Source organism: Ambystoma mexicanum, chromosome 11 (assembly GCF_040938575.1).
Source record: "Ambystoma mexicanum isolate Mex_15411 chromosome 11, UKY_AmexF1_1, whole genome shotgun sequence".
Lineage (NCBI taxonomy): Eukaryota > Metazoa > Chordata > Amphibia > Caudata > Ambystomatidae > Ambystoma > Ambystoma mexicanum.
In genome coordinates, this window is record NC_090934.1 from 1,298,386,064 (window position 1) to 1,298,530,242 (window position 144,179).

Consider the following 144,179-nt stretch of genomic DNA (forward strand, 5'->3'; position numbering starts at 1 on the left):
CCAGGAAACAAAAGGGGCAGCTTGTTGGGGCAAGGGGCAGGAGAAAAGCACAAAAGACCTGATTGTGGGCCGGGAGGCTGCTGAGAACAGAGGAGTTGGTGATGGACTAGGACAGCGCACCCTTGCCCGCGTAGGCTCAGGTAGCGCACCATGGCCTGTTAATGGAGTGGGGCTGCACCCAAGCTGGGGCACAAAGCGGCCCAAACTGAGGGCAGGAATGTGCCACGGAGTGCGAACGAGGTCTGAGTCTGATAGGGACCTCACGGCGGGCCACCGGAGTGAGACAGTAAAAGCAGTTATCCTTGGAGTACTTGCTGGTTCCCAGACATAGTATCAGGTGGCCCCCTTAGCCAAGGGGCGTGAGGAAAACACCTGAAGCAAGATAGCGGGCTAGTTGGCCCTGAGGCGAACAGAGCACCGGAGTGAGAGTGCGTCGGGTCAGTGGGTGTACAAGACCTCTGGCTACTGGAGGGAACACAGCGGGGGCCAGTGGAGCGACACTGCGTGAGCAAATGCACATGGGAGGATACAGCCCATTCTAGGTGTGGAGTGAGCGATAAGGACACACCTGAACACAGCTGAAACGGCCCCTGATACTTCAAGAGTGGCCTGGTGCCACGCAGACTTTCGCATGAGGGGAGACACTGCTGGCCAACACCCAAACAGCATAGCATGATGTCTAACAAAATTGTCAGACCCAGGAATAAACAGCCCACGCTGGAGGCCTACACCAAGACGCCTCCAGGTGCAGAAGAAGATAAAAGCAAAGACACTACAGCTGCAGAAGCAGAGACACCGGGTACGATCCAGGAAGTGCTGGCAGCAATAGCAGACTTGAAAGTTGCTTGGGACACCAAACTGGGCCTGGCAATGAACAAATTGAAAGTGGGCCTGGACCTCAAGATCGGAGTGGTCCAGGAGGAAGTCAATCTGTTGAGACAGGATGTGCGGACGCTTGCGGAGCGCACTGGAAACCTGGAAAAGGAGATGGCCCCGAATACGGCGGCATGCGCTGCCCACGGATCGGAGATCCATGCCCTTGTGCAGCGTGTGGGCAACCTGGAGAACAGGGCGGAGGAGGCGGAAGGACGCGCCAGACGCAATAACATTCGTATTGTTGGCCTGCCGGAAGGAATGGAGGGGCCTACCCCAACAGAATATGTTGAATCCATGCTTTTGCAGGAAATAACTGGTGGAGCACTGACGCAGGGGTTTGCAGTTAAGAGGGCGCACAGGGCCTTGACGAGGAGACCGCCCCCAGGGGCCCCCCCGCGGCCACTGATCGCAAAGATTTTGAACTACCGGGATCGGGAGAAGATACTTGAATTCTTCTGAAAGGGTGGAACGATAGAAAGGGGGCCGGCAAAGATCACGGCGTACCCGGACTACACTTTGCACGTACAGCGCAGCAGGAGGAACTTCGGGGCAGTGAAAAGGAGGTTGAGAGAGGCCGGCCACCGATATATGCTGCTCTACCTGGCCAAACTGAAAGTGTTCTACAAGAACAAAACTCTGTTCTTCGAGACGCTGGGGGACGCTATGGACTGGCTGGACATGCAGGGCCGCCCTCAGGAACCGGATATCCAGACGGGAGCCACAGAAGATAAGTAGCACGCAGCTGGGTTATCCCTGGTGACACAGCACAAGACACTGGGACTAGAATTTAGTATTAAATAAAGCTTGTCGGAAATGTGTTGCAGCAAATACATGCTGGCAGGATCCGTAAGACGCAACAATCCTGATTATTTAAGCGGGAGCTCCTGGGAGACAATCCTTGAACCCCATAGTATCATACCTAGTTAGGTCACCGTTAGTTCGGTGACGCCCCGCGGGGTCCTAGCTCTCGGCTCACGAGATAGGACCAGACGCGGGTGGGCCTGATATCCAGGGATGGAGCTGGGCATTTGTTGGGGTTGGGCTGGGTGGAGGGAGGGGAGAGGTTGTGTGCAGTGGGGTAGAGTTTCGGGAAGGGGGAGGAGGGAGTTGTGGAGGGTGGGAGGGTTAAGAGTCGGACAACGGGTCATCAGGGAAGACATTGGAGGAGAAAGTGGAGGGGGAGTTTATCGAGTAGATGGCGTCGGGTAATCTCAGAGTAGCGACCTGGAATGTGCGGGGCCTCAATAGTTATTTAAAACGCAACAAAGTGATGATGTATTTAAAGAGGATGCGCATTGACATAGCCTTGCTACAGGAGACCCATCTCACCAAGGAGAAGTTGGAGGTGGTCAGAAGAAAATGGAAGGGTAATGTCATAGGTGCCACATACTCGGCATACGCAAGGGGAGTGATCACTTGGGTGGCGCTGCATGTACCGTTCCAGTTGCTCAGCTCCACAATAGACCCTGAGGGTAGTATGGTGGCAGTGGCAGGACTCCTGGGGAATAGGGAGGTGAACATCATAAATCTGTATGCCCCTAACCACGATACAGCAGCATATTTTAGATCCCTATACAGTAGAATTAGCCCCCTGATGGGTGGCGCAGTGGTGTGGGGAGGGGATTTCAATTGTACCCTGAACCCCAGGATAGATAGGTCAGATGATAAATCAGGAAAGCCGGCTCCAGTGGCTAAAGCACTGAGGACACTATTGACAGACATCTGTCTGGAGGATGTGTGGAGAAGGCTACACCCAACGGATAGGCAGTATTCACACTATGCAGCGCCACAGGACCTGCACACAAGGTTGGATTACGTGTTTGTAGGGGCGGAGATAGCGAAAGAGATGTTGGGGGCCGAATACAAGGCCAGGGTATTATCAGACCATTCGCCATTGGTAGTAGAGTGGCAACATCAACCCCCAAGAGCGCGTATCCCGACATGTAGGCTCAGAACTGAGGCTCTACAGGACGCAGAATTTCATGAGGATCTGAGGGAGGCAATACTTTGAAATTAATACGGGCAGGGTACGCTCTGTGGGAACACTATGGGAGGCATTCAAGGTGGTGGTACGGGGGGGTAGCCATATCAAAATCTAAGGGGTTGCAAGGGGGTATTGAACGGGAACTGCTAGAATCAGAAAAAGAGCTGGAGGGCCTTATTCAAAGTGAGGGGACCGCCCGAGAAAGTAGCGTCAAGATAAAAGACCTACAGTTAGCTTGTAGCAAACTCTGGGACAGATTATGCTAATTAAATTATAGGAAATATACAGAGAGGTTACATGCAGGGGGGGATAAGCCGGGTAGACTACTGGTCTGGCTATACAAAAATGAGACCCCCCGCTCAGTGATCAGAGAGGTCAGGGATGCAGAAGGTCGAATTTATAACACCCAGGAGGGGGTAAACGGGGAGTTCCTCAAGTACTATAGACGTTTATATGAGGATACAGGAGAAGATATGAACCAGGAAATACTGGAAACAATAGAGGACATGGGGCTGCCCACTTTGGATGACCTAGAAGGTGCGGACTTAGACGCCCCCATTACCACTGATGAACTGGAGGCGGTGATTCAGCACCTCCCCACATGTAAAGCACCCAGGTCGGATGGGTTACCCAGCGAATTTTATAAAACATACAAGCAGGAGCTACTCCAGCCACTGCTGGCCATGTTTAATGAAGCCTATGAGCGGGGGGAACTACCGGCGTCCCTCCGCGAGGCAGTGATCGTCCCGCTCCTGAAACCAGGTAAGCCGGACATGGAATGTGGGACCTATAGGCCCTTGTCCATGCTTAACCAGGATAGCAAAATACTTACGGCAGTGCTAGCCAACAGGCTAAAGCGAGTAATTGGCAAGTTGCTACACCCAGACCAAACGGGTTATGTCCCCGGCAGAAATATCACAGATAACCACAGGAGGCTGCACCATATCATTGATCAAACTAGGGAAGACTCGGGCGAGATGGCTATTGTGTCGCTGGACGCGGTGAAAGCCTTCGATTCAGTGCGGTGGCCGTGGTTGAAAGCGACCCTGAAACGGTACGGGATGGGACCAGGTTACACTAGAAGGGTCCAGTTGTTATACAGCTCCCCGATCGCTAGAGTTAAAACTGGACCCACAATTTCAGACAAATGGCAACTCAATAGGGGGACCAGACAGGGTTGCCCCATGTCACCCATGTTATATATCCTGGCATTAGAGCCGCTAGCAATATGCCTGCAGCAACAATACGAGGAGGTGGGGATTCGCACGACAGGGGGCACACACCTGATATCACTGTATGCGGATGATGTGCTCCTCTACTTGCGCTACCCGGAAGAAAACCTGCAACATGTGCTGGAGGTGATGGATCGTTATGCCACCCTCTCTGGCATATCGGTGAACCCCGGGAAGTCTAGCTTGTTCCCATTGGGGAGGTACAGGGGCACTCCATCGGCGAGGCTGCCCGTCCTGCAGATACCCTGGCAGACCGTGACATTCAGGTATCTGGGTGTGAACATTTATCACAAGATAGAGATAGAGCATAAACATAACACAGAGAAAGCGATTGAGGGCATTAGGAATAGCATGACGTTTTGGTCTAGATACCCCTGGCCATGATGGGGAGAGCGGCTCTGCTCAAAAAGGATTTTTTGCCCAGACTCTTGCACTTTTCTGTGAATGTCCCTTACTTGATCCCCAGATGTTTTTTTTGTGAAACTCCATTGCATGTGCAGAGGCTTCATATGGGGCAGCTCCAGGAATAGGGTGGCCCTGTGGAAGCTACAGAACACTTGTGATAAGGGGGGCATAAACCTGCCGAACTTTGAACTGTATTAGTTGGCGGGACAGCTGTTGTATGTGGCCAGATGGTTGTCTGTGGAGGACTCGGCAGAAGCCAGGCTCCTGCAGGGGGAATCAGCCCCATACTTTCTGAGAGAGGCAGTGTGGATGCATAAAACCAAGATGATGGGGAGGGAGAGACTATTGGAGCTGGGCTGGGAAGTTTGGCGCAGAGCATGGAAAACGGTGGGCAAACCGGGCCCGCTCTCTCAGCAAGTCCCGCTAGTAGCTCTATGCGGTGATGACCCCCAACTGTTTGAGATGGTCCATAGGTACTGGGAACCGGTGGGCCTAGCCACCCTAGGAGACATGTGGCAGGAAAGGGAGGTATTGGAATTTCAGAGGTTGCAGGAGGAGACAGGGGTGCATAGAGGCCAATATATCACATACATCAGGCTCTTGAAACGGTTAAGAGGAAGGTGGCCTGAGACAGCACTATCAGAAGAACCTGATGCCACCCTGGAAATGATGTATGATATCTCAGAGGGTGGACATGAAATATCTAGGATATATGAGCTTTTAAGGGTGAAGGCAGAGAGGGAGCTGCCCCAGCTGAGGCAGGATTGGGAGGAGAAGATAGGAGAACCCATGGCAGATGGACAGTGAGACAGAGCTCAAAGGTACCACAAAAAGGTGACCCGGAACGCGAGGCTCCAGCAGATCCAGCTGTATGTCACCCATAGAGCCTATTTGACCCCTGGAAGAATAGCCAGGTTTGGAGGCTCAGCCATACAGAAATGCCCCAGGTGCGGAGAGGAAGAGGCAGGGTTGCTGCACATGTTCTGGGCTTGCCCAGTGGTGCATAGATTCTGGGAAGTAATAAAGACGAAAATGGCCGGGGGGGGGGGTGTGGTGCTAGATGTGGGGTCCGCTGGGGCATGCATGCTGGGAAATTTCCCCGTGCCAAGTAATTCAAAGCACATCAACAAAATGAAGGATCTGGCCTATGTCCTGGCCAAGCGCAGGATTGCAATGTGTTGGAAGGCGGCCCACATGCCTAGAGTGGAGACATGGTGGGCAGACCTCCTGGTTGTAGAGGAGGTGGGTCCCCTGATAGCCTGGAGGCAGTTGTGCCCTCATTGGCAACCCCTCACCAGGCCAATCATGAAACGGAAGACTCAGATGAGTCGATGAGTACTGAGATTCCCGAAAATGCTCATATAGATGACACTGCTGAAACGACTCGAGTTTGTGGGGAGGGGGGGAAGGACTGGGAATGTATAATGTGTTGTCTTGACATTGATCCTAAAAGTTGTAATGTTTGTAGTGTTGTTTAAATTAATACAAATTTCTACAATGTCAGCAATTTAAACCATATTTAGTGTTTTACCCGATTCATTCTCAAGATAACTTTAAAACCATTCTGACCGCTTGCCAACCAATTCTGTTTTTCTCTTGTGTTGCTGGGGGGGAAATTGGGATTGATATTTTGTTTGAATTTTGCCATTCCTGAAACCTGTTCTCTCCTCCTATCTCTTTAGATTGGGCCTCATTCCGAGTAGGGCGGTAAGGGATACAGGGCATCGGTAAGGAGACCGGTGCTGGTAATCCCTTACTGCCCTACTACAGGTTCCCTTAGCGGGTCCCTCCTTTAACACCTGTTCTGACCAGGCATTATGGACGGGACACGTTAAAGGACTTCAGAGCTAATAACGTTACCACAATTTGCGGTACCGCTATTAGCGCCTTCCCCATTCCCATTGAGCCCTATGGGGGCTCAATGGGAATGGGGAATGGCTTTTTCAATGGGGACTTACCGGTCCCGCAAAGGTCGGACTACACCGGTAAGTCCCCATTGAACCATACCGGTGCCAGACCCGTTATTGGAGGCAGTCATGGCGCAAATAGCGCCATGACTACCTCCAATCTCAGAATGAGGCCCATTTTCTATTGGGGGGTTGAGGGGTGCACAGGGGGAAATAGTAACCACACTGCTATCTGTTCTGAACACACACACAAAAGTATTATTTCTGTGCTGAATTGTTTTGCTCACTATTGCTCCTTGTGCATTAAAGAGATTGCTTAGCGTTACCTCACCCCATTGGTGATTATTGTATACCAATTAAACATAGTGTGATTAAATTGTAACTACATAAATAAATATTGTAACTTTGCAAACCAGCCTGATTCCTGGTTCAGTGTGACCGGGGGGGGGGGGGTTCCAGGAGAGGGGGGTGATATGAGTGTTACATCGTTCCGAATAAAATAATTTTTGGACACAAATAAATAAGGATTTCAGTTGTGCATTACACGCTAGGCTTTGACTTGGGTGTGTGCCGGATTGAAATCAATTACAGATTGGGGGCTTGTCACGAGATCCTGAATTAGACATACCACTTGTGACAGTCTAACACAGCGTGCTAACTGACAGGGTACATACACCTTGTTGGGTTACCACACTGTGCTACACTGTAAAAACACCCTTCAATAGAAACACTCAAAGGAGTTGGCCTGTTTTGCAAAGGTAAAAATAACTCTGAGATAAGTCAGAAAGAAAATAATATTTCCGGAATGGCAACCCCAGTGGAAATTAATATGGCAAAAGAACACCTACTGCACAAACTGTTTGTCAGGGGTGAATGGACTGAGCAGGATCAGAATGTTTGGCTGCAGGAAATCAAACAACAAACCACTGCCACAGCATTAGACATATGGCAGGACCAGGGTCCGTTACACCAGGCACTTAGTGGGCTGTATATGGCCCCAAGTGTTAAAGAAGAGCAATGTAAAATTGCCAAAATAGCAGCGTACCTGTACCTCCACATGGGAGAAATACATGAAAAATATGCCAAAAACGTAGATCTGGCAAAAAGGTAAGGACAATCCCTAGAAAAGACACAAACTGATCTGGCCTCTGCAGAGTAAAGGCTACAAAAGAGCCAAGAATCGGAGAGTGAAACCAGACAGTACTTGACAAAAGTAAAAGAAGATCTGGATCTCCTGCAGCAAGAGAGGGTAAAGCAAGACACCAAATTACTGACATTGCAAAAAGAGTGCCAAGAAAGGTTGGATTCTCTACTACGGAGCCAACAAATGCTGAGGCTGCAATTAAGTTTTAATAGGGCCTACACAGGGCAGATAACCGGCCTGGAAAATCAGATTGATTAGATAAAAGAAGAAAATATTAAATTCATTCTTAAAGACCTTGAATCTGAAACAGAATTCGATGAAGAGCGCCAGAAAGCTGGTGCATTCAAAAAACAAAGGGACGACCTGGCTGCACAGAGGGGTACTCTAATTCAGGAAAGGGACACCTTACGCCAGTAAATCAATTATTTCAAAACCAAGATGGAAGAAAATCACCTGGCCCTTCAGGGACTGGGTGAGCTTAAAATGGACTACGAAAAACTGTTAGAGCACGCAAGGAGGGTGGAAGATGCTCTGGCAAAGAATGACCAGGCCAGTAAGGACAGGACTCGGGAGGTGACCCTCGAGCAGTAGAAATTGGCCCAATACTCCAAAATTAGGCAGGAAGCACATATAGACAATGAGGCTCTCTATGAGAAAAATGACAGGCTCCATAGACAGGTAGCCATGCAGGAACAATTAATAGAGACCAGTAAGACCTTAATAGAAGAACAAAAGGGTCAGGTTCTTGCATATAAACAGGGAGTAGGGGCTGAAAGAGATGAGCTCAGATGGGAGAGGGAAACCCCTGAGCATAACCTCAGGAACCCTGGCACCAGAGACCTCAATCTTTTCGATTCCATGGACTCTGCCATCCCCATGTCCACTGGCTCACATGAACCAAGGGCCATGGGGAGGATAGACCTCAACCCAATTTTTAATATGGGGCTAATAGGTCAGCACCTCCAAGAAATTGATAGGCGGGCATCTGTGTATGGGTTCTCAAGTGCTAGGGCCATCTTCTCTGATTAGGGAGACTCCAGTGAGGGGAGAATCAGAGAAATGGACCCTCAGAAATATAACTTACCCAAAGATCAGACGGTAAAATTTAGTGGGGAATTCCATGAGAGTAGGCCCACTAAGAGCATACTAAAAACCTCTTCCTAGCTATGACAATGGGGGGGGTACTCAGCCAATCCTGGGAGCAAGGAAGAGTCAGAAGACTATTCCGAGTGCCACAGGTCCCAAGAAACTAGGCCCCCACATTCTGCCAGCCATTCCCAAGCTTGCAGAATCCGGGAGAGCCTAGAAGACCAGACAGCCACGTCTGGTAGCAGTGGCTCTGAGTCAGAGGATGAGTGGACCAGGGTGACCCGAACTAAAAAAGCCAACAAAGTCAAGACGGCTTTGCTCAAGGATCCCCTAAAACAAATAAAAGCCATTAGGAGCGTCATTACCCCCTACTACAAGAATGCTAAATATTCGGTTTGGGAGAACCTTGAGTTATTTGAACAGATGATGGACACTTTCCATCTGAAGGACAGCCAAAGCTGTATTCAGTATGTGAAGTGGACATTTTCTCCTGAATACTCCAGCTTCTTTGCAGGGCTGGAGGATCAGAACCATTCCAGATGGTCCACCTATAGGGCAGCCGTCCTGAAACATGTTTCCATTCATAGGAACCCTCAAGAGGCTCGCAAGGCAGCCTACAACTTACAATGTGGGGAAGATCTGGCCCCAAAAGAATTTGTTCAGGAGTTGAAACGCGCCTTTGCGCAGACCACTAGAAGGGTGCCCACGGACAGTAAAGAATTTGTGAACACCTTCTTTCATGCTCTCCCTTAGTATATCATGACCCAGCTAGTGAGGGACTTTCACGAGAAAAGCTCACTAGACTGGGTCATTGAACAAGCCACGCCCATCTATGAGGTGCAGAAGCCGTTGGAAAATAAAAATAGTAGCAAAAGCCCCAAAACAACCAACACCCCTGCTGCTGCTAAGGTGGCGGAGGTGAAGGTCGCCCCCATTTTAGATCTGGAGATGGGGGGCCTAAAAACCTTCCTGCACAGAATCCAAACAACCCCAAACCCAGAAGGCCACCCAGAAGGCCCGCGGGCCAATCACAAACAGGGGGCCAGGGAGGTAATCCCACAAATGGGACCCCTAACTCCCCTGACTACATCAGTCCATGCTACAAGGTAAATAGACCCATCCTGGGTTATGTGTGGATTCCTCCAGCCCCAGGGGAGGGGGAGGTCCAACCAGACAGCAGGAAACCCAGGGAACTTCCCTCCTCACTTTTCCCAGGAGTGAAGTAATCCCCCAAATGCCGGACCTAATTTCTTTCCCAGGTACCCGCCAAATTTCTACCCCCAAAACAACCCATCCTTCTTTCCTCACTTTCCTGAGCCCAGACAGCCCAATCCGGGTGAGGGGAGGCCAAGGGTGGAGGGGTACCCAAACTTTCCTAAACCGGGGTATTTTGGGAGAAGGGATAGTTACCCTTCCCGGGATCAACTCAGGGCCCTGTACCAGCCAGAGTGGGTGTGCCAACTAGAGCACCAGGTCCAGAACATGGCACAGGATCTGGGTCGCATGCTGAGGGCTCAACAGAACCCTGAGATGGACATGGCAGCGCAGAATGCCTCAAATCCAGGGTCTGGTGCTCCAGAACAATGACAGGGGAAGAACCCCGACAATCCACCGGTTCCCAGGGAGGAGGCACAAGGTGAAGGGGGGGTAAAGCCTTGGAGGAAGCTTCCTTCTCCACTTGTGGAAAGCCCCCGGAAACCCAGGAACCGGAACCAAAATCTCCTGCCCCCGAAAGTCTGCAACCGAAGGAGCAGAGGGCCGGTAGTAGAAATAAAGAGCCCAATAACACCCATTTTGAGGAGGAGGTACAAATCTTCCAGTTTGAAGGAGAAGGATCCTCAGAGGATCCTAGGAAAAGGATCTTCTCCTTCGGGGATGGGGGAACTCCTCCCAAAGACAAATGGGTCCCAAAGGATCCAAATCCAGACTGGATAGATGTGGGGACCGAGTTAGAACCGCCCATCATCAGTACCCAGAATGACCAGCACGAAAATCCCCTGGTTCAAACCCATCCTAGTGACTGCCTCCAAAAAGGGGGGGCAGTCCAGAATCAGAACCAGGGGAGCCCAAAACTTCCCCCATACCTAGCTGTCACCTTTTTCTTACATATTCCCAAGAGCCCAAACAAAATCCAGCCCAAACCACCTCTCTGTCAGTATCCAAAGCAAGGAAATTAACCCACAAGTTGACCAAAAATGTGCATTATCTTTGCCCCTTTGAGGAAAAGGAGGAAAGATGTTATGCCCCGGTCCAAATACAGGGGCAATGTACAATTTTAGCACTGGTTGACACTGGATCCCAAGCTACCCTTCTGTCAAAAAGGGCCTTTGATCAACTGAATTCGGGAAGAGGGGGAAATACCAAATTCCTCTCACCCCTCTTCCTGGACAAATTCAGAACTTCGACGGGAAGGAGATTTCTGTCGAGGGGACTGCGGATTTGAACATTAAAATTGGGCGACACAAGGGGAAGCACCCGATCATAGTTGTGACTCCAGAGGGCACGCCTTGTTTACTAGGGAATGACATCCTGTGTAGGTTGTTGCCCCTCATAGATTGTGTAAACAAGGTCCTCTGGACGCAGACTAGACGACCAATAAAATTGAAACATAGTGGCAACCATGTTAGTTTAAACGGCAAATGGTTGAACAAAAACATGATCAAATTGAATTTCATTTCCAGAATAATCAAATCCCAGACGTGACAGTAATTGCAGTAGGACAACAAACTGGTGATGGGGAGGCCTCTCTATTTCTGAAAATCAACCTTCCTTCCAGTCTAAGGTGGCATTCCACACTGGAAGGAAACACTCTGAAATGTTATACAAATTCACAATCAGAACACCCCATTCCTATAGTCCAAAAAGATGAGAAATCACCTCAAAGCTTGGCTGGTATTCAGAAAATTGGAGAGCAGTTGTTCATCCCTATTCAGTTAAATGAAGGCAAGGACTCGGTTCTCGCCCGAGTGTGTGTGAGCAAAGGTAAGAGCTTCATCAGCAAGGCCATGTTCCACAAACTCCCAAAAGATCCAGCCATTCCCACATTTAAACTGTTAGACAAATGGGAAATGGACCTGGAAACACCCAATTCCAAACATCTCCTGCCTAGCAGGTGCATGCTCAAAATTTCCATAGGCGACAAGAGCATAGTCCATAATTGTTGGGTTAAACGAGATGTCCCTGCTACATTTTATTTAGGCAGTGACATTCTCAATCGCTTTGCCATTAGTTTGGACCTAATAAACTTCAAAGCTTGGTCCCGATTAGCAGGTAATCCCATGGACTTTGATGACCCAGAGAAAGCATTTCGGTCAGCACAACTGCTGCCATATGCAGTTGAAATTCAGATTGGAGAGGAAGTCACCATCCCAGAACGGACCCGACAATTCTCACTAGAAGTAAAAATTAAAAGAGGACAGAAACTGAAAAATCCTGACACCTATGTCCATCTGAATGCTCATTTCCAACAGCAAGGATTGGGGTAAACCCAACACCACTAGTCAACATAAAACATGACACCATTCCAATAGAGGTGCATAACAGCGACCTAAAGAGTATCATTCTGGCCGCAGGTACCATTATTGAAATGGCGGTTGATGACCGACATTTTTCCATGGATTTAGGTACTTAACTGTTAGGACCAATTCCCAAGGACTATTTTCACAGTGATAGCGGCGATAACACAACACCAGACAGGATCTTCACCTAGCATGGGGGGAAATTCCTGCTGTACTCTTCCTGCCCTTATGGTAAGGAAGATGTGACCTGTGACTTCAGGAGGGATGAGGTGATTTTTCAAGTCCAGGAGGACTGCCTTCCCCACCTGAAGCCATCAGTCCAAATCAGCACTTTGACCAGGGACTTCTCCACCCAGCTGGAGGAGGCCGCTGAGATAGCCAAACCGGAAGTCTTTCCAGGCTTCAGGCAGATGGTTGAAGAGAGAGTCAACTTAGCTGATGCCTGTGAAACTCTGGAGCAAAAGCAAAAATTTAAACAAGTTTTCTTAGATTTTCAAGATCTCTTTGCGGTGAACTCATATGACTGTGGTCGCACCGCCATCCACATAACAACAATTGCCACGGACCCTGGCATGACTCCAGTGTTTGTGAGGCAATATCGCTTGCCTCTTGCATCAATGGAGTCCCTTACTGAAATAATTAAGAACTTTGAGTCCCGTGGGATAATTCCTCCAGTTCACAGCACCTTCAATAATCCAGTGCTGGGGATTTTGAAACCAAACGGCCAGTGGAGACTCTGTGCCGACCTAAGGGAGCTCAACAAACGGGTTCACACTTCCCGATGGCCTCTTCCCTACATTGACCAAGGGCTGGCTCAGATCCAGGGGTCAAAGGTATTCACTGCCATTGACCTGACCAATGGGTACTGCACTGTTACTGTCAGTAGGGAGGACCAATACAAGCTGGTCTTTACCTTTAGGGGCAGCAGTACACTTGGACCCGGACTCCCTTCGGATATATCAACTCCAGCAATGAATTTAACATCTTTCTACACAAGGCCATGCCAGACCTGGGTGAAAGGGGTAACCTGGCCTATGTGGATATTGTTCTAGTCAAAAGCTCAACTGTGGAGCAACACATAGCCGAAATCCGTTATGTTCTGACACAGTTGAGGGCCGCTGGAGCAAAACTCTCCTTTCAAAAGGCACAGTGGTATAGAATCCGTGTCAATTTCTTGGGACATGAGATTACTCCTCAGGGTCTCTGTCCCCAGGAAAAGAAAGTGGAAGCACTCAAGAAATTAAAAGACCCCACAACTCTGCGGGAAGTACGGAGCCTCCTTGGACTAACTAATTACAGCAGAAAGTTCATTGAGGACTCCGCTGAGATCACAAGACCCCTGATCGATCTTTTGAAGCGGGGGTCAAGTGAGAGTGGGGTCCTGAAGAAGCCGAGGCAGTAAGACAACTCAAAAGAAGCCTCTCACAAGCGCCTTGCCTAGCTTACCCTGTCAAAAACAAGGAGTTCCTCTTGGAGACAGGGTTTTCAAATACATGCTCGACTAGAGTATTATATCAAAAGCATGACAAGGTCGATAAAGTAATTTCCTATGCGAGTAAGACTTTATCCTCTGTGGAGGAAAAATTCAACGATTGTGAGAAGGGACTCCTGGCAACGGTGTGGGCATTGAAGAATTACCGCCCGTTTATCCAGGGGAACACATCATAGTGGAGACTCTACACCAACCTTTGCAATGTCTTCAAAGTGACAGAATCAAGGGCCGGAATTGTGAGTAATTCCGGAATTACGTCCTGGATTCTGTCAATGCAAGGCTTTCCCGTGGAGGTCAGATATGGTCAAAACAAGAAGAGTCCCCTCACGCAAGTTCTGGCTGACTTGCATGATTGTGCCAGAGAAAACTGTCTCAAGGACAAAAGTCTTAAAATCAAGGACAACATGGAGGTATACCTTAATTCCCCACACAAACTCTATGAAGACGACCAGTGTGAGGAATGCCCACTGTCTATGTGGATGGGTGCTCCTACCATGTTGACAACAATGGGGAAAAGGAACTTGTGGCCGGCGTAGGGAATGCATGGGTGAATGATGCCCCAGAACCCTCCGCTGGGTACAAAATCGGTTGCCGAAGTAGTCAAGTGGCAGAGCTGATGGCTGTGCAGCAAGCCATCCTCCCTGCTGTCCAACACCAACTCCACGAACTGGTCATAATCGCTGATTCAGATTATTTACGGAACGGGTTCGTGGAGCACCTGGTTAACTGGAAAACCAGAGGCATGTTATGTGCTAATAATAAACCATTGAAACATGGAAAATTAATACAAAATATTGATGATCTGGTCACCTTGAATGGGATGACCATTTACTGGAAAAAGATCAAGGGTCATTCTAAAATAGAGGGACCAGACAAAACTGTAAATGACCTAGCTGATCAACTGGCCAAAACCGGAGCCATCCAAGGGGATCTACTTGAGATCGAGTCCCTGTTGGGGGAAATCCAGGTCAATGCTATCACTAGGTCCCAGACAAATGCTCACAATGAACTCTCAACTGCACAATGGAGTAAGGAGACCCCAGATGCTGATTTGATTACGGCTCAAAAAGGGGATCCGATAATTGATACGTTTTATCAACACATTGAGGACCCTGAGAACCTTCCCCTGACGGATACCGATTACATAGGGAAAGAGGACCTCAGAGTGTTGATGAAATGTTCAAAAATGTTTTGAATCCAAGAATGTTTGTTGGTAAGGAGATCCATAGCTGGCCATGACCAGTGGGTGGTCCCCACCTTATTCCAAAGCCTGTTGCTAAGTCACGCCCATGATGCGGCCAAAGCTGGTCATCGGGGGTTTCATACGACACTGGAAATCTTGCAAGAGGTTGCTTACTGGCCATACATGGAGCAGGACCTTGACCAATACTTGAAGGGGTGTCTTGTGTGTGCACAATTTCAGCCAACCTCCCTCACACACTGTACTCCCCTCCAAAGGAGGAGGATGACTCTGCCTTGGTCAGATTTACAAGTCGATTTTATCAGGCCCATGATTTGTTCCTCTAGGGGGAACAAGTACATGTTGACCGTAACATGCTTGCTCACTAAATGGGTGGAATGTCTCCCGGCCCCAAATTGCAAGGCAGAAACAGCAGCTGCCCTGATGATCAATCACATCTTCTCGCGTTTTGGACTACCCCAAAGGATTGAGTCAGACCGAGGTAGCCCCTTCACTAGCGAAGTGATGACAAAGATGTGGGAGATACTTGGGGTCAAAAGGAAACTACACATTGCCTACAGGCTAGCCTCTAGTGGTGGAGTTGAGAGATACAACAAGAGTATTGTGAGCATATTAAAAAAGTTTGCGGCAGATTCTGGGCCAAGTTGGGACATTCTATTACCTCTTGTTCTGATGGCCATCAGATCTATCCCTTCTTCTGCAACAAAAATGTCTCAGTTTGAGCTGATGACTGTACGAAGGATGGTGCTCCCCAGCATCTGCTCTACAGAACTCAAGAGCAGACCTTGATAAATGCCTCCACAACTCATGAGTATGTTGAAAATCTGAGAAAACACCTTCAACATGCTTTTGCCTATGCTCAGCAGAATCTAGAAAGATCTGCAGACAGTACGAAGACCCACTATGACCTTATGTTGTGTCTTGACTGTCGTGTAGGCAGAAGAGTCCTCTGTCCACAAGTGCCGCACAGAGAGAATCTAAATCACTCTCTGTACAACCTTTGAGGCCACAGGTGGTAGATGATCTTCCAGAACTGTGGACCTCTGGGAACCCCGAACCACTGTAAAGAATGCACCGGTTAAGTAGTAAGCCTAAGACAGCAATAACAAACCAGACAACAAGGAAGTGGAATGGTCTTACCAATAAGTGGCCGTGGTGTATCTGCTGCACCTATAGAGGAGGTTCCGGGACCCAGCAAGGCTGTTTCCTTTTGCAGGGCAGTAATCCCAGTAGGTCAGGCTGTGCTGCGTGTGCCAGGCCCACCTGATGCCAACATCCGGACAAGGAAACAAAGCAGAACGTAGTACCAAGGGTTAAGTAAGTAGAAGTCCAGAAGGCAGTCCGTGAATTGTAACAAGGAATCCAATGAAGCAGAAGCCAAAAGCCAGGGGGAATCCGATAGCAGTCCGTAGTGTAATCCGAGGTCAGTGTCCAAGTAATCCAAATGTATAAGTGTAGTGCCGAACAGGTGTCCAAATAAACAGCTGTGAAGCACCGAAGTGTTGCGATGCGGCTGTTTAAATACCGGTGCTGCCTATTACCTTCCGGTCACATGAGCCGCGACCCCATCACGTGAGCGTAACTTGGAAACACGCGAGCAGGAGGCGTTGGTCATGTGACGCGGAAGAAGCCGGTCTTGCAATCGCCAAGGACACGCCAATGGAACGGGCGTCTCCGCGAGTAGGCAGCATGTCGAACCATGCGCACTGGCACATGGGGACTCGGGGAAAAGCACAAGTGAGTCCCCGAACCAGGCAAGAGGACGGGGTGGGATGGAGGTACGAGGACGGGCAAGGGGAACACTAGGGACACTGAGGAGTGAGTGTGTGGCGTGCGTGACAGTTCCCCCACCCAAAGGCCCACAACCCCGTGGGCACGAAGGATTGTCCCTATGGAATCGAGCCACCAGGCGGGGGCCATGGACATCAAGAGCAGGGACCCAGGACCTTTCCTCCGGGCCATACCCCGACCAGTCCACAAGATACTGGAGACGACCCCTACAGACACGGGAGCCCAGCATAGTAGAGATTTCGAACACATCCTGGGCGGACAGAGACACTGGAGCCACAAGGGGACGAAGCCGCATAGGAGCGGGACAGGGCTTGAGCAGGGAGACATGGAAAACTGGGTGAAGCCGCCAGGACCCCGGGAGCGCAAGACGACAGGTCACAGGGTTGATAACTCGGGTGACTACATAGGGTCCCACAAAACGAGGCAAAAGTTTGCGGCAACCCACCAGCCGTAAGTGACGAGTAGACAACCAGACACGGGACCCCAAGGAATACAACGGGGCCATCACCCGTTTCCTATCCGCCTGTGCCTTCATGGACACCTGAGCCTCGATGAGGTGGGTCGAGACCTGCGCGTGGATGGAGGACAGGTCCCTAACACAAGCAGCGGCAGCCGGGTTGACAGAGGAGGGCAGGTCCGCGATGGGTAAAACACGGGGGTGCTGACCATATAGCACATAGAAGGGGGAGAAATCAGTGGAGGAATGCACAGCGTTGTTGTACGCAAATTCCGCGAGATGCAACACTCTCAACCAGGATGTTTGCATCTGCAAGGTCAGACAGTGTAGATACTGCTCCAAAGTCTGGTTGAGCCTTTCGGTCTGGCCGTCCATCTCGGGGTGATATGCTGAGGAGAAGCAGACATCCATACCAAGTAGTTTGGTCAGGGTATGCCAAAAGCGTGACGTAAATCAGGAAACATATCCGAGATGAGAACCGAAGGAAGCCCGAAGAGACAGAAAACGTTATCAAAGAACAGCCTGGCCAGTGCAGGAGCGGAGGGGATAACCTTGCAGGGAATGAAGCGAGCCATCTTAGAAAAGGAATCAATGACCACCCACAGGGTATCGAAGCCCTGGACCCGGGGCAAATCGGTGACGAAATCCATGGTCAAGGTGTGCCAGGGCCTGGGAGGGATGGGTAAAGGAAGCAGGAGACCCACAGGACGACCCCTACGATGTCATTGTGCACAAACTGCACAGGTGTTGACATAACATTCCATGTCCCTCTTCATGGACGGCCACCAGCACCATCGTTTCAGCAACGCCAACGTGCGTTTCTGGCCGGGATGTCCGTGAACAGGGGCGTCGTGGGACCACTCCAGGGCCATGTTGCAGGTATCTGCAGTGGGCAAGAATAGGTGATCGGAGACAAAGGGCAGTCCATCATGAATCACAAGGTCCCATTCGGACAACTGGTCTGGGTGTAAGGTGACCCAGCTCCGAACAGCTTCGAGTAAAGGCAAGGTCGGTGTACACAAACAAACTACCTTGCCGACATCCAGAAGAGTATCTGGAAACACCAGCAAGGCCACCCCCCCAGGGGAACGCGACAATGCATCGGCCTTGCCGTGGGTAGAACCTGAGCGATGCTTGATCACAAAATCAAAAGCCGCAAAGAACAAATGCCATCTGACCTGCCTGCTGTTGACACATTTCAAGGATGCTAGATCCTGCAAGTTCTGACGATCTGAATAAACCGTGACCCGGTGCTTAGCACCCAAGAGATGGTGCCGCCAAACACGGAAGGCATCCATGACAGCCAGCAATTCTTTTTCGGTCACAGTGTAGTGGGACTCAGTATCAGTGAATTTGCGGGAGTAAAAGGACACGGGGTGAAGATGACCGCTGGCAGAGCAAGTCTGTGACAAAACCGCACCCAAGGCAAAGGAGGAGGCGTCAGCCTCCACGATTAATGGCAGTTCTGGGTCCGGGTGTTGTAGGATAGGGGCGGTAGTGAACGCCGTTTTTAGGGCCTCAAAGGCTCGTTGGTGTGACTCCATCCACAGGAAGGGAATGCGAGGACTTGTCAGAGAAGTAAGGGGCGCCACTAGAGACGAGAACCCAGAAATAAAACGCCTATAGAAGTTAGCGAAGCCAAGAAAAGACTGAAGTGCCTTCAGGGTTTTGGGGACCGGCCAGTCCAACACTGCCCGCACCTTGGATGAATTCATGGCCAACCCCCAGGACGTGATATGAAAAACGAGGAACTCCACATAGTCTGCATGGAACTGGCACTTCTCGGGTTTGTGAAGTAAGGAGTCTCTTTGTACACCAGAAAGCACATCCCGAACATGTTGTACGTGTTCCTTTATATTCTAGGAGAAAATCAATATGTTGTCTAGGTAGACCACGACAAACACGTCCAGGATATCAGAAAAGATGTCATTCATGAATCTCTGGAACGTGGCCGGTGCATTGCACAGGCCGAACGGCATGACCGTGTATTCGTACAACCCGTAGCGGGTGCAAAAGGCGGTCTTCCATTCGTCTCCAGGGTGCACAAGGACTAGATTATAAGCACCACGGAGATCCAGTTTAGTGAAGACAGTTGCGTGTGTGAGCAGGGGCGTGATTAGAGGAATGGGGTAGCGGTCTTTTTTTGTGATGGCATTAAGCCGGGGATAGTCCACGCACGGCCGCAAATCGCCCTCCTTTTTGGGGACGAAGAAGATGGGGCTAGCCGCTGGGGAAGTGGAAGGGCATATATATGGCCTAGGTGGAGGGACTTCTGGATGTAATCCTTCAGGGCTAGGTCTTCTGTAGGAGAGAGAGAATAAGTCCCGCCTGTGGGAATAGTTCTATTGGGCAGTCGTAAGGACGGTGTGGGGGAAGTACTTCAGATGAACCACGATCAAACACCCCTATGTAATCCGGGTATTGGGCGGGAAAAAGTGTGGAGATCAGTCCTACTATATGATGTTCTGTTGGGGGGATCGTAGAATCCTCTATGGTCAAGTGAGTAATGGCCCCCAAAGCCTGAGCAGGTGTGTTGTTGCTAGTGGTTGCTAGTAGGCAATAGTGTTGGCAGAGATCAGATTCGAAGTGCACGGAACATGCTTTCCAATCTATTAACGGATTGTGCTCCTGGAGCCAAGGTATCCCCAATATTAAGACAAACTGGGGCATCGAGATGAGATCAAAGCTCAGGGTTTCCTTGTGTATAGCCTGTATGGTCAGGCGCATTGGGGCTGTCTGCTGTTTGATGGGCCCAGAAATCAGAGACGTACCATCGACTGCCTGCACTGGTTCTGGCCTGGTTTTGGTTAGAAGGGGTAGTCCAGGGTTTGAGCAAGCGCGATGTCAATATAATTACCCGTGGCCCCGGAGTCAATGATAATAGTAACCGGGTGTGAGACATCAGGCATGGGTTGAAGAATAGCCTGTACATGTATGGGCCTGATGCGACCGAATGCAGGAATAGGGTTCGGGGTGTAACAAGAAGCGCTCAACCCAGCCCCCGGTTCTAGGGTCGAGCATTCCGAAAACCCGAAGACTTGAGCTTTGGCCGATGGGGATACTCCTTCATGTAATAACCAGTTAGGCCGCAATAATAGCATGCATTGTCCACCCTCCTGCGTTCCCTTTCTATGGGTGTGATCGGGCTCCTTATGCCCCCGATCTGCATGGGATCTTGACTGGTGCTGGAGGCAGCAATGGTGACAGATGGGGTTGACGTGTGAGCAAAACCGGCCTCAGATCTGCGTTCAGAACGCCTGGCGTCCAACTGTAGGGTTAGGTCAACTAAGTCCTGGTAAGAGGTTGGCAAGGAGGGAACAACAGCAAGAGCGTCCTTCATAGCGTTGTTTAGGCCGCTATAAAACACAACAGCCTTTTTACTTTCAGGCCAAGACGTCTCGGCTGCAAGCTGATTGAACTTTGTTATATACTCGATTAAGGGCCCTCTCCCTTGTCCCAGATCCAGGAGTTCCAGATCTCGGGACTGAACCTTGTAACCAGTGTCGAACACCCGGGACATTTCTGTGACCAGTAAATCAAAATCATAAAGTGCTGGGTTATCATTTTCCAGGAGCGGGTTAGCCCAGGCAGCGGCTGTACCGGCTAGGTGCGAGAGGGTAAATGCTGCTTTAGTGGTTGAGTCTGGAAAGGCTTGGGGCCTACACAAGAAATGCAGTTTGCATTGATTCAAGAAGGTTCTAAACCTACTAGGATCCCCATGATACCTCTCGGGGGCAGCCAATGGAAAAGGAGAAGGGAGCACCAGGGCTATGGAATTCACAGGGGTGGAACAGGATGCGGGACAGGCTGTGGGGCTGGTGACACTGGTGACACATCCCAGAACTCAGCATCAGGGGGCAGGGGGTGTCTAGTGCTTTGGATGTTGTCTAAACGTTGGTGAATGGCAGTGTTTGCTGCGGCCATATCTGCACGTAACACGGTTATGGCTTGGACCATAGTGACCAAGGGGTCATTCGCGGCTCCCTCCATTGACTACACGACAGGATGGCTTCACAGTCTGTTGTGTCTTGACTGTCGTGTAGGCAGAAGAGTCCTCTGTCCACAAGTGCCGCACAGAGAGAATCTAAATCACTCTCTGTACAACCTTTGAGGCCACAGGTGGGAGATGATCTTCCGGAACCGTGGACCTCTGGGAACCCCGAACCACTGTAAAGAAAGCACCGGTTAAGTAGCAAGCCTAAGACAGCAATAACAAACCAGACAAGGAAGTGGAACGGTCTTACCGATAAGTGGCCGTGGTGTATCTGCTGCACCTATAGAGGAGGTTCTGGGACCAAGCAAGGCTGTTTCCTTTTTCAGGGCAGTAATCCCAGTAGGTCAGGCTGTGCTGCGTGTGCCGGGCCCACCTGACGCCAAAATCCGGACAAGGAAACTAAGCAGAACATAGTACCAAGGGTTAAGTAAGTAGAAGTCCAGAAGGCAGTCCTTGAATCATAACAAGGAATCCAATGAAGCAGAAGCCAGAAGCCAGGGGGAATCCAATGCAGTCCATAGTGTAATCGGAGGTCAGTGTCCAAGTAAGCCAAATGTATAAGTGTAGTGCCGAACAGGTGTCCAAATAAACAGCTGTAAAGCACCGAAGTGTTGCGATGCGGCTGTTTAAATACCGGCGCTGCCTATTACCTTCCAGTCACATGACCCGCGACCCCATCACGTGAGCGTAACTTGGAAACACGCGAGCGGGAGGCATTGGTCATGTGACGGATATATCGACGGATATATCAACTCCGGCAATGAATTTAACATCTTTCTACACAAGGCCATGCCAGACCTGGGTGAAAGGGGTAACCTGGCCTATGTAGATCTTGTTCTAGTCAAAAGCTCAACTGTGGAGCAACACATAGCCGAAATCCGTTATGTTCTGACACAGTTGAGGGCCGCTGGAGCAAAACTCTCCTTTCAAAAGGCACAGTGGTACAGAATCCGTGTCAATTTCTTGGGGCATGAGATTACTCCTCAGGGTCTCTGTCCCCAGGAAAGGAAAGTGGAAGCACTCCAGAAATTAAAAGACCCCACAACTCTGCGGGAAGTACGGAGCCTCCTTGGACTAACTAATTACAGCAGAAAGTTCTTTGAGGACTACGCTGAGATCACAAGACCTCTGATCCATCTTTTGAAGCGGGGGTCAAGTGGGAGTGGGGTCTAGAAGAAGCCGAGGCAGTAAGACAACTCAAAAGAAGCCTCTCACAAGCGCCTTGCCTAGCTTACCCTGACAAAAACAAGGAGTTCTTCTTGGAGACAGGGTATTCAAATACATGCTTGACTGCAGTATTATATCAAAAGCATGACAAGGTCGATAAATTAATTTCCTATGCGAGTAAGACTTTATCCTCTGTGGAGGAAAAATTCAACGATTGTGAGAAGGCACCCCTGGCAATGGTGTGGGCATTGAAGAATTACCGCCCGTTTATCCAGGGGGAACACATCATAGTGGAGACTCTACACCAACCTTTGCAATATCTTCAAAGTGACAGAATCAAGGGCCGGAAATGTGAGTAATTCCCAAATTACGTCCTGGATTCTGTCAATGCAAGGCTTTCCCGTGGAGTTCAGATATGGTCAAAACAAGAAGAGTCCCCTCACGCAAGGTCTGGCTGACTTGCATGATTGTGCCAGAGAATACTGTCTCAAGGACGAAAGTCTTAAAATCAAGGACAACATGGAGGCATACCTTAATTCCCCACACAAACTCTATGAAGACGACCAGTGTGAGGGAATGCCCACTGTCTATGTGGATGGGTGCTCCTACCATGTTGACAACAATGGGGAAAAGGAACTTGTGGCCGGCGTAGGGAATGCATGGGTGAATGATGCCCCAGAACCCTCCACTGGGTACAAAATCGGTTGCCGAAGTAGTCAAGTGGCAGAGCTGATGGCTGTGCATCAAGCCATCCTCCCTGCTGCCCAACACCAACTCCAAGAACTGGTCATAATCACTGATTGAGATTATGTACGGAACGGGTTCGTGGAGCACCTGGTTAACTGGAAAACCAGAGGCATGTTATGTGCTAATAATAAACCATTGAAACATGGAAAATTAATACAAAATATTGATGATCTGGTCACCTTGAATGGGATGACCATTTACTGGAAAAAGATCAAGGGTCATTCTAAAATAGAGGGACCAGACAAAACTGGAAATGACCTAGCTGATCAACTGGCCAAAACCGGAGCCATCCAAGGGGATCTACTTGAGATCGAGTCCCTGTTGGGGGAAATCCAGGTCAATGCTATCACTAGGTCCCAGACAAATGCTCACAATGAACTCTCAACTGCACAATGGAGTAAGGAGACCCCAGATGCTGATTTGATTACGGCTCAAAAAGGGGATCCGATAATTGATAAGTTTTATCAACACATTGAGGACCCTGAGAACCTTCCCCTGACGGATACCGATTCCATAGGGAAAGAGGACCTCAGAGTGTTGATGAAATGTTCAAAAATGTTTCGAATCCAAGAATGTTTGTTGGTAAGGAGATCCATAGCTGGCCATGACCAGTGGGTGGTCCCCACCTTATTCCGAAGCCTGATGCTAAGTCACGCCCATGATGCGGCCACAGCTGGTCTTCGGGGGTTTCATACGACACTGGAAATCTTGCGAAAGGTTGCATACTGGCCATACATGAAGCAGGACCTCGACCAATACTTGAAGGGGTGTCTTGTGTGTGTATAATTTCAGCCAACATCCCTCACACACCGTGATTCCCTCCAAAAGAGGAGGATGACACTGCCTTGGTCAGATTTACAAGTCGATTTTATCAGGCCCGTGATTCGTTCCTCTAGGGGGAACAAGTACATGTTGACCGTAACATGCTTGCTCACTAAATGGGTGGAATGTCTCCTTGCCTCAAATTGCAAGGCAGAAACAGCAGCTGCCCTGATGATCAATCACATCTTCTCGCGTTTTGGACTACCCCAAAGGATTGAGTCAGACCGAGGTAGCCCCTTCACTAGCAAAGGTATGACAAAGATGTGGGAGATACTTGGGGTCAAAAGGAAACTACACATTGCCTACAGGCCAGCCTCTAGTGGTGGTGTTGAGAGATGCAACAAGACTATTGTGAGCATATTAAAAAAGTTTGAGGCAGATTCTGGGCAAAGTTGGGACATTCTATTACCTCTTGTTCTGATGGCCATCAGATCTATCCCTTCTTCTGCAACAAAAATGTCTCAGTTTGAGCTGATGACTGTACGAAGGATGGTGCTCCCCAGCATCTGCTCTACAGAACTCAAGAGCAGACCTTGATAAATGCCTCCACAACTCATGAGTATGTTGAAAATCTGAGAAAACACCTTCAACATGCTTTTGCCTATGCTCAGCAGAATCTAGAAAGATCTGCAGACAGTATGAAGACCCACTATGACCTTATGTTGCGTCTTGACTGTCGTGTAAGCAGAAGAGTCCTCTATCCACAAGTGCCGCACAGAGAGAATCTAAATCACTCTCTGTACAACCTTTGAGGCCACAAGTGGGAGATGATCTTCCGGAACCGTGGACCTCTGGGAACCCCGAAACAATGTAAAGAATGCACCGGTTAAGTAGTAAGCCTAAGACAGCAATAACAAACCAGACAACAAGGAAGTGGAACGGTCTTACCAATAAGTGGCTGTGGTGTATCTGCTGCACCTATAGAGGAGGTTCCGGGACCCAGCAAGGCTGTTTCCTTTTGCATGGCAGTAATCCCAGTAGGTCAGGCTGTGCTGCGTGTGCCGGGCCCACCTGATGCCAAAATCCAGACAAGGAAACTAAGCAGAACGTAGTACCAAGGGTTAAGTAAGTAGAAGTCCAGAAGGCAGTCCGTGAATCGTAACAAGGAATCCAATGAAGCAGAAGCCAGGGGGAATCCGATAGCAGTCCGTAGTGTAATCCGAGGTCAGTGTCCAAGTAATCCAAATGTATAAGTGTAGTGCCGAACAGGTGTCCAAATAAACAGCTGTGAAGCACCGAAGTGTTGCGATGCGGCTGTTTAAATACCGGTGCTGCCTATTACCTTCCGGTCACATGAGCCGCGACCGCATCACGTGAGCGTAACTTGGAAACACGCAAGCGGGAGGCTTTGGTCATGTGACGCGGAAGAAGCCGGTCTTGCAATCGCCAAGGAACACGCCAATGGAACGGGCGTCTCCGCGAGTAGGCAGCATGTCGAACCATGCGCACTGGCACATGGGGATCGTGGTACGAGGACAGGCAAGGGGAACACTAGGGACACTGAGGGGTGAGTGTGTGGCGTGCATGACAGATCCCCCACCCAAAGGCCCACGACCCCGTGGGCACTAAGGATTGTCCCTATGGAATCGAGCCACCAGGCGGGGGGCATGGACATCAACAGCAGGGACCCAGGACCTTTCCTCCGGGCCATACCCCGACCATTCCACAAGGTACTGGAGACAACCCCTACAGACATGGGAGCCCAGGATAGAAGAGATTTTGAACACATCCGGGGCGGACAGAGACACTGGAGCCACAAGGGGACGAAGCCGCATAGGAGCGGGACAGGGCTTGAACAGAGAGACATGGAAAACTGGGTGAAGCCGCCAGGACCCCGGGAGCGCAAGACGATAGGTCACAGGGTTGAGAACTCGGGTGACTACATAGGGTTCCACAAAACGAGGCAAAAGCTTGCGGCAACCCACCAGCCGTAAGTGACGAGTAGACAACCAGACACGGGACCCCAAGGAATACAACGGGGCCATCACCCATTTCCTATCTGCCTGTGCCTTCATGGACACCTGTGCCTCGATGAGGTGGGTCGAGACCTGCGCGTGGATGGAGGACAGGTCCCTAACACAAGCAGCGGCAGCCGGGTTGACAGAGGAGGGCAGGTCTGCGATGGGTAAAACACGGGGGTGCTGACCAAACAGCACATAGAAGGGGGAGAAACCAGTGGAGGAATGCACAGCGTTGTTGTACGCAAATTCCGCGAGATGCAACACTCTCAACCAGGATGTTTGCATCTGCAAGGTCAGACAGTGTAGATACTGCTCCAAAGTCTGGTTGAGCCTTTCGGTCTGGCCGTCCGTCTCGGGGTGATATGCTGAGGAGAAGCGGACATCCATACCAAGTAGTTTGGTCAGGGCATGCCAAAAGCGTGACGTAAATTGCGAACCCCTATCCGAGATGAGAACCGAAGGAAGCCCGAAGAGACAGAAAACGTTCTCAAAGAACAGCCTGGCCAGTGCAGGAGCGGAGGGGATACCCTTGCAGGGAATGAAGCGAGCCATCTTAGAAAAGAAATCAATGACCACCCACAGGGTATCGAAGCCCTGGACCCGAGGCAAATCGGTGACGAAATCCATGGTCAAGGTGTGCCAGGGCCTGGGAGGGATGGGTAAAGGAAGCAGGAGACCCACAGGACGACCCCTACGATGTTTACATTGTGCGCAAACTGCAAAGGTGTTGACATAACATTCCACCTCCCTCTTCATGGACGGCCACCAGCACCATCGTTTCAGCAACGCCAATGTGCGTTTCTGGCCGGGATGTCCGTGAACAGGGGCGTCGTGGGACCACTCCAGGGCCATGTTGCGGGTATCTGCAGTGGGCAAGAATAGGCGATCGGAGACAAAGGGCAGTCTATCATGAATCACAAGGTCCCATTCGGACAACTGGTCTGGGTGTAAGGTGACCCAGCTCCGAACAGCTTCGAGTAAAGGCAAGGTAGGTGTACACAAACAAACTACCTTGCCGACATCCAGAAGAGTATCCGGAAACACCGGCAAGGCCACCCCCCCAGGGGAACGCGACAATGCATCGGCCTTGCCGTGGGTAGAACCCGAACGATGCTTGATCACAAAATCAAAAGCCGCAAGGAACAAATGCCATCTGACCTGCCTGCTGTTGACACATTTCAAGGATGCTAGATCCTGCAAGTTCTGATGATCTGAATAAACCGTGACCCGGTGCTTAGCACCCAAGAGATGGTGCCGCCAAACACGGAAGGCATCCATGACAGCCAGCAATTCTTTTTCGGTCACAGTGTAGTGGGACTCGGTATCAGTGAATTTACGGGAGTAAAAGGACACGGGGTGAAGATGACTGGTGGCAGAGCAAGTCTGTGACAAAACCGCACCCAAGGCAAAGGAGGAGGAGTCAGCCTCCACGATGAACGGCAGTTCTGGGTCCGGGTGTTGTAGGATAGGGGCGGTAGTGAATGCCGTTTTTAGGGCCTGGAAGGCTCGTTGGTGTGACTCCGTCCACAGGAAGGGAGTGCGAGGACTTGTCAGAGAAGTAAGGGCCGCCACTAGAGACGAGAACCCAGAGATAAAACGCCTATAGAAGTTAGCGAAGCCAAGAAAAGACTGAAGTGCCTTCAGGGTTTTGGGGACCGGCAAGTCCAACACCGCCCGCAGAGAGGCTGAGACCGCCTCTTACATCGATCGAGCATCCGCCGGCAGGCGGATACGCCGGCCCTCACGAAGGCCACACTAAGGCCTGTTGGGTGCCTGTGTCTCCCCCACATCTCATCATCTGCCCAGGGAAGAGGGCTGGAGCCCTCTCCCCCTCCCTGAAGCCGCCAGCATCATCGAGGAGGTCCCTAGAGACCTGCCTGATCAGGTCCTTGAGGCCTGCCTGACCTCTCCATGCCGGGCACAGCGTGGCGCCAAAACGAGGCTGAGACCGCCTCTTACATCGATCGAGCATCCGCCGGCAGGCGGATACGCCGGCCCTCACGAAGGCCACACTAAGGCCTGTTGGGTGCCTGTTTGGAGCCATAGGAGCCAGGGCCTGGAACTCTGCCCTTACCGCTCTAGGTAAGCTAACGCTGCCACCTGACACCTGTTTCTGTGCCTGTTTACGCCTAAATCTGCCGTCTGCAATACCCTATGCCCACCTTATTCTAGGTAACTTTTGGCCTTCACTACTGCATTACTGCCAGCTACCATTGTCTCCAGCATCATGTGTGTCTGTGACACCCCAGGAAACCCCTGGAAATAGTAACCAAATGCATAACCCGTGTGCAGGACTGTTAGGTAATACCCCACTGCTTCACTGCCAATTGTGTCATTTGAATCTAGGTGATACCCCACTGCATTATTGCCAATTGTGTCATTTGAATCTAGCCAATTGTGTCATTTGAATCTAGGTGATACTCCACTGCATCATTGCCTATTGTGTTATTTGAACCTAGGTAACACCCCATTGCATTACTGCCAATTGTGTCATTTGAATCTAGCCAATTGTGTTACTTGAACCTAGGTAATACCCCACTGCATTATTGCCAATTGTGTCATTTGAATCTAGGTGATACTCCACTGCATCATTGCCTATTGTGTTATTTGAACCTAGGTAATACCCCATTGCATTACTGCCAATTGTGTCATTTGAATCTAGCCAATTGTGTTACTTGAACCTAGGTAATACCCCACTGCATTATTGCCAATTGTGTCATTTGAATCTAGGTGATACCCCACTGCATTATTGCCAATTGTGTCATTTGAATCTAGGTGATACCCTATTGCATTATTGCCAAATTGTGTTATTTGAATCTAGGTGATACCCCACCGTATATTCGCTGGCTACCACTATTCCTGCACATACTCTGATTACATAGCCACCCATGTCCTCCCAGAGACTACTGAGCTCCTACCGCAACCCAAAGTTCACCCCCTGACCACAAACTGAATCTAGGCATTACTACCCTATCTGTATATTGCACCTTTACTGCCTTGCCTGAATTGAATGACACGTATTTGTACTGCTTCTCGCCCCTGCCCACCCCATCTCCCAAATAGCACCTATATTGCTACGACCACCCCCACATAACGCCAGCGCAGTACTGTAGAAAATGCTAACCATTTTACTCATCTTCTGTGCAATGGCCACGCCCGCATCCCCAGACACTCCTATGCAGGAGACTGATTCAGGAGCCCTCCCTCCCCAGCCAGGCTCCATTCTCACCTACAACTCCTACACAACTAGATACTATCCTGACCCTTCCTACCCAAGATATTATTGCAAGTCAGGACCCAAAACCCTTGCCTCCCACCCCTGCCCTACCACCGAAAGAAACAACAAACTTCGCGCCAGACTCTCTAAACTTTATGAGCCGCACCGAAGATCCCTGTCTGACTCCAAATGCGAAGCCAAAAGGTCCACCAAAGGCACCACTATACCCACAACCAAGTCCAAACCTATCACTCATACAAACATCTCGGTAAAAACGAATGTACACTCCTACAAAGGAGCTCTCCTCAATACCAGATCATTGGTCGCACATGCCCTCGATATAGCAGACCTAATTATCACAGAGAAATTAGACTTTATTGCCCTAACCGAAACGTGGCTCCACAATGCAGCAGGCCCATCTCTAATGCTGGCCATCCCAGATGGCTACACTATATCTAGGCAGGACCGGGTAGGTAACCGGGGCGGTGGCATCGCCATCATATCCAAAGCAAGTTTAGCTCTCAGACTAGCCCCGACTCAAACTCTGCAGTTGTGTGAATCCCTCACTGCCAAACTCCCCATAAATCACACCCAATCCCTCACTATCCACCTGATTTACAGACCACCAGGTCCACTTGGAACATTCGAGGAAGATTTACACAACCTAATCTCTAACAATGCGAAAACCACTTCACAACTACTGCTACTAGGGGACCTCAACCTAGGGTTCAACGACCCAGCAGATTCACATGCATCTACCATAGCCAATACGATATCTTCAATCGGACTCTCTCAAAAAGTCAACCTACCCACCCACCTGAAGGGTAGAACCCTAGACTGGGTTGCTGATGCCAATTGCTCAGCGGTCATCACCGCCAGCACACCACTACCCTGGACCGACCACTCGTTGGTCTCCTTCAACCTACTGACCTCTAGATCAACTACCACAACCGTGTCACTGGCACCACCCTGCCTCACAAGAAACAAGAAAAATATCTCAATAGAAAAAATCATCCCAGCCATCCTTCCAACCTTAAACGCATTACCAGACAATCTAGATCCCAATACACTAGTTCACGAATACAATAAAATCATGCTATCTACCATGGACAAAATTGCCCACTCAAACTTCGCACCAGCAAGCCAAAAACCCATTTAAACAAATGGTATACACCCGAACTCAAAGCCCTCCGCCTAAAAAAGCGAAAATGTGAAGCTGATTGGAAACTATGCCCCTCCAGTGAAAGGAAAGCCATCCTTGACACGATTTCTCGTCATTACAAAGCTGAAATCTGTTTAGCCAAACGGAATTCCTATAACATCCGCATTGCCAACTCCAATTCAAGTATGAAGGAGCTCTTTTCTATACTGAAGGAACTTGAGTCACCCATTGCTACACCCGACACCTGCACTAAGAACCAGACCTGGTGCACAGACATCCAACAAGCACTAGCAAATAAAATAAACACCCTACAAAACAAAATTCAACTAAAAAAAGACTCACTAAACCTCACTAACCCTCCCATATCTCCGCCCATTGCCTCACCAAGTACACACATCAACTCATTCACCTTTTCTAAAACCACCACCCTGGAGGTTGAGAAAATCATCCTTTCCCTTAAACCATCAAACTGTAAAGGCAATATCTGCCCCGCGCACATAATAAAGGACGCAGCCAAAGACCTGTCGCCCTTTATCTCTAAACTCATAAACGCCTCTTTCTCCTCAGGCAGCATCCCCGCCAACTTAAAACAATCTTGGGTGCTCCCCCTCCTCAAAAAACAGACGCTTGATCCCCTCATCCCCACTAACTACCGACCCATCACCACGGTACCCTTCCTACTGAAAATCTTGGACAAAGTTGCCTACGTCCAGATTCAAAAATACTTAGAACTACACAAGTTACTAGGCTCCAGACAATCAGGTTTCCGCCCACTTCACGGCACGGAAACAGCCCTTATCGATCTGAAAACCCAAATTGATGATCTTAGGGACAAGGGTAAGACAGCACTCCTCCTCTTACTCGACCTCTCCGCGGCCTTCGACCTCGTCGACCACAAGGTCCTCTGCAAACACCTTGACTCAGCTGCTCACTTCTCCCCAGAAGCTATCAAATGGATTGAGTCCTTTCTGAGCGAGAGAACCATGAGAGTCTTCTCCCCTTCAGCAGCAGCAGACCCCTCTCCTATTACTTGTGGAGTCCCGCAGGGCTCATGCGTCTCCCCCACACTATATAACATCTTCACCAAACCCCTGTTCGACGATCTGGACCATCTGGGTGTCACCTACGCTAACTATGCTGATGACACTCAGATTCTCCTCCCACTTTCAGGGGATCACAGCAAGGACAGAGAGTTGGTGAATAGGGTATATCTCATCATTCAGGCATGGATGGCATTGCATGGTCTATGCCTGAATGATGACAAGACAGAGCTCATCATCCTAGGTTCCCCCGCTAATATCAACAAACTAGGCCTTGAATATGCCGAATTCAACATAGATGGCAATCTCATTAGAGTATCCAGGGAAGTAAAAACCCTCGGCTTTTATCTAGATGCCACTAATTCATTCACTAAATAGGTCAACTCACTAGCATCTACCACTGCGTACACCTGCAAATTAATAAGGGCAGGCAGACCATTCCTATCCAATGACAGTTGCTTGATCCTGGCAAGAGCACTCATACTATCTAGGCTCGATTATTGTAATGCCCTCTATAGTGGCGCTAACAAAGCCATTATCCGCAGGCTTCAAATCCTTCAAAATAATGCCTTGAGAGCTGCCCTCGGCATTAATAAGAGAGATCATATCTCTACCACCAGACGCCAACAGAAATGGCTCTCCACAGACAACAAAATCAAATTAAAGTTGGCCTCCCTAACCCATAAAGCCCTCAACAATGCCGCCCCCAGCTACCTGATGGACAAGGTAAAGAGAAAGTCCTCCATCCGACAAACAAGAACTATCAATTCCAACCGCCTGATAATTCCCAGATTCAAACTCTCCACCATTGGTGGGAACAGTTTCCCGGTGAAAGCTGCCATGCTCTGGAATTCGCTGCCACACAACCTAAGAGCTGACCAACCATACTTACACTTTAGAAAACACCTCATCAGTCACCTTAACTCCAATAACCCTTGTTTGTAGCTGCACTTTCTATACCTAGGTATAGATAGTGATACCTTGCTCGCGACCTCGCCCTCGCCTCTAACAGCCCTTACAGCACACATCTGTACACTTTCCTCCTGTATAGATATTGACCTTTTATGTATGAAGATTTGTATACATTTCCATACCTCCTATTCCTGTAATCCTGTAATCCTGAATATTTTTTCTCAGGAGTACCCGCCTCTAACAGCCCTGTACATATTTGTATATCTGTATATTTACCCTTGCATAGATATTGACTTTGTATGTATGAAGATTTGTACATTTCTTATTCTGTAATTTTGGTTATCTCTATCACTACCTCAATGTTTATATTTCAGCAACATTGTAAGCTTCAAATTATCTTCTGCCTGCGCCCTGTTGCCCCTGGGTAAGGTGCGCCATATAAATAAATAAACAAACAAACAAACAAACAAACAAACCTTGGATGAATTCATGGCCAACCACCCGGACGTGATATGAAAACCGAGGAACTCCACAAAGTCTGCATGGAACTGGCACTTCTTGGGTTTGGCAAACAAGGAGTGTCTTTGTAGACGAGAAAGCACTTCCCGAACATGTTGTACGTGTTCCTTTATAATCTGGGAGAAAATCAATATGTCGTCTAGGTAGACCATGACAAACACGTCCAGGATATCGGAAAAGATGTCATTCATGAATCTCTGGAACGTGGCCGGTGCATTGCACAGGCTGAATGGCATGACCGTGTATTCGTACAACCCGTAGCGGGTGCAAAAGGCGGTCTTCCATTTGTCTCCAGGGCGCACAAGGACTAGATTATAAGCACCACGGAGATCCAGTTTAGTGAAGACAGTTGCGTGTGTGAGTAGGGGCGTGATTAGAGGAATGGGGTAGCGGTCTTTTTTTGTGATGGCATTAAGCCGGGGATAGTGCACGCACGGCCGCAAATCGCCCTCCTTTTTGGGGACGAAGAAGATGGGGCTAGCCGCTGGGGAAGTGGAAGGGCATATATATGGCCTAGGTGGAGGGACTTCTGGATGTAATCCTTCAGGGCTAGGTCTTCTGTAGGAGAGAGAGAATAAGTCTGGCCTGTGGGAATAGCACTATCTGGAACCAAATCTATTGGGCAGTCGTAAGGATGGTGTGGGGGAAGTACTTCAGATGAACCACGATCAAACACCCCTATGTAATCCGGGTATTGGGCGGGAACAAGTGTGGAGATCAGTCCTACTATATGATGTTCTGTTGGGGGGATCGTAGAATCCTCTATGGTCAAGTGAGCAATGGCCCCCAAAGCCTGAGCAGGTGTGTTGTTGCTAGTGGTTGCTAGTAGGCAATAGTGTTGGCAGAGATCAGATTCGAAGTGCACGGAACCTGCTTTCCAATCTATTAACGGATTGTGCTCCTGGAGCCAAGGTATCCCCAATATTAAGCCAAACTGGGGCATCAAGATGAGATCAAAGCTCAGGGTTTCTTTGTGTATAGCCTGTATGGTCAGGAGCTTTGGGGCTGTCTGCTGTTTGATGGGTCCAGAAATTAGAGACGTACCATCGACTGCCTGCACTGGTTCTGGCCTGGTTTTGGTTAGAAGGGGTAGTTCAGGGTTTGAGCAAGCGCAATGTCAATATAATTACCCGTGGCCCCGGAGTCGATGATAATAGTAACCGGGTGTGAGACATCAGGCGTGGGTTGAAGAATAGCCTGTACATGTATGGGCCTGATGCGACCGAATGCAGGAATAGGGATCGGGGTGTAACAAGAAGCGCTCAACCCAGCCCCCGGTTCTAGGGTCGAGCATTCCAAAAACCTGAAGACTTGAGCTTTGGCTGACGGGGATACTCCTTCACGTAATGACCAGTTAGGCCGCAATAATAGCATGCATTGTCCACCCTCCTGCGTTCCCTTTCTATGGGTGTGATCGGGCTCCTTATGCCCCCGATCTGCATGGGTTCTTGACTGGTGCTGGAGGCAGCAGTGGTGACAGATGGGGTTGACGTGTGAGCAAAACCGGCCTCAGCCCTGCGTTCAGAACGCCTGGCGTGCAACTGTAGGGTTAGGTCAACTAAGTCCTGGTAAGAGGTTGGCAAGGAGGGAACAACAGCAAGAGCGTCCTTCATAGCGTTGTTTAGGCCTCTATAAAACACAACGGCCTTTTCACTTTCAGGCCAAGACGTCTCGGCTGCAAGCTGATTGAACTTTGTTATATACTCGATTAAGGGCCCTCTCCCTTGTCCCAGATCTAGGAGTTCCAGATCTCGGGACTGAACCTTGTGACCAGTGTCGAACACCTGGGACATTTCTGTGACCAGTAAATCAAAATCATAAAGTGCTGGTTTATCATTTTCCAGGAGCGGGTTAGCCCAGGCAGAGGCTGTACCAGCTAGGTGCGAGAGGGTAAATGCTGCTTTAGTGGTTGAGTCTAGAAAGGCTTGGGGCCTACACAAGAAATGCAGTTTGCATTGATTCAAGAAGGTTCTAAACCTACTAGGATCCCCATGATACCTCTCGGGGGCAGCCAATGGAAAAGGAGAAGCGAGCACCACGGGTATGGGATTCGCAAGGGGTGGAATAGGAGGCGGGACAGGCTGTGGGGCTGGTGACACTGGTGACACATCCCAGAACTCAGCATCAGGGGGCAGGGGGTGTCTAGTGCTTTGGATGTTGTCTAAACGTTGGTGAATGGCAGTGTTTGCTGCAGCCATATCTGCACGTAACACGGTTATGGCTTGGACCATAGTGACCAAGGGGTCATCCGCGGCTCCCTCCATTGACTACACGACAGGATGGCTTCACAGTCTGTTGTGTCTTGACTGTCGTGTAGGCAGAAGAGTCCTCTGTCCACAAGTGCCGCACAGAGAGAATCTAAATCACTCTCTGTACAACCTTTGAGGCCACAGGTGGGAGATGATCTTCCGGAACCGTGGACCTCTGGGAACCCCGAACCACTGTAAAGAAAGCACCGGTTAAGTAGCAAGCCTAAGACAGCAATAACAAACCAGACAACAAGGAAGTGGAACGGTCTTACCAATAAGTGGCCGTGGTGTATCTGCTGCACCTATAGAGGAGGTTCCGGGACCCAGCAAGACTGTTTCCTTTTGCAGGGCAGTAATCCCAGTAGGTCAGGCTGTGCTGCGTGTGCCGGGCCCACCTGACGCCAAAATCCGGACAAGGAAACTAAGCAGAACATAATACCAAGGGTTAAGTAAGTAGAAGTCCAGAAGGCAGTCCTTGAATCGTAACAAGGAATCCAATGAAGTAGAAGCCAGAAGCCAGAAGCCAGGGGGAATCCAATAGCAGTCCGTAGTGTAATCCGAGGTCAGTGTCCAAATAATCCAAATGTATAAGTGTAGTGCCGAACAGGTGTCCAAATAAACAGCTGTGAAGCACCGAAGTGTTGCGATGCGGCTGTTTAAATACTGGCGCTGCCTATTACCTTCCGGTCACATGAGCCGTGACCGCATCACATGAGCGTAACTTGGAAACGCGAGCGGGAGGCGTTGATCATGTGACACGGAAGAAGCCGGTCTCGCAATCGCCAAGGAACACGCCAATGGAACGGGCATCTCCGCGAGTAGGCAGCATGTCGAACCATGCGCACTGGCACATGGGGACTCGGGAAAAGCACAAGCGAGTCCCGGAACCGGGCAAGTGGACGGGGTGGGATGGAGGTACGAGGATGTGCAAGGGGAACACTAGGAACACTGAGGGGTGAGTGTGTGGAGTGCTTGACACCTTAAGACAACTAAAAAAGAATACCAAGTAGGAGACCGGGTCTATTTGTACAATTTCCAAAGGAACCAGGCCAAACAGCGCAAATTCCTCCCTAGCTGGTGGGGTCCTTTTGAAATTGTAGACAGAATCTAACCAGTCACCTACAAAATCTGCATACCCAAGGGCAGTTTGGCATAAGGGGAAGATAAGTGTGTCCACATCAACCAGCTGAAGTGTTGCCATCCTAGGCATACTCTGCGGCAAATAGAGGAGTCAACCGGGAACCCAGAGGGGGACATTCCGGATCCCTAGAAAATTCAAAATGTTAAAACCATTCCACCTGTTAAAATCATTAGGAATTGCAGGCAGGAAATATTGTCAAGTGTATGTCAAATGTATGCATGTTGTCAGTGGTGGAACAGAGATCTCACTCCTGAAACATGTCACTGGGCTGCCCAACAAGTGAAAATGGAGCACAGAGGGAAAAGCAGTGCTTTGCTGAAAGAAATCCAAAATCTTGCTTTTAAGTCCTTTTTCTTGGTTGCTGAACATTGGACATTGTGTTCCGGACAAAAAGGGCAAAATTCTGTAAAAAGCAGACACAAGATCTTACAGCGACGGGGTTTGGAGGAGTATCTGCTACACAAAATATGTAAACTGTATATATTCCTGTTATAGAGGTTGCACATTTGTAAATATGTATTGTATTAAAAGTAGATTCTGTGATCAAGAGGCTAGGGGTGGACTCTAGGCCTTGTAAACCCACATCATCATGGTGACACCCTGTTCTTCTCCTCCCATCAAGGAAGAGAGGAGACCCTGACCAATCCCTGGAAAGGGGGCACGCTTAGGATAAGTCAGCACACACACCTCTTCATCATAGGAATAAATAGAAACAGCTCAGCACTCACAAAATACACACAGATTCACCCACTAACCGATTGCTGGCGGAGCACCCTGAAGCAGAACCATCCATCGTACTTGCTCCAGACTTCAGAAACTTGGAAAACAGAAAGGCCCATCACATAGCCGAACCATTTTCAACTAGGCCTTAAAATTCCAGAACTAGAATCCCAGAAATCTAAGGGGAACATCAAAGAAACAGCCGGGCTGTGCTGTACTGCTTCCCTGCTGAAAAGAATTATCACCAGAACCAAAAGATCCAATCCAGTTGTGCCGTGCTGTGACCAGAGCCATTGCAGATCAGATCCAGTCCAGTTGTGCCGTGCGGTTTCCAGAGCGCCTTGACGCTGCCAATCCCTGACCAGAATCCCTGACCAGAATCTTGACGGATCAGAATCCTGACGGTTCCGTGTTGAAACACATATAGTGAGTATCTATAGATAGAACTGTGTCACTAGCATATGTACCTTGCTTAGTTAATCCCTATCTTAAACCCATCCTCTCTTTCTTTCCGAGCCAGTATTGTTGGAACTATCTTTGCGTGGACTTTTCTCTCATATGTATTCCTAAACCCTAACTTCCTATTGATTGATTAAGAAATGAATTCCCAAACCAAACAGAAAGTAGAGTATCACACCTGAACTGTTATGAGTGGCGGTGAATGACCTTCCTGTGTGGCATTATGCTTTTTGGTAGTCTTTAACCTAATGTAAGAAATCCTCTTTGTCATTTTAAAACTGCATTCCTGTTTCCCATTTTGCACCTGTCTCAGAAAAATGACCTCTGCTAAAACGTCCATAACTTCCTCAGATTTTGTGCTAGAAACAGAATTTCAACTTGTAATTGTAGCTAACATCCACAGCTTTAATTTGCATCTAAGACCGCATTCCAAATCCATATAGTTCTCCCGTAATCGCGATTATCGCGCACTGAAAAGTTTGCCGCGAATTTCGTTTTAGGGAAATTCTGTCACGTGTAAAACAGCTTTTTATTGCTTCCGACCTCAGTTTTAAGATTTCACAACGCTTCTTAGTATCAAATCATTGCTAGTGTTTGTCTATATCTATCCAAAGAGGCTCCTATAAGAATTTCTACAATGTCAGCAATTTAAATCATATTTAGTGTTTTACCCGATTCATTCTCAAGATAACTTTAAACCCATTCTGACCGCTTGCCAGCACATTCTGTTTTTCTCTTGTGTTGCTGGGGGGAAATTGGGATTGATATTTTGTTTGAATTCTGCCATTCCTGAAACCTGTTCTCTCCTCCTATCTCTTTACATTGTCTATTGGGGGGTTTAGAGGTGTGCAGGGGGAAATACACACACACAAAAGTATTATTTCTGTGCTGAATTGTTTTGCTCACTATTGCTACTTGTGCATTAAAGAGATTGCTTAGCGTTACCTCACCCCATTGGTGATTATTGTATACCCATTAAACATAGTTTGATTAAATTGTAACTACATAAATACATATTTTACCTTTGCAAACCAGCCTGATTCCTGGCTAAGTGTGCCCTGTGGGTTCCAGGAGAGGGGTGTGATATGAGTGGTACATCGTTCAGAATAAAAGAACTTTTAGACACAAATAAATAAGGATTTCATTTGTGCATTACACGCTAGGCTTTGACTTGGGTGTGTGCCGGATTGAAATCTCTTACATCCCGCACTGCCTCCGGGCCACCCTTTGCACCGGGGTCTGTATCTGTACCCATACAGCCCCCCCTTTTTTTCCTGCAATTAACAGATCTACCCTGTCTACTGCCTTAAACCCAGCACTTGCCACTTGCTGGCTGCACTACCACTGTTTGTTGCCTTCATTATTTATTTATTTATTATTATTTGTCTGTTTCTCCTTTGCTCCGCAATTTCCACTCCTCCCCCTTCCATGCACTTTTCCCCTCTCCCTCTCCCATGCACTTGCACATTCTCACTGTCACTGGGCCTAGTAAGATCGCTGTTTTGTTCTCCCCTGTTCCCTTCTCTTGCCTTGTCATGCTCTGAAACACTTGTATACGAGCGCGGTAGAAATAAAATATCAATTGAATTGAACACTCACCTAACCAACTGAGCTGTCTTTCCATCATTTTCTTTTGGATTCCCTACTTCTCCTATGGCAGCAAGCAGTTTTGGCCTGTCCCCTCCACACACACCCAGATTAAAGCTGGCGTGGTCCATTGATGAGGCTGCCTGACCACTTTGAAGTGAGCACCACTGGCTAATTTTGCAAGATGCATGCTAACACTTCATTTATTTATTATTTATTCACATTTGTAGAGCATGCAACAGCCCGAGGGCATTGTGGCGCTTGTTACAGAGAGTGATCAGAACTTAGTTACACATAAGAAACACATACAGGAATCATCATTTTTTCACAGTTTGCATAGGAAAGTTTGTACGCATGACAAAGTGGGCGTTTTAGTTAAAGAGAGCAGTTTTAAGGCTTTTTCTAAAGGCAAGGAGAGATGTTTCAGCTCTGAGGGCATTGGGAAGCGTGTTCCATAGCTTTGGGGCTAGGTATGGGAAGCCTATCCCTCCTGCTTTAGCCCTGTTCATGCGCGGTACAGTGAGTTGGTTGGAGTAGCCTGTTCTAGTAGGCCTGGTTGAAGTGGATCTACAGAGTGTGTCTGAGAGATAAGGCGGAGCTGTGCGGTTGATGCATTTGTGTGTGGTTGTGAGAATTTTGAATGTGATGCATTCTTTGACTGGGAGCCAATGAGCAGACTGTATAGCTTGTGAGATGTGGTCAGTTTTTGGAATGCTTAATGCTGCTCTTAGTGAGTTATTTTGGGTGATTTGGAGTCTGTTTAAGTTTTTTAAGGAGGTGCCTGATAAGAGTGCATTGCAATAGTCAAGCTTTGCACCTATGGTTGCTCTGGCTATTGAGAGACAATTTTCCTTAGTTAAGAAGGGTTTAATGTTGTTGATGAGTTTAGTACTAAAGGCGGAGGCAGAGAAAATAGCACTGACTTGCTTGTTCATAGACAGAGTAGCATCAATGTGGACCCCTAGGGTTTTAAAGGTGGATAGAACAGGGAGGATGCAGTTGTCGATGTTGAAGTTGGAGTATAGACAGTCTAGTTTTGCAAGAGTGGTCTTCTGTCCAAGAATAAGAATCTCAGTTTTATCCCCGTTGAGGCATAAGCCGTTAGTGGCCATCCACGCTTGGATGGTGGAATAGATTTGCCTTAGGGCTCTAGCGTCTTGGTGATATGCACCTGTTAAAGGAAGGAGCACCTGGGTATCGTCAGCATAATTAGTATATGTGATCCCATGTGCATACCTCCCAACCTTTTGAGTCACTAGGGCAGGTGATATCCCATTGAAGCCTATGGACGGGTAAAGGACTTGCCGTAAGTGACCTTCATCCGCGGCGGGAGACTCCTGCCAAAAGTGTTTATGTCGATGGGTATGCATGGTGTAAAACCTAAACATCTTCAGATGATAGGCAGTTTAGGAATGGATTGGAAAAGGGGGAGCGGTTGGGCACTGTGAGTGAGGTTTACTGCGTGTAAACTGCATGATACATATACATATCTGAGCTTGAGATTGGTACATACACACCGTCCCAAGAAAACACAGCAACCCTTTGCTCAGAGGACTTTTCATTATTTTTGTGCTGTTTTTTTAAAATAAGGAATAATGGGTTAAGAGGGAGTGAAATAGGGAGTATGGGGGACCGGCTCCCCATAAAAATGCTGCAAAAATACATTAAAGATCCAGGTGGGTGGAATGTCACATATTTTGAGAATAAACATTGTGTAGAGCTCATGTCCATAGTACGCCAGCGCTTGTGCACCCCGGTCAGAAACGCACTTGTTGCAACCGCTTTCTAAAGTTGAGGAAGACATTTACCCTGATATGACAATGAAGGCGCTCGGCGGTTCATATCCTAGTGCTTTACACATCGCTACATCACACACTCTCGCAAGCTGGGGGAAGCGGGTGAAACAAAGGAGCTTGCAGGTGTGTGGATGCTTTTGGCCGGTGACACCCGCCCTAAACAGTTAATGTACTGTTGCACCTTCAGAAGGTCTACCTTTTCTTTCAAATCTTGCAAACCCAGCCTATGCACCTCGATGTTCATATTGTAATGTACCAACTAGGGTAGGTTATTTGGGGTTTTGATGCATATGGTTGCCCGAATGCAGCATAGCGTTCTCGCTCTGTGTGCTATCAGTCTCTCTACCTCTCCATTGCTGTCACTCTCTTTCTCTCTCTATGCAATGTTACTCTTTCTCTCTGCGCTGTCACTGTCTCTCTGTGTTGTGTTTCTCTCTGTGTGCATTCTCTCTCTGTGTATTGTCTCTCTCTCTCTCTGCCCTTGTCACTCTCTCTCCCTGCCTTGTCACTCTCTCTCCTTGCGCTGGCACACACTCTCTCACCTTATACTGCCATACTCTCTCACCTTGTGCTGTCACTCTCTCTTCACATCCTTCACCTCGCACCCATACTCTCACTCTCAACCTTGAATATAACCACGCTTGCGCCCTCATTCCTTCTTCTCCAACTCTCACCTTTACTCGCAGCCCCCACTTTTGTCTCATGGTTCCTCTTGCACCCTTGCTTTTTCTCTTACCCTCCCACTCTCACTTTTTCTTGCTTATGTTTCCTTTTGCTCATCATAGAGGGCACCCTCTCCAGACATGCCAACATTCGGGAGCCCCGCAGAGGGAGATTTCACCACAGCAATCGGAAAATGTCTTTTTCCCATACGATTGCATTGGGGTTATCATTATTTTAGGCGGGAGACAGTAAAAAATCATCTGATTTTTCATTTAAAAATCTTGGGTTTCCCGTCTAAATCGGGAGGGTTGGCATATATGCCTCTCACAATGGCTTTCACCCTTTCTCTATTTCCTTCTCATTCTATGTCAAGACCGGAGGCTCGGATTATGCTTACTCTTCAACTTTACTGTTCAGCAGCAAAGAAACGTTACCAAAGAACATGAATACAAATCTGATAAAAACTACAATAACCATGTTTTTCTAAGCATTTGTAGATCATTTCTATTGGTCCTCAACTGACCATGTGACTAGTCCAATAACCAATAAAACAAGTCCTCCATGAAACAAAAACTCCTGTCCTCTTTCCCTTCCTCCTCTTTCTTTGCTGCTCGGCAGCGAGTTAAGTACTTTTCTTTATTACACTTTCGGAATGTGTGTGTGCATGATAACTTTCACCTAAGTGTGACGAGCGTGTTTAGTTTATAGGCGGAACATTCCGCAACGGTAAGGCGGCTCTGAGGGGCGGCGACCGCGACGGGGCTGGTGCTCCGGCGGCCGCAGCTCCTACGAACCGTCAAAGAGGGCACTACATAATGGAAGGGAGAGCGCGACGGGACCGCGTAGTTCCGGCGCTCTCTCCTTCGTTTCGTTCATTACAAAACTTATTCTGTTGGGAGTTGAACACGAGTGATGAACGGAAAGTGAGATCCTTTGTTCTATACAAATAAGGGCTTAACAACACGCATCGCACGAGCGTAGCGTCCTGTTACGAGTTTAGCAGCGCCCCTGCAGGCAATCCTCTGACACCGCACCTATAACGGGCACAGTCCCAGGTAAAACCTGTGAATTTGGAAATTACTATTATATCTTTGATATAAACTAAACCAGGGAAGAATTATAATTTACAAATTTAAACTACACCTGACCTCTGTTCTGAGAGAACCCTGGTATATACTTTATATATATTTTGAATATATATATAGATATATATATATATAATACCATAATACTACTCCCCAGGGCCTGGGAATCATGAGTTCCTCTAGTGATGAGGGGAAGGCTGGGGTCAGCCAAAAGAGGAGCCACTCGGACATGAATGTTGTCTTCCAGAAAGCCCTAGGGGCTCCTCTGGGACATAATCCTCAGCAGATAGCGCTGATGGAGGATTGGCTCAGACTATCCCAGGGCCTGGAGGTGGACAAGAGCCTTAAGGCACGGATGAAGACAAAAGGGGGCAGTAAATTGGCTCGTAGGGCAGATGAAGCCCACACCCCCCCGAGCTCTCCACCTAAAAAGAAAGGTGGCAAAAGAAAGAGAAAGGGTAAGACGGTGCCTAGCAGGGGACGAGTTTCATCCTCAGATTCCTCTGACGAGGGTGAGAATGATTGGGAGGAAGAATACCCCGAGGAAGAGGAAGTGTTATCTATATCCTCCTCAGGCGATAAGAGCCATGAAGTGTTAAAGAAAAGGAAGAAGGAGGAGGAGGAGGTTGCCGATGAGGGGGATTTTGATCCAGAAGCTCTGATCCATCCCAGATCCTCAGAATGGGAACCCCCCAAGAGAATTTCGGCATATTAGCCATTAGCCAGAGAGGCGAGAAGCAAGATGAGGGCGGAATGCCCCAGACCACTTCTCCCTGAGGGAGAGGCAGACACGCCGGTAATAGATGAGAAGATGATAACTTTTATGAGTAAGTTTACCAAAGATGTGAGGAAGGGCCTTGATAGATCCTGGCGTTCGTGTCAGGACAAGATGCTGGATATGACGGGACCCCTCACAAAGATTCTCCAGATGGGATAAGAAGCGAAGATGAAAGGGGAGCCGATTGACCCGGCAATCCTTATCGGATGGGCCCAAAGGGCTATATGCATGTTAGGAAACGCTAATCATGCCATAACTACAGAAAGAAGGAGATCTTTACTAGTAAAGATCGACCCGAAATTGAGCGAGTTAGCCTCCTCAGAATCTGCCACTTCGGCAAAGGGAAAATTGTTTGGGGACTCCTTCATCAAGGAGCTCACCAAATTTGTAAACTCCTATGCAGCTTTGGATAAAGCTCAAGCCTCCCTTAAGAGGGTCTTCGGAAGGCAGATTTTTGGACGGGCCAGCAGAGGAAGGGGTCGTTCGGCTGGCCGGTTCCAATACAATCGATCCTACCATGACAGGTCACAATGGAGAGATTATGAGGAACGCAAACAAACACCTTTCTTCCCATCGAGAGGTAGAGGAAGAGGAAGAAACTGGCGAGGTGAACGTCAGCAAAACAACCCAGGTGAGATTATCAACCCCACGTCTAAATACCATAGAGGTAGGTGGGAGAACTGCTCAGTTTTTAAAGAATTGGTTGAACATATCAGGGGATACCTGGGTGATTCAGACCGCGCAAGGCTTCTATATAGACTTTCTAGATACACTTCAGCAGGAGAAACCACCAAGGGGGATAGTATTGAACAGGGGAGATAAGATATTGCTGGAAAAAGAGTTGAGAGGTCTGGAAAGCAAAAAAGCTATACGTCCCGCATCAGACCAGTCAGGGGGTTACATAAGCAATATGTTCCTAGTAAAAGGGAAACACAAGACAAGACCAATAATCAACCTGAGAGGTCTAAACAATTACGTAGTATACAGACACTTCAAAATGGAAGGGATACACCTACTAAGGGATATTCTAATTCAGGGAGTCTGGTTAGCCAGGATAGATTTGAAAGATGCATACCTGACTATCCCCATAGCAGAGGAACACTGCAGATTTCTGAGATTCATCTGGGGAGAAACGACATGGGAATTTCGATGTCTACCATTCGGCCTAGCATCAGCACCATGGTGTTTCACCAAGATGATGAAGCCAGTTGTATCACACCTCAGGGCTCAAGGGATACGACTCATAATTTATCTAGACGATATATGCCTGATGTGCCAAGAGAAGGAGACATTGGTAGAACAAGTACAATTAACAATAGACTTATTAGAAAGCCTGGGCTTTATTATAAATTGGGAGAAATCCAGCTTAGTTCCAACGCAGGCAATGGAATTCCTAGGGTTCATAGTGGACTCGAATCAGGGAACCCTCAGTCTACCCATCCACAAAGTGAACGAGATCAAGAAACAACTGAGACACACACTAGCGAAGGGAGAAATATCGCTGAGGGACATTGCGAGATTAGTAGGGCGCCTAGCGGCATCAATACAAGCAATTTTTCCGGGGCCACTGCATTACAGAGCACTCCAGAGGTTGAAGATTTATCACCTCAGGAAGGGCGCTTCATACGAATCAAAGGTGAACATTTCCCTGGAAGTGAGGGAAGAGTTGAAATGGTGGCTCATTCATATGGATGCATGGAACGGGAGAGCCATATTTGGCTCATCCCCGGACCTGATCATAGAATCCGACGCCAGCAGATGGGGCTGGGGAGCCCGTTGCGGAAATCTGTCGACAGGGGGCAGATGGTCGGATCAGGAGACGAATCTCCATATCAATTGCCTGGAATTACTGGCAGGGTCTTTTGCAGTGAAATGCTGGACACAGGAGAAAGTTCAATGTTGCGTTCTACTGAAAATGGACAATATCTCGGCAGTCAGATATATCAACAGACTGGGAGGGACAAGATCCAGAATTCTTGCGGAACTGGCAAAGGAATTTTGGGAACTTTGTCTGGAAAGGAGAGTTTCAGTGAGAGCAGAGTATCTGCCGGGCCAACAGAACGAAGTGGCCGACTGGAACTCCAGATACCTCAGAGACACCAGCGATTGGAAGCTGGACGAAAGGGTGTTCCAGGAACTAATGTCTCGGTGGGGTCCATGCCAGATCGATCTATTTGCATCGAGATTGAACAGGCAATTACCCTGGTTTTTCAGCTGGAGACCGGACCCGGAGGCAGAAGCGATAGATGCTTTTCTACAATACTGGGGTCATCAGAGGAACTATGCATTTCCTCCGTTCTCCATGATAACGAGGACACTTGCTCAGGTGAGACGTCAGAAGGCATCCCTAATCCTAGTAACTCCGGATTGGAGAAGTCAGGTGTGGTTTCCCAGCCTACTGGAAATGACTTACCAGAACCCACTGGCTTTACCCAACGGAGAATTAATCATTCGAGATCCCAGAGGTCTCAGTCACCCTTTGGTGAGGTCAGGAGGAATCAACCTGTTAGCGTGGGCGATTTCAGGGGATCTTGGATTAGGCCAGGACTATCGGATGAAGCTGAGAACATCATCAACGAATCCTGGGCCCCAGGGACACATAAGGCTTATAGATCAGCATGGGTTAGATGGAGGAGCTGGTGTTTGGAGAGGAACATACATCCCGATAGAACAGATGTAGTGCATGTATCAATTTTTTTAGCACAGATGGCAGCGCAGGGTAAGGCATATAGGACCATTAACACGGCCAGATCTGCGATATCAGCTGGACATCCTAGAGTTGATGGCCTAGCGATTGGGGAACACCCATTAATTTGTAGACTTCTAAGAAGAGTAAAGATGATTAAACCTCCTAGCGAGAAATATAGTCAGTTATGGGATGTAGATAAAGTCCTGAGATTATTTTTGACATGGCCAGATAATCAAGATTTGACGCGTAAAGCAATTTCAGGAAAGTTAGCTATGCTCTTATGTCTGTTAGCATGTAAAAGATCTTCTGATGTTAGAGCGCTGGAGGTTAATAGGAAAAGTATGTCCCCTAATGGAGTGACCGTCCTCATTTCAAAGAGGACTAAAACAGGTTTGAGATCTATTTCATATGAAGCTTTCCCTAACCAACCAAAATTATGTCCAGTTAGATGCCTAGCGGCATACGAAGATATGACAAGGGAAATAAGGCCCCAGGGGATAACTCAATTATTGATAGCGATTTGTAAACCTTTTAAAGCGGTTAGACCGGCTACCATAGCCAGATGGCTTAGGTGGGTGATGGCAGAAGCGGGCATAAACATTGAGAGGTATGGAGCCCACTCAGCCAGAGGAGCGATGGCTACTAAAGCATATAACATAGGTGCTAGAGTAGAAGACATTATGAAATCTGCGGATTGGTCGAATGAATCGATTTTTAAAACTTTCTATTTTAAACCTTTAGAAAGTGCAACATCGTTAGTGGTAAGTAAGCTTTGAACAAGCATAATCCGAGCCTCCGGTCTTGACATAGAATTCAGATTTTCCACACATTCGTTACAGAAAGTCATAATTCTATTAAAGACACGGAGGCGAAGGATTATCCCACCCGATCAATCGTAAGAATTAGTTGTATTTCATAACATGTTTTTGTTGTTATGTATGTAACAAATTATTCAAGAGGTATAATGAATATGATACTGTTGCAAATGATCAATGTTATAATCCCTTCCATTATGTAGTGCCCTCTTTGACGGTTCGTAGGAGCTGCGGCCGCCGGAGCACCAGCCCCGTCGCGGTCGCCGCCCCTCAGAGCCGCCTTACCGTTGCGGAATGTTCCGCCTATAAACTAAACACGCTCGTCACACTTAGGTGAAAGTTATCATGCACACACACATTCCGAAAGTGTAATAAAGAAAAGTACTTAACTCGCTGCCGAGCAGCAAAGAAAGAGGAGGAAGGGAAAGAGGACAGGAGTTTTTGTTTCATGGAGGACTTGTTTTATTGGTTATTGGAATAGTCACATGGTCAGTTGAGGACCAATAGAAATGATCTACAAATGCTTAGAAAAACATGGTTATTGTAGTTTTTATCAGATTTGTATTCATGTTCTTTGGTAACGTTTCTTTGCTGCTGAACAGTAAAGTTGAAGAGTAAGCATAATCCTTCGCCTCCGTGTCTTTAATAGAATTATGACTTTCTGTAACGAATGTGTGGAAAATCTGAATTCTCTTGCACACCTGCATCCTTAACACATCGTCCTCCTTGAAACCTGGTGCCTATAGATGCAAAATGCAAAGGACAGCAGTAAATTCCTAAACTATTGGCTTTTCCAATGCTTGTTTTATACTTGAGAGAGCTACTGTTGCTTTAAACTGAGACGAATAAGAAGCTGGGAAATGCCGAGCCAAAATGGTTCTGGTTCGTGTGCTTGGTCTATTGAATACATTTGCAGAAATGCATTCGAGACAGATGCTGGCTGCGTTGGGCTTACATAAAATAGTAAATGTCACTTATGTGCGGAAATGGATCTGCAGCGACACAGGTACGTGATATGGGTAAACGATTACGACTATTCTAATGTAATCATGCAAATATTTACTTCTTGGAAAACTTGAATTTGCTTCCAGATCCAGTGTAACGTATTTAAGAAATATTGATCTAAATAAAGAAAACCTATATAGTTTTCCAAGAGGCCAGAATACATTATTATTATTTTTTTTGGTAGCCCTAGTGCTCTTGCAGGATGCCTGCACTAAGATGGCCGCCATGGCACTTTACACTTCTGCGCTACGCGAGTGGTTTAGGGATCGGCCATGATGCAGTGGCTTTAGTATACATTTAAACCAAGCGCGTGTAAATGGAATACCGAATACTACTGTTGTTTTTATTTACTCTTTGGCTGCGCCTCAAATAATGGCACATGGGCGAATATTGTGATTAAACAATAGTTAAGATTGGGCCAGTAGGAGTGGATTCAATAGCCCGCTCTCCGTTTAGCTACCCTAATTATCTATGAATATTCCACAACTTTTAATATACGTTTCTCGTTTGCGAAACTGTATGTTATTTAGTTTTGTATGCACACGTTAAGTATATATATTTTCCAGGTATTACGTCAATAATGTCTTACTTTTGGCGCGAGTTTTTTTGCGCGCTCTTTTAGAAAGGCAGGCAGCGATATAGGGCTGACATGAGCAGTGTCTGAGGAGAGGTTGTATCTCGCCAGTCTCCGGTGACGGCTAGTGTTTTTAGCATGCAATAGAAAATAAAGTGTTTTTTAATCTTTTTCGTTTGCACCTCGTTCCTCCGGTTTGCGCGGTCTGTGTGTGAGCAGAAGCCGCAGCCGGTTATTGTGCCGGGGTGTACGATCTTTTATACTGCTCGGACCATCAGTCTCATCCCCCAATTTGTCTCTCCTCAAATCATGCCTTGCTCTGAAGAGACCAACGGATGCTCGCCCGGCAAGCGCTCCAGGGAGACCTGCTGCCCAACTGGAGTACACGGAGCCGTGCTCAAATTCGCCAAGCTCTCCGAGCACGCCACCACCCCGAGCAGGGGCTCCAGCAAAGCGGCCGGCTACGACCTGTACAGGTAACGATCGCCCTTACACCCATGTGCACACGGGCTGCAGCAGGTATTACACCCATGTGCACACGGGCTGCAGGCAGCAGGTATTACACCCATGTGCACACGGGCTGCACACGGGCTGCAGGCAGCAGGTATTACACCCATGGGCACACGGGCTGCAGGCAGCAGGTATTACACCCATGGGCACACGGGCTGCAGCAGGTATTACACCCATGTGCACACGGGCTGCAGCAGGTATTACACCCATGGGCACACGGGCTGCAGGCAGCAGGTATTACACCCATAGGCACTGCAGGGGCTGCAGCAGGTATTACACCCATGTGCACTCGAGCTGCAGCAGGTATTACACCCATGGGCACTCGGGCTGCAGCAGGTATTACACCCATGGGCACTCGGGCTGCAGCAGGTATTACACCCATGTGCACTCGAGCTGCAGCAGGTATTACACCCATGGGCACACGGGCTGCAGCAGGTATTACACCCATGGGCACTCGGGCTGCAGCAGGTATTACACCCATGGGCACTCGGGCTGCAGCAGGTATTACACCCATGGGCACTCGGGCTGCAGCAGGTATTACACCCATGGGCACTCGGGCTGCAGCAGGTATTACACCCATGGGCACACGGGCTGCAGCAGGTATGGCGCCGAAACTGCCTTGTTCTGAGAACACGATGCCTATGTTCTTCCATACGGTATCATCCGTTGCCCCCTCCACCCCCGTGACATGTGAAAACCTAAACAAAATGTTTTTAATCTAAAAGATGTAGATAATTTCCCTATTAGGGCTCTTGTAAGCTCCTGTGTGGGTCGTTCACAGAAATAGAATCTACTTCACAGAAAGGGGCACTGAAAGGAGCACCATCAGTCTTTAATGTTTAGAGGCAACACAAATTACACTGCAAGACGTTGCCAAGTAAACGCTAGAGAATAACTGCATGCTGTGAAACGCATTAATAACGCTATTATGTATGAATCGACTCTCAAGTCATTAGGCTTTTTTTTAAATACATCTAATAGCATAATATATTAACATTCGCTATGAACTGACATCACTAACGGGCTCAAGATCAGATGCACCGAGACTAAATGACTTGTCCAGGATAACACACTTTAGTTGAATGGTGAACCTGAGGTGTGGACCATTTAAACAACTGAACACCTCTTCCCAGTTTTAGCTAATATGAATATTTATTATGCTTTTCCTTTTGGATTTCATGTGATTACCTGTTTTATTTTAGCAGTGACTTGAAATGAACCCATATTTTATAATAAATATAACCTTGTGCTATATAATTTGTCCTAGAAATAGTATGGCTTTAGTTTTATTCTCTGCATACAAGGTCAGAATAGTACCATTCAAATTAATGTGAACCTAAATAGACCCCCCTCCCCCCCGGTTTTTATTTTTTATTAAATGGGCATTTTTTCTGACTGAATAATGGTAAATGATATTCTTCTATTATCACTTTGTTTCAAATTGGCCTTTGTGGTGTATGTCTCGTGCTTTGTGTTAGTATTGTGTGTAAATGTGCGCCTAGATGTCCGCGTGATTTTGGTGTGAAATAGTACTAAAATCATGCAGCATTATGTACCTTCAGCCCCATTCACTTCCCTTAAGGGTCCCTGCTAAGAAACTTGAAAAGATTCACCCCTATATAATGTCCCCATGTACAAGTAAATTTTATTTTTATTAAAGCCATAAACTAACTCAAAGAACATCCTAACACCGATTACTGAATTTTGTTAGGTGACATCCTGAAGTCTATACATCTTTTGTCATAAGTACTGGACATTATAGAAGATCCCCAAGTGGGCCTTTATAGGTTGCTTGTTCTCATGTGCTGAACAAGCAACCTGCACTACGGCTGCCGATCTACTAAAGTACACCTTCTAAATAAAATGGGGCACCAGCTATAAAATCGAAGCGCATTTTGGGAGCATGAGAATGACCAGGTTTGCATTCAACAAACATTCTTTGCTAATGATTTAAGAATTAAGCGGCAAGCTTGTTGCTCATAAAACTCTCGCCAAAATGTCTGCTAATCATGTATGCTCGTTTGCAGAGGCTCACCCTTGGTGTTGAGCTCTGGCTGCTGTGAACGTCTCTTTTCCCTAAATGCATTAATAGCTTATGTATTGTTGAACGCAAGTCCCTGCACACAAGGCGCGTATCCTGCATAAGGAAAACTGCCTCTGGTAGTATGGGGGCAGAGTGCCTCAACAGCACAGTAGCTCGGGGACTTTTATTTTATATATGTTTTTTTTTGACTGCCTGGGCTCCACCTTCGCTAGCCCTGGCACACTTAAAGCCCATAAGTTGATGCAGGAATATGAAAAAGCAGATTGCCGGCTCGTGCGTGCATGCATACACTTGGCTTAAGTAGTGTTGTGGCTATGATGCCCATCAACCCTATTTCATCAAAAAGTACACAATGGCTCTTGTAACAAAAGGGATTTCTTGCCCTACTGCATATTCAGCCTTTCTAGCTAATTTAGGACACTGCATTTTTGGAAGTATTAGTCCATTCTTAAACAAAACTAAAAGCACAACGATATTGGATGGCCTGTGTCGTGGAAGACTTGGGTTTCCCAGTATCGTCAAACTCTGTCAACTTTTGTTCCCCTTTTCATGATATTTGGAGGTGGGAGGTGGGTGGATTATTTGGCCCAACTGATCTTGTAACCAGATAATATTATTTTGTCCAAGTTGAGACAGCAAAGTGAGTGTTCAGGGCTTTAGGAATATCTGTGTATAGAAGGCATTTTGCTGCCTCCTTTTGATCTCGCTGTCTGTGGACACGTGGCAGTACCCAGAGGTTCCATGGTCCTGTTGAATACCTGTATCCCAGTGTAATTGGCACATCTTCAGATCCCAGGCCTGTGGGGTCTGTCTTAATGCAGCTCCTTTTGTACAGTGTTCTGACTGTTGCATAGAAGTTTGTCCCACAGGTCTTGTGTTGCAACATTTAAAACATGGATTGCCAATTGATCTGGTCAAAGGCTTCCTCTGTGTAAAGGCTTGGAAGGATGTGATAAGTCATTCACACATCCAGAGCCAATCTGATGGTCTGTGCCCCTACGTTGATCCACAAACTCTGCTTGTTCCCCATGCAATACCTCTTTGATCAGTCTCTTGGCCCAGATCAAAGCAACCTTTTCTTAGTGGGGTCCCGGCCTGTTTTTTGGCAGGAGCACTATGGTTGAACACTTCTTTCTTTTGGTTGGGAAAGTGTTGTATTGTGGGCCCAGCATGGGTATCCACACTTATCTTTTGAGGAATGTATTCTGGAACAGGCGGGTGTAGAGGGAACAGAGTATAACAAAAGCGAAATATTTGTACATGTGAAATGGGTTGGAAGTTGAGAATGGAGATGGTTGTCATGCTTTGGCGTCATTGAATAGAGATGGAGGAATTCTGCTAATCAGACTGGCAAAGGAATAATGCTCCTTTTGAAATGAGGACAATTATTGTTACTGATGCTTTTCAGTACTCTACAAAAAAAGTGACTGAGTTGCTATTGCGTGAGCTCTGTTTTTGCGTGTTGTAACTCCTCAAGTTGAATCTTGTTGTAAATGGGGCAGGGTTTGGGCATGCTAAGAATTAAGCATCTATTTAGATTTGAACTCCTTTTTTGTAGTGCTTACGAGTATGTGATTCCCTCAATGGAGAAGGCACTTGTGAAAACTGACATCCAGATTGCACTTCCACCCGGCTGCTACGGTAGAGTTGGTAAGTAGAGCAAATCATTACCTCGGTGATGTGTCAGGGTAGGCGTGATCTGCTTGTAAAGATGGTTGTATGTAATTTTGTTGCATCGGATTTCATCGCATGAGAACTTTTGTATAAAATGAAACCCTTGTAATGCTTTCATCGCAAATTTGAATCACTTGCCTATAAATAACTACAGTTTTGTTTAGGTACCTATGTGAGACTCTAGTCCCTCCATACCAAGGTGAGCTCGTTAGCTTCTTTAGTAACACTAACATGAGTCTTGAGCTTATGTGTCCATTATTTTTGTGTGTATGTTGATGTTGCCCATATGTTTTGACCGTGCTTGGGTCTTAATAGGTGTATTCTTATTGTCCTCTTGAGTATTGAGGATATCCTCATGTACCAGCTTGCATGGAATAACAATTCCCTTGTACCTAGTTATTACCCCTGTTAAAGGATAACCTTCCTGATGGCGCATCGCAACGTGGCAGAGGGAGACAGTCCACGAGACTTAACCTTTAAGAAGTTGGAGTGTGACAAGAAATACCCCACATCTGCATCTATGAATAAACCGTACTGAAACTCATTGTAAAAATGGTTTAATTCTTGGCATTGTCCCGTGCTACGCTCTTAATAGCATGAAACTGATGGATATTTTTGGGTCGTAAGTGCATTGTGTATAGAAATACTTAAATCAACATCCTGGGGAAACAAATGTTATCTTGCGACTATATGTTCAGATGCCTTTGTCCGATTGAGAACTCTAGGGACTAGTTATGATATATAGTATTGATTTACATGCCATATGGCTTTGCCTAATTCCATTACTGTAATTATTCCATCCAAAGGTGTTGGCTATCGTGCTGCTAATGTTATAGTGCCCTTCCCATTAAGGTATACGAGTGGATGTTACTGTTATTTTTGGGTCTTGTTTTTCCATTGTGAGTAACTTTCTGCATTACATGGGGCACGTTCCTGTTTGTGTGGCAGGCTTCATACAGGCTGTGGTTTGGAACTACTGGACTGATGTATGTTAGGGGAGCTTTCCTAAAGGCTACCAGCAGTTGGGACTCTATCTCTTTGGTATACACGTCTGTACTACCTAAAGGTTTGGTAGTACCTCTTAGGAGGACGATGTGAGTTTGTATGTAAGTACAAGGAACTCAGTAAATACATAGGCCCATAGAAACTCTATAACACTTGTATTTATAGTAAAATAGACATTTATTTTATATACACTCGGCACAGTTATATTCAGGTATGCATGTACTATTCAACTTAATCAACAAAACAGAAAACATCAGCAATACTTCAGGTGAGTAAATAGTCACTCAGAAAATGTTCTGTTGTAGGAATAAAAGTTGGCACCGGCAATAGCAATTCAATATTTACCTAGACTTGTAATACTTTTCTTAAGCCACAAGGCTTTAGCAGTCTATCCCTAACTAGTTGTGGTGGGAATGCAGGTCAGACACAGTAGTGGAGAAAGTTAAGTTCCATATACTTTGATTATTGGTCAGTAGAATGCTTTAGTTATCGGGAACCTGGGGAGGGGAGGACTCCCTATCGGCGCACAAGCCTGGGCGAATGGTACAGTGAACACTGTATACAGCACTGCAGTAACACAGGAGCAGAAAAATGGCTTTAGGTTTCTGCCCCACAGTCCCATAGGAGTATTGAAGAAAATGCTGCTGGATTCGTTCACTGTGCAGCAGCGGTGGACCCTTGGTTGTGGTGACGAAAGGAGGGACTCTGGTAGGGATGTTGCAGCAGTCGAGAGAGAGCAGGGTCTCGGCAGGAATGTTTGTTTTCCATCAGTCTGCAGATTTGGTGCCTTTTTTTTTTTTTACAAGCTTCCAAGGATGAATGTTCCTGTCTTCGACTCTTTGGTCCTGCTCGCAGGTGAAGAGACTTTGAGGGGCTGTCTCTGGGGGTCCAACTGGATCTCACCAAGTTCTGGGAGGATTTGTTCTTTTGAAGACTGATTTGGGTCATAGGTTGCTTCTTATTGGTAGTTTGCAACTCTGGAAGGCCACAGCATGTTTGGGGACGGCTCGATCTGCAGGTTATTTTATGGCTAGTTGGTACCAGGTCCTCGTCTGTTTCAGGACAACAGTGGTCTCTTCGCGGTTACTGGAAGAGTCTGCATGCGTCATCTTCGGATCTTCTGTTCCAGTGGTCAGCTTGCCCTCTGCCTCGGGAACATCACCTTTATCCGGATTTCACTCATTCTCTGCAAGTTCTCCCTGCAGCTTACAGAAAGGGCAGGTGGCTGTCCAATCATGACAGCCAGCCCCCAAGTGGGATCTGGTTCCTTTCAGGCACATCAGACACGGGATAGTTTGGGTTCCTCCATATTTCCTGCCCTCGGGCCACACAAGAAATGGCAAGAAAAGGGAGCCACCATGTTGGAACATAGGTGACCCTCCTGTGTATAGATGCAGCCGTGAATACAGCCTGCAGTGGGAACATTTACAACAGTTGTATATGTCCACTGCAACCAGCATAATTATAGGGTTGTTGGGGTAACTGAAAAGTTACAGGAGCAGAGAGGTGGGGTGGTCTAGGTAAACTCACTCCACATAGGGTGTGGTGATATCTCAAAAGGAAAAGCTAAGGGGCATAAGTATCTCTCTACCTTTGAGAACAGTAATTCGCAAGGGAGACAAAAGAACATAAAAAGGAGAACCCAAAGTGTTTGCAGCAGCACTGCACATAGGTTGCTGTGTACTGCAAAAGCTAACCAGTGCCTTTTAAAAAAGATATGGAGGAAAGAGGCTCTATAAGGCTCCCTCCATTCAGGAAAAGGTCCAGTCGTCCTGCAAAAAGTGCTTTGCTCTCACTAGGCGAGGGGATGAAGCTCTTTGCTCCCCAACTATGTACATGAACGTGGCATGCAATATGTTGCGAGATGGATGAGGCCATGTGGTTGGGGGAAACCTGGTGCTGTAGTCTCTCCATGGAATCCTCTTGTTTATACACGAATACTCTGGGGGGAAACACAAGTTTACATCAATTTACTTACAGCCGCCCGATCGTGTTGCAGATCACAGGTATTCTGTTACCCAAAGAAATGGGAGTCTTTTTTTTTTAATTTATTTTTCTCTCCATCTAGAATTTCATAGTAATGAGTAATTCAGCAAAAATGATCGACGTTACCTTAAGAATGGGCACCTCTGTACATCACCCCCTCCAAAGGTAGACATTGTAGGTTGGCTGACTCTTCGCTTTGTAGAAGACAATTGTCAAACATTTCATTAGCAACAACAATTAATGCTTTTGTGTCCTTTGATACTGCTGAACATGGCATCACTGACAGATTTTACTGCCTCTTAGACGATCTAGGTTGACTTTCTGATTTCGCATACCAAACCAAATCTTGCAAGTTTGTTCCTACTTGGAGAAGTCGGCCCATAGCAACTTTTTTTTTTATAGCATGAAACCGTTCCCAGTGGGTCTTGTAGAATGCTGAGAATTAAATACGAATGTGTGTTTTTATGGGCTTTATAGTACTGTCATAGTTTTTTCAGAATGCTAATTGAGATGAGTGGCCAGTTCCTTGTGGCTCTGGGGCTTTGCACTTCGTTGAATTCGTCAACTGATGCAGAAAGTTATTGCTCTTTTTCTTTAACTTTGTTAGCTTACCTCCTCGTAGCTGCATACAGTACAGCAAGTTTCATGCTACTAATCGGGAATAAGTCCATATCCTCGTGTCTCCACGTAAAGTGCACCCATTCTTACTTGCCAAGAGTCTGTTATCCCTAAACTGTCTAGTACACCCCTTGCGTTCAGCAAGTAGTTTTTTGTTCTGAGCCGCTTTGCCTGCTGTCGGGTATAGCTTGTCTAGCGTAGCCCATTTCTCTCCGCCATCATCACTTGACATGATGCATACACCACGTTCTTGCCTGTGAAGAGGTCCGACCCTGACCATCCCTGATGACTTGTTTCCCTCCCCTCCCCTGGGTGGTATTAATTGCCAAATAGGCTGATCACTGAACCATTGGGTTGTATCCATCGCGTGACTTTTACCCACCATGCCTAGGCTTTATCCACACCAGGTGTCTGGTAAAGGGCAAAGCGGCTTACAGTTGACATGCATTTGGCCTTGTTCATCCCCACACACCCTACTCATTGGCCACCCCCACATTCTCCTCCCACCACCATGCTGCAATCCATCCCTTTCTCCTCCGTCTAGTGGCCCACTAACACCTTTCCCATCACACCCTACCCAATTTCTAGTTATAAATACACATAGCTCACAAATATGGATATTCCCCAAGATACTGCTACACTTTCAGTCCTCCGTCTCCTAATTTATTCTACTGCGCTGACCGAACGGTTGCAGAGTTGGTGTAATTCTTCACACCTGCCCTATAACTTACTCTCATGTATAATACCACCCAACTATTTGATCCTCGTATACATGGTCCCCCTGGCACTCCACACAGTCTACGCCTATAAAGACCTTCCCCTTGACTTGCTCCGCACCAACTCAGTTATTTCCAGAACATTCACCTCCTCCGCAATCTTCCTACTCGATTGAAAGGTAAAGGGATCGTGTTGTCCATGTACCGTACCCACATCTGTTGGAAGAGTCCACCTCAATCCCATTCCCGACTCTGAATGTGGCAAACAATTATGCAATCTTGTCGTATTTCCTCACCCTCAAAGGTAGCAAGTCATTAAGCAACTTTAATGTTCCCAGCATTCCTTTGCTTGTGTTAACTGGCTTCATTACAGTTAATTAATATTTCAATACCCTCTTAATTATCCAAAATTAGTTGTATTAGTGGTCAGGGTTTAAAAGCCATGTTGGCAAGTGTATTCTTACTCGATGGTGTCAGTTACACCTACCTACTGGTTGGCTGCATATTGGGACTAAAGTGTAGCTGCTTCTTGACTGTATCCGTGACAACCACGAGTCTTTAGCAACGCCAATCCTTGCGGCTTGGTAGGAGAGAAACCACTCCCTGGAAGGTTCACGCCCGACCGATGGGACTTTCCTTCTTTACGAACTGATACATCAACATTCAAAGCTGCTGACCAGACACGCTTTGGCCCCTAGGCTATTCCTGTTTGTCCTTTCTGGTTCCATCCGCAGACTTATCAATATAGGCTGCAGCGACACTACATGATGTCACCATCTACTGTATGAGAAAGATGTACATCAGTACATGTGAGCATAGCAATGCAATTGGAGATGTTATATTACGCACTCAACACTTAAGACGTTGGTACCAGATGGCTAATGTATTTATTTGCCCCGAGTCTGGGTCACATCAACTACTGGTCCCGAGGAAGGTGGGAGTTATTTCAATCCACCAAGGAGTTATTTCAATCCACCAAAATGTAGATCATTCGTATCTTTTTTGATCCAGTCCTGTACGTTTGCAGCACCTATTAGGATTCATCCCAGTGCTACACGTAGACCCCTAGTTTTGTAGAAGGTTTGGAAAAGATTCAGTTGAACCGAGACCTTGTGTTCAGCTGTCCATGGGCGCGTTTTTTCCAATTAATTGGGGTTAATTGTTAAACCCCCTTTGGAAAGACTCAGTTGAGCTGGAACGTAGTTACAATTAAAACAAAAACAAAAAAACTACACAGATATTTAGGATAATATACACCCAAGTAGCTGCAGATTTTGTTTTTTTTGCGCTTTGTGAGATTCATTGTTATGAGCTTGATTTATTTTTTCTGAAGAATTGTTTAAAATCACTGGGACACACCATTGTTTTACATGTTGGGTCATTTTCTTCTGTATGTGAATTGTTTGTAGGATGCGTTATTTTCATTCATTTGTAAGACTATATATTATATTTTTGGCACGCTTTTCAATGTTTGTATTATATGTATTGATGAATTGCCATTTGACGTTTATAAGCCTTATTTACTAAGAATAAAACAGTTAGCTTTTGACATGACACAATTTGAGTGTATTTGGGATCTTGGGTTTCAAGGGACCTAAATGAAGACATAGAGAGATGTCATTGATATACACATGTTTATGAGCTCCGTGTTTAATAGGGAGTTTGTTAGGACACCCCAGAAGCTGTGATACAAACGCACTCCTTGAACGCTGTCCTCATTTTTTGTTCATTTTCTGGTCATTATGGCGACAACCCAGAATTAACATGAATATGGACTAAGCTGTGAGGCTTATGCCTGTTAGAACACCCCCCCCCCCTTATGTATATAGGTGCTTCATGAGCCAGTACCCATTGTTGGATTTACTTCAGTATGTAGGGTCTCGCCCCGTTTGCCAGTGGGTGACTTGAAGGTGACACAGTATTGTCAGTTTGCTTTTAGAGGCTGCATCTGGTAAGGTTTGTGCTAGTTTTCCAGAGCCTGTTTAGTATTTCCTGAAACGAGGTGGTAGAGGAACACTGTATGCATTTCTTTGTCAAGCTCCTGTGTAATAACTGCACTGGTGTTCCATAGTTGGGGTGGCTGAAGTTACTTATTGAGCCTGAGGTTGTAGCCATGTTGTCCCCCTCAGCTGAAGGCTGCACCAGAGCTACAAAATAAAGCATGCAGTTGTGCTAATGGTTTTAAGACTGAATTTCGTTTGAATCAATTTAATTCTGACACACTGATGCCATATTATGTGGCTAATTGACTTTCAGAATTTTTGAAGATTACCCATGCATCACATTTTGACAGAATTATGGAGATTAGCCATGCGTCACCAAGAACTCCTGTACTAGCCACCGTAGTCCTGCCCCCCCTTCTACACACCTCCCTTGGACTTTACAGGCCCATGGGCTAGCCAAACTGCACACAAACACCCCCTCCCCTCAAACATAAGACATTCACATGTAACCTAGTCTTTAGGGCCTCGCCCTTACAGATGCAAGAAAAGCCAGTGCATGCAATCGACCCATCTGCTGCCACGCGCAGCCCCCCCTTCCTTCCTGGTTCTGGACCTATCCTATCCCTCTACCCTTCATAACCAACCCAGTCCTCTTTCTTCAGAGCCACCCGAGTGCCTGGAGACTGCCCCAGGGTAGTTGGCGGGGTGCCGTATAAATCAACATATAACATTATTAATACGGATTCTGAGGTCACTACTAGCCACATATGGATGTTAGCTGGAGGCATAATACCTGCATTGAATGACTCTGGCAACCTTTTGTTGCCCTCTCCTGGGCAGCAGTAGTTTGGGGCCTACAGCCCCCCCATGGTGTCCCGTGGGGACTGTACAAAACAAGAAGGGAGAGAAGAACATGCTCCAGCTGTTACTCCTAGCCAAATAAATGGCCCCCACACACTACTTCCCAGAATTCCGTCAGCCCTAATCTGATGCCAATTAACTGTAAATATCTAGGTGTGCTCCTGTCCACGAGAACCTACATGCCTGCATCCATTCTTTCTGAGAACTCCAAATGGGCTTCCGTTTTGTGCTTTGTATGGCACTTTGATGTGAATTACCAAATACAAAATGCACACCTTTTTTCAATTGTACCACTTCGGGGAGAAAAGTGGAGTGATGGTAAGTCACAGGAGAACACTCTCTACAGATTTTCTTGCTGCAAACGGTTTGGTTATAAAGCACACCTGTGACACTTTGTTCCATTTGAACGCTTGTTGAGACTTGCATGCACCGTTGCATTAAAGCTGCCTTTTCAGTGCTGTGACCACTGTTTAAAAAAAATATTCCCTTGTTTGGTAGTGGTGGCATCTAGACTCTACCGATGCTTCAGCACTCAATTTTTTACTTCCTTACGTCACTGACGCAGTTAATAGCTTGCTGATGTATCAATTTCAGAAGGACAGACTTTTTTTCTGTTAATTAAATTACATTTTAATTTCAAACTAAATTCCTAATTCATCTCCTTTCCAAACCCCTTTATAGCACCACGATCTGGTTTAGCTGCCAAGCACTTCATAGATGTTGGAGGTAATGTATCCATTGCTTTACTGTTGTATTCGTGTTTTTATTTGAATTAAAGCACTTCAATGTTTATGGAAATGATCAAAATGACCCCTTTTCATGCTTCCATGTGTTGACTGTGTTAAATATGATGTTTGGGGGACTCAACTGGTCATGGTTTGTATACGCAAAAACTAAGGTAATGGTGGGAAAGTTTACAGTTAATCTTAACCTCTATTGCTCTGGGCAACCCTCCAGACCATCTTTTTTCGCCTGCCAAGCCAGCCGTTACGGATGGTAAAACCATATGCAAATAGGGGTTGGTCACATCCCTTCTGCACAAGACCACACGCATCCCCAAACACGTTTCGGCCTTGTTGGGCCTCAACAGTGAGGAGTAGCTTGGGTCTCTAAACCCTGCAGGCATGGGACCCACGTCTGGGCATGCCAGTCTAATCTGGGTGAAAAAGCAAGGTTCAGATAATACAAAACCTTCCCATCACTTAGGGAGACCAACTGAGAGGGTATGCCCAGACTTTGGTCCCTTGCTCGCTGCACCACACTGAGGCCCAACAGGCCGAAACATGTCAAGGGTTGATTGTGTTTCTGTGCAGAGGGGACCTGGCCTGGCAGTTTGGGCTGGGCTGCTGCCATTGGTGACAGCACCTGGCTATTTTGCATATGGCTGGACCCCTTTTGAAATGGTGTGAAAGGTTGCCCAGAGCAATGCCAGTGGTTCCGATTAATTCAAAACCTTCCAACCATCACTTTTTTTTTTTGGTCATGGTTTGTATAGAACACTCTGCTGTCACTATGGTCCTGGTGTGTCCCGTCACTCGTCCTTCAAGCACTTCAATGTTCCGACTACAGATCTGTTTTACGTTATTCTCACCTTTTTAGTATTTTCTTTATCCTGGCACATAGTCTCTAGTTAAATTTTTCAGGTTTCTTTCAGCCTGTTAATGTGCTTCATCCCCCAACACCCCATTCAAGGCATTAGTGTTGGGCAACATTTTCATATTATGATCTCTCTGACCAGTGTCAACCCCAGGACTTTTTTGCTTGGACTTGGTAATATTTGAACTTGAGTGGGAACCTTTTTCCCTTCTCACCTAGTCTTTTTACTTTTTGTCAGTGACCTTTTTATGTTTCTGCATAGTGTGTATGATTGGAGTTGGTTTCCTATAACTTGGACTGACCGTACTATTGCAGCACACTGCGTTTTAAATGCAGTGGCTTCCTTTTTAAATTCTTATTTCTTTGGTGAACTGGTCCCAAGAAGTAAAGGGTGATTCACATCTCTGATTTAGTGAGACAGCGCACTTTTAACCTATGTAGAGTCCTGCGGGGGAAATACGTATCCCCTTTCTTACTTGGCACAAATGAAAGTTTACTTGACTGGCTGGTGGCAGTGGTTTTACCTTGGTGACTAAATTATTACTTGCAGGCTGTTAAATCTGCCGCTGTAACGCGCATAAGGGCCACCGCTGCTAGAACGGTGGGCTCCTTTTTTTTGCCATTTCTCATTTGATTTTTTTCTGAGATCTTCGTCATCCCCAGCCCCCTGTCAGGGGATGTGAATCCACTTTACTTTTTGGGGAAATGTAGTTCATTAAAAGGAAGCCACTGCATTTTAAATGCTGTGTGCTGCAAAAGCGCATTACTCGGTCCAAAGGAAATTATAACTCTTAACACCCTGTGGAGAGGGATATAAAGTCACCAAGAGTAAAAGCCTAGGTGAAAAGGGAGGGGGGGGTGGGCAAAGATTCCCACTCACCTAGGGACAAGGTAAAATAATTGCCAAGTTCAAGGAAAAAGTTCTGACTTTGACACGGGTCAGGAAGATGTATCCTGCACATAACTCTGTATACTTGGAGATTTTGTACTGCCTCGGATATGGTTTCATGTAGTCTTGTACGACTTTAGTAAAACTGTCCTAACAATTGGTTACTAAATTGATTAGTTAAGATTGCTAGATGAACACTTTGTTCGCATATTAGTCTAGCTTCCCTTGAACTCTGTGGAAATGCGGATATCATAGACTTGTTTGTACCCATATTTTATTTCAGTTAATTTTAAAGTTAACCATTAAAATGCACTACACCTGGTCGATTTTTAAAATAATTGGGACTATTGTGTGATACGTCAAGCAGTGGTTGGCCTACTTCTAGTTATACTCAATATAGGGTTTTAATTCATCAACTGCACCTCAAGACATACACAAGTCATTTCAAATCTGCATGATATAGGCCCTATGTGTTTCAGAACAAGGGATTCAACGAGTGGAACACTGCCATTCAGTGTCCAAAGGACTGTAGAACGAATACCAAGAAGCCAAATGGCGTAATCCCTGACCACCCTTGCGCCTCTCCACCAAATTCCTATTGAGCGCCAATCACCAAATCGGTGCCTGCTGTAGGTTATCACAACCTATCTTGTTAAACTTGTACACCAAGAGATGCAAATGTATTCCCTGACCCTGGGGCGTAGTGCCTGGCACTATTTTGTTGGTTTGCATTTCCTGATTTGCCTCTTGTCTTGCATGGGAAAGGGAGATTTTGCTGCAGCATATTTGCTCGACAGGGATTTCATCAGTTTGAATTTTTTTTTTTGGCAAATGTTGGGGTGGGTTTAGGTTATTATGTAGGGAGGTTAAGAATGGGCTGTGGTGTCTCCCCCGCATATGTTTGTGGCAAAATTGACCATAAAAAGAAAAATGAAATCTATTTGGGAAAATAAGCTCAACCAGATCACCTAGAAACGTCTTGCACTGATTGGGGCAGCCAATACCAATTAAGAACATCTCCTTCTCCTCTGCATTTACGTGGTCTGCAATGTTGCATGGCTGAGCAGGAACAAGCCCTGTGTCTTTCTCTCCTTCCTGTTGGGGCTCTATGAAGCTAGTGTCTTTGCAGCTTGCCCCTTCTGAAACCTTTAATGCATCTAAGGTAATAGCCCCACAGTTCACTCTTTGGTTTGGGGAGATGAACCCAATCTTACTACATTCGACCCATTGTTCAATCAACAAAGCGACTTGTCGTACTAGATGGCTGACAGAGTTCACATATTTGTGGGTTGGGGTGTGTTTTTAGCAAGGGGAAGTGGTTATGGAGACCACCCACAAAAAGTAGTTTTTTTTCTTTCGTTATTTATAAGACAGGAACAATTCATAATTCACAGTGGCCGTGGGGAGAGGCGCTAGACAACTGCTTGGAGATTGAACTAACCGGAGTCTCCCTGAAGAACAGAACAGATTCTCTGAACCACAGAACAGATGCTCTACAAATGTATGTTTCCAGAACAGATAACGCACCAACATTTCCCTCCTGTCCCATTACAAATAATTACCCAAAATACAAATCACTTGGCCATAGACAAGGAAATATTATCCTCACAATCTCATTGGCTGCCTTCACTGTGGCACCATCCCTTTAGGCATGCAATTTTAATGACAATGCAAATACAAGCTGTTAGGAAAGGTCTCGTTGAATGAAAACTTCCCTCCATACTGATCGCCCCCCCCCTTTTTTTTTTTTTCCTTTAGCTGCACTGGACTGGCCTTTTTCCCTTTTGTAATGGGGGAAACTGACCTGTCCTTTTGGCTGTCGGTACTCAGTAGTGCAAAACTTAGTTACTTTTTGGTAACAGTTTATCATTGCACAGTAAGTTACTGTACCATGCAGTGGGGGTCCTTGTTTTTTCTGGCCTTGGACACTCTCTAAGGATTTTTTGCTGATTGTACAGTGTGCCTAGCAACAGACTGGTGGCGGCTGTAGCGCTTTCCTTATTTTTACAACTTTTTACCAAGCCATACTGCTCTTACTGCATGTGGCTTAAGACTGTGTCTAGTGTCCAACAGGCTGTGCCACATCTGTTCCTTTGGCCATTTTATCCCTTGGCCGTCCCCCTAGTCTTCCCAACCCGGGACTTCATTTGGGCATGCAGTGGCCCACGAAAACCACTTATTTTGCAGCTCCATGCAGGTCGCGTGTGGGTACCCAGGAAGTGGTCTGGCACAGTCTGGTTCCATTGACACTACGGGTGTCGAATGTGCACGAGAGCATGATGACCCCAGTTTTTGCTGCTGACATGCATGCATGGGGCAGATCTCATTGGTGGGATGGGTTCAAGCATTCACCGGATTTTGGATATGAGGGTTCCTGAATCCATTCCAGTAGATTGATGGAGCTTGGTGCCAACTATCCAGAAGAGCCGAGCAGAACAAAGGTGTCGGGGAGAAGCTGGATTTCCCCCCCCCCCAGGGCAGTGGGGGGCCAGCAGCCATACCCTCACCAGCTATGGGAGGCCCCAACACCTCCCATATGGCCCCCAGAAATGCAACAGAGTCCCAAGCAGGCAGCAGCATGTTTCAAATTGCAAAAACCAAAGAAAAGCACAGAGCTTCGTGCATCGCGAGTTCAGGCGCCGTCTCCCCCGGGGCGGTCTTGCAAGTAAGTTTTATAATCACACTGCAGGCTGACCTCACAGAATTGGATCAGCTCCCAGAAACCTATCTCCTCCTGTTATTGGCTGCAAAGTGGTGGGTTACATATGTAGCCCTTATAGAGAGCCTGATAATTGGATATTAACCTCCTGTGTCAGTGGGTTGATTTAGCTGTGCCAGCCCCCATTACCTAATTCTAATCTTGTTGCATGTGACTTTGTTCCCATAACTTTTAGCTGAACAAGCAGTTCGCACCTGGGCTCTGGCTTGTTACAAGTTATGTTTCAATGTTGTGCGTGTCCTTGAGAAAATGTCTTTCTTTCCCAGAAAGAAAAAAAAGCACACTGGGTTGCCGTGATTTATTCGCATTTGTGGATAATTAAAAAATGTCTGTCTGCAGAAAGCAATTTTATCTTGAATTTGCGGCCTTGGCAGTTCGAATGATTTGCGAGGAATGTTGATAAGGCTCCCCCAGCCAGTGTTCAGTGAGTGAAATGAACTTAGCTGTAATTTTCCTGAAACATAGCTTTACACTGTGCATTTAGACCATGTTAATTCATATAGGCATTTGCAAGCCTTTATACAGGGATTTTTGTGTTTGTAGATTCTGATATTGCAGCATTGATTCTAATGTAGCATAGAAGTTGCACTGTTGGTGAAGTGGGTGTGTTTCAGCATATTTGTCACCCATGGGTGCGCTGGGGCCTGGTTCAAATGATAAGTGCGCTCCTTGTTCTTCCTGGTGTTCTTTTATGTATGCGCTTGGGGTGCGGGGGCATGGATTCGGTCTCGATTTTCCCTCTTCAAAGGACTATTCTGAGACGCACAGAAGGTTGGCACCCGAATCCCATTGTCCCGGTGGAGCCCTGCTTCACTCTTGATCTCAGAAGACCTGTGAAGGTGCTTTGAACTTTTGGAGTGGTGGGATTAATCACCCTCGCTTCCTGGTTGCCCTTCAAGTAAGCCTGTTCCGAAGTGTCTGATAGTCCATTCAATGGACTCTCCAGCTCTACATGGGTTAACATGCAGGAGCGTGGCTTTTTAAAATTTTGGCTCGAGACTTTGGTGAATCCTAACTTTCTCTACAAAGCACCCCTTGGGGTCGCAAGATGAGACTGCGTCAAATCGTTAGAGTTGGGAGCCCCTGTTTCACTTGTCGTTCCAGGCATGTTTCCTGCTTTCCTACCCAAGGCATAAATTGGTTTTCAAAAATGGATTTGCAAAATTTGCTAATATTTTCTTTATTAGCAATTTTTTAATATTTGTCAGACTTTTTTTTTTTAGCTTTTTATCACTGAGGAAGAAATTGGTGAGCAGTTTCTGTAAAATGTAAAGGGTTGGGGGCATGAATAGACACGTGGATATGAGGCTCTGAACATTTTCAGTGCAAGGCTCTGTGCAGCTTGGTGCATCAGTGTTGCACAAGGCAGTGTATTAGTGTATTGTATGTTTGACCCCTCATTTGCTGTCTAAAGGAGATTCAGAACTTTCATGAAAACAAAGTTCACAATGTTAAGTAAAGTCATAGCCTTTAGGTTGGGAGGGAGGATAGCTCAGGAGCAAGGAGTTTGTCTTGGTAGCAAAACAATGCTGAGCAACAGTTCAAATTGTGGTCCCGCGCTTATTGACTGGTCTCCAGTGTTATAAATGGTTAATTGCCTGTGGCTAAAGGCATAGCATGGTTTTGTGGCGGGCAACTTTAGATGACCCTTGCCTTTCAGTTGACATCAACTGTTTCCAATAAAGTATTACCACTTTTGAGAGGAGGGAAGGGCCGCTGCTAACTGTCTTAAAGCCAGAATCCGATAAGCTCAAATGCAGCATTCCAGCCTGCAGATCCATGAAGGTGATATTTTATCTCTGTTGGCACTCAGAGCTGCCACCTGTGGTTTTGTTTTTGTTTGCTTTTAAGGGAAGCAGGCTTTGGCCAGTATTTGCTTCACCAACAAAAAAGAAATTGCCCATATTTCCGTGATTGATGGTGCATATTTTCAGGACCTGAATATGAGCAAGGAGGTTTGAAAGGGGCTGATGTGTGGCACTCCAGTAGGGTCTTGGCATGGGGGCACCGCCTGGGCACAGGCGCAGTGGCTGGCCGTGAAATGCAGACAGCTACTTATGTTCCCAGCTTCCACTTGGCTTGGGTGAATTGTTAATTCTGAAGACTCGACAGTAAATGTTTCCTAGATATTATGCAACCAATATGAAGTTGACCAAAATGAATAAAACATTTTATCAAAATTATAGTTATTGAATTTTCTAATATAATTGCACATGGGTGGTCTGGCCTATAAATAGTCAAGCCTTCAGTATCAATTATGGATTACATGGAAAGAAAGGGTGTGTTCATCTTTTGCTCAATTTAACTGTTTTGACAGTCTTTTTCATTAACATTTGGTGCTTCCTACGCTATATGTATTAGGTGTGCATCCCACTTGGCAATACGCAGAACTAGGTTTGCCATCAACCGCATTTAGCCGTGTGATCATGTACACTTTCAAGTGATGATGCACTTGCCCACACAATAATATATAGGGGAAACTATGGATTTAGATACACTAAACTTTACTGAAAAACATGGAGACCATAATTTTAGGAAGGAAATTGCAGTACCATATTTTAAATAAAGTTAACATACTGGTATAGTATCACTTACTACTGGAGACGGCTGCATTGGTGTTCTTCCTTCATCAACCACTCGTGTTCCTTACCAGACAGCTTCTGAGCACCTGGAAGCCAATCCAAAGGTGGGAAATTGAACCTCTGACGACCACCTCCAGACTGCCAAGTTTGGACCAAAACCGATATAACGCCAGTCACTTATTGGTGGCCATTTGTTCATATGCTTTTACCCATAGATGATCAAAAGTCTGGAACAGCTTTGTTCATCGCAGAAGATGCCCTCTCGACTCGTGAAACTTGTTTCACCCCTTCCTAATTCTTCCTTAACTTGTTCCAGCTTCCTAAAAAGGTGCTTTGATTTTTACACACGACCGGGTGCTTTCCGGCTTTCCTCAAACATTCATCATAGGGCTCGACTTGGGGTTGCCACCTGGAGTTTCTGTGCTCTAAAGGTTATTCACCATTTACCCTTAACTCTCTTGCACTGACTCCACTGATATATGTATATATGTACTTCATAGTGTGCTTACATGGTAGAATTTTGCTCACCCTCTCTCCTCCTGCCCACCCCTATTTAGTTTCTTCCTGCAAGACCAACAACCCTACATGGCATACTAATCTATATTCTTCGATCCCCTTTCCTCATCCTTGCGGATATTCCCTCCCCTTCCCCCCCCCCGACCCCCACACAGGGATGGTACTGGAACCTTTGGCAGTGATTGAGCTACACCCCTCCGCCCCCCCTTTAAATTAGTTCAATGTGCGCCCCCACCCCGAGTCCCTGCCCTCAGGTGCCTCGCCTCTGTCCCTTTTTTCTGCGCGGATGGTGTCTGACCTGGCAGCTAGGCGCACAGACTAGCTTTACGCTTGCTCTTCTTATTCACCTCCCAGCAATGTCCGCTGTAGGAGGCTTCACGAGATGGCCCTCCTGCAATTGTGTGTTCCCAGCCTCGGACCATGCACTCTTGTCTTGAGAGCTTGGGGCCTGACCACTGCTAGGACCATCCCTGCTCTCTGAGCCAGCTAGGCCAACCCTGGTCCTTCATGCAAGAAAGTTCCAGTCCCCTTCCCTCAGTAAGCATTGGTGGACTTTGCAGTACAGTCCGCTGGTCGTCGCAGGGCTACATTTGCCCCTCACAGCCTTCTGGCTACACGCCACAGGCGCCTAGGCGTTTTGTTCAGGAAAGGAGGCACCGTGCCACTGAGGGCTGTGCCACTCTGGATCTGGCGGCTTGCAAGCATAGATTCTTCCAGGGCTTCGTCTGTGCGATTCCCTGCAAATGACCCCCAGTTTAGAGGTTTATGTTTAGGCATGTCATTTTGACCAAGTTATCTTTTAGTGGCAGATAGGGCTGGCATGAGCAAGTCATGTTTCAAGATTTATTTTTGTCTGTGGTGTAGTTTAACGTTTTGATAGACTTTCAACTAATTGCCTTTGTCGTCACAATACTTGCTTATCCAGACTATAGTTTCTAGTTTCTTGGCTTCAATGAGCTTCAATCTATTTTGTTTTCCACCATTTTTCTTGTATATAATGAACAGCCGTTCCTTTTCTAAACTGTCAGGGCTCCCATCCATTTGAAATGTCTTTTACTTTGAATTGGAGGTGTCTGCTCTTTCAGTTAAATTGGCATGGTTGGAATGGCTGAAGAGGGCAGGTTGGCTTGACACCATTTACCAGGTGGTTTTTTAGAAAACGACCTATGACTGTTGAATAAACGAGCATTGGGACTAATTTCGAACCCATCTATAGCCCAGTGGGTCATGTGGAATAGACACAAGTTAAATTTTCATCTCCTATGGAAGTTATATTTTTGTGTACGAGGCAAGGGAGGGGGAACAAGGATATCTTAATAGGCCCAGTTGCACTTGGATCGTGCTACACCACATCCCCACTTTCCCCAGAGATGGCTCCTGCTTACTGAGTAATTACAGATACCCAGGAGCTCTTTATTATTTTTTTTTTAAAGCTACTGGTCCTCCTCCCATCCTGATTTCAGTCCCTACCTTTGTGTTTGGAGCTCACGTCCATCCATCCAGGGCTGCTTCTTTTGCCATTGCAGTAAACCTGTTGAAATGTCCTAATGTGCCATTGTAAAGTGCATTGTTCGCCTACTGTAAGGGTGTCCCTAATTAATAAATGCACCCCATTTCCTTCCCAACACTACCCACATACGCACTAGAGCACTCCCAATGTAAAGCAAACCCGCTCCTAAAAAAAATAACATAATATTCCAAAAATCCTTCTTTATCCCTGCACTCTGCTTCCATATGTTCACATTGCATGTTACTTTCATTGCATGCAAATCTTGAGTCTGCAGGTGCACACATTGTCCTTGGCTTAAAGATGCATGCTTTGTATGTGATCCTTATTTCTTTGGTCCTGGCTCTCCCTCCTTCACAACTGGGTGGGAGCGCCGGCGTGTGCAGGTGGGCCAGAAAAAGCTGGCTGCAAAACTCACTGTAGAGCCTATGTTGCACGTGAGTCCCTTCGTGCAGGTCCCACATTTTACCCCTTCGTCACCAATGCTCCACTCCCAGTTCCTGATTTTTTTTTTTTTTTTTTTTTTTTTTTTTTTCCCCACCTACTGGGTGAAACTTTGCTGCGCTGAGTTTTTTTTGGGAGGATTACATTTTTGATGTCATACTTATTTATTTTTCTTAGCAATTTGCTCATTCATTTTATTTCAGTTTGTGGCGATTCCCGCCACGTATGCCAAATGCACAGTATTCAAGCAGTGCATCTGTTGTCAGCAGCAATTCTCGGCTGATTTCCCCCTCATGCCTGTGTCCAGTGTTTGCGTCCAGTGTTTGAGTGTTTTGGGTATACATCACCCTATGAGTACTGTCTTTTTGCTGCAGTATTCACCCAAGGTCTCTGCAGACTCGTCTTCTCTCCATGTCACAGCTGGGACCGGTACCGCAGACTTTGTAAGGAACAAGAGGGGGGCAGGGGGGTCAGGGGGGGGGGGGGTCTAACATTGGTAAAAGGGGTGAGGTACGTGTTTTGGGACTGGCCTTCGGTACCTAGGGGAAGTCCATTTCAGTCATGGGACCGTTCAGGGGGTAAACCCCGGGTGTGTTCACGAGTACCTCTGGGTGATAAACAATAACACCTACAGGTGGGAAAGAGTCTGAAGATCCACCCGGTACTGGAAGAATTACTTACACCAGACAAAATGATAACAGTACCAGGGGAAACCCTTTAATACCTCTGTAATCTGAACAGCCACGTGTTCTTCGAAGAGGCGCACACCTCCCAGGGGTTGACTGTACCTTCTGATTCCACTATCTGCCAAGCTAAGCGGGCTACTGCATGTAAACCTTCCAGTACTTTGGTAACAAAATAAGTCTTATCCTCGGTAACTGTACTGCCCTCAAGCTCCTCTGTAGTCCCATGTCCTCTCAAGAGGCATAAACATTTTCACTTGAGATCCAGTCCGGTACCGACTTTTCCAAGGAGCAGAAAAAAATCACCCGTTGCATCTATATCTGATTCTGTATCAGATTCCAGTCTAGTTTCTGACTCTGAAGACTTTGATGCTTCTAAATGTTTCCACAGTTCCCCCAAACAATTATTCAGCACTTCTGTGAGTGAATTTTCAAATTTTACCACAATTTTCGCATCGGGTGGGGCGGGGGGGGAACCTCATTCAGATCAGCACATTTCCAAAGCTTTAGACCCCAATAAGATGCCTAAGGAAGAGCCTTTCATACTTATCTTCCTGCATAATCTGCGGTAGTTTCAGCTGTACTAGGCACCAAGGGGAAAAGGTCCTGCTCCAGTTCTAAATAGGAATGCAAAACCCTGGAGGCACAAGGTAGTCCTACACTAATGCTACCGTACAACTCTGGCAAGTAAAACACTGCTAGTTTTAGCAGGATTTAATATCCTTAATGGGGGTAACCTGGAGTGCTTTACTGTCTTGCTCCCTCAGGAAGCCGCTGATTTTTCATTTTGGATTTCAGAAGATAGGCGGCTATCCAACCGCTCCAAATGGTTAAGACCTCACCAATGCAACTGCAAGAGCGGTCACTGACTCTCCTTTTCACCAGGATATTCAAGAGCAGGTTCTTGACAATCCACAGCAAAACACTTTTTGATCTCTCTCTACTGATGAGGTCTTTCAAAAATGTAAAGCCAGTGTCACTGTAGCTAAAAACCATCGCTCAATTTCAGTGAAATAACCATATCACCGGTTCAAACCATGCCCTTGATGGAATAGTGGTCCTGCCACATCCATAAAATCTTATTACTGTACTAAGAAGAGAAGATACCTAAATCGGGGCCGCCTCCTTCAAATTCTTCAGAAGAACAAGGCTTTTTGACTTCTTCGGGGATGTACATACCTTCTGGAGCAGCTGATATTCAACAAGTCATCTTGAAGTTCCAATCAGGTTCTTATAGCTTGGTGGTTTCAAAAGCTCTTGGTGCTAATGCTCTTGTATAAACCTAGTTCCCTTTACATCTTGTGTCTCGGTAGGATAGATCGGGGGCAATGTGGTCGCCTTGGAAGCAAGATGACACGGAGCACCACAGGTTCGATCTTCGGGTCTGCACTTAGAAACCGCTGGGTATTAAGCGGGTTATAAATGACCACAATTAAAAGTCTACGTATGAGAACAGTTCAGTGGCATCTTGCCTGCAACTGGAACCAGCTGGTGCTGTCTCAGGAAATTAATTCAAATTTCAGGACTCACTAATCTGGTGGAACACCCCAGAGAATCTTATATTGGGTGTCCTTTTCAGTCTTCCATGTCACCAAATAGTTAACAGACTCCGAGTACGGTTGGGGAGCCCATTGTCTAGGTCTAACCGCACATGGCCTTTGGTCTCCTGAAGAAAAAAGGAGCAAAAGTCCTGGAACTAAGCCATATTTCGCTCTAAAATAATTTCTTGCCACACTTCAAATGGTGCAATTTCTCACGGACAATACCACTGCATGTTCTATATCAACAAGCAAGATGGTACTCTATCCCTTCCCCTGTTTCCTTGCACAGAAGATTTGGTATTGGGCCATTCAGAATCGCATTTTCTTGTTGGCGGCCCATCTGGTGGGAAATGTGAAACTGTCAGTAGCAAAGACAATTTCCCTGTAGTCCTGGCTCTCCCTCACAACTGGTGGGAACGCCTGCACCTGCAGGCAGGCTGGAAAATCTGTCTGAAAAAGATGGCTAAGACATGCGTGCGTCCCTGGCCCACACATTACCCTCATGTCACCAATGGTCCACACCCAGTTCTGTTTATCTGCCTACTGGCCAGGTCGGAATTTTTTGCTGCGCTGCAACTCCCTTTTCGGGGCATTCCTTTTGGCTGTCCATCCCTTTTTCCCCTAGTGAACTTATAAAGCGCACATTTGCCCAAGGGCATCTTGGTGCAAGACAGCGGAGGTAGAGGCAGCGGTTAGAGCAAGGGAGGCCTAGAAGAGTGACTATTTCAAGGAAAGGCGGAAGGTAAAATTGTCCACAGTGGTGCAGAGAGCCCATGGGAGGTCATTCCAGGCCCTCTCTGCTGTCACAGAAAAGGCATGGCCGCCTATCTGCGACAGTCTGACACGAGGAACAGAAAGCAGAAGGGCAGTCTGAGAGCGGAGAGGGCGACCAGGAACATAATGAGAACTTATTTTGAAGATATTTTGTAAAAGGCACAGCGAACAATACACATAGCTTTTAAATAGGATCCGCTTCTCAATAGGCAGCCAGTGGAGCTGTCTTGAGTAGCCGAGACATGTGTGCTCAACACGGAGGACTCTGGATCGATCAAACAGCTGCATTCTGAAGCAACTGGAGCCAATTTTATGCAGTACCGTGGCTGGCCAAAATAAAGCGAGTTGCAATAGTCAGCCGTGCTGAGAACAAGGGTTGCTACCACAGGGGCATGGAATTGACCAGGAATAAAAGGAAGAACTTTCCACATTTCCACATAATTCGTAGTTTGAAATGGCCAGATCTACAAACCGCTGCAACCTGCTCTGCCATAGAGGCTGAAGGGGAAATAGTTACCCCCAGGTTTTTACTGAAGATGGCAAGGGAAACTGTCCCAGAGAGATGGTCCAGAAATCCGGGGTCCAGAAAGAAGAGGACTGGCGGTGCTGACAAGAACCTCTTTATTGCCAGTTCAGTTTTAACCAGTTGGCAGCCACCCTGGAGCCCCGATCCTCTAAACTCCACTTAAGCTGGGCTGTAGTGTCGGCACAGGTAGGATCCAGGCGGACCAAGGTCTGCGTATCATCGGCATAGGAGTAATATCTCGACCTGTGGGGGAGAATAAGAGGCCTAATATAAATGTTGAACAGAATAGGGGAAGAGTGGATCACTGAGGAACCCTGCATGACAGCAGCACAGATTTAGAACCAAAGGAGGGGTGGGGGGAGAGACTGATGGTGAATGATCGGCCAGGAAGGCAAAGAACCAGCTCAGAACCTGGCCAGACATACTGGCATCAGACAACCAGAGAGTGGGGGCGGGGGGGTCAGTGTAGGATGATCGACTATGGAATGCTGCAGATGGAGCTAACAAAAGAACTGCTCCAACACCACCCTGATCGACTAGGCAGGCAAGATCGTCCAGCACCGAGTTAGGAACAGATTCAGTGCCCCTCCCTGGCTGAAAACCAGACTGAAAGGCATCAAAGAACCCAGAAGATTCCAAAAAGGATGAAAGGGGGGTAGACCCAAGCTTCTAAAACCTTCAAAGAGGGCAGAAGAGAGGATGGAAATGAGCAAGTCCTCAGGGTCCAATTAAGGCTTTCAATAAAGTAAGCAAAAGAGCATGCTTCAAAACCCATCTTGAAACGATGCATTAACTGTTGTAGTAATGAGGGATCAAGTCTCCCGAAATATCCGGGATGGCATCCACCGGGGAAGTGGATTTAAGGCAGTGAATGTCCCCGAGTATGTCCTGATCGGAAAAGATGGGGAAAGGAAGTCCGGGTGGCGTTGGGTACAGGCAGTTCGGGAGGGGTCAAGGCGCCAGAAGATTTACCAACTGGATCTCTATCACTACGTATACTTTCAATCTTGGTATGAAAGGCTGAGTCGGAGGACTTGCGTCGGTACTGCACAGGAACCAGTCTTTGTACGAGTGGAAAGGGATTGGACCAGTTCAAACAAAGATTTGTGTATACTTAAAGCATTTTCCACCTTCTGACTAAAGGATATTTTTTTGCCGCAGTAATTGCGTTTTGGTATGACGAAAGGCAAGTTTATATAGTACAATAGCTTGTGCGCCATTTCCTCTCAGCCCGTCTACAGTGCAGATCTGAAAACCACATCTCAGAGGGGTGATTCCCCCCACCCCCCTTACAGAGCCTAAGGGGGGGCCAGCAGATCAGCTGCTGGAAGACTCTAGAGCCGCTGGAGAGCAAGGGCCACACTGAGCACACTGCAACTACAGATGTATCATAGGTTGGCTCGTAATTTGTCACTTTGTGCCAGCTGCGTTTAAAGGTAGCATGTTTATAATGGGGTCAAGCTAAATAATAGAGAAAGGAATCAGAAAATGATCAGACCACCGTATAGGATAGGCGGGAAGAAACGCAGATAAGCGCTTTGGACGCACAGATGAAATCCAAAATATTACCTAGTTAATGAGTTGGTTCCCACATGAACTGAGGGAGACCAAGATCTGACAAGGATAGGAAATTGGGTTCCTGGCTTGTATGGTAATGCTAGCAGGCAGATTTCTCCCAACCACCCAGAGATTAGGGTGCTTAATCTTAAGTGCAGGCAAAATTCTGGAAAATTAACACAAAGCGGCATCTGCGCCCGGAAGACAGTATACCACGCAGACAGTATGTGTGAATGTAGGGGGAGATAGCAATGCGGGCCAACATACACTCCATCTTCAGAGTGTACCGGCACAGTGCAAGCCATTTTAAATATTGTCTTATGAATGATAGCCAGTCTGCCACCAGGGTGAGCTGACAAGCGATCCACATGAACTAGCTCGTAGTTGGGTGGCAGGGCCCAACAATGGAGGGGGCCAGATGACTCCCTTAGCCAGGTCTCCGTTAGAAATGGGAGATATATGATATAGATCCATCTGAGAGTTAGCCACCAGAGCATGGGCACTAATGTTGAGTATTTAACAGTCCACACTGAAAGGCTGCTGGGGTTACAGTAGTGGCCAGTGTAGGAGATTTATCACAGCCCGGTGGCCAGCTTGTCTCAGCAGGGGCTAAGGATAACTGAGTACTGCAATCCAAGGATGCAGCTGCCCCGGAAATGGCCATACCAGCATGAGACCATGTATGAACAGGCACAGACGGGCTTTCCTTAAGCGTGCCTTCGGCGCAGGCGAGTGAAGTGGCACATAAATGCCGTCACGAGAAATTGGAGGCGGAAAGCCGCTGATGCAGCAACAAAGAGGACTGGCTGAAAGGCGGCGTCCTTGGTGCACTTACACTTTAGGTTAGGAACACAATGTATCACATACAAATAATAAAAACAGACTAAAATGATTCGGCTGCAGAAACGCTGATTTTCACGGCCATAAGTAAAATTAATGTTGGCAAGACCACTGCCGGCGAAGAGTGGATTTAAAATGGAAATCTGTACCGTACTGAACAGGAGGGAGGCCGAAATCAGTAAGAGGGGGGACTACTTCAGGTGAGGTACTGGTTTCGGGACCGGCTGTCTGTACCCAGGGGAAGACTGCCTCTTCAGTCCCGAGTCTTCATGGGACTCAGGCGAACCCCCCCACACCCACCCTATTCACCTGAAAGTACCTCTGCATGGGAAAGCACTAGCTCCGGGTGGGAAAGTGTTAGTACCTCCAGGTGGGAATGGGTCACAGAAGACCCATCGGTACCGAAAGAGTTATTTACTCCGGACAAAAGTACCAGCAAAACCCTCTATTTCTTCAGCACACCGGGCAATGGTACGTGGGAAGAGGCTTGTGCCTCTGCAGGTAGAGGTCTATTCCAAATACCCTGTACCAGACTAAGCCAAGTCTGCGTCTGCACACAACCTCTGATACTTCAGTAACAAAAGAAAAAAGTTGTATCCTCAACTACTACAGTTGAGCTTACAAGCTCCTCTGTACTGAACTCTAGGCATAAGCACTCTCATTTCAAGATCTAGTCTGGTACCGCATGCTCCCCAAAAACCCAAACTGAAGAAATCTCCTGTCTCGGGCTCGGTCCCGGGAGCCAGAAAGACAATTCAACTGTTTGTGACTCTGAAGACTTTGACGCTTCCAAATGTTTTACTGTTCCACCAGAACAATTGTTCAGCACTCCTGAACTTGCCCTCCTCAGTTTGCAAATTTTCTCCTCTGTTTGAGGACAATTTGGGTCAGCCTACCCTGGTGACAAGAACAATGGTCTGGAGAGCCATCACCTTTGTTTTTGCCATCCCAACCTACACCCCAACTTTTTCTAACCAACATTCAGGTGCCTAGACCAGTGGTGTTTAACATTTACAATCCTAGCCAGCCACTTAATAGGGCTTGCTCATCTCCCTCTCCTATCGGATTGAAAGAACCTCTTCCTGGGCCTTCCCAAATGGCAAATTACATCACTAATACTGTGCTGGAAACAATGCTTTCTGAAACCATGCTTTCTGAGCCCTTCGTCAGTCTTGGCTCAATGCATCAAGGACAAAATGTCAGTACTACCTCTGGGATAGGTTCCATTCGAACCTACTCCGACCCTGTACCTCTACCCCAAAAAAAAAAAATGTCAAAGGACACTGACTCCGCTTCAGAGGTGGAGTCCACTCTAAACTAGTCTTTCTCCCCTCATCCAGGAGCAGGAAGGCTTTCCAACTTTCTGCCCTCATCATCCAGGAACAGGAAGGCTTTTCAACTTTCTCTTTTTGGAAAACCATTACTCTATGTAGAGGAGTGGGTTCTAAATGTTTAACATGGTTATCGTCTTGCTCTTACAGCAATTCCACCGTCCTCTCCGCCAAGGTGCCAGAAATCACCCCTGGAAGACATTGGAAACTCCTCAGTGCAATAGATTGGTTCCTCAAGAAGTAGTAGGTTGGGGAATTTAATCACATTACTTCCTGATCCCAAAGAAATCAGGTGGGATCTGTCCAATTCTGGACCTTTCAGACCACAACCAATTTCTCTCTGGATACCTTGCATATGATCATATTCTGGCTTCTTTACATACAAATTATTGTATCGGTTGACCTACAGGATGCTTATTTTCACATCCTCCATCTACAAACACCACTGTCTGATTCACAATAGGAAGGGCTCATTACCAGTTCACATGTCTACCCTTCGGACTAAATTTTACCCGCAGGGTTTTCACAAATGTTCTGGGGTCAGGCAGCCTATCTATATCCCTACCTAGACTGTCTTCTCAAAGCCCAGTCTCCAGAAGTTGCAAATTACTTGCCATACTCTGTTCAACCTGGGGAGCAGTTATAGACCCTACTCTGCACAAACCCTTTCCACCCTTGGAAAGGGTGGAAGCCATTCAACAAACCATATTTTGGTTCTCCACCCACCATCACTGACAGCTTGGTGGTTTCAAAGGCTCTTGGGCCTCATGCATAAACTTAGTTCCCTTTGCAAGGCTCCATATGAGAACAACCCAGTGGCATCCTGCTCTAACTGGACTCAAATTCCCAGGAAATAAAGATCCAAATTCCAGGTCAAGTTCAGGACTCTCTGCACTGATGGAACTGCCCCCGAGAACCTGCTTACAGTATCTTCCCCTTTAAACCTGCCCCTCACCAAATAGTCATGACATAACTCTTCAGAGTACGGTTGGGGAGCTCATTGTGAAAGCATAACACCTCATGGTGTTTGGTCCTCACAGGAAAGGACGGACCACATGTCCTGGGAAAGATTTCGTAATTGTAGGTAATTTTCCTTCCATGTGGCAACCCCTAAACTTTTTGCTGTTGTTTTTCACCTTGTTCTTGACTTTGCCAGAGAAGTACAGCCTTCTGCCGCACTTCTCTGGGCTTTCGCTCCTTTTCTTACGGGGAAACTGACATGCCCTTAAGACAGTCAGTACCGGGGAACACTGTTTCCCGTAGTTTCTTCTATCGTGTTGCGGCTTTAGTGCAACACGACACAAGAGGGCACTGTAAGCTAAGTTACAGCTCTCTTGGGTCTCTAGCCTTCTACAGACCCTAGATACTCTTTTAGGATGGTATTTGATCGGTGCAAGTCATTCAGGGACTGGAATGGTGGCAGCGATCGTTTTGTTTATTTTGAGCTCCTTTTGGCGTTCTGAGCACGTTTTTGCACTGAACCCAAAATGGTGGCCTGGCTCTCCAAAATGGCCAGGCCGCGAGGCTCCTTTGTCCTGTCCACTGTCCGTCTTGCTCCCTTCACCTTCCCCAGGTCGGGCGACCCGGGGCCTTCCTTATTTGGGCATGTACTTTCCCGCGAAACGTGGTTGCTTTCGCGGGCTTCTACATGTCGTTTGTATGCCTCCAGGGTGTGGGCTGGGATGTCTGGTCCCAATACACATCCTGGGTGCCAGAGAGTCTAGGGTGGTGTGAATGCCTGGGACCACCGTGGTCCGTGATTGGTCCACGTATGGTGTGTGTGTTGATGAGCGGATCTCCCATTGGCTCCCCCTCCGTTTTGGCGCGAAGGGAACCGTGGATAAGAGGGAGCTGGAAACACCACTACCATGTCGATCTCCTGAGTTCTCACGAACGAAGGAATACAGGAGCCAAGTATCCTGCAACCAAGAGGCTGGACCGAGGAATCGCTGGTGACCCACTGAAGGAATCCTCCTTTGCACTGCTGTCGTCCTGTGAAACCCTTTCCTCCTTGGATCGAACCAGAAGGCCTGTACTGGTGCTTCGACCTTTGGAATAGCAGGAACAGCTATTCCCGGCGACTTCATCCTCTCCTGCCAAGTAAGCCTTCGGAAGTGTCTCTGGGCCATCCAGTTGACTGACCAGCTTACAAGGGAGTCCTGCTCTGTAACTGCCGCCAGGTTGTGTTGTATTTCGAGTCCTTGTCACTCTCCCACGCTTCGTACACTTGGCGTTCCCAAGTCTGAAGGGAGGAGTGTACATTTGGCTTGAATACACACGGCCGCTCCGTTGTCCTGCTGCGGCAACAAAACTGTGCTGGTTTCGTCGATTGGGACGTCTTTTTGCTCTACACGACTACGAGGCGTTCCCTGCTCTTCTGAACCTGCCAGCTGCTGAAACTAACGTGGAGAAGCCTGGGTCTGCTTGCTTCGGGGACCGGTGAGTAGTTTAACTAGGATCTGGTCGCCCTCCTGCAGTATCCCATTGCTTTTCCCTGCTGTGTAAAAACAGCACCCTTTTGGCCGTACTCGCGCTCTGCTTCTGCCCGCTGTGGAGGCTGCGCTTGAGTTGCGGAACCTGTTCTCCTGCTGTGCACTAACCCGAACTGCCTGACTTCCTACGAAGAGCTTCCCCTTTTGCCCGTTGGCACCGGCGTGGCAGGTACTTTAAGCACAAGGCTCCACTCTTCGCAGGGCTCGGACTTCCATCTAGTTAGGTGCCTCTGAAGGCGAACTAAGTCTAAAGCGTTATCGCACTGCCTGTTTTCCTTTCCTTTCAGGTGGACTACATATTTCGTGCTTTAAACGCTTGCGACTGTGTATTTGTATATATATTGTGTTGATATGGTATGTGTTGGTTTAATATTGTGATATTGTGATTTTCTCGCTACGGTCGTTGTTTTAAAGGCCTTAAAAATAAATGTGTTTATATTTTTGATATAACAACTGTTTGGAGTAGTTTGTAAGCGCTCTTGCTTTGTGTGCTCATTGCGGGCTTTCAGTCACCCTCGCCCCTCTTGAGACCTAGTCTTGACCGCCGCGATCGCTACCTTGATTGGTCTGGCTTGTCCAGAGGTTTCCCTGTTCCAAGTAATTAGGTTGGCCTTCTGAACTTCTGCGCCACCAGGACAGAGTTCAGAAATCCGTCTTAACAGTTGGGGAGCTCATTGTGAAAGCATAACACCTCATGGTGTTTGGTCCTCACAGGAAAGGACGGACCATATGTCCTGGAACTAATGCATATTTTTTTGTTCTAAAATCTATTCCCCCCCCCCTCACTTCAAGGAAAGGTGGTGAAAACGGACAATACCACTAACCAGCAAGGGGGAGGGGAGGCTCTTCCACCCCCCCACCCCCCTTGCCCTAGCCCCTGTCTCCCTGCATAACAAATTTGGTATTGAGCCATTCAAAATCCATATTTTTTGGCATCCCATCTTGAGGGAAGAACTATGTTCTGGCAGACAAACGATGCATGTTACCGTCCACTCCGCACGAATGGGAGCTGAAACCATCAATAGCACACATGATATTTCAGAAGTGGGGCCATCCATCAGTAGACCTTTGCCAACCAACACACCACACTCTGCCCGTAGATTGCATCAAGGCATGGTCAGGGTCCTTGGTCCATGGGAGCTGCTCTACATCTGGATTGGTCAAATCTACACTTAATGCCGAAATTCAAATTGTCAAATTCAAATTGTCACACAACCTGACAATGATTCTAATAGCCCCGTTCTAGCCTTGCTGGGTTTGGTTTCCAGATCTTCTGGAGTTGGCATGGAATCCCCCTTAGATCTTCCACTTTCCAGAGATCTTTTGACTCGACAAAGGCACCGGTTCTTCACCCCTACCCTTCAATTGCTCAACTTGAAGGCTTGGTTCCTGAAAAGGTAGACCTCTCCCACTTGCATCTGTCAGACCAAAACATTGCTGTGTCGGCCTCCAGGAAATCTTACACTAAGAAGCAGTATCGTAGCAAATGGGGTTTTTTTTGTCACTTGGCCCAAAACAAAGCCTTAACCCTCTAAAGGCCTCCATTGATAATGCTATGTCCTTCATGTGTTAGCGCTATCTGTGCTTATATGAATAGAGAACACCAGTCTTTTTCTTTCCAATGAGGCCATTAAAAGGCACTTCAAGGGCCTTTTATGTTGACATCCGCCTATTTGTGAACCTCCACCCGAGTGGGATCTCAATGTGGTCTTGGCAGCCCCAATGCAAAAACCATTGAGCCTATGGCTTTGTGCGATTTTAGAACTCCTAGCTTGTTGACCATTACTTCGGCTCAGGCCTCCAGATGAGGGGCGTACCGGGCCTTGTTACGCATGAAAATCTTGTAAATACGACAGCTTTATTATTTTCCTGTGTACATTTTGTTAGGCGGAAACCTGTGCAGTTCCCTCTGGGACCACTGCAAAAGATTTAGGACTAAAGGCGTTTGGCGGTGAACCCGCTTGGTAGCAGTCTGTACCACACAGATTCACTTGGTAGCTGTGGCTGAGCAGTCAGACTTCCCTCAAGAAGAGTTGAGCAGTATGTGGAGTATACAAGATAGGTCAATTCTTCCCAGCAAGACAAGCAAACGCGCAACGAAGCCTAGTGTAAAGATCTTAAGGCATTTATTTATAGTGAAACATCTATGGAAAACACTATGGCAAATTCACGGCAAACAAATCAAACACAATTACTCTACGAAGAAGAAACGATCAATCCCCCTTGCAATATTTCAACAAGTCTAGGTTCTACAGGTACCACTTATTTTCAGACAGAGGTGTATACCTCAACCTAGATGACACTCTAATATTAGTTAGGACGGGAGAGAAAAAGATAGGCAGAGTACGAAATCAACACAGTTCAATCCTACGCGGATAAAATGCAAGGCAAGAATCACAATAGATCGTAAAGTTCAGAGGCTAGGCCCACTCGGAGAGAGGCAAGGCGCGATGTCCCAAAGAGTATCTAGTGGAGATGCATTCAAGTCCTTGTAGCAAATTGTTATCGGCAGATTGAACCAGTTCAGAACAATGAATGAGAAAAGCTTGGAGGCGACCCAACGGAGAGGATTAAGACACCTCACTCGAACCGATTGAAAGGGAAGCCAGGCGGACACGGTACCTTGTTGTGGAGGGCAGCTCCGGCGGGGGCAGTTGTTCCTGGTGGTGGATGCACGTCGGGTCTTTGCCAAGAGTAGAGAGGATCTTGTCGTCGAAGAAAAGTGAAGTCCGGTGCACCACCAGGGAAGAGACCAGCTGCGGAGTGCTCCGTCACAAGGCACCACCTTTTGGTCGCGGTACAGGGGTAGTGGCTATCCAGTTGCCGAGGTGCTCTGCATGGGCAATTCGACCACTGCGTCCTGGGGCGAATAAAAAGCAAAGGGGACTGGTTGTTCCCACCAGTCAGGGGAAGAGACTCTCCGGCAGGGAGATCTCCTCTGTCGTCGGGAAGTGGTGAGTCGGTTCTGCAGGGCTCCACTGGAGGTGTCGTCGTGCAGGTCGGCTCAGCGTTACCCTCGTCGGATTCTTAGGTCCTGTGGCGACTTCTGAAGATCCAGTCCCAAAAGCACTGCTTTTATGCAGAAAACCCCCATTCATTCAGCCTAGCTGTCAATCAACACATGCTAAGTGGTGAGTGGGAAGGCTCACCACCTGGGCCAATCACTCCAGAGTGTGACCAGAGTTGCAAGGCAACTCGGTCCAGGGTGCCTAAACCCCCCCCCCCCCCCCCACACCCCTGTGGTAACCCAGACAGAATGGCACCACTTTGGAGGGTCTCTGTACAGAGCCCGCCAAAAGTGGAACAAAGGGCTCGACCTTTGGTTTAGGAGTCAGAAACGAACAGACGCCATTTTAAAAACCGAGTTCTGGCAGAAAATACCATCTGATAAAGTTATTTAAGATAAGTAGACCGGAGGTACGTTAGAGATTAACGAGGAAAAGTATCAATCTTCAACAATGGGACGAGTCCCATAGGGTTATGTTCGGGGTTGAACATAACAAGTAGTTTCCACTGCCACCAGCCAAAACTCGGCGAAGGGGGACGGGACAGTGCCCCCTCGAGTAACAGATCCAGGAGTAATCGAATTACCCCTACTAGTACGTCCACAATAAGATGGTTGGTACTAGTTCTGTTAGTAAATTTAGGTCTAGTAAAGCCAATGGTGACTTTACATGCCCGGGGAGACAGTAGTCAGTCCCCGGGTATGGAGTCTATGGTAGGGGCCCGCTAGGACACCCCGGTGCTACGGCACGTAGGGTGCAGTGTAACAAACATAGCAAAACATATGAGGCCCTATGGAGTAGAAGACCCCATAGCCCATAGAACACATTGACATTTCAAGGAATTACACACATACATGTCCAAGAGTGGGGAAAAAAAAGAGTCTCACTCTTGGCAGGATGGAAAAAACAAACTCCCGAAATCCAGCAAAGCTGCTGGGGGACTCACTAGGTTAGGAAATTCAGCCTAAACAGAGAATTCTCCCTAACACATTTACACACAGGTTTAGAGCTGAGGGTAGTGCAAAGGTCGGGTTACTTGACAAACCAGAAGGCTTCTTTTGATGGTTATCTACATGGATGTTAATTGCAAGCCGCCTCTTAAAGTGTTTTTCTGAAGCCTTTCAAAAAAAGAAACTGCACACTGATAAAAGGAATGGTTTCTTTCCATTCAACTTCAGAAGCAATGTGCGTATTTTCCTAGAATTTCGGGATTGTATAATTAATAAGATGGTAAACTAAGTTGCAATTGAAAATTAATATTTTGTAACAATTATGCTTTTGTTTCCAGTGAAAGCAAACCATTATTGCACACTTGTATTTTGTTCCGGTGCTGTTTGCATAATCATGCGGAGGCACATCAGTTTTACACTTATAATGAATTATAAAAACAGTGTGGAAAATGAATTAGCACAATCTAGTTAACATCCATTCAACTTTGCAGTCAATGGGGTAAATTACTATAAATGGTCAGTGGCGGCAGAGTCTTTGGGGAAGGGTGAGTGATTGGTGTAATGACAATCACAGGTGTTCTAGCCTCTCAAATCTTACTACAATTAGAACATCCAAAGCCTGACTCTCCAGGAAATGCAAGCACTGTTCAAAAACAAACAAATGACAATTGCATTGGTAATTGAAATAGAAACTCAGCAACACCTGTCCCTGTGATAATCCATGTCCCTGTGATAATCCATATAGGTATTTAACTTTATGTAACACTTCATGAATGCTTCCAACATCTAGATACTGTAATAATTATACCTCAGTCAGTACTCAGTTTACCGACCTTTGAAGGATCTTAGCCAGTAAGATAGCTCAGCCAGTTGAGCACATGTTGCAATCTGTGTGTGATCTGTAGGTTGCAGGTTCGAATCCCGGCAAGTCCAACCCAACCTTTCATCCTTTCGAGGTCGATGAAGGGAGTACAGACTTTGGTTTGGTGAGAAGTATGTTCTATGTACAGTGCTTTGCCAAAAGCACTATATGAATTACCATTTGACCACAAGATTAAATATAGAATTCAGCATGGGAGTCCTTGCCTCTCTGCACTGTTGTATGATAACATTGGCATACCATTTGGTAGTAATAGCTCCCGGAAATGAGGACTTTCATTAAACGTCAAAGGACAATTCTGCTATCGAACCTCAAAACACACAATACAATTCATGTTTGCTTTACGATGCAAGTGGCTAAGTTTTTGTGATTTCAACATTTAAAAATGTATAGGAGAGATCAAATGGCCAGACCTTGGCAAAATAATGAAAGGTGTATTCTGTCCAATGCAGAAAGCGGCTGCATAGTAATTTCCATAGTTTATGCTCACAGGTCAGCTGTATGTCATACATTTTACTCTCTTGCAAAGGAGAAAAGTCATTTTTACTCAAGTTTATAAATGGGGAGTAAAATACTCCCACCTCCAAATTTTAAATGGAGCACTGCTTTGGCTAGAAGATTGGTGTGCGCCAGGCACTTTCCTCAAAGGAACCTTATATTGTGTTTCATAAAGACAGTTGTCTTATGTACGGTCCTCCTTTCTGCCTGGTGGTTTCTGATTTTCACTTAAACAGATTTCCACTTAAACCAGGAAATATGTCTTCCTAGACCGCACGCGTCTGTGGCGGAAGAGAAATTGTATAATCTAGATGTAGTAAGAACTTTTCTACCTTGAAAGGACCAAACGGTTTAGAAAAGCAGATCAGCTTTGTTACTACAGTGGCCCTTCTCCTGGCAATAAAGCAGCAAAGGCATCTATTGCCAAATGGGTTGTCTCCTGTATCTCCAAGGATTACTACTTGAAAGGGCTTCTGACTCTGCAGAGACTTTGGGCTACACCACTTGCCTTTTGCAAGCACTATGCTATGGACACATCGTCCAGAAACCATGCAAAATTTGGCCAAGAGGTTCTCTGCTACTTGTTTGCCTGAATCCTGTACATGCTGTGTCCTCAATTCTTGCTTTTAAGTCTGTTCCCAACCAGTTGGGAAGGACAGAGAGATGAAAAATTACCTTCATGGTGATTCAGGTTCTTAGTCCAGGCACTCCCTCCTTCACAACACCCACCAAGCCATTCCCTACAGTACGCATTTACTTAAATTCTACTGCCTCGGCGGAACCACAGGAACTAGGTGTGGACTGTTGGTGACGTGAGGGTAAGGTGTGGGCCCGGTGCGTAGATGCACACACGCGTGACATAGCGCCCCCCCCCTTCTAAAACTTAGTGGCAGTTACATTTTTCAGCCTGCTTTTCTGCCCCGCCTGTATATGCAAGCGTTCACAACAAGTTGTGAAGGAGGTAGAGCCTGGACAAGGAACCTGAGTCACCATGGACCTCTTTGCCAACCAGCACAACACTCCCCAGTTTGCATCAAGGCACGGTTAGGGTGTTCAGTCTCTGGGAGATGCTCTAAACCTGGATTGGTTGAACCTAGCACTTTCCACATTGATGCACAAAACATTGCTCAAATTCAAAATGTCACAATCTTAACAGTGATTCTTAAAGCTACATTCTGGCCTCTCCAGATTTGGTTTCGAGACCTCCGACCTAGTGGACTGCGCAGTGTTATGCAACCACTTAGAGTCTGCTGCCCATTTTTCAAGTAAAGCTATAGCCTGGGTACAATCCTTCCTTGACAACCGCACGATGAGTGTTCTCCCCATTAGCCTCAGCTCACCTGTGGTGCCCCACAAGGTTCATGTGTCTCCCCCACAATGTACAATATCCTCACTAAGCCACTCTTTGACAAACTTGACAGACTGGTGATAACCTACACCAACTATGCGGACGATACAAAGATCCTCATACCTCTATCTGGCAACTTTGTCGAAGGCACAGCTTTAGTTAACAAGATTTACCTCATCATTCAGACATGGATGGCCTCTCACGGCCTCTGTCTGAACAACGATAAAACGGAGATACTGATCCTGGGTTCCGACTCCAACCTCAAAAAACTCATCCCTAACTACTGCGCCTTCAATATAGATGGCAATATAATTAAAGTGGCTACTGAGGTAAAAACACTAGGTTTCTACCTCGATTCCACCTTGTCTCTCAAAAAACAAGTCATCTCCCTGGCTTCCTCCACAGCCTATACTTGCAAATTAATTAGGGCTTGCAGACCTTACTTGTCTAAAACCAATTGTATCACACTGGCCAATGCCCTAGTAATGTCCAAACCAGATTATTGCAACGCCCTATATGTGGGTGCTAACAAAACTGTCACAAATAAACTAAAAATATTGCAGAATAATGCTCTTAGAGCAGCCCTGGAAATACCCCCATAGAGCACACATATCCAACATCAGGAAAGACAATCATTGGTTAAAAATCAGTGACCGAGTTCTCCTTAAAACGCTATCTCTCGCACATAAAGGACTAAATACTGCGCCCCCATACATTTCAGCTAGACTGACCAGAAAATCCTCTAATCGCCACACCAGAGCATCTAATCACTCCTTACTTGAAACTCCCAGATTTAGACTAACCAAAGCAGGTGGAGCAAGCTTCCCTGTTAGAGCTGCCTGTGCCTGGAACGCACTCCCTACAGAATTGAGAACCAATCTCCCCTACTCTAGATTCAGATGTAAGGTGAAAAGTTGGCTTTGGACTAACGACAATTAACCTACTGATCTCAATCTTCTCACGGCGTACCTTGATTCTGACACTTGATTATCTGTTTGATCTGATTCCTGACCAATGAGACTCACATACTGTATCTCCTGTGTATTGTACATATGTTAATGTATCCTCTGTATTGCAACTGCTGCGCCCGGCTACCCTTGGGTTTGGAGCGCATTATCAAAAAATAAACTAAACTCCTGGTGTTTGTGAGGACTTCCAAATTGGTTCGCCCATCTGTTGATGCAGCAAAGCACAGGTTCTTCATCACTCTCCTCAATTGCTGAACTTTAAGGCTTGGTTCCTGAAAAACCAGCCTCCCACTTAAATTGTCGGACAATCAAACCATGTCTGCTTCCTGGAAAGCTTCTATTAAGCAATATCGTAGCAGATGTTTACAGTTCTGTCACTGGGCGTTAGACCATGATCCTGACTCTCTAGAGGCTTCTATTGATGTCATGTCTCATCTAGTTTCCACAGGTGTCAGTCAACACTTGAAGACACTAATCGGCTATTGGAGCGTACCTAAACAAGTTTTTCTCTTTCAAACAAAGCCATTCGTAGGCACTTTTGAGGGTCTTCTACATTTACATCCCCACTATTTGTGAACCTCCACCTCAATGGGATCTCTTATTTTTGTCAGCTCAGTGCAAAAAGCATTCAAGCCTATGGCATCATGCAAATTAACTTCCAACCTGGAAAAATGCATTTTTAGTAGCCATTACTTCGGCTAGAAGGATTTGAGAACTGAAAGCGCTCCTCAAAGGAACATGGTCTTTTTGTACGGTCCCCTTCTTTCTACTAAATGTGGTTTCCGTTTAAAAAATGTTTTTCATTTGCATCAAGAAATTTCTTCCTGTTGTCTTCCTAGGCTGCATGCTTCCGCAGCTGAGGATGCATTACATAATCTAGACGTTGTACAAACTCTAAAATAGCTAGAGAGGACCAAACTGTTTAGGAAAGCAGACCAGCTTTTAATCACTTAGTGGTCCATCTCCTCACTATAAAGCAGCTAAAGCTTCTGTCGCCAGATGGGTTGTCGCCTGTTTTTCCAAGGCTTATGATATGAAAGGGCTTGTGACTCAGCAGAGACTTCGGGCTCATGCCACAAGGCAGCATCCGTAGCCTTTACTAGACCTGCTCGATTAGCGCACCTACCTGGGCTACCCCTCTTGCTTTTTGCAAGCACTGTGCTATGGATACATTTTCTAGACATTATGCAAAATTCAGGCAAGAGGTGCGCCTCAACTTGAATTCCGTACATGCTGTCTCCTCCACCCTTATTCTAAGGCTTTTTAGTCTGGTCCTAACCAGTTGAAGGAGGGAGAGCCAGGGCGAACAAGAAATAAATGACCTTCATGGTAATTCAGGTTCTTAGTCCAGGCTCTCCCTGCTTAACCCACCCAGCCATCTCCTATAGTAAGCATATACTTCTACCACCATTGGTGGAACCACAGGAACTGGGTTGGATTGTCATTGACGTAGGGATAAGGTGTGGGCCCTGCGCGCGGATGGACGCATGCATGATGTAGGCCCTACGCTGTCACTTTTCTTAAAGTGACACTAACTTTGGCAGCCAGCTTTTTCCAGCCCGCCTGCTTTCCCACCCATTTCTGCAGGAGGGAGAACCTGAACTAATCGGACAATCACCATGAAGGTAATTTTTATATTTTATGGGTTGGTAGTTGCCACCACTGGCACTTTTATTGCATGTGGCTTTGAAAGCAAAGTCATTAGGTTTTTTTCAGACAAGGTCGATTGTGATAACCGAGATGCAGGCAGTGCCAATGGAGCCTGAAGCCAATATTCCCCCAGTTTCCAAATCTGTTGAACTGGTTCTTCTAGTGCCTGCTTGGCTCCATGATGCAAACAGCCATTTACTCTTGGATGACTTGAAGACAGTGTCATGCAGAGCCTAGCTAGCAGTTCTCATTTGTAATTGCTGCTATAGGTACTTGAGCAAGTTGGACACCCCAATCGGATGACTTGGAGAAAAGCAAACGCGTATTTTGGACAGGCATGTGACTCGCAATTTATCAGAATGCCAAATAATGAGTAACTGCCTTGGTGTCCCAATACCTTTACTAATTGTGCATATAAGTCCCGTTTTTGCTCACTTGGTTGCTGTCCCTTACAACTGTTGTGTTGCCAAATACTTTTAGGAAGTGAAGCAACTTATTTTCCAGACCTAGCCTTTCACGAGAAGGCTCTTAACTGCTGTATAGCAGTGCAATTTCAAGTGTGCTCAAGATGGTGTACACACTGGTTTTATAGTGGGCAGATTTGTTCTTCAAATGTTGAGTTAGCTCCTGGTGGGGGCAGGGCTCCATCGCTTGTGTGGTGCCTTGAACTAAATTAGGACTGTAGCCATGCAGAAGGGTGTAGACCGATATGTCCTGGATACCCAGAAGTATACTGGAAAAGGTACTATGTCTCAGAATAGTCATCACTGCAGCAACTATTTTTCACCATAGAAAAGCTAATGTTTATTTTACTGTGCGAATTGTCACTTCCATAGACCAACCATTAATGGGCAAATTTGTGTCTGGGATGTTAAAAAGCATATATTATACATGTGCCCTCCTATATAGGTGAATGAAGCTTAAAATATCTAGCAACCTTTTTGGTTGGCTTCGTAAGATTTTAAACGTCTAAAAGGTTGTAAATCCTCTTTTGACAGCTGGTGTGATTGATGAGGACTACCGAGGAAACGTTGGCGTAGTGCTTTTTAACTTTGGAAAGGAAACCTTTGAAGGTATGCTTTTATTGCATCTTTTATAAAATACAGTAATACTTTGGTTCTACATTATCCTCTGGGAGTTTGTCATTAATATTGCTCCCTGCTTTTTCAACATCAGAAAAAATCACACCCTAAGTGGGGTTCTAGAAGACCACATTCGAGTAAACCTTGCATCTCTAGGTTATTTATGCTACAGTAGCCTGCCCCAGCATAGTGAACTTTAGTTTTCGAGCCTGTTTAGCCTACTTAAGTGTTGTAAAAAGGGGTTTCCACATTAATTTTCCAGTTGGTACAGTTTTGCAGCAAGTCTTTGGAGTACTTTGGTGTAGGTGAAGTTAAAATCAAAAATCTGAACTCCCTTTGTGTTCACGCTGCCTCCCAAGATTTAATTGTCACTTGTTAGGTGCTTATACAATTGGCAAAACTAGCGCCCACATGGCAACGGGGTGTGGACAGGAGAAAGTAGACCATGAATTAGAACAAAATAACTGACTTAATAGTACAGACAAATTGAGACTAAAAGGGAGAAGGGGGGGGGCGGCAAACAAACCTACTGTGACTTGTGAGTGTTCAGAACGTGCAAGTGCAGAGGAGGGCAGGGAGAGGTTAGGCCTAGGTGCTGTGCTGCTCAGGGTGAAGTGCTAAGAAGAGGAAATGTAAGTGTAACCTCCCGTGGGGAGGGTGAGCCTAAGCAAGTGCAGTAAAGACAGTGTGCTGGGATGAGAGATGGTGGGGGGTGTCGGGGCCCCAAGGATAAATGAGGGCCCTGAGCATGAGTCACGTTATGGTACAATTAACGGGGAAGAGGTAAAGAGAATAGTCTTGAGGCTACTTTCGGAACTGATCAAGACGCAGATGGATTCGCCCGGCAAGGAAATTGATCAACCACCAGCTCTGTTTAGCAAACCGCTTTGCACACAGGGAGTTGGTGCCATAGGAATGCAGGAGTCTAGAAGAAGAGTATTTGGTCTGGAAGCATTGAAGATGAGTGGTCCCCGGCCCCAGGTAGCCCTGTGAATGATATAAGGGGATTTGAATTTAATCTGTGCTGAGATCAGGAGCCAGTGAACACTGAGATGTGGTCCCTGGGTTGAGGCCAAGGATAAGTCTTGCTGCCCTATTCTGTTAGCTGTAGGGGTCGCAGGGTGAATGACGGAAGCTTGAGCAGGATGTTGCAATAGTCTATCCTGGAGAGAACCAGAGCACGGGTAAAATTGAGGTGCGAGTTCCTTTGAGATGGTAGAGCTGAAAGTGGGACTTCTTAAAAATGTTCTGACTGAAGGAAGGGGAGGGGTCGAAGAAAGATTCCTGGCTTCAGAGGGGGCAAGCCCATGAAGTATGGCCAGAGTGAAGGGAAGAAGTAGGGTGCAGGGGACCCAATAGGGAGCATCTGTTCTGGCATTGAGGCAGAGGTAATTGGCAGTGTACCAGGCCTGGATGGCATTCTGGGGGATGAAGGAAGGTGCAATGGTGTCAGTGAAAAGTTTGAAGAAGAGTTGTCATCCGTGTAGCACTGGAAGTTGGGGGAGGAGGAGGTGCGCCAGCAGAGAAAGGTGAGCCAGGGTGTAATGGAAACCTGGGGACGCTACAGTGATGGGGAAAGGGCCCAGAATGATTTTGGAGGAATGGTCACTTATGAAGGAGGAATGCCAGTCCAGTGCCCGCTTTGAGATACCAAGGGTATCGTGGAGCCTTTTTGAGGATGTAATGGCTGACTGTGTGAAATGCAGAAGAGATCAAGGAGGATGACGGCATGGGAGTTGGAATCAAGGGATGCAAGCAGTTCTCAGATGTCTAGAAGAGCAGTTTCTGTGCTTCTGGGTGCTCTGAATCCAGATTGGTCATCATGTAGACCACCAAGTTCGGTATGAGTTGGGGTGACAACTTCTCAAGCATTTTCCCCAGGATGGCGGTGATGGCGATGGGGCAGTAGTTGGCTTGGCAGGACTGTGTCTTGCGAGGGTTTTTAAGAAGTGGCTGCACAAGGGAGTGCTTGAGGGAGGATGGAAAGAACCAGTAGCAAAGGAGTGGTTGCAGAGATCAGCAAGGGCGAGAGGCGTTGTTAGCCATGATGGGCCTGGAAGAGCATGGGGCAACCTGTTGGAAGAGACCTTCATGGAGTTAACAACTCTGGTGACTTCTTCAGGTGAGAAGGAGGGTGAGTGGTTGAGGTGGGGAGTTTGGGGTTGGAGGAGTGTGTGACAAGGCTGTTGTCAGAGAAGAGTGTATTGCAAAGGGCCTGGGAAGGAGTAGGGGCCAAAGATACTGCAATGTTTTGGCAAGTGCCCTACAGAGTTCAGCCGTGTTTTTGGATGCATTGGACGCTCTTGCCTGAATGTCTGCCTTTTTTGGCACGGATGGGGTCTGTAGTGTCTCTGGATCAGGTGGCAGGCCAGATTTCCAGAGGGTGAGCCTGAGGTCCCTTCATTCAGCAGCCCAGCACTTTCTTTCTGGAAGTTGGGAGTCGTTCCAGGTGTTACTCTAGGAGGCAGGTTCCAGGTGGATCCTTGTGACTGGGGCAAGGGTGTTGGTAATGGACCGATGGAGGTTGCTGAGGGTAGAATCAGTGTTGGTCTGTGTTGGTTGGGCAAGGGTGACTAACTGTGGAAGAAAAGGCAGCAGCTGACACTTTCATTGGATGGATGTTTGTGAACATTTGGCAGAGCTTTGAGGAGATGTCACAGGGCCATCGGGACCCAGGTGAGGAGAGAGTGGTCAGACCAGGAGAGAGGTGACCAGGGGAGTAGAGTGAGGTTGGAGTGGATGATGGCATCTAGCAGAAAGGGTTGAGCCAGAGGTAAGAATGGAGATGGATATGGAGGAGCAGAGGTCAGTGAAGAGGGTGGTTGCTGTGCAAGGGGAGTCTAGGTGGATGTTGAAGTCACCTAGTAGTAGCAGGTTGGAGGTGGTAGAGAGAAGGCAGGAACAGAAGTCTGCCCACTCAGGAACAGAGAAGTGCATGGGAATGGTGGAGGAAGGGGAGATGACCAATTTTCAAACTAGGCTCTCAAAGGACGAATATGGCTACGTGGGTAGGATGGAAGATGAGGCTTTGAGTTGATCTTAAAGCAGTTGGGTAGGAGCGAGTCAAAGGAAGTAACTGAGCTGGCATTGAACCAAGTTTCAGTGAGTGCAAGTATGTCCAAGTCGGTGTCTTCAAGGAGAAGGCAGATGTCAGCAGATTGTTTGATGGCTGAGTGCGAGTTGAGGGTTGCCAGGTGGAGACTCGCTGCCTTTTGAAGGCGGAGTGTCGGGGCTTCCGTCAGAAGTGGTGGAGCAGAGTGGGGTAGAAAGGGGGGGGGGGGGGTGTCAGGCAAAGGAAGGACATTGGTGAGAAGGCAGGATCCGGTCAAAGAGAAGGCAGTTAGCCTGAGGGCCTTGAACTAGTTCCTGTGAGATAGACATTGATGCAGCAGCGAGATGGGGAAGTCTGCAAGGACGACTTCCCACTTGGTGCCGCTATTAATGGATGTGGGAGAGTGGCAGTGAGGTGAGAGGTCCACAGGTCTGGAGATGGGACAGAGAAGAGTATGTCGGTGAAGATTTCTCTTGAGGATGCACTGACATGGGTTTCTGCAATTGGGAGGCAAGGATGTTTTTTTAAATTCTTTCTCCATTTTGTGAGGAAGGATAGGTGATGGTGTAGCAGTTGGAGTAGATTGGGGAGATGAGGGTGCCACCTGCGAGTGAGAGGCGGAGAAAGCGAGAGGGTGTGGTGGGGTGGTTTGCAATGCACAGTTCTGAACCTGATCCACAATTGCCCAAGTGGGTGTTGAAGGCGCATCTAAATTCGATTTTTACCCTAACAGACACCTACAATGCAGGATGACCACAGGAATTGCAGTACAGAGATTGGGTCAGTGGAAATGTAGATCGGGGATTGAAAGCAATAGTGAAGTTTCACCGTAGTACAGGGGACATCTGCAATGTGAATGAGTGGCGAGGCAGAGGTTGTGAGTCAAGTAGAGACAAGGCAGCCACCAGCAACAGTCAGTACACTTGATGGCAAGAGGGGATGTCACAGTCCAGATGTGCGTGGGTTGAGTATCCAACTTCTTTGGCTGTAGTTGTAGTAGGGCCCAAAAGCCCGGCCAATCACTGACCGGAACAGACAGGGCCTTGGATGCAGGCTTTTGCAGATGGGACAGTTAGAGCCTGCCAGTTCCCTGATGAGCCAAATGAGTAGCAGCCAATGCATGTGAGGGGAGGCGGGGGCCTTCTCAGTATGGTAGGAAGGCGGTGGCCATCTTGGAAATGCCATGGGGTGCCAGGAAACAAAGGGCACAGTGTAGTAAGCCCCACTTGGCCACAGTGCCGACTGCCGCAGAGTGTTGGCAGGTTAAATACACAATGCCACGCAGTGACCAACCAGGCAACTATACAACGTTGCTCAATATTTGTGCTGTTTTTTTGGATTGGTTGCAAAATGGGTGTTTTTCTGTTTTGTTTTTGCAGTGAAAAAGGGTGATCGAGTTGCACAGCTAATTTGTGAACGAATATTTTATCCAAATTTGGAGGAACAAAGTGTGAGTACTTAACTTTAATGTCTTAAGTGCCGTATTTGTCCCCATCTTTGCTTGCAGGTCTAAAATGTAGTGTTTGCATTGACAACTCCAGCAAATGAACCACGCTGTAGCTCATTTTCAACCTTTTAATAGGAAAATTGCCCATAAGAAGGGGGTGGTTCTGCATTGGTTATATTATACAATGTGTATTGAAATGTTTCTATTTGGAACTGTTGGTGCTAGCGATTTGTAGCAATAATGTAAACTTTTTATTTGCTTGTTTTAATTGCATATTGAACGCAATACTATCAACTGCTACCACCGGTGGGCATAAAAGCAGTACAAGTTTACCTATTGCTGGGAAGGTTTTGGCATGTCCTAACGCTTATGGTGGTCAAGATTCTAGACTCACCCTGCAGTTGTGATTGTATGCCTCCAAACACTGCAAGTTCCTTGATTCAATAAAAGCCCTGCGCTTATGTAGACATCTGCCTTTGCTAATGAATACAGATAAAGTAAAGGCAGTGAAATGTGGGATTTTAAGCAAGATGGTGGGGCGGGGGGGAGGGGAGGATAGCTCGGGGGCAACGCATTTGTCTTGAGGGGGGTGGAGGATGAGCCAACGCAACATGGGTTTGAATCCTGAGCCACACTTGGAAACCACTTGCTGATATTAAGCATGTTATAAATGAACAATGAATAAATACAATAAACTAAGGAAGCTGTTGCAATGTACATGTCATTGTTTTTGTGGAAATGTATTTGGTTTGAACTATAACAGACCAGCTTATAGGAAGAGTGTACTACTACTGCTAAGTCTTTCCTTTTTTTGTCTGTCTTTATTGAAAAGTGCCTTGATAAAAGCAGAAAGCCTATGTTGCTTCTCCCTTCTGTTTAATTTGATACATATCCTGTTTTTTCTTTCTGTCACTGGGTAGGCTTTGGCCACAAATATATTCATCCTCTTATAATTTTTTCCTTCAAGCGGGCACACTGTCCCCCGTTTTTTGTGATCTAGATTGCCCCTCACAACGTGGTAGGGACCCTTGTTACCTAACCTGATATTTGGCCTAGTAGGGTACCACTGCTTTTCCCCATCCTACCACAATTTAAAATTGAAGCATTTTCCATCCACCATTGTATTGCTTAAACTGCAAATCTAGCGAAGAGCAATGAAGCACTTTACAACGGGAGGTTGCTAGCATTGGGCTTTGGATTTTACAGTAGCGCAGTACTGTTGGTGGCAGAGATTGAGTGCCACGTTTAGTGTTATGCAGAAATTTATGGTGGGGGCATTTCGAGGCCCTGCCAGATTTTCTAACTGGTCGGCGTATGGTGGAACTGCTTGCAAGTCTTCTCTTTATAGTTTAGCCTTTAACCTTTTTGATAGTTTTGCTATGCGAGTTGAGAGCCCCAAGAGGTGTAGTTTAGTCTTCAAACATGTTCTATTCAAGACTGCTTTGTAGGTAATGCATGCAGTTTTGCAATATCATCCTTCAGGGTAGGGGGAGTCAGTTAAGCTTCAAAATATTGAAGGGATACGGTCGAATTTGTGGGCACCTGAAACGAGGCAGATTGCCTTGGGCCAGCTGTATGGATGGAAACCTTCCCAAGTTTGCGATTGAGGGCCTGGTCCACCATGCAGAAGACCTGAGTGGGTGGAGGGTTTGGTTTTTGTAGTTGAGATCTGTAGCCATGCAGTTTGTGAATTCTGTGGCTATGTGCTTTTTGAGGAAAATGCTACTGTCCAGGAAACCCCAGATATTTGCCAGTTTGACAGCTGGTGAATCCTTCCATGTTTGTCACCCAGCAAGTTATTTTGGTGGCCCGATTAGGATCCATTCTGTCTTGGTGGGTTTCAGCTTGATGTAGACTAAAGTGCTTGTTTTGTGTGTCAATGGAGGATTACAAAAGACAATATCACTTGCCAATGTATTTATTGCATGTGCGATTTAGTCTAAAACATGAATCTTTCACCCATCTCCCTCTGATGCAGTGCTTAATTTCCTGTCCAGGCCTGGTGGTTGATAGTTTTCGTTTTGCCCAACTTTAAATCTAGGCAAACAATCGCATGTCTAAGCTATGAGTTTTGCACTCTGACCTTTGAGTATCTGCTGCAAAACGTAGGTGCCGCTGTGAGCATAAACGCCTACAAATTTTAGTCCACTGCAATACGTCTCAAAGTGGCTTAGATGGGGAGCTGTAGTGAGTATATTAACGGAGTCTAATGGTCACTCTGCATTTTGAGGTTGTAAAACAAATGCCTGTCACTCCTGTGTAGTGACTTTTGTTCTAGTTTACAAGGATTAATCTACACATAGCACCAGATGATCTTAACTAACAAGACCTTCTATGGTAAATTAGTCGTTTTAAATGCTAGTGAACTTTCTCACAAATGACCCTCAAAATGGCTTTTATCTTTGCCCACATCTGGTTGTATTCAGCTTTCACTTTAAAGTTGCTCTCTTTTTGTTTATAGGTGTTGGATGACACTGATCGTGGTACAGGGGGCTTTGGATCCACTGGCAAGAACTGAATTTGTTCACATTTAATAGTGATTGTGAGGGCTGTTACGATGGTCGGAATGGATTCTTCAGTGCTGCATCAGTTCTTAAATATATTGTCTTGTGTTTTTTCTAAAATAAAGATTTTTCCATCCAATGTGTGGGTTTTTGTTTTTTTGTTTAAATATAGCAGAGTTGCAGGCCATGTGTGTTTTATAATGCTTGATGTCTAAACGTAACATGTACATTGGAAAACAAATTGTGGCTGTGGGAAGACAATGTATGGAATTAATGGTGATCATATAATCTTTAGACCAAGCTACAATGGGCATCTATGCAAGATTAAATCTTCAATGTAGCAATGTATGTGATCTTGTCAAATGTTTTAGCACAGCCTTCTCTTCTCTATAGCTGTAATTTTACCTTGTCCATTGAAGTCCACTCACTGCACAAGATTAACATTGGTCAATTACCTTGTGTCGAACCCTTTAACTCCAATTTCACTAAACCTCTCGCATACAAATCTAAACCTACCTTGCTTACCCATGATTTTTTTTCCTTTCCCTGTTCCACATGTTTAATTTCTTGCCCCATAATTTAAATTTATTTTTAAATGTTTTTATTGGCATTTATAAGTACAACCATGCATTTATCAAATGTTTCACATCAAATGGAAACTTCTTATACTTGGCAGCGTTCTGGTAGTAACAAAAGAAACAAACTAAACGACAACTTTCTTCACTTGCCAGGCATTATGTGTTTTCCAGTCTTGGTGTGCATGTACTGTCATCAGGGTCCCATCATGGGCATACACTTTCTTCCGCCCAATAGCAGTGGCCAATCTGGCCAGGTTTTATCCCGAATTGTTAAATCATGGTCCAGTATAGTACAGAAAGATCAATTGCCCTCAAAGGGGTTTGTCATCGGATGGGTGCAACATGTCCCAGACCAGCACCTTCCAGGTCGCACATCTATCGCTCCCATCTGATCCCGATCTACTTGCCCCTTCCATCCATACACTAGTTTCTGCTTCTACCCACCTTTCAAATTCCCTGTGCCATTGTGTATATTGCAGGCCCCCAGCAGATTTCCAGGCCATAGCAATGGATCTTTTGGCCAGTATACATGCCATGAACTTGACCACATGCTTATATTTGCTGACTGGCATAGGACCCTAGCAAGCATTCTTTCGGAGACCCTTCGTATCTCACTACTCCAGCTTCTCTGCAGGACTGTTCAATTAGTACCCAGTATCTCTGCACCCAAAACCTATGCATCAGATCCGCATCTCCCATCCCGCACCATAGGCATAGTGGCTGTGCATTTTTGTTGAATGCAGCTACCCTGTGTGGTGTCATGTATGTGCAGTATAATACATTTAGCTGTATCAATCTGAAGCAAGAGTTTCTCGATACTTCCCTGGAGTATACCAATATCCGTTCCCATTCCTTCTGTTATGTCTGTACCCAAATTCCCATAGCTCTTTCAGTGCCCACGCTCTTTGGGTTTATTTATCAGTAAGCTATGTATGGACAACGGCCTCGACCATCGTTCAGACTATACATTAGGGTCAACACGGGGTTCAGTGACGGCTCTTCAGGCCATCCATCCCATTTTACTTTGGCCACCCTCAGAGTCCTTTGATTCCAGAGGAATTGCCCGCCAGGCACCTATTCCTTCGCTTGTAGGGATTCAAACACCTTGAATAACCCTTCCTTGTACAGATCTCCCCAGGTGTATATTCCCAACCTTTCCCATTGTCTCACCATTGCCAGGTATGTCCCATCTTTGCAGGCGTTGGCTGCATCGGTGCCTCAGGTGAGTAGGGGTGCCCGAGTTTCAATAATGCCACGCCCCTGCCTCATCTTCCTCCCCAATGTCACCACCATGGGTGTACTTCCCAAGCAACTGATTGGCACCCACAGTATTACTTTGTCTTGCAGGGGCTACCAATTGTCGTAACGCGGTTTCAGATGTGGCCTCGTCCGCCAACCATATGACTTTATGGCTGAGTTGGGCCGCCAAGTAGTACTTTTCTAGGTCTGGCAATTGCACCCCTCCTTCTCTGTAAGGTAAACGGTGGCAAGTGACATTTTATAGCGGGCCGCTTCCCACAGGAAATTGCAACAGCATTTCCAGTAGGTGGAAAAGGACACCTTGACGTAGCAGTGTACGTAAAGTAATATAGGAACCGCAGTAGAATGATCATGTTGGTGATGGCCACCCTGCCCATTAGGGATGGCAGCAACCTGGACCAAAATTTCTTGATTTCCTCAGGCCTTTCACCACTGCTACCATGTTGTTCTCATGCATCTGTTCCGGTGTGTGCCATATATTTAACCCCAGGTACTTGAATGATTCCAGCTCCCACCGGAGGCAACCTCTGGTAGTTCACTTGTTTCGTTTCCCCCCTCAAACCTGTCATCAGGAATATGCAAGATTTCGTTTTGCTGACCTTAGCGTAGTTGTCCAATATATCCACAACCACTGGGTCATTTCGTTGTGGATCCCTAAAATACAATAGCACATCTGCATAGAGAGAGCCGATGTCCTACTACCCCCCCCTCCTCATTCCTGCGTCCAGGTACGGTTTTCGGAGAGAGATTTGCTATCGGCCCTGGCACATATAACATTGGGGGACAATGGGCAGCCCTCTCTGGTGCCCCTCTATGTCCCAAACTGATGACACCACCTCCCAAAATGTAACCCTTTCTACCGGCGCCAAGTATAGTATCTGCACCCACTTGATGAATTGTTCCCCAAACCCGAATTCTCTCAATGTTTCCACAAGCCATTCCCAATATATTGAATCAAACGCTTTTATGGCATCTACAGAGAGTTTGGCGTACTGCTCCTGGGAGTCTGCCGTCTGCCCTATCACGTTCTGTAGTCTGCACAGGTTTACCGCAGTGCTACGACCCAGAACAAAACCATTCTGGTCTCGGATCAGGTCCCCTATGACCCTGCTCATTCGCTTGACTAGTACCCTGGTTAGGATCTTATCATAATTTAACATTGCCAGTGGGCGGTTCGAGTCCCACGTCAGTTGGCTTCCCTGGTTTGGGTATCGGGATCACTAGGGTCTCCCTCATGGTTGCTGGCAACACCCCTTTCTCGTATGCCTCCCTGAACACTTCAAGTAGCACTGGAGTCAGTACTGACTCATGTCTTGTAGAACTCAGGTGGGAGTCAATCGCGGCAACCAATCTTATTGCTTCAGTTATGTTTTCAGCTGTTAATCTTCTCTAATGCCTCATGTTGTGTTGACCCCAGCTTAGGCAGACCAATTTCTTCCAGTATGTCCCCTTGAGGCACCTAAAATTCCCTGAACGTATCCTTGATCGCTTGTTGCGATTTGTGTGCAGTACCTGTTTCATCCCTGACTGAGTGCTTTTGACTGAGTAGTGGAACTTTGACAGCATCCCCACCCCCCCCCCCCCAAGCATCCTGGCAGCTACCTCATTTTTGCTAGTTGAGTACCTTGTGTGCATGATTCCCTCTGTTCAGCCTCCTACCTTTCTAACTCCAGTCTGTGTTTTCCTGATGCCTCCAACACTAGCGATAACCTCCCCCCCTGCACCATCACTTTCATTGCCTCCCAGACCGTGCCCCAGTGCTCAACGCTGCCCACATTCCTCTGCATGTATTCTTTAAACTTGCACCGTAGTTCTTCTTTGAAAGCCTGATCTAGCATCTGTAGCATGTGCCACAATGGTATAGTGGGCCTGGGGCCTCTGATCCTCCAGGTCAGCAGTAATGGTGAGGGGTCCGAGATTGACCTGCCCATGCATTTTGCCAATTCCATCTGTACCAGGTGAGCCCTGGCAACAAATAATCCTGGTGTGCAGGTGGTGTGCTGAGAAGATCAGTCGGATGTAGTGCCCTCCCCACAACCATCAGATCCAGGGCCCCAAGTAGCGCATTCAGTGCCCCTGTAGCAGCCTCGCTTCGGGCAGCTGGTAGACTAGATCTATCCAACTCCCAGTCCCGCACAGTCACCGCACCAGATGAGAACCCATTCCTGGTATGGGGCTATCGTGGCACAGAGTATTGGGGTGCACAGGGATCCCATGGTTGGGGGGGGGGGAGAAAGTAGAGTGGAAATGCATTATCAACCTGCTCTATGCAGCCCCTTAGGATTAGGTATCTGGATCCACCTCCCTCCCCAATAGCTTAAAGGGGACCGTAGCACTTATCCATGTGAGGACCCCACGGGCATATGTGGAATAAGCAGCTCCATAGCACTGTCCTCCCCAATGGTGTTTTGCGTTGTGGGTCTCTTGCAGGAGTGCAATAGACACTTCCTTCCTATTGATGGACTTTATCCGGTTCCTGCACAAATGTGCCCAGTCCCCGAACATTCCGTGTCAGTACCATGAATATCAGCAGTTATGACAATGTTGTGTCTCCACTCTGTACCTTCCCTTTGCCCCACGACCAGCACACTCCCAACTTTTTCAATTTGGACAGCCTTAACCTTATCTGTCCCCATGATGCCTCACACTGTGGGTGTAGTCTGGGTATATAGCTATATTGGAGTTATCACGTTGTATGCCCCGCAACCTTCTCAAGTATTTAAGGATGGCCTCCCTGTCCCGAAGTTCCGAATTTTTGCTCTCATGGGGTGGGGTGCGATCCGGTGACGGTTTTGCAAGGATCTATGGGCCCTCACCAAAGACCTGTGAGATTACACGCCCCAACTTCCTGTAATATTAGGTTTTCCACAAAATCCGCAGGATTCGGACCTTCATTCCCTCGAATTCCTAGCAGGCGCACATTGTTTCGCCGGGCGTGCCCCTCAGCATCTTCTGCCTGGGCGTCTAGAGCTGCATTTTTTTTTCCCCTTAATCATGATAGTTTCTTTTCGAGGTCCGTGGTGGTTTCCATCGATCTATATGGTCGTGACTCTCTGTGATATTGCGGATATCCTGCCACATCAGCTGCATGTCAACTTTGACCTCCTTCAATTTTTGTGTCTAGGTAAGATCTCAAAGCTGCAATTGCTTCGAGCACCTGGTTCCTTTGTTCCCGCTTCTGAATCAGATTTTTGTGCCTCTGCATTACTGTGGCTTCCCCTGGGATTTGGCTGCGTTGAAGGAGTCGATGATTGAAGGGTCCTTTTTACCTTTAGTTGAGGGCATTTCTGATTGCTGATGGCTGGGGCGGTTTGTTGGCTGCTGTTTGTCTGGCAGCCAGTCTGCCTCTGCATGGTCACCGATTTGTGCACGGGCAGAGTTCATCAGTGTCTCGCCAGCAGGACTTTCAGGCTACGTGCTTGTTGGTTTGTTCCACCAGTTCTCCCCAGACAGTTCTCCCCAGACAATGCTATTTGTCTGGTCCACCCACCAGGAGATCGCCGGTCCGTCTATGAACTAACAGTTGTCTGTCCCTTATCCCAAGGCCGTTCTGCTTCACTCTGTGGTCCTGTTACGTGGGGTGGCTTCAGTATATAGTGTGGTCATTCTTTGTCAAAAAGCTACCAGGGGGCTGCGTATACTGTCACTGCAACGCCTCCTCCCTCGGCCCCAGAGTATTTCCAGGCAGCACACCTGTGCCTACCAGTTTCACCTACCCCTCGTGCCACAGTGACTTATGAGCAGGTGGGTATCGGGGTGCAGTCCAATTGACTTGCCTTTAATGGGTGGGCTGTTACAGCGTGGGACCCACCAACCTTTGCCCCAGTGGTAATTGTGTGACTGCACCGCTATCAGTCCCTGTGGTTGCCTCACTGGGTGGCTTCTTGTGGTGCACTTCTGCACAGCAATGTTCTGTATCCTGGTGGGTGAGTTCAGCCGTCCACTGGTGTGTGCCTTACTTCGTTTTCTGCTTAATTAGGCCGCCTTCCCAGGGCAGTGACTCATTTGCACTGTGCCCAGCGCCAGTGCCTCCCCCAGCAACCGCAGCACTTGGTGCTTGATTGTGATATTCTGTTTCCACAGTGGTATGGAGACTACTGTGACTTCTTGTCCCAGTCTCCCTCCCTTTAGGCAGCGCAGCGTGTTGGTTTACTGGCGTAGCCCACGTGGGTGTCTCTGCAGATGGTCGCCACCCTTGGCACTGCTCCATGTTAGGATTATCTCACTGTATGGCTGCTAGCTCTTTGTTGTGCCCCCATATCCTTGGGTCTTCACCTTTTGTTCCTTGTGAATATTGCACTGCGCTCAAGAAGCAGTACCGCTATAGCCCCATAGTAATTCTGTGATGCAGGTGCTGGGAGGTTGGCAACTTATTAGCCTACCTTGTTGTCTCGGAGCATCCCCTGCTCGCCGCTCCTCTTGGCGCTCTCCTTGCATCGTGTTCAGGTTTTGTGCTCCTTGGGGCACGTGCGATCACAATCACACCGGCAAGATTTACAGTGTACACACCAGGGTCTTGGGGCTTTCGAACGTGTATGTCGCTGTAGAGCAGCTTCCATGTACTAGCAGGACCGTTCTGTTAGCTCCCTGCTACAACTCCATCGGATCTGCACTGGAGTACTGGGTGGTCCGCTCGGCACTTCGCATTATCGCGTGTGGTCTGACCCAGCTCTGAGGGGCCGCTTGCTAGGCTTCAGTTTCCCTGTCCGCCTATTTTCCAGCGAGTGCTCCTGCGCACAGCTGGGACATTTCCTCTACATCGCGGGTACCTTCAGCTGAACTGCCTTGAGACCCTCGCAACTCCATCACAGCTCCTCGCTGCACTTACCCTCCGAGCCGCGCATGGTGCCACGTGTGCCTGTCTGCCTCTGCACAATTTGGTTGTCCCCCCCCCCCCTATCATCCAGGGGTTTGCTTTCACCCAGCAGCACATTAGCTGGAGGAATGCTTCCCACACCTATACATGTTCTCAGGTCATCAGTCTACATCAAACCACTACGAAGCGGGATCTGTGTAAGGATCTTGACGGGAGATCGGTCTCAGCACAACCTCACTCCATGGGCTCAGGCCACACCCCATTAAAGCATTTGAAAATAATGTTCTCGCCTAAACCGACTAGGATATTAAACTGGCTGAACAATTTATGTCCCCTTTTGAAATGTCAATGGTTTTTAGCTACAAAGAAAGATTCTTTGTGTACTGCTCTAGAAAGCCTTGGACTACTCTAGCCTTCCCATTGTAATTCTCCACTACATGCATTGTTTTGCTTACTGTGCTTCCACCCATACGATTTTCTGCTGAATTTTAGTATCTGCAAATTGATTTTCAGTGGTGCTTTTTTTAAATCTGCACAGCCACCATTTTGTGCTGCGTCTTCGTGCTTTGTGGTCAATTTAGGTGTGCTTTTTCATTGGCATCCGCCTGTGTCCCTTGGATGCTAAGCCGCCTGGTGAATGCTTGTGCAGCCTCGCCACCATCCCTCTTCTCCACCTCAGTGGCACTTTACATCTGTTGCTCTAATACTACCCCTGCCCACCAAGTCTGGAAGAACAAATTGTCCTCTAATCCTGGCCTATCTATGCTGGACACCTATGTCGGTGCGTGTGGCTTCCAGACAGACTTTCACTGATACCTTTTCTCTGTCCCCTCTCCAGACCTATGACCTCCACCTGATCTACCATCTCCCCTTTTTGCTTCTTCACCCATTAATGGTGGCACTAGATGGGAAGTACTGTGTCTAGGTGCATCATTAATGTCTATCACAATGGCACTGTCATGGCCCAGGGTCCTCAAACCAATTTCTTTCTCTTTGACCGTCACCTGCCAGGCCTCCACTTCCTACCATCCCCCTGCTACTCCGCCTTCCTCTTTGTACCCCCTTCAGCACTGCCCAACTGGTGTACAATTTTATATATACCCCTCCTCGGAAAACCTTCAAAGGTGGCGACCGGCAACAATTTGAGCGCTCGATCTGCTGTCTGTCTTCTGACATGCCTCCTTTACTTTGGTCTCTGTCCTTGCTCTCAGAGACATGGTTCAATGCTAGCTGTCACCTTTGACCCCCCTCCCTGACGGCTCCAAGATCCTCTCCAAGCCTCGGCCCAACTGACCTGGTGGTGTAGTCCTGGTCCCCCCCCACCCCCAGTGTCTCTAACCACTCAGCCCTACTCCTCCTTTGAAGGTCTTGTCTGCAAGCTTGGTATGTCTCCGATTTTCTCACCCATGCCACTATCTGTTGCAACTTGATTATAGCCCCCTTTGAGGCGGCATCATCCTATAGTACAGGCTATTTGGCCTTACTGATCGTCTGACAATGGTGTCCTGAGACTTTCAGCAAGTATTAACGAGTATTTTCTCACTCGTGTTGGTACAAATACAGAAAGGCATGTACACTGTACTGAATATTGATACAAATATTGCCATGCTGGGGGTCGATGTTGACCCTGCTACGCCTGTGGACGTATAACCTGCCAATAATTAACTCCTGGAGTTAACTAGTGTTGGAGTCACAATCTTGTACATGCTAGATGTGGAACAGTCCTTTCCTGTATAGTGGTGCCTCCCCAACGCCTGTGACTATCGGTGCAAGCAGTTAATGCTGTGTTTAAACCAAATGTGGATTTACTCTATAGAGTGGGGGCACCATGCAAAATTTGCCACTTGTGGCAGACGAGTTAATTGTCCAGATGTGCTTCTTGGCTGTAACTTGGGTTACGTTTTTAAATTGAAGGCTGTAGAGAGGTACATAATCTTCTGTCTTCAGGGTCAGACAAACTTCCCTCGCACAAGAGCTCTGCTTTATCTGATGTGCCTAGTTACCAGGCAGACCATTAAGTCCAAACTGTTCATTTGCAGGCTGAATTAATCACTCCAACAAACCTTTAACTTGGGATAGGAGTTTGGTGGAAGCATGTAAAATTCAACTTTGTGGTTTTTTTTGTTTCACCTTTCAATTTATGGTAGCTACGCCAAGGGTTGAGTGTGAAATGAGTTTTGACTTTATCTATTGCCTGTAGTCAGTTTTTAACCAGCAAGAAACTGCCTCCTATAGCACTCTCGTTCTGTTGGGTAAAACCAACAAGATGGTTGCCCATGCAATGGTGGTCTCCTAATGGTATGCTATGCACATGTGCTACCCTTTTTCAGATCCTCCCTCTTGATGTACCCCTTCGGCAAAGCAGTTTTAATTTGTTATGCCTGCGTCCTGTCCCATAATACTGGAAGCATGTCACTGGACAGGGAACCAGTATGTAGCATGTCATTATAATCTCTTCCCAGGAAACATGACCGATGCAATTTCTGTTTCTCACCAAACAAGTACTTGCATTTTCTCTGCAGACACTAGACGGCTAGTGTTCTTGGGTACGCCCCCACCACCCCCCATAGCATATGTCAAATTGGCATGAGAACACTGCCTACATTAATGTGAACCAATGCATGCCCCTCCCCACATCCAATGACTAAAGTTTGGGTTTTAAAACAGATGTCTGATTACTTCGAAACTGAAAATTACGAATTGAACATTTGTGAAATCGCCCCACAGCAAAATGCCACTCTGTGAACCTGCTCCCCCTCTTTCCCCTTACTTCTTCTGGTGGCATAATTCACTGTGTGCTGCCGACCTGTCTCCCTGCAGCGCCAGTTCCCTTCACTTGGGTGGATGGGAACCTGCACCGCAGATTCCTTTTTTTTTTCTTTCCACTTTCTATAGGAAGTGGGGGACACCTCCTAGTGAACAAGGGTGCCAGAGGATATTCCCCTTCAATATTTGTTTCTTGTTATATGTGCAAGCTTTCAGTTAGACGCAGTATGAATGTCGAGAACCTTAAAACTAGGATTCTGCATGCGATTGTAGGCAGATGGTGTATCCTGTGTATTTTCTGCCTTATTTACAATGTATAGCACTTGGACTTCCTTCTTGATTTTGTCAAATGGTTGCAAGTCATTGTGCACAGTTTGCAATTCACTTGGCTTTCTTCTGTAATCCAAAACCATTTGAGATTGGAATGACTGCTTTGCTCCTCCCAAATCCGGTGTTCTGTGTTTCTGGGCAACTGGTTTGTACTGCAGGTTATATTAATTTGTTCTGGTGTTGGCTGCATCTAATTGAGAGCCGGTACCTTCTGTTTCCATATTATGCACTTCTGGTATTAGCATCTTGGATGGAATCGTGGTTGGTATGTGATCTATGTTGGGGTCTAGCCTCAATGAGTCTTCTGGGCAGTTGTCTGATGGCAATTTGTGCAGTCCGCTGCATTTTGTAATTTGGGAAAGTCGACAACCATGTGGTCAGTTTTCTGAATGAGGTAGGCTGGTTGTAGCGCTTGACATTCATCCCCTTTGCTCTTTTCCTGATGGATTGCATCACTGATCTGCTGCTTTTTGCTATATTTTCTTTGTTCAAGACCATCAGAATAGGCCTACAGCTGGCATGCAAAATACTGACCCAGCTCAACCAACTTGCATAGGTGTCTCTGATGCTTTGGTTCTAGAGCCATGTTCTCTTCCCCCCCCCCCCCCCATGTGGAGAAGGACCCAAATACTTCGTACATCAATTATCCAAAGTGTTCCCCATTCTCCCTTGGAAGAGCTGGTTGAACTGTAGGGAGGAACAAAGACCTTAATCAAGAAGGTAGGGAAAAAAGCTCAACTTGAACACAAACAGCTGACTGAGTGAATTGCTCAAATGAGACATCAACAGGCACATAATGTTCCAAGTATTATCCAAAGTGAATCAATAGTTCAAAATGAGCGATGAGGACGCGTTGGTCTGATATACACGGGAAAGTGAAAGTGTTGCAGAAGACATGCCAAGCCCTAGATGAAGCTTCTTTTGTGTCAAAATACTCGAGGTTGCCAAAAAACGGGTTTTGTGGCAGTTTTGTCTTGATTCAAAAGAAAGTGAAGTTTAATGAGTGCAAATATAAAATGTGGGAATACCCCTGGTTGAGACCGAACTGGGAGGTTTCTATTTCAAAAGAAATGCTATAAATAGTGGCAGCCTATAGAGAAGGTGATGCACATGCTTAAAGACAAGTACCAGATTGGACTTGAAAGTGGTTCCAAAATAATGAACATGAAATAGATTTTATTTAAGGCTTCCTTTTTAGATAATTGTGTAGCCTGCACCCAGTGGGGGTAGTGCTACAGAACAGGGCAGAGGCTTCTGGTGCTTTCATGATTTCAAAATGTGTTATCTTTATGGAACTCTTGGCTGACCAACCAGAACTTGATATCTGGGAAGATATGGACATGGCCGTGATTTGCTATACATTTCTTGAAACTGCAGACATTAGAAGAATCTATTCCAAATTGCCTTTTGGGTCCCGCTCCAAGTTAAATGAAAGATGAGGTTATTTGCACCAGTCCTAGTTTGGGGAATTACTGGCTCAGTGCCTCAAGTGACCTTTATCGCAGCAAGTGCTCAACACCTTAAATGGATAGATGAGAATCCTTGCATTTCCCTTCTAACCCAATGATACCTGTCTTATAGGGCAACATTCTCTTTGAACCTTTCATCTTTGATTGCATGAAAGGCCTCTGGACCCAAATCTGATCCAATTACGCCAGCCTGAATGGAACTTGTCACCAATTGAGCAGCATACTGAGAGTTAAAATCCATTTCCTAAATACCCAGTTCCTGACACAACTCCATTAAAACAGGATGGTAGTGGGGGTGGGCAGGAGAACAGCACATCAACGGCACTCATGAAAATAAACCTTTTTACCAGTAAGGGCTGACTTTCCACTTTGAATGGAAATATATTGACGTTTTGGTAAATGGTGCAGTTCAAGAGCCATTGATTAGCAATTCAAAAGACAAAATAAGTGGTGTTGGAATTACTTTTATTTTTTATCTCATCACCCAGGTGTGCTTTTTTGCTGAATTGTTGGATTTTCTTTCTGACTTTTATGAGGGACGAGCATTCGTTGTTAACCCATTCTTGTTTTGTATTCTTGGTACCCTTTTTGGGGTTTATTTTTTATGGCGTCTACTTTCCTCCATATTCATTTTTATTTTTTATTTTAACAACTTTTATTTTTGGTTTTTCAAAAGTAAATACAAACATTCATGATCTTCTCTCCCCCCACCCCTCTACCATCCCAACAATGGATATGGTGTAGCAAGTTCCGACAAGCGTCCTGGGTCGCACCTTCCTCCAATTCAGCTTGTGTATTTAAATGACAGAAATGCTGCACAATAGTCTCGGCTTAAAGTACATTTGTTCCCTGTCATTTGTAAAGTCATGCAGTGGCATCCAAATGTTCAAGTGTTTTGTGTAGGAGCCGTGGGCTAAGGCGGTAGTCTTTTCCATGGCCATTACCCCCATAGTCTCACCCACCACATGGCCACTATCTGGGCCCTGTTTGCTCTTCAAAGTATGCGCCAGGGTTATTCTAGCCGCACTTAGCATGTGGGTAATGAGGTGGGCTGTTGGATCAGATTTAGCGTAGCATCCTGCCACTGCCTCCCCCAGCAGCGTCACCATCGGGTCAAATGGTAATTGTGTCCCAGTTATCTCTTTGATGTGACTGAGGATTTCTTTCCAGTATGTTTTGGCAAGCGGGCAAGACCCCCACATATGTATTGGGTCACCTGGTTGTCGGCAACCTCTTCGGCAGGCCATGGGGTAATCTGGGTTAATGGAGTGCATGCATGCAGGCGTCATGTACCATCGTAAGTACATTTTGTATGCTGCTTCTTTAATGGAGGTGCATTTGGGACTTTTCGCTGCTCTTTGCCAAATTTGGTTTAAGTATCGCTAGAGATCTATTTCCCCATATCCGCCTCCCACCGCTGCATTTAGAGAAGTGATTCTTCGGGGTGTATTACTCCCATTAAGCTATACAGTTTCGACACCCCCTTCTTGGGTTGGCCCCATCGTGAGCTCTAGACCCACTGGCTCTCGGGTTGCCTCTTCTCAAACCTTTCTATTAGAGATCCAATGCCTTATTTGGATATAGTGAAATCTTTCAGTCTCGGGTATATTACATTTAGTCTTGCATCTCTCAAAGGTTAATGGTGTGCCTTCCTCGTAGAGGTCTCCCATTACTAGTGCTGTCTCATTTCCGCCCCATTGTGCCCAAAAGTCAGACCCCATTCCGGGAGTGAAGTCCGGATTATGGGCAACTGGTGTCAGGGGTCCCCTTCCGATTCTCACTCCTCTGTTTCGTAATGCTTTGTCCCAGTAACATAAGGAGGCTTTGGTGGATTCAAGTAAAGCACCTTCTTTGTTTGTGTCGTTTGGGAAGGAAGGGGAGATTATGTAGGGGGGGTTCTAGTTGCTTCTCGTTCAAGGGCCGTCCAGCTCATCTGGGTGTTTCTGGGTGACCACTGTAGCAATGGATCCAGCTGTTCTGCCCATAGGTATCTGCGGATTTCGGGAACTCCCAGCCCGCCCAGCAATTGGGGTCTGAGCAGGACTTTTTTGGGGACTTGTGGTTTTTTCCTTTTCCAAATAAATGTCATCTCCCTTTGTAGTTTTTGGATTGCTGGGGTTGGGATGCGTAATGGTAGGGCTCTTACTACATCCTGGGGAGAAGGGTCATCTTTACCGCCATTATTCTTTCCAGCCATGACCACTCCTGTGCCTCCCAGTGTTTTAGGTCTTCTGCTAGTTCTTTCAGCAGATCCGGGATGTTAGCCCCATATAGTTTCCCATATTTGGGGGTCAGTTGTATTCCCAAATATTTCACTGCTTTTCATTCCCACTTCAGCGGGTACCTATCACCCATTCTGACACTAGCTCTGCACTCTCAGTGACATTGCGCAGGACTTGTTATAATTAATATGGAATCCGGAGACCTTCGCGAACTCCGTTAAGAGGTCTAATGTTTTGGGTAGCGAGTGTATTGTATCTTTGAGGAACAGGAGGATGTCATCTGCGTAAAGCGCTATTTTTTGAGGTCCCTCAGCGCCCGCTTCTACTCCTTGCATCGTTGCGCGTCTTTTGTGCCAGCGACTCCATGGCCATGGCGAATATTAAAGGTGACAGCGGGCACCCTTGTCTTGTGCCCTTCTGGGTAGGGATATTATCTGTGAACCGACCATTAACCATTAGTCGTGTGGATGGGTGAGCGAAGTTGGCTACACCCAAACTTTTCCAGCGTCATCTGTAGGTACCCCCAGTGCAGGCTATCGAATGCTTGGGAGGCATCTAGAGCTAAAACAGAGAATCGCTGTCTTGTTCTACGGCCCCATTCGATTGTGTTTATAGCTCAATGGATATTATCGTGCATATTTTGCCCCTGTATGAAGCCTGTTTGGTCGGTGTGGATTATCCCGGGCAGCACCTCCGCTAATCTGCGGGCCAGGATTGACAAATAGATTTTTGCATCTATTTAATAAAGAAATGGGGTGATAGCTTGCACATTCATTGGGGTCTGTTCGGTTTTAGTTGTAATATTGTGGTCGCTTGGCTCATGTCCCTAGAGATCCTGCCGATGTCGCAGATGTAATTAAACAGTTTCATTAGAGGGCCTATTAGGGCGGTTCTGAATGTTTTATAGTATGCGTTACTGAGCCCATCTGGGCCAGGGGTTTTGTTCGTTTTCAGTGCTTTTATTAATTCTCCCACTTCTTCCGTTATAGGGGCCTCTAAAATTTGTCTGAGTCGCTAATTTGTGGTAGGGTCATCTGGTTGAGGAATGTGGTTTGTTTATCTCTCACCAGGTCCTCCCTTTTTGAGTTCTTAGTGTAGTAGGAGTGGAGCACTTCCTCTACTGCCTTCTCCCCCTATACGAGGTCCCCTTCTACATTCCGGAGTTGAATTATGCGGTTCCGGTTCTTCCGTTGCTTCATTTTAGCCGCAAGGCAACGGTTTGCTTTATCCCCTTTTGTATAGTAAAATTGTTTGGTTCATACTAGGAGAAGCACAGCTTCATCCGCCAGGTGGGTTTCTAGGGCTGATGTAGCTTTTTTCAATGCCCTCCATGATCTCTGCAAACTTTTTGTTTTTGTACTGTTTCGGCCTCTGCCAATTGGATTCCATATCTCGCCTCACCCTTTCTTTTCCCTTGATATGGTTTGTTGTATGTGCTATAAATTTCCCTCTTACTACAGCTTTGCTTGGGTCCCAAATAATAGGCCAGTGAACCCCAGGGGTGACGGAACGTTCAATGTCTGCTCTGAGGGCTACGTCGTTCAGAATTATTTCGTTTAGGCCCCACGGTTTATGGGGCTGACCTTGTGGGCTCAGAGGTTCCAGCTTTAAGAGGACTGGGGCATGATCCGACAGGCACCTCACTCCAATCGCTAATCCCGTAACTTGTGGGATCAGTGAGTCCGAGATCAGCACCATGTCAATCCGGGAGTGGCTTTTGTGTACAGCAGAGTAGTGGGTGTAAGCTTTTTCTTGTGGTTTAAAGAAGCACCATGATTCGATCAGGATTAATTCCCTGATTAATTTAGCTAAGGCCTGTCTGAACATGTGATCATGGGAGGTGGTGGGGAGAGTTTTGTCCATCTCAGCGTCTATCGCCCCATTAAAATCTCCCCCCATTAATATCTGTCCCTTCCCCATTGCACAACGGTCCGGAGGATCTCCTTTAAGAAGCGGTCTTGACCTTCGTTAGGGGCATAGATTGATACCAGCGTTACCTGCTGTCCCATCAATTTCCCTCCCACCAACAAGTAGCGGCCTTCAGGGTCCCTCTTAAAAAAATTGTCTTCCAAAGATGATCCCTTTAGCTATCAGGATGCCCACTCCCCGTTTTTTGGTTCCACTAGTGGCGAAAAATTGTGTGGGGAATGCATTATGCCTCAATCTGTGTTCATCTTCCTTGAGTAGCTGTCTCTTGCATCCAAACCACTGATGCCTGCATGTCTCTCAGCCTGGTCAACATCGATTTGCGTTTAATTGGTGAGTTGAGCCCCTGGACGTTTAGTGTAGCAAATGTTAATTTAGCCATAATCATGTCCTGCACTCCTGCTTCTTTTAAGATCCAGGGCGCTCTTTTTTTTTTTTTTTTTTTTTTTTTTGGAGTATAATTTGGATACAATGCGACACCGTCATCCTTAGACAAAAACTTCCCTTAAACTTTTTAACTCCCAAACTTCAATTTCCTTTACAAACATCTTTGGTGGGATTACCACAACAAGTTACCAGGTGTAAATGTCCCTGGAAAATTGGGGTCTGGTCCCCCCCCCTTCCCCCTTTTACTTTGGTTCTTGTATGTTTCCGGTTTTGACGTGTCTTTGACGGGCTACGCCTTTCTCTCCCGTTTTCGTATTTACGCCCTATTTTGTTGGTGCTCCCTGCATGTTGAAGCTCCATATCGGATGTTTTAGAAGTAACACTTGCGGCATAAGCTTGCACATTCACATTGGATCTATGGTGTAGATATCTTTATTGCGGCCCTTTGGCCGGGGGCGCGCTGGCTTCCATTGTTCTTTTTCAGGTGAGTCCGTTTTCTTTTTATCTCTAGGTTGGGAGCTATTCACAATGGCATCACGCCTATTATTTGTCCCCCATAAGGCTTTCCATTTCTTCTTCCTTGGTGATCGTGGAACGTTGACCTTCCCGTTCAAATCGAAGGCCAGTAGGATATGCCCGGCGGTAGAGATCTCCTTTAGCCCGCAGCCAGTTCGTCACCAGCCTCAGCCGCTTTCTCTTGAGAAGGGTTGCTTGCGCCAGGTCTTGGTATATTTGGATAGTTGCCGATCTGAATTGTATGGGTTCTTTCTTCCTTGCAGACCGCATAATGTTTTCTTTTTCTTGAAATAGGTGTACCCTTGTAAGGACATCCGGGGTTAGGTTTTTGTTAATTTGGTACGTCGAGTAGACCCTGTGTGTACGATCTAGAACTATGTCTTTATCCTCTCCAGTACTTAGGATATGTTGGAATAGGTCTGTTACATATTGTTGTAGTTCCGGGTCTGTCACAGATTTGGGAACCCCTTGGATCTTAATGTTGTTCCTTCTGGACCCATTTTCGGCATCTTCTTGCCTATTTTGAACCCATTCCAACTGCTGTTCAAGCTCTTGCACTCTTCTACTTATTTCTTCCTGTTCATGCCCTTGTTCGGCTATCGTGGTTTCCAACTCATCGATCCTTTGCTCAGCTGCCATGACCCCCTTGTTGAGAAGTTATAGATTTAGCCTAGTCTGCAGCACTTTCTTTAATGTCCTTCAATTCTTGAAACAGTGGAGTTTGGATTTCCGGTTTGGTGGGTCCGTTGTGTCAGCCAGATCTTCCGATGGGGAGAGGTGTACCTGAGCTGTAGCTTGGCTCTGGCCCCGCTTTTGTGTCTCCACCGCCTGCAACATCGTTTTGATGTCCCCCGATGCTCCTCCCTGGCTGTAGTAGGTTTAGACATGATTGAGTAGGCGAGGGCGGGCCGAGCCGGGCTGGGCTTGCTACTGATATGTTTATAAGAGTTTGCTGTATTGCTCAGGAAGTTCCCCGCACCTCCCTATTATGGGGCTTTGTAAGGATTGCGGGATCTGCCAGGAATTTGTCCCTCCTGCTTCTCTCCGGGTGTGATAAATTGCGCTGCTGAGTGTGTTACACTTATGGGAAGCTCGGTGAGCAAGCACGAGCAGTGTTGGGACCACCTCTGCTATTGAGCTGCAAGGTCATCAATTCCATGGTTGTGGGATAGCCCGTGTGAAGGCTCCCCTCAGCATTGTGGGCAGGATCTGTTGCTCTGCCGTAGGATCCTGGCGTCTTTATGGGTGCCAGATGTTATAAGGATAGGCGCGAGCTTCTCAAAGTATGCTCCACCGGTGTACAATGATTGAAGTTGTTTATTTGTCCCGTTTCTTACTTTGTGCCTCTCCCTCCTACGCCCTGTCTCTTCCACAAGTTGCATTATGTCGAGGCCGTTCCCTCCTCCCCCCACGGCCGATGAAGCATATGCTTGGTTGGAGTGCAGGTACGCCGCCCGTTCCGGTGATTTTGCGAGGTGGGGGGAGGGGTTAGTGTACTCCCGATCGATGCACGTTATTACGCAGCAGCCCCCTTCATTGTGCTGTCTCCCCGCTGCTACTGGCGAGGGCCTCCATTCCCCCTCTCAACTCTCAAACCCAGCACAGGTCACAGGATGGCTCCAGACGCAGGTCGGGCAGACCCAACCGGTGACCTGGGAGTCCAGCAGCTCCGCACCCAGCCTCTGCTGCTCTCCGCATGCGTCTCTCTTCCTCCCGAGGGGGGCCTGGTGATTCTTCTGGCTGCAACCCAGACCGTATGCTTCGCTACGGGGTGTTTTGCTGGACAGCTGCACTAGGTCTTCTGTGGGCGGATGTGCATGCCCACCCACCGTGTTGTGCGACTTGCTGTTCTAGAGGGGCCAGAGCGGGTTTCCATGGTGCTTCGTCGGTTCCGCGCCGAGGCTGATTTATATAACGTACATATCCACTTTGCAAAAGGGCAGAACCAACTGCAAGTTACCAGAGGTCCCAGAAGTGAAGGCCTTCAAACACTGGAATCGAAAGCCAAGGACAAAAGAAACTCAGAGGCATGAGGCCTGTGTAAAGAAACCCAGGGCATCTTAAGCTGACACAGGCTAATACAATTTATGACACCAAGAGCGGAGTATCTTGTTCAAAGGAGTCGAGATAAGCAGCAGAAGGCATTTGGTGGACTGAAAGCTAAAATCAAATACACAAATTACTTGGAGACGGAGATGATTTCACGGTGCCTAAGACACGTGACCTGCCAAGCAATAAGTTTTGTCACACCTACGCACAGCCTTGAGCCATGCAGATATCGGAGTTCTCCCAGACAGAGCGGTGGCATTGAGGCCTACAAATTAGAAACACATAGACACAAGGCCAGTGGGTCACTGATGGATGGTGGTACTGGTTAGTGGGAGGCTAGGGGAACTGACGGGCACCCTGCACCTGGCTGACCATGCTGCTAGGCAAGGTTTAAAAGCACAGGTTGATGTGGTATCAACCCCATAACAAAGCACCAAGTAATCGAGGATCCTATAGTCCATAGAACCAATGAGGAGACGTACTTTTTGTGACGTTTACTGTAGTCCTTCTGAAGGAAGGGCTTAGATGCCCCACCTGACGTTAGTTATCCAATTCCCCTCTCCCCGTTACCAAAGTTATACAGATATAGTACCTAATAGTAAAGTTGACAAGTTTTTAGTATAAAGGATGAGATTTCTGTAAAGTTCGTTAGAGCTGAAGCGAGAAGGAAGATCGCGCCATTGCTGATTGTTTTTTTGTACTTGTCATTAAATGGACTCCCTTTGCCAAACCATTGAGTTGTCATTATTGATTTGATGCTTAAGTTCGAATCTGCATCCCCGCCCATCTCATGGGTGCTGCTATTCCATCTTAAAGTGCTGTTTGGGAAAACCCCAGTCCTATGTGGTAAGCTGGGGTCCCTCCTGCACAGAAGTCTCCTCATCCGAAGGCTGGACCGAGAAAGCAAGCTGATTTGACCGGGCTATGACTGTTCTTCACTGGTAAAGTGTGCCAAAACTACAGAACCAAGAAGAATCTGTTCCGGAGAGCCATTCCACTCGACGGCTGGTGCTGTGAAGATCTTTTCAGTGTGCCTGACCAAGAATCCGTTGACTGGGTCTGCTGCTGCATCTTCACACTTTAGGTAAGTTGTACCAAGAGTCTCACAGTAACTTGAGTTGCTTTGCTGCTCCTGTGTTGCTTGATTGCTGAGTTTGTCCTTACCTGTTCGCCCAGGCCCAACTTCTGTGCGCCTGCCAAGAGGAACACACAGCTGTCCATGGGCAAGGTAGTGAGAACTACTGGTAGTAGCTGCTACCACCTCCTGCAATAAGTAATCTAACCACTAAACATTCATACCCAAGGCATTCTCTGTGGAATCCAGAGTGAAAACATCTTACATTGAAGTATCGATTGTATGGTGAAACCTAGGTCTTTCTCACCCTATCTTGGAATATAAAAGCTAGGTGTATTTTCAATGCCTTCCATTTTCTGTAACCCAGTCCTTTCTCCCACTATCTAGGGAATCTCATATTTCTCCAGCATTGGCTCTTTCATGGATTCACATGGTGTGAATATTCCCCATCAGGCTGGGAAAACCTGATTACTTTGACTTGTAATTTTCCTATGGAAAAAACTTGTGTCCCATCTTCATGGGTGCTTTTGGTACCCACCAATGGGTTGTCCAGTGTATAGCTCTGCCCCAGAAGCACACCCCCCCTTCAGATTTCAACTGTTTTCTGAGCTGTTTGGATTCCTAATTTTTCTTTCCTTAGAGAAAATTACATTTCTTTGGAAATTAACTAGTTCCTTCAAATTTCACCATTCGGTTCCAGTTCCAATCATGGAAGCGTCGAGAAAATCCTTATTTCGCCATGCGACACTTGTGCCTTGAAAAATGTTTGAGGGGGACAGGCACACAGAATGTCTTTACTGCCTCTACCCGAACCATTCCGCTGATGGCTGTGACATCTGCCAGGGTTTGTCACAAAAGACCCTTAAGGATAGGAACCAATGCCATGATCTTCTGGCTCAAAGGAGGAGCCTATCTGGTGTCTGAGGTTGCCTTGTCACGGAGTGGGAGAGCAACCACTCCCTCTGACAAGAGGTCACCGTCAAGACAGGTCCAGATCTGAGGAGCCGGTGGCGAAGAAACAAACGGGTGAGGCAAAATTGTCCTTTGGGCATGATCAAGCTAAACACTCTGTCCCTGTAAAACCACCAGCTAGTGGTGAATGGTCCCATATAAGGTCCAAACACTCTAGTCACCATCTGACAAACTGAGGGAAAAGGGCTTGCACCCTTCTTCAAAATCTACAGATCCGCCCAGGAGATCTGTCGACAGATTAGCACAGAGCCAAATCCTCCTCTGTGTCGTCATCAAAAAGATCTTGCTCGATGAGTGGCAAAAAAACACTACTCATTGTTGGAATCTCGAAGATCTTCCTCTGGCCACAAGTCTTCGAGACACCTGTTGACAGCCAAATGGTCGTTGATGTCTATGTCGAAAATAGCACCATCGATGATTGCATCGTCAAGGTCTACAGCTCGTCTCTCGTCGACAACTAAAAAGAAGTCTCAGAAAAGCTGTCAACCACTATGACGGCAATTTCGGAATTACAGAGAGAAGGCAATATATTGTTTCCTAAGGGTATTTTAAACAATGCACAACCAGGCTCCCCTGGGAATGTCTCCTATGAGGTACTCAGATAGCATGCAGAAGACATTTTGCAGCATGAGATTAAATCAGAATTTCAACCTCCACCAGATGAATGTCCAGGTGTCTTTGAATCTAATCAGGACCTTCTGATCCTCCTATCCAAGGACTATCTAGAGAGGAAGATGCACCACTAAGGTTTCAGTCACCTACTCTACCATTAAGACCTGCTGCAATAGGTGGTATGCATACACCATACCCCCTTATAAACCCACAATCCCTGCAGGTCCTTGCAACAGTGCAGTCTTTTAGGCCAGCTTGATGCCAGGCTTCCGCTTCCTCCAGCTCAGCTAATTCAGCCTTAAAGGAGAATCTCAAGTTACCCCTCAACGAAGGGATCCAATGTCATGATGCCTACCCCCGGGGAACCAGACCAGGTCCAGCAACCCCGGAAGCAGGCATCAAGTTATTTTGAGCAAGCCCAAAAGCCCCTGCTAGGGGCTGTTTGGGTGCGGTCCTGGCGCCTATGGAGAGTCAGTCCTGGCGCCATAGGCCCCAGGCTCATAGAGTAGAACCTCATGCAGACCATGCTGCAAGCTCACCTGGTGCAGACCATGCTGCAGAGCTCCAAGCCAAATGAGGCTTGGAAGAGACTATTTTACCTAGGGACTATTTTTTTTACTCGGGTGGGGCTGGGGAAGAATACTTACCTGGGACTACTTTGGAGGCTATTTAAACCACGCCCGAACAGCAGCACATGCTTCGCGTTATTCTGCATCCAGCAGCGTAACGCTCACCGTGTCTGCAAGCCTGCATCCAGTCTTCTGCCACGCCCGCCTCGAGTTTGCAGCTCCTAGAAATAGGGATTAACAGAAGGAGAAAGGTTAGAATAAGAGCAAACTTTCGATCCTTACCTGAATTCTGGATCCACCGCACCTTCGAGCTGGAAGCAAGAAGCATTTACGCGCGCCGCCTCGCCTGCTGCAGCGCCACGCTGAACTCACCGGCCTTCGCAGCATCCTCACGATCCACCGCATCCTTCTGCACGTTCCTGCCGCATTCTGGCACCTAAGGGGAACACAAGAACAGCAAAGGTGAGCCAAGGAAATAAACGGAGGCAATAGTAACTACCCCCATAGACTTACCTGATTACCGCCGGGGGTACTATTCCTCTTCACGGGTTGGCGCAGTCTCCATTGGATCCTTGCCGCACCCCGGCCCCTAAGGGGAACAAAAGGATGACAAGGTGAGACAACGGGACAAATGAGGGGAACTCTTCTCACCGCAATAGACTTACCTAATTTTATCGCCGGAGGCATAATTCCCCGAACTTCATATTTTCTCGCCACACCTGAATAAGGGAACAAGCAGCTTACATTCTGGCCTTATTTTATTGAACTGTGTAGGATAAGCCAAATCCTTACCTGAACTTCGTCAGCTACCACGAGGAACTCTTCGCTGGGGTCAAGCTGCAAACTGCAAGGAATCGGACAAGAGTGAAAGTCAGACATGTGAACTCTTACGAACTACATATTTTTTGGAGTCTATATTGTTCTGGAACTCACCAATTCCTTCGAGCCAGTGAAGCAACTGCTTATCAACGCGCCCCTGCGCTCAATGCAGGATGGAGAGCTCATCTTTTCAAACCATCAGGTGAGACTATAAGAGATGACATCAAAGGTGATCTGTGGGGAGAACAGCGGGGGTGGGAGGGAATTTACGCTCAAATCCACGGGTGGTTAATTCCCTTTCTCCATTTGCAGAAGAATATTCTTACGGGCCAAGCAAACGAAGCTAGGTGGGCCAGTCCAGTCCGTCATCTCGTCCCTACGTGTCACATTGGTGGAGACCGCAGCTGTCCAGTTCAGATCGATGCCTCTGTGGGAGCCAGGTGAGCGTAACAGAACGCAAAGCCTACCCACAAATTCCCACTCCGGCGTTATGGATACCTCAGAGACTGACCAATTGGCCCAATTACTAGGGGAACTGAGGGCTGAAGTGCATTCAGCCCGTCAAGAAACTAATGCTCTTAGGCGAGAACTGATTTTGTCAAAGGAGCGAACTGATGACCTTGCTAGGCAACTATTGCAAAGCCAGGCTGGACAAGCACCCCTACCTGGTTCCGGGGGTAATCCAGCTCCTGTGTTATCGAGTAACCCTGTGCAAATAAACCTACCAGGAAATATTCCATTAGCTCCACCCGAATGCTTTGTCGGAGATCCCAAAAGGTTTACCGTGTTTATGAACCAATGCCGCCTGCACTTTTTATGCAAACTACCAAGCCAAGGTAGCCTTTGTATTGTCATATCTCAGCGGCAGTGCAGCTGATTGGTCAATTCCACTAGTCACTCAGGATGACCAAATTCTTCGGGATTTTCAGGGCTTTCAAACTAGCATGGAAAGGCTATTTGCCCGGCACTCCCAAGGACAGGCCCTGGATAACAAACGTTTGTCCCTACGACGGGGTAACCAGGACCTTCTATCCTACATCGTGACCTTTAATAGGTTGATAGTGGAAACCGGATGGCCTGAGGTAAAATGAATCACGTTATTTCATCGAGGGCTTCGAGGAGAACTCAAGGATGTCTTGGCTCAAGTCGTGAACCCACCTCAAGACTGCGCTGAATATATAGACTTAGTGGTCCAGTTAGATCACAGACTTCAGAACAGAAAGGCTGATCGAGCCAAGTTTGAGAATTGGGTGTTGGTCAAAACCCACGCTAACCCCAAAGGAGCAGATGCTTCAGAATCCATGCAAATTGGAGGGGTTAAAGGACCCTTAACCCAGAAGGAAAGAGAAAGGAGACGACAAATGCAATTGTGTCTATATTGTGGAACTTCTGGGCATTTTCTACGGGATTGCCCTGTAAAACCACCAAAGAAGGTGGTAGGAGCTGCTGATAAAAGCCATATGGAGTCAGACTCTGGGAAACGACCACGCCCGACAAGCGTAGAGGTCCGCTTCCGCTTGCTGAGCTTGAAGGATACTCGGACCTCACATTTCATCATACCAATGGTCCTCGTAAATCCAAGGCAGCCATCGCGTATGCACGCAATAAGGGCATACATTGATAGCAGGGCCATAGGAAACTACGTGGACTATGAATTGGCTTCCAGGATGAATCTACCTCTCTGCCGAAAAACCACCTCAGATGTCATCACCACAGTCGATGGAACTGAAATTGCCTCTGGGCCTGTAACTCATTCCACCACAGAGATGACACACTTGGGTCAGGATCGAGAGACTATTGTGTTTGATCTAATCAAAGCCCCACAGTTCCAAATAATACTGGGGATACCTTGGTTGGAAACACATAATCCTTGTATTGATTGGCGAGAGAAGAGAATAACCTTCCTGGATTTTGCACAAACCTGTTACCCACAGAAAAATCAGAACGTAAGCCTGGCCACAGTAACCACAGCAGTCATGCAACTACTTCCAGGATGTCTTCCAAAAGGAACAGGCAAACACCTTACCTCCTCACCGATCGTACGATTGTCAAATCGATCTCATACCCGTGCACAACCCCCTTGTAGCAAGAGCTATGCCCTTACGGAACCTGAGAACCTTCACCTACGACAATATCTAGACCAGTACCTTGCCAATGGCTTTATTCGCCCATCCAAGTCCCCTACATCTTCAGCTTTGTTCTTCATGCCCAAAAAGGAAGGTGACCTCAGAACGTGTATAGACTACCGCACATTGAACCAGATAACTGTTAAGAACAGATAGCCATTGCTTCTGATCCCTGAACTATTAGACCAAGTGAAGGACGCTTATATATATATATATATACATACACTAAATTAGATCTCCGGGGGGCATACCATTTGGTACGTGTAAAAGAGGGCGACGAATGGAAGACTGCTTTCCGCACTAAGTATGGGTTATTCGAGTACCATGTGATGCCTTTAGGGTTGTGTAATGTACCAGCAGCCTTCCAATACTTCATGAACGATGTCCTTCGTGAACTCGTTGACGTTTGTGTTGTCGTGTATATCGATGATATTCTAGTATACTCCCCCTCAGAATCTGACTATGTGAAGCACGTCCGCGCAGTCCTTGAGAAATTGCGCCAGCACAAACTATACGCAAAACTAGAAAAATGCGTTTTTCATGCCACAGAAGTTGAATTCCTTGGGTTTATCCTGACCCCAAAGGGAGTCCGAATGGACTCAAGAAAGGTGGACGCAATCCTTAAGTGGCCATCACCAAGTTCAGTTAAAGAAGTAGAGAGCATGCTCGGTTTGCCAATTTCTTCTGCAGATTCATCCCAGATTTTTCACATGTCGTACATCCCATCACAGCACTCTTGCGAAAAAATAAATGCTTTATATGGACTGAAGAAGCGGAAAAAGCCTTCCAAGAGCTGAAAGCAAAATTCACGTCTGCACCTGTGTTAAAGCACCCACGCCCTGAACTTCCATACATAGTGGAAACTGATGCATCCGCTCTAGCCATGGGAGCTGTCCTGTCTCAAAAGGACCCTGAAACTGGCCAGCTTCACCCAGTAGCATTTTGGTCCAGAAGGTTCTCGGCACCCGAGTTAAACTATGGGGTTACCGACAAGGCGTTATTAGCCATTAAATCCGCCTTCAAGGCTTGGCGGCACTATCTTCTCGGTGCCAGGCATACCATTACTGTGATCACCGGAACTTACAGTATTTAAAAACAGCCAAAGCCCAATCGTCACGTCAACTCCGATGGGCATTGTTTTTTGCCGAGTTTGATTTTGTGATAATCTATCGACCAGGTTATAAGAATGGTAAAGCAGATGCCTTATCCCGAATAGGGATGGGAGAGGCAGAAGTGAACCCAGTACCTATAATTTCCGAACAAAGGATCCTTGGCATGACTACTCTACAGACACTAGAGGACATTCAGGTAAAGATCCAGCAACTCTTTGGGCCTTTCTTTACCCAGTCCTGCAGGGCTGTAGGATCAGACTACTCTGTCACCAATGATCTGCCTTATTACCAAGGGCGACTGTTTCTGCCACACAAGGAACTACAAGAGCAAGTAATTTCCCATTATCGTGATGCCCTAATGGAGGGGCACCCAGGTATTGCAAAAACTGAAGCTAAGATTAAAAGACAATTCTGGTGGCCCACCTGGCGAAAGGATATTAAATCATTTGTGATGTCTTGTGGCATTTGCGCCCAAAACAAAAGTCAAAAGAAAAAACCAGCTGGACTCTTACAACCTTTAGACATTCTGCCTACAACATGGCACACCTTATCGTTGGACTTTATTACTGATCTACCTCCTTGTAATGGGTTTAACACCATTCTAGTTATTGTGGATCTTTTTTCCAAGATGACCCACTTTATTCCTTCAAAAGGACTACCTTCAGCCTTAATCCTGGCCAAAGAATTCCTCAAACATTGGTCGCTTACATGGATTTCCGTCCGTGTTGGTCTCTGACCGGGGCAGTCAATTCATTTCACATTTTTGGAAGAAATGTTGTCAATTGGCACAAATCGACGTGAGATTATCGACCAGTCACCACCCCCAGACCGATGGTCAAACGGAGAGGACTAACCAGAGTCTTGAACAATACCTGTGTTGTATGTTACATCAAACTGAGGGTAATTGGAAGGACATCCTTTGGATTGCCGAATATGCATACAATAATTCAGTACATTCTGGAACTGGACAAAGTCCCTTTTATACCCAATATGGGCACCACCCTCGAACCTCAGTCCTTGACTCACCCCAACACTTAGAAATGCCTGCAGTGGACCATCTACACGCTTCGATTACACAAGCCTTTAAGGAGGCAACTGCACATTTGAAACAGGCGAAGGAGAAATATAAGAAAGATGCTGATTGTCATAGAAGTGATACTCCACAGTACCAGATAGGGGACCAAGTATGGTTGGCCACAAAACACATACCTCTCAAGGCAACGCGGACCTTTAACCCTAGATATTTGGGACCTTACTCTATTAAAGCCATTATCAACCCGGTGGCCGTCAAGTTGGACTTACCTGCTAATATGCAAATTCATCCCGTCTTTCATGTTTCACTTTTGAAGCCAGTGCAACCAGGGACAAGACTAGCCAAGCCACCAGACCCCATCCTTATAGACGGGGAACCCGAATTTGAAGTTAAGAACATCCTGCTGGACTCCAAGATGGTGAAGTCAAAGCTTTTTTATTTAATCGAATGGAAAGGGTACGGACCACAGGAAAGGTCTTGGGAACCCAGTGACCACGTGCATGCACCTCGATTGGTGAAAAGATTCCACCGAAATTTCCCAGACAAACCAAAACCACGGGGAAGAACGACTTTAGGAGGGGCCTGGGGGGGGGTATTTGGGAGGGAGTGCTGTCATGATGCCTACCCCCGGGGAACCAGACCAGGTCCAGCAACCCCGGATAAAGTTATTTTGAGCAAGCCCAAAAGCCCCTGCTAGGGGCTGTTTGGGTGCGGTCCTGGCGCCTATGACGCCAGGCTCATATGGAGAGTCAGTCCTGGCGCCATAGGCCCCAGGCTCATAGAGTAGAGCCTGATGCAGACCATGCTGCAAGCTTACCTGGTGCAGACCATGCTGCAGAGCTCCAAGCCAAATGAGGCTTGGAAGGGACTATTTTACCTAGGGACTATTTTTTTACTCGGGTAGGGCTGGGGAAGAATACCTACCTGGGACTACTTTTGGGGCTATTTAAACTACGCCCGAAGAGCAGCACACGCTTCGCATTATTCTGCATCCAGCAGCGTAACGCTCACCGTGTCTGCAAGCCTGCATCCAGTCTTCTGCCATGCCTGCCTCGAGTCTGCAGCTCCTGGAAAAAGGGAGGAACAGAAGGAGAAAGATTAGAATAAGAGCAAACCTTCGATCCTTACCTGAACTCCGGATCCACCGCACCTTCGAGCTGGAAGAAAGAAGCATTTACGCGCGCCGCCTCGCCTGCTGCAGCGCCGCGCTGAACTCACCGGCCTTCGCAGCATCCTCACGATCCACCGCATCCTTCTGCACGTTCCCGCCGCATTCTGGCACCTAAGGGAAACACAAGAACAGCAAAGGTGAGCCAAGGAAATAAACAGAGGCAATAGTAACTACCCCCATAGACTTACCTGATTACCGCCGGGGGTACTATTCCTCTTCACGGGTCGGCGCAGTCTCCATTGCATCCTCGCCGCACCCCTGCCCCAAAGGGGAACAAAAGGACGACAAGGTGAGACAACGGGACAAATGAGGGGAAACTCTTCTCACCGCAATAGACTTACCTAATTTTACCGCCGGAGGCATCATTCCCCTAACTTCATATTTTCTCGCCAAACCTGAATAAGGGAACAACAGCTTACATTCTGGCCTTATTTTATTGAACTGTGTAGGATAAGCCAAATCCTTACCTTAACTTCGTCAGCTACCACTAGGAACTCTTTGCTGAGGTCAAGCTGCAAACTGCAAGGAATCTGACAAGAGACAAAGTCAGACATGTGAACTCTTACGAACTACATATTTTTTGGAGTCCGTATTGTTCTGGAACTCACCAATTCCTTCGAGGCAGTGAAGCGACTGGTTATCAACGCGCCCCTGTGCTCCATGCAGGATGGAGAGCTCATCTTTTCAAACCATCAGGTGAGGCTATAAGAGGGGACATCAAAGGTGATCTGTGCGGAGAACAGCAGGGGGGGGGGATTTGCGTTCAACTCCACGGGTGGTTAATTCCCTTTCTCCATTTGCAGAAGAATATTCCTACGGGCCAAGCAAACGAAGCTAGGTGGGCCAGTCCAGTCCGTCATCTCGGCCCTACGCGTCACATTGGTGGAGACCGCAGCTGTCCATTTCAGATCGACGCCTCTGTGGGAGCCAGGTGAGCGTAACATCCAAGCTATGCCTGTAGAGAGCAGGGCATACTCCCTAGGATTCAAACACCTCCTAGACTTCCATATACATTCAGTCCACGTAGGAGAGAGCAAGAAAAGGGGGAATTGATTGACACAGACCAGGACACTGGTCCGATGGATACAAGTTCCACCGCCTCCTAGTCTCCGTGGAGAACCGACATGTGGGACACAGATCCTGACCAAGATGCGCTGGGTAGCCTGGCTCAACCTTCGCCTCTGGATGACATCGGGGCATTTCATGCCATGATGTCCAAGGCATGGCAGGAGTTTGGTCTAATTCCAGAAGATGAGGAGATGAACGATTGTTTCCTCTTTTGACCATATGGAAACCGCACGAAGGCTATCTTTTCCATACCCATTCTGGATCATGTGTGGCAGGAGGGCCTCTGTACAATGGAGCATCCTTTTACAGAGCCGGAGTTAGGTAGGCTGGAGAAGCAGTTTAAGGCTCCAGATACTACACCGAAATGCCTCACCTCACAACCTGCTCTAGAGTCTAGTTTCAGCAGCAGCAAGTCGCAAGGCTCGAACACAGCATGTGCCACTCGGCCAGACAACGAAAACGGGAGAATGGATGCCTTTTGGGGGGGAAAAGGTTCTCGCCATTGGGGCAACAATGGTTAAAGCAGTAAATACCCTGGCAATAGTTGCTCGATCTGATCGGGATATGTGGCACTGTCTGACTCCCTTATTGGAACACTTGCGGGAACAACAGAGAAAAGAGGCTGTGCTGCTGGTACGTGAAGGGGAAGAAGCCTCAAATCATAGCATCAACATTGTCATAGACCTTTCTGAAACGGGGTTTAAACAAATTGGCAATGGTGTAGTCCTTAGATGCCAAGCATGGCTATATTGCACTGGTTTTCGTCAAGAAGTACAACGCAGTCATTGATATCCCATGTGAAAGGTAAAATCTGTTTGGGGACAAAATTGATGAGGCCCTTAAAGCCATGAAGGCTGACTTGGATACGGCTAGGACTCTTACAGCCCTTCAGGGCAGGCGGTTCTTTTGCTTCTTTCGGGGAGCCTTGGGTAATGCAAGATTCTCAACCTCCAGAGACAACAAGAACCATGGTAGGCCTGGATATTTCTCTCAGGGCTCCAAACGGAATTTACAATCCTCCCAGCGCAGCAGAGAATAACATAAAGGGCAACGTGAGTGTGGATCTGCCACCGCACAGAGAGGTCAGCAAAATAAGGCGCAGCAATGACTGCCTCGGGCAGTCAGGTGGGTGAAATGTGGTCTTCCATCTTGACGAGTGGCAAACCATAACGAATAACGGCTGGGTGCTAGATGCAATCCAGTACGGCCACTTGGAGTTCAAGTGTGCACAAATCCCGATATCTCCCACAAAGGTATCTTACCCGCACCATCAGGTTTTGTAGCATGAGATATGTCAAAAGCTAAGAAAGTGAGCCATCAAGAGTTCCTCCCTCAGCAAAAGGAGTATTCTCCAGGTGCTTCATCAAAAAAAATAGATGGGAAGTGGCACCCTATTCTGGATCTACGAAGACTAAACAAGAACATCAAAAACTACAATTCTAAATAACACTCCTAGAGGTCATAAAAGCTGTTCAGCCCCAGGAATATCTTGCAGCCCCATGTGCCAATACATCCATCGCACTGAAAGTACCTCCGATTCGTAGTCGGCGAAAGCCATTATCAATTTCGGATACATCCTTTTTGGTCTGAAATCAGCACCCATGAAGTGCTTGGCACCGGTAACAGCCTTCCTCAGAAAATGGGGCCACCACGTCTACCCGTACTTGGACAATTGGCTAGTTTGAGGTTCAGCGTATCCACAAACCTTATCTTTGCTCAACCGAACAGAAACGCTGCTCCAACAATTGGGCTTTACAATAAATTATACCAAATCCTGCACAGTTCCCTCAAGGAGTTTGGTCTTCCTGGGCGCTCGATTCCTTACAGGCCTGAGTCTGGTCAGACCTTCTGCGGAAAGAATCAAAAGGTTGATAACACTAGCGAACTCGTTCTCGCCAAACAAGCTAGTCACGGTCTGCACATACATGGCTCTACTTGGGACCATGTCCTCTTGCATTCCGCTTATTCCCCACTGCCGGCTGCACATGTGGCCAGTGCAAAAGTTTCTGGCTTTCAGATGGTCCCAAACCGAGGGTTCCTGGTCAGACAAAGTAACCATCTCCAGGGCTCTGTCAAACACACTGAAATGATGGACATACCCCTGCAACATCGCGAAAGGAATGCCACTGATAGAACCAAATTGTAACTGATGTCTCCCAGGCAGGATGGTGCGCTCATTTGGACAAGCACCAAAAGTCCTCTGGACCCCAGAGGAAGCCATCCTCCACATCAATGTGCTGGATTTACAGGCCATGCACTGGGCTCTAAAATCCTTTCTTCCTCTAATCGAGAATTTGGTGGTTCGCGTCCTTACTGACAACACGTCCACAATATTTTATCTATGGAAGTACGTGGAACGTGATCAATCGCCTTGTCCCAGGAAGAACAGACCATCTGGCATTGGGCCATCCGGCATAACATCCTACTTCAGATCTTCCACTTGCTGGGTATGCAGAACAAACAAGCAGACCCCTTCAGCAGGGACTCCTCGCAGACACACAAGTGGAAACTGCCCAGCATCCAGATAGCCAAATTGTTATTGACGTGGAGTCATCCCTCTCTATAACTATTTGCTAGCCCCGACAAGCCGTGCCAGAAATTTGCCAGCAGGATTCTGCATCATGACTCAAGGGGAATGCATTTTCGTCCTGTTGGAACAGTGTGTTTGCCTTCGCGTTCCTGTCTGTTTTCTCATCAATAAAACTATACAGATGATACGCAAAGGTTGTTGCAGAATAATCTTAGTAACCCTGTACTGGCCCAGGCAGAGCTTGTTCTCTGACCTCCTTCAACTGGCAGTGGACAATCCACTCCATCTAAGATCTCATGCCAATCTTCTATCCCAGATCAATGGGATGATCTTGGCTCTCTCAAGTTAACCACGTAGCTCCTAACCACTCTGAATTCGGTCATTTGAATATCCCTCAAGACTGCCGGCGCATTCTAGCAGCATCTAGAGCCCCTTCTACCAACATTTACTATAGCCAAAAATTGATATGATTCTGTGCATGGTGTGCACAGCAGCCTAATCTGCAGCTGCTAGCTATAACACCTCATCAGATCCTTCCTTATCTTTTAATGTTAGCTACGGAAGGAGTGACAGGCTAATCAAACTCTTCTTAAAAGGACTTTTTTGTATCTTTCCGCCAAGAAAAATTCTGAATAACGGGGACCCTTTTTCGTATTCTTTAGTGCCCCTCAAGGGGCGAAATTCGTTGTTTCTTCTTGGAGGATTCTAGAAGCTTCTTCAAAGCCTACTCCGTGTGTACATGGAGGAGGAGAAGGACTCCGTATCTCTTTTCAAGGTTTGACCTGGCTGCAACCTACGGAATGTCTTTTTCGGACGACAGATATTCCCTGTGCCTTTACTACCTGCACTCAGACCCGATGCATGTGGAGGATGACTGTGTGTCTTGTCAGGAGATGGTGCCTCGCATGCTGAACGATCGGTGCAGGCATCTCAAAAAGTGGCTGCAGGCCAAGGCCCCTGCTCTGGGTGAGTCCCGGCAGCATGCCTCCCCTGGCCAGAAGAAAAAAGCTGAGCAGTCTTCTAAGACCTTTGAGGGCGCCCAACATAAGGCTAAGTACCGTGAGTTCACTACCACTCGGAGTGCCATTGTGGCAGGCTCCCCGGGAGCCAGGCCGAGTACAGCGTCTCCAGCACCTTCAGCCACGAGCCAACGCGCAGGATCTTCAAAGAAGAGGAAGTCAGACCATCCGGGCAAGCTCTTGGAGAAGACCCAGAAAGGCCCTACGGAGAAGGCCAAGGGGAGCGGGGCTCGGACCCTCCCCCTAAGGTGAAGGCCTCTGACTTGACCAAGATCGTGAAGGCCCAGACACATCTGGCGAAGGCCCAACCTTCCATCGATGGAGTGGTGCCGTTCCTCGGCAAGGCCGCCGAAGCAGATCCGCAGGGCACGGCCCTGAGGGCACGAGTATCACTGCCTGCCAGGAGGGAGTCCTCTTTACAGCCCATTGAGAAGACATCAGAGAAGATGATGCCTATCCTTTCACCGAACGGTCTCCCTTGGTCGTAGAGAAGGGGGTCTATGGTAGCCCTCCTGGGCACGAATATCTCCTCGGAGGATGAGTTCACCAACCTCCAGGCCGCCCAGGAGGAACGGTACGTTGAGAGCAGTCCCTACTGGAAGGATCCCGAGAAGGGCGACGACGAAGATGACGATGAGGAGACCACTGATGATCAGCAGGGTGTTCAGAGCTTGGAAGGCCAGCCTAAGTCAGGAACGCCTTCGCCACCACAGCCGCCTCCAGCCTCCTCAGCAACCACCAACCACTGGGGATATCTCGGTGGACATCCTCACTACTCTGCATAACTTATGCTCGGAGTTCCGGACGAGGATGCCTCTTGGCCCGATGGCCCCTCCTTGGGCGCCGGGACCATCGGGGAAACCTCCAGCCGAGAGGAGGAGAGTTCACCCTCTGCCTCCTTGCCATCCTTATCCTCCCTCTCTTCCCCGAGGGATGATACAGATCCGGACACGGCGCCAACGGCGGATTGGGGGATCTCCTGTCTCCACCGTCCAGATCTTCACTGCCTGATGAGATCGGCTCGTTCCATGCCATGATCTGCAGGGCCTCGGAGCTGTTCCAGCTGGTTTATGAGGAGAAGAAAGAGGGTTTCCTATACCAGCGCTGTGAGGCATAGAGGAAGACCGTAATTTCGATTCTGCTCTTGGATGACGTTTGGGACGAGGGGCTGTCCCTCATGAAGAACCCTTCCTCGGCTCCGGCGAACACAGACCGTTATGAGAAGACATACAGGCTGCCGGACTCTGCGCCCTAGTGCTTGCAGTCCCAACCATCACCAGACTCTGGTCTCTGCGCAGCCAAGAAGAAATCTCTGGGCTCCTCCTCTTCAATGGCCTCCCCCCAGACAGTGAGGAGAAGAAGATGGATGCCATGGGGCGAAGAGTTATCATGTTGGCAGCGACTACCATCAAGGCTGCAAACGCCCTTGCTATTGTGGCGCGTTACAACAGGGAGCTTTGCTTAAAGATCGCTCCCCTCCTGGACTTTCTTCCCGACGACACGAGGGCTGAAGCATTGGAGATCCTGCTGGAAGGCGAGGTGACATCGGATCATGCCATTACAGTGGCCATGGACATTGCCGACACAGGGTTCTGCCAGATGGGCAACAGCATTCGCCTTTGTCGACGGGGATCGCTGAGAGCCACGAACCTTCGCCAGGATGTTCAGTCGAAGGTGTTGGACATGCCCTTCGACAGGGACAATTTGTTCGGGAAAGGTTTCTTCAGGCCAAGGCTGACACTGAGACGGCTCGTGCCTTGGGCATGATTCGACGACGAAGGCCGTCCTATTCGGACTTCCGGCGGAAAATATGAAGATTCTTCCACAGGATTCGGTGGAGGTGCTTCGTCCTACCGTCAACTGTCCCGCTCGTTGTCCCAGGAGACCTACAGGGGCTGCACCAAATCTGGAGGAGGACGTCCTCGCCAAGGGCCCCAAGAGGGCGCTTCGATAGCAAAGCAGCTTCTACTGGAGGTGCAGGCCATGCTAAGAAAGGGTGCGATAGAGCTCGTCCCAAAGAGGCTCAGGGGCTCCAGAGTGTACTCTCCTTACTTCATTTTCAAGAAGAAGACCGGCGGTTGGAGGCCTATCCTAGACCTCCGCCGTCTAAACAAGTACATCAAGTCTCAAAAGTTTTGGATGGTGACTCTTCAGCATGTGGTAGGACAGCTGGAATAGGGATTTTCTATCGTCCCTGGACTTGGAAGATGCCTATTTTCACATCCCCATACACAAGGGCCACCGCAAGTTCCTCCGCTTTGTGGTTCAAGGGCAACATTACCAGTTCAAGGCCCTTCCCTTTGGATTGAAGTCAGCAGTAAGGGTTTTCACCAAGTGCCTGGCTGCGTCTACAAGGCATCCATGTTTACCCTTACTTGGACGACTGGCTCATCCGGGCAAGCTCAAAGGACGTTGCTGTTGTATTGCTCTCCCCAAAGTGCACAGAAAAACATAAATCACCAATGCAATTACAGAGCAAATACTTTGAACGTAGACAGACGCAATAAATCACATCCACGCACTCTTGGAAGATAATCAACTCTTATACGGTTATTTATTCAAAGCTTAGAAGCAACCAATAATAACATAGGAATAACTCACAGAAATAATATAGACCTAAATCACAGAAGAAGCAAAGAATTGAAAAGCAAATACATCACCGTGAGCGTAACAGAATTCCTCATCTCGCCCAGAAGCGGCTGGAAGACCCCGGGAACAGCCAGGCCGAGAGCACCACAGCTCACAGGAATGCCGGACGTAAGCGTCCTTCTCCGGCTGAAGTTTCACCTGACCACCTCTGGGTTTCCGCATATATTCAGTTTTCGAACCTTCTGGAAATGGCACTTGCGCAGTTGATGAGCAGCCGTTGGTTGCCAGCTGGGTCATTCGAGAGCTACCCTCAAGGAGCAGAGTGCCTCCCTTCTCTAAAAACACGCTCCACGGAGAACAGTAACAAACCATAACAAAGTTAGCTTTCCCAGCAGAAATGTCCTTGACCGCATACCAGGTTTGGAAAGCATGTTTTCCTCAGCACCGTGAATCTAACACTCAGCAAAATGTGTGCAGCTTTTCCCTGCGGCATGAAGTAAATATCCATCATGGCTCCGAGCGCTCCCAGAATACACTGCGCACCAGTGCCATTTTAGTTCAAGCATAACAGCCGTCGAGCACACAGCAAGGACCATCCAACTCTTGACGGATCTGGGGTTCTCAGTGAATTATACAAGTCCTGCTTGGTGCCATCGTAGGACACGCTATTTCTGGGGTCACAACTCAACACAGTGTTGTGCCTGGCGTCGCCGTCTGAGGAGAGGATAGTGGCCATCTTGGGCAAGGTACAAGCTCACAAGGGTGAGGTCCATCAAGTCCCTGCTCTGCATGATGTCATGCATATACCTCATTTGGCTGTGTAAGCTACGGAGGTGTCCACTGCAAGTGTTCCTTGACGCACGTTGGATTGAAGTGTCGGGAAGCTTCGAGGACAAGATCACTCAACTAGTGTTTCCGTTGAGCGATACGATGGTGGGGAGTGCGCGCACATGGGGAGCGCACACCGAAAGTCTTCACGCAAGAGGCCTGTGGCTACCGGAGGAGACGTTGCACATGAACGTGTTGGAGCTGCGGGCAGTGTTTTGGGCCCTCAAGTCCTTCCTTCCAATCCCTCAAGGGCAAGGTGGTATGGGTCTTTATGGACAACACCACCACGATGTTCTACATCAGGAAGCAGGGGGGCACCAGATCCCCGGCGCTCTCCAAAGAGGTGCAGGACCTATGGCACTGGGCCGTTGCCCAGGAGATGTTCCTCATCCTGTTTCATCTGGCAGGAGTGAAGAACACTGTTGCCGACTCTCAGCAGGGAGCTGCGCTCTTGCCATGAATGGGAGCTTCGGCAGGACCAAGTGCATCACCTGTTCTGACGATGGGGCAATCCCCAGATCGATCTGTTTGCGACGATGATGAACACCAAGTGCCCGAGGTTCGCCAGCAGGTTTCCCCAGCCGGGGATCATGGGGGATGCATTCTCATTCCCCTGGGACGGCCTGTTTCTGTATGCGTTTCCTCGTTGCTTCTTCGACTCCTCAATCGACTCAGATGGTCCCGATGCAGGATGATCCTCGTCGCACCAGCGTGGCCGAGGCAGATACGGTATCCGGACCTTCTCAACATGTCCGCATCCCCTCAGGTCAAGCTTACAGTGGTTGCAGATTTTCTTGCCGGGGAAGGAGGCGCAATTCTGCACCAGGACCCAGGATCAGTGAACCGGAAGGCCTGGCTCCTGCAGCGTTAGAGTTCGGTGGATACAATCTCCTGGCGGACTGCAAGGAGGTGCTTGCCAGGGCTTTGTCTACACTAAAATGCCACGGACATAAATGGAAAAGGTTCACTGTTTGGTGCCGTGCACAGAAGATTGACCCTCTACGAGGAATGGCTCTGCATGTTCTGCCATATTTGCTGTTGCTGGCCAAAGCAGGACTGGCCCATGCCTCCAGCAAAGTTCATCTGGCGGCTATCTCCCGCTACACCAGATCTCTGGGATGATTGTCATTGTGGTTGCATCGTCTGGTTAAGGAGTTTGTCAAATTACTGTTCCGTTCATTCTCACCAGAGAAGGCTCCGGCCCCGGCATGGGAACTCAACGTGGTGCTGACTAGGCTCGTGGTGCCTCCATTCGAACCTATGCATTCAGCTCCGGTGAAGTTTCTGTTGTGGAAGATCGTGTTCCTTGTGGCCATCACCTCCGCACGACCAGTGGGAGAGATTCAGGCTCTGCCTGTAAGCCACCTTACTTGACATTCACAACCCAAGGGTGGTGCTGCGGACGCACCCCTCCTTCATGTCCAAGGTGCAGTCGGACTTTCATCTAAACGAGCCCTTGGTGTTACCTGTGTTTTTTCCAACGTCTTTGTCACTGCCTGAAAGGACTTTGCACTCAATGGATGTGGCTAGAGCGCTGAAGTTCTATGTGGTCCGCACCAAGAGTTTCCGGAAGACGTCGCAACTTTTTGTGAACTTTGGACCTGTGAACCATGGGAAGGCCCTCTCCAAAGCTTTGATTTCCAGGTGGCGCTCCGGCTGCATCTATTGTCACCGGTTGGCAAACTGACCATTGCCTGGCTGTCCGAGAGCCCATTCGACCAGAGCGATCGCTGCAACTATGGCATTCCTGTCTGGTGTGCCCCGGCTTGACATCTGTATGGCTATACGGAGGTCGATACACACCTTCACAAGATTATACTGCATCGACAGGGATTCCAGGGAGGAGTCCAGAGTCGGCCAAGCAGTGCAGCACAACCTGTTCGCTTGAAGGTGAGCCTGGTGAGGAGGTAAGAGATGCTTAATGTTGAGATGCTTAATGTTGAGCCTTGCCACCTCCCGTGGTTGTGCATGTGTGTACTGCTATGTATTCTTTATTCATGAGCATGTGATCCATGCCAGACCCCATGCTAGAGAAGTAACAAGTTACTTGCCTTGTTCTCCAGCATGGGTCTGGCATGGATTCACATGCAAACCCTCCTGCCTACTCTGTGGCTCTTCTCTTGGTCCTACTGCCATTTTATGTGCTACCAAATCTGAAGATGGCTGCCAGAGGAGGGGTTTAGGTAGAGGGCAGTCATTGGCTGGGGGCAGTTGACCCAGAGACCAGTGATAGGTTATTAGGAGAAAGACAGTTCAGAAGTGAATCTGATTTCTTTTTTTTTTTCTTTACTGAGCATAATCAGCCTGACGACAGGGAATATTCATGAGCATGTGAATCCATGCCAGAGCCATGCTGGAGAACAACAGGTAAGTAACTTGTTCCTTTCTTACCTGTAACTCAATTTCTCCACCGTTGGTATCTTTCATGTATTCACACGCGCCCTCCAGCCACCCCCCTCCTACAGACAAACATCCTCTTAGCAGGAATATCCTCCAGCTGGAGTGGTTAAAATTTGAGGGGAAGCTGCTGGGGCAGAGCTATACACTTGACGTCCCATTGGTGGGTACCAAAAGCACCCACAACGACGTCGATGGGACAGTAAGTGTCACGTTTTTTTTTCCATAGGAAAATTACAAAGTAAAAGTAACCAGGATTTCCCAGCCTGACGATGGGGAATATTCACAGCATGTGAATCCATGAAAGATACCAATGCTGGAGAAATGAAGTTACAGGTAAGAAACTGCTCCCCTAGGTGTTATTATTTAATTATTATTTTATTTGTTATTAAAATCCCTGCCTGCTATTTTGTGAAACCCAGACATTTCTCCCAATATTTAGGACTCTCAAATCTAGGTGTATATTTTGTTATCGCTGTTTGCAATTTGTGTGTAAAACCTAGGCCTTTTTCCCACTATCTAGGAATCCCAAAGCTTGTCACTGCTTGCCATTTTGTGGAGCCTGGGCCTCTTCGCCCACCATCTAGAAGTCTTGAGTCTAGGTGTATTCTATCATTGCCTGACATAATTGAATCGTAGGCCCCTCACGTTACCCAGGAGCTCCCAGCAATCACCGAAAGCTGCTAACTACAACCGATCACTGCCCATGTTAACCAGGAGCCTGTAGTCGACTGCCCATACCCAACTGTGCCACCCCTTCCACCGTGTAGTACCCCACCTAGACAGTTCACACGTAGATGAGTAACACCTGAACCTAACCCACTAAGTGGACAGCCACCCTCGGAGGGCATTCTGCTATCACAATGTAAGAGACTAAACCTCAATATTATCCAAACGCAAGACCCTACCGCTGGGTTACTGCCCCTGTATCCTCAAATACCCAAACCTTCCTACTACCAAGGACACATGCCCTGACACAGAATTGGACACTGCCAAAGAGAATCGGAACAAGCATCAACATAAACGGATCCACACCCTCACCCAGTAGAAGCCGCCACAAATGCAGAATGCACCCCAGCAAACAATAAAACCAACAGAACAAGCAAAGAGAAAAATACCTATACCTTACACCGTACCTTGCACCAACCGCAGAACCCTGAGACTTAAATGCCACTGACATGTCCAGACAAGCTGAAAAATGATTGGAACCATGCAAAAAAAGGGGTTGTACACACATTGTTTTACAATTGTTCGAATTACATTGACCGAATTGTAAAGGTCAATTGTAACATATATGCAGGGCGGAACCCCCGCTACACCCCACCCAACGCATAACTCCCCCAAATCCCCTTGTATATAACCAAACTGATGTATAAACACACACACAGTCAATTGTGAAAAGGTCAATTGTGACCCTTTAAAATCAGTCAATTGTTCATTCGAATAATTGTAAACTAACAATTTGGGGAATACCAAAAAAGGAGCGGACCCAAGAAGAGAAAGGTATGATACCAACGCCCTTGCTCCATACAATCACAAAAACACAAGGGCACAACCAACACCAAAACACAAAGATGATGAAGCTGTAGAATTCATCATACCAACTATCAAGCCATCTTAACGGTCTCCACAACCAGTTTGTGACAATTGAGCATCTGCAAGTCAAAACAAGGATCAATAAACAAACCTAACCACATCAAAAAGATCCACTGCAATCTAAGCTAGGTCAATGTCCCAATATGCCATAGAGATCTGTGACTGAAATATTGACATCCTGTTGATAACTTAAACATGGCTAGATGACAATTACAAAATCACACTCCATAACTTTCTCCTCTACAACGTCCAAGTGCGCACAAGCAAATGGGGAAAAGAGGAGGAAGACTGGCAATAGCATACAAGGAACACCTGAAAATTAAAACTGAAGACCCACTAAGCATTGAAAACTGCGAATCCCCAATCTTCCCCTATCAACAAATCCCAAAAGAAACCTCAAATTCATCCTGCTATACAGACCACCGACAAAGGATGCAACCTTCATGGAAGCAATCACCAACATAGCCATCGAACAGGAACACCTGATAATCCTTGGTGACTTCAACATCTGGTTTGACGAAGAAACCACAAACACAAAAATCACTAGCCAAACAACTAGACAATAAAACTTCATCAATTAGTCAAAGGAGCGGCTCACATGGCGGGACATAGACTAAACACAATTGTTGCCAACAAAAACCTCATCACCACGGTGCCACCAATACAGATCCTCTGGAGCGACCACCTCATCATCCCCTTTGTGATCACGATGGCTACACCAACAATCAAACAACCTGACAAACTCTCATGAAAAGAAACTGGAGGACCATCAGAAATAACAACCTAATTGAACTACTGGAAACCAGCAAACCATCGGCAACACAAATGGAAGAAGCTGACCTTGACAGAACAGTGGATCACCACAACAATTGACGAGATCTCCAAGGAAAAAACTTTTTTTTACCCCCCCATCTCACAAAAGAGCGACAGTGAAATGGTTTACCCTGTTACTCAGCGACATGAAAATGAAAAACTGAAAGCTTCAACTAGAATGGAGGAATAATAATGACCAGGACAATAAATTTCAATTCCAACAACAAATCCACTCGTACAAAAAGGAAATCCAAAAGGCCAAAAACAAATACTTCCACAACAGAATCACCAAAGCTCCCAACACCCAAAAAGAGCTGTTTAAAATCATAAATGAAATGAGAAACCCCCCTGGCTGCAACAACACATCAATACCTTCGCTGAAACTATGCCATGACCTTGCAGACCACTTCAAAAACACAATTAGCACCATCCAACAGATCATACAAAGCAGACCAAGCAATCTCAACATGCAACCCGTCCATCCCCCCAAGGATCGCCAGAATAAACTCTTAAGCTTCCCCCAAATTTCAGCAGAGACATTTTTCCAGCTTGTAAACAGCAACAATGCATGCTCCCTTGTGGATCTTTGCCCCCTAGACATACACAAATCAATCCTCCCACAAGGAACACCCATGGAATACTACAGAAACCTTTTCAACCAATCATTGTTGATAGGAAAAGTACCCCAACCTTTCAAATCCGCATACATCAAGCTGCTTCTCAAGGACACATCGGGCAATGTGGAGGACCTCTCCAAATGCAGACCCATCTCCAACATCCCGTATGCAGCAAAACTACTCAAAACAGACTTCTATAGAATAACACAAGAATTTATAGAAGAACACCTGCTGGATCAGGCTGGGACGATCTAAAGGAGAATGCAGACTCAGACAAAAGCATAGCTTTAATACTTCTGGATCTCTATGCAGAATTTGACACTGTTAACCACGACATCCTCATCGGAAGATTGCAAGAAATAGGAATCACAGAGCTAGCCTTACTATGGATTAAATCCATCCTAACTAACAGAACAGAAACCATATGGATCAAACATTTCAAATCCACCTGCGGAGTACCACAAGGATCATCTTTCTCCCCACTGCTTTTCAACATATACCTGGCTCCACTAATCAAGCTCGTTAAAAGACATAGCCTTGCATGCTAGAAATATGCTGATGACACTCAAATGGTCTACAAAATACAAGACACACAGGAAGGAAACCTAACGCTGGAAGACTGCCTACAAGAACTCCACAGCTGGATGAACTCAAATAAGCTCAAACTCAACCTGGGAAAACAGAAATAATGATCGTATCCAAAAGCAGAGAAAACAATCACTAAATCCCATGGCCAACGGAACTTGGTACAGCGCCAGCTCCATCAACAATAAAAAAGAACCTGTGAGTTTTGATGGACAACAAATGAACACTGGAGCCTGAAGTAAACTCTATAATCAAGAAATGTGTCTTCCTCCTACATGCAGTAAAAAGGATCCTACCATACCTCTTTCACCCACGAAACACTCTCCACCATCACACTCATGTCCAGGGTAGACTACACCAACAGCCTATACCTAGGAATGCCAGAGCAACAGTTCAAGAAACTCCAGCGCATCCAAAATGCTGCGGCCAGACTACTGCTCAAACTACCATGAAGAGAACACATTACCCCAGCACTCAAAATGCTACACTAGCTATCAATAAAACAGTGAATAACGTTCAAATCAATGTGCATAACACACAGAGCAATCCACAGCCAAGGAGCAGAATTCCTAAAAGAGAAAATAAACTTCTACCACTCAACGAAACCACTCGGATCAAGCAATGACTTCTGCCTAGAACCAAAAACATACAACAAAAGAAAATTTGGAGGACTGTCTTTCTCTTACCTGGTACTAAAAACCTGAAATGAGCTACCAAAAACATATGTAAAACAAGGGGTGATCTTCAATTCCGAAAACTACTGAAAACTTGGCAATCACAGAGAGGTAACCAATCATCCCTAACTTAATCTTCCCTACTTGGGGGTGGGGAGGGGGCTAGAGGCAGGATGCCATTACCACATACTGCTAGCCCACAGAGGAAACCTAGGTAGGCTAGGACCTCACATGGGAATGGGCAAGGAGGGTAGGAGGAGAACACCATGTCCACATACCGCTAGTCCACAGAGGAAACTTAGGTAGGCAAGGATGAACGACACTGGAATGGGCAGGAAGGGACCAGAATCCTCTAAACTAAACAACGGCAACGCTAGGGTGGGGGAACCCACCTAATTCAGCCAGGTACAAAACCCATTAAAATAGCACAGAGGAAAACATCTACCCGCGGCATACCTGCTAACTAAGCAGACAAACTACAATACCAAACTCACAGGATAACCATAGATATGGAGCAAAGAAACACAAAGACTAAGAGGTAAGAAAGAAAAAAAAACACTAACCCAAATATAAAACCTCAATTTTCCCCATACACTTCTCATACATAAACCTACACAACCACTTCTCTGCCCAGTAATCCGCACATACTTCACCATACGGCAACAACAAATGCACAATGCAGATTAACAGCACACGGGAACTCGCACCGACACGATAATCACACTCAAGCTGAGTGGATGGTGCAAACCAAACTGAAGCTGCCAACAAGACATCATCTCTCTATCTCTTTCTTTCCCACTACACCCTACTAACTCCTCTCCCCTCCTTTTCAGATCCGCCAGAGCGCCTGGAGACCACTCGGGTGGTGACGGTGTGCGTCACAAATACCTTTTAACATTACCCATAATCATTTTTAGACCAATTAAATATTACGTTACCTTAGAACCTACCTGGGTTAATTTGATGAAGTAGGTGTTTCTGTTTTTAAAAGCTTTTGAACTGCAGCGTTTCTATAGTTTTCTAGTACCTCCTATTTTGAACAATGTGAAGGCCAGATTCATCAAGGTTTTATTAAAATGTTCATAGAACATCTATGCTTTAAATAACCAAATGGCCAACAGTAGTGCGTATGTTGTTTTTTTCACCAGTCAACATGAGTTTGATCTGCTGAGATTTTGGATGCATCTCTATACAAACTAGTTGATGTCTGTTGGTAGCAAAGTAAATGGAATTTACGCCATGTATTTTCTTATTTCACTAAGCCTTAAAAAAGCCATAACTGGAAAAACATGCGTGTGTGCTAATGTTGGCTATTTGGTTATTTCAAGAATACATGTTCTGTGAACATAATAAAACCTTTGACAATTACTTATGATGTATCAATGATCTATTTATTAATCACAGAAATACTTGTGAACAGTTGAAACTATGCATTTATTGGGTATAAAGTTATCCAACTGTTCATGCACAAATCTGTCCTTTGTGTATGATGTTACTTGCCTGTCAAGTAGCTTGTTGGGTGGCACAAAGGACAAGTACAACAGGATCGTTTCTGCAACACCTTTATTTACAACATAAATCTTCAACCAATCCAAACAGTCCCTCTTTGGCGTAGCATATGATCAATCTTCGCTTGAGGGTTTCCTGTGCCATGTTCCTATGTCCTTCTGGTGTGTCCTCAGTATTTGGTTTTTGGCTTGGGGGTGACCAGTGATCTTCTCCATGCCTCCAAACTTCACTGTGCACATCTTCTAGCTTGGGGAGATACCCGGTGTTAGGGAAAATATCTCTTACTGCTAATTTACCTCTATTTGTGGATCCACCAAACATTTTGCTTTTGTTGCAGGATCCTGACCTATCTTTTGCCAGTGGAGCACAGTCTTCAGCTGCACTCGGCTTTTGTTAATCTTTATGGAGCAACTGACACGTCCAGCAGACTGTTGGTACTGAAACATGTTGTTTCCCTTTGTCTTTTGACTTTGTTGCCTCTTTTGACAACTGCATTTGATTGCGTAAAGTAAATGACTTGATCGTGCAATGGGGTCCTTGTTTTTTTCTGGGACCTAGTCATCCACTAAGGATTGTTTGGTGACTGGACAATGTGCCCAGCAGAGGACTGGTGGCAGCAGAAGCTTTTTTCATGTTTTTTTAAAATAGCTTTTTACCAAGCCATTCCGCGCTTGTCTCATGACTGTGGCTAGTGTCTGTCATGGCATGATGTCTTTTGGCTACTCCTTGGTCCATTTGTCAGTTGGCCTTTCCCCTGGTCTTTGTGACCTGGGAATTCCTTATTTGGGCATGCAGTTTCCTGTGAAAGCTGCATCTTAGGTTGCATGTGTAGGTACCCAGGAAGTGTGCCTGGACTGTCTGGTCCCAATCCACACTATTGGTGCCAGGATGTCTGGTGTGCACGAGGGCATGAAGCAGCAGTGGTCCTTGATTGGACCACTGCTGGCGTGCATGAGTGGTGCAGATCTAATTTGCTGGCTTGGTGCAAGCACTCGCTGGACTTGTGTGTATGAGGATGGGTACTGAATGCAGACCTGCAGATCAACAACGGCTCTGAATTGACCTGTAGACGGAGCAAAGTATCCAGTAGAGCTGAGCAGACCCAAGGACTATCTGTAACCACCAGAAGAAGATTGGCACACTGAGCCTGCTGTTGTCCCATTAGAGCCCTGCTTTGTATTATATCGCCGAAGACCTGTGAAGGTGCTACAACCCTTTGGAGTGGTGGGACCAATTGCGCTCTATGCCTACTGGTTGCCCTGCAAAAGAGCCTGTTTGGAAGTGTCCCTGGGCCATCCAGTGAAGGAGCGTTGTCTTATCGAGTTTTTCCTAGTACATTTTGGGAATCCTAGCTTGCACTGCAAAGCACCTTCTTTCCAATTTTGTTTTGTACCAGCTGCTTTGGGCTGCTAGAGTAGCGTTTGTCAGATAGCGAGTGTTGGGTGCCCCTGCGTCACTGTATGACAGTGATGGTCACTGAAGGCGGGATTACTGTGTTAATTCTGGTGCCCGAGACCAGCTGCATCAGTGTTTACTTTATCCTTCAACCGAGACGGGGAGCTATAGTTCCTGGTGTGAACTAGACCTGTGCACTTTTAAGCTGAATCAAGAGTGGGAAAGCGTCCCTATGGTGACCCTCTCCAGACCTGCTAAGTTTGGACCCAAACCAAGCTAAGGGGCGGTGAGTACTAAAACCACTTAACAGTGGCCCCTTGTTCATCCATTGTATTTTAAGCACAGTGGATCCCTCGTGGTCCTCTCATTGGCTTGGGTAGCCTCTGCTTTATAAAAATCCTTTGAAAGTTGGAAATCCTCCCCTGAATCTGGTAACCTGTGTTCTCCCTTCAGAATCTGTTCACTAACTCTGCCAGCTCCTTAGAAATTGTACTGTTACTTTATGCATGACTGAGTGCTTTTACACGTGTGTTGAGCATAAGGCTCCTTACATCATAAGGCTTGACTTATAAAGTTAAGGTTATCCATCTCTGAAGATTAACAATGCTATACTTTTTGCCTGCCCTTTTGCTTTACAGGTTTTGGTGGGATTCCGCACTTTACTGCATTGACCAAAGTGACTATATATTTTACAAAGTGTATTGTTTGAGTTATGGTTTTACTATGCTTTTCTTTATTCACTTGTGTTTTTCTTTATTCCCTTGTGTTTATTCTTGGGCCCAATTGTATATTTTCATATACTACTGTCTAAAGGTAATTCTTGGTGTTTTACTGTGTGTTCACCAAAGACCTCCGATCACTCACACTCCTCCTTTCATTTAGCTTTTGACTGCTCTCCAAGCTACTATGAATTGGTCTGGTTATCTTCCCAGAAGTGTTCCCTGTTTCACTAACAAGGGTGGTCTCCTAAACATCTGTTCACCAGAGCAGAGTTTAGAAATCCATTCCAAAACCTGGCCCTCTCTCACTCTAATATAAGGCCCCACAATTGTGGGGAGGGGGCTTTTGTGACAGTCATGCTGGGTAAAGTTAACATTTCTAAAGTAGCAGGTGCGGAGTATGATATTTTTCTACCCCAAAGCATTTGAAGGGTAATTAATTTGTCCGGGCACCCTCGCATAGTGGGTGTATTGTAAACTGGACTTGAGCATGTTAATAAGTTTGTTAGTAAAATGGAGAAAGCAAATGCCAGGAAAATGCTTTTTTCTTGTGCAATATTCAGGGAAATTGCAGTTTTATAATTAGTGGTGGGAAAAAATATTTCTTGGAATGCCTTGGTACTGTATGAATACCAATATGAACTTGCCTTTACTGTTTGAGGGGGTGACAGTATGTATGGAACCATATGCCCTAATAAATCAGCAGTGGAAATAAGTTTAATATATTCCTACATAAGGCCATGTTTGACGCAAGAGAAAGGAGGAACTTTGCTTCTATTGGGAATTTCTTTTTTAAATCATGGAAGAATACCTGATGGAGATCTGCCACACATTGACAGTTTAAGCAGGGGCACAATTATCAGCCCAGACAACCCAATGGTGCAGAACCAAAGAAAACTGTTTTGGTCATGAAATATCAGCCAAGGGTCAAAACCCTCACACAATAGCATGCAGCTTTACTGAAATTGAAGAGCACTGCAAATCTACTTGAGTAACAAAGCCTTGAAGGAGTAACCAACTTCAGTAGTGAATTCATAGTTTTGCTGTGTTCAGTTGGCTCATAGTCATCCATGGAAGGAAGGGGGAAGTGGGAGAT

At 47.1% G+C, this 144,179-nt stretch overlaps 1 protein-coding gene across 1 annotated transcript; it reads left to right on the forward strand.

Annotated features, from left to right (window-relative positions):
* Positions 1–47,861: 47,861 nt before the first annotated feature.
* DUT (deoxyuridine triphosphatase) lies at positions 47,862–97,075 on the forward strand. Its single transcript, XM_069624793.1, has 6 exons — positions 47,862–48,674; positions 52,311–52,402; positions 60,237–60,281; positions 89,850–89,924; positions 94,365–94,435; positions 96,894–97,075. Exons 1-6 carry the CDS (start codon positions 48,508–48,510, stop codon positions 96,948–96,950), a joined length of 507 nt encoding a protein of 168 aa, XP_069480894.1. The 5' UTR covers positions 47,862–48,507; the 3' UTR covers positions 96,951–97,075.
* The last annotated feature ends 47,104 nt before the right edge of the window (positions 97,076–144,179 follow it).

Excerpts from the sequence above, each read along its gene's own strand:
- DUT (XM_069624793.1), top strand. The coding sequence starts at position 48,508 with ATGCCTTGCTCTGAAGAGACCAACGGATGCTCGCCCGGCAAGCGCTCC. Across the intron at positions 60,282-89,849 it reads GCACTTCATAGATGTTGGAG|CTGGTGTGATTGATGAGGAC; the intron begins GTAATGTATCCA and ends CTCTTTTGACAG. Across the intron at positions 94,436-96,893 it reads CAAATTTGGAGGAACAAAGT|GTGTTGGATGACACTGATCG; the intron begins GTGAGTACTTAA and ends TTTTGTTTATAG.